Below are 102,466 nucleotides of genomic sequence, written 5' to 3' on the forward strand. Positions count from 1 at the left end.
ATTTTCCTGAGGGGATTGTGGACAGGCTAGGGGCACATATTTATGATAGAAAGCCTGAAAAGTGATTTTTGCATAATATGTCCCTTTATAAAGAAGCAGCAAACAAAGAGTACAATTAAAGTCCTGTGTTTTTTTAGCTTCACTGTTAACTTCATCTATGGCTTTCTGTTACCTCTGTGACCAAATGATAACTTTTTGCTTGTGCCACAGGATGAGACATAATGTAGAAACAGTGTTAAGATTTACAGCCATGAATTTGTGCATCGTGTTGTATTTTAAGTAAGTGCCAAGTAGACCTGGTTTATATCTGGAGTGGAATGGCTTTTCTGGGATGCAGATGAACCGGAGTGCGCGGTGTTAACCTGCACAGGGAGTGACATGTACTCTGCAGTGTGCTGTGATTGCAGATGGCTGTGGAGACGGAGTATGTGTGATTTAAGGATTAAGGGCAGAGCAGCACTGTGCATGATTGTGTTCTTGTCTGACCTCATGTGAATGTGGAGCTCCCACCGTGTGTTGGTGTGCCCTGCATTCTCATGCTTCTCCATGCCCATAATGTCTCTGTTGTGGAAATAATTAAAAATTACAAAGGCATCGTAATGGTGAAGCTTCCTCATGGGGCTCTTGCAGAACTGCTCACTATAAAAGTCTTGAAAAGAATGTCATCCATGGTTTTCTAAAAAAAATCATCTACAAAAATCAAGTCACTGAAACCTCTTTCCTGACTTCCATGGCTCTTTTTTCTCTCATATTTGTGTTTCAAAGATGCTGACACTCTTTGGCCTCTCTCTGAAGAGTGGAAGCAGACTAAAACACATTTCTGCAGACCGGCCTGTCTGAATGTTTATACAGAAATGTTTATCTTTGTTTCTTGAGGGAATAAAAGTCATTAGAGAGAGATTCTTAAGAATGCACAATCTAAATAAAACAAGGAAACATTTTTGACACATCAAAAAGTTTTACTTATATAATCTTCACAATGCAATGTTTGATTCTCAGAAGGTAGGAAAAGACTTTTACACCTGACCATAAGGACCTGAACTTTTCAACAGGCTGCTCTGTAAGACTTTGTTTTGAAAAATTAAAAAACGTGTTTTTGAGTGTTTATATTCTCACAGTAACAATTCTAACACACTAATATAACTAGGATATAGTGAGTACAGTACCACCATCTGAGTGTGCAGTGTAAGCATGCGCTATTTACACTTGAAACAAGCTTCCATAAAACTTCAATAAAAGCCCATCCCAAATAAAGCCAAATGATTGTGCTGTAACCTTTGACTAACCTATTTGTGGCACATTTAGACAAATAGGTGTAGGATTCAAAAGAGCCCCCTATGGATTTAGTGCTGAAGTAGTTTGCAGATAAAAAAAAAAAAAATAAGAGCATTAAGGCACATGTGTTTGCTGGCTTAGGAGACAAAAATGGACGGTGTTACAAAATCAGACATTTTTACAATCCTTACTAAAATTTAAACACTATAATGTATGCATTAAACAGCCAACGACACTCGTATGCCATTACATAGCTCCATACACACAAAATTATTGGTACCCTTATATACTTTTAAAGGCAAATATACGAAAAAAACAAAAAAACAAAATCCTGGGTTGTAAAGGTCAGAACACGAGTAAATATTTTAAATTGTGCGTCTAATAGGTCAAAATAATGTTTTTAAAAGGCAACTGTATGTAGCAGAAAGTCCAAATCATGTTTCAAATGAGAGAATATGTGATAAAATTAAAAACCATAAGTTTTAAAGGTGAAAATATGAGTTTAAATTTTTAATTGTGAGATTAGTAGTTCAAAATACTGGATTAAGAGTCAGAGTTAGGAGTTGAGAAAGTCAAAACATGAGATAAAATTTAAGATATTGAGTAAAAAAGGTCAAAAATATGTCTAAAATGTAAAACTGTGAACCTAAAAGGTCAAAGTATAAGATCAAAAGTTTAAATGCAGTTAATATATTAACTTAAGTTCGGGAGCAGGGCCACACCAAAACCACACCCTCAATCACCTGACTAGCCTACTTAAACGTAGTCAACCTACACCACGCTGCCTGTCTTAGAGTCTACAACCCACCCTCCCTCATTTCTCTAACTCAACAATCTCCTCCTTCATCCATTTGCTTCACCCAAGACTCATCTAATTCCAGTTACAGTCTGGGTTGAGATCAGCTCGGGCAGAACGACGCCTGAGACGGAACCCCCATCCTGAGTCTCCCTCTGCCGAGCCTCCATGCATCTCCCAGACTAGACTAAAACTACTTACCAACATCCCTCATCTTCATCTCAACAGACAACAGTCTCGCTGCACATTCTTATCAATCTCGATTAAACCTTTAAACGCATTCCGTTGTGGTGTGGTCCTTGCTAGTGAAGTCTTACTTGTGAGATGAAAAATTTTAAAATATGAAAACAAATAAATTTCTTTACCACATCCTGACTTTTAATCTAATTATTTTTAGTCTTTACCATTTCGTTTTAAATAATCAAGGTAAATGTTACATTTTCATACTGGAGGAAATCTGCAGACCTCATTCTGGTGGGCCAGTTATAATTAAAATATAATATGATCTTGCGGGCCAGATATAACTGTACCCCCAGGCCTTGTTTGACACACCTGTCTTACATCTTCTTCTATGCGTATTTAGCACAACTTTTCACTTTGAATAAGTCAAAATCATAATAAAAATGTTAAAATGCTAAAAGGGATCATGACCAGTTGGTCAAAAAATGACAAGCTGGGAGTGAGAAAGTGTTGTATCTCCAAAATTTAACCTGTTTGAGACTCTGGCCTAGTTGTGGCCTTGAACAGAGACTGTGGTCTCTGATTTCACAGAGCTTCACTGTTTTTGGAGTGCTTTGTAACTTACTTAATGGTGTAGTTTTAACAGTAAATGACTAAAAACAGGCAAACCGTAACAAGCTCATCAAAGTTTGCAGCTGTGTCCCATTAACCATGCCGGCTGGTTAAAGTTTGATGTTCTAACTCCTGATCTGGGTGTCTGGTAAGCTTCATGTTGAATTAATCAACTTAAGATTGTACCAGAATGAATCTAAGTTACGTATGGCACATGATGGCTCAGAGGTAGAGGAGTTTTAGTACTTCAGAGAGTGCCAATGTATCATTGGACAAGATACGTAAGCCCTTAGGACCTAACGTATGACGCTGTATTGATTAGATCATTGGACAGATAGACAATTTATCACTTTGCATTGCAGCTCTGCCATCAGTGTATGAAACTGTGTGTGAAAGTTGTAGTGACATGCTTGAGGATTAGAAAAGCATTACAAAAGGCTTAGTCCATCCATGTTGTCTTTTGGCATGGATATAGAATTTACCCGGGTCATAGACGTCCATCCATTGATCATGCATAGGCCTACTGCTGGTGTAACGTGGTATATGCAGGCATATGGAGTACACCCAATCATTTGTCAGCCTCCATGAGGTATATGTACTTCTGAATCTTCTCTGATTTATATCACCTGTGTGGTACAGTGCTTTTTTCCTTAGGAAAGTGTAGGCACAACTTGCCTTACTCTGCCTCTAAGGGTGCTTTTCCGCTATGCTCAACACTGCCCCCACAGTTAATGGTGGTATGACAACGATAGGTCTGTAGTCTTTACCTTCAAGAGAACATGCAAGAAATACAGATGAAGAGAATACATGGTTTGAGCAGAAAGTTCCATCCGTATGCCTATGCATTTAAACACAGAGCATGAATGTGCCTTAAGAAAACCAGGTAAGCTTTTTAGACACAGGGTAGAGCAGGTCATACTCCCTGGTTCCCTAGGATATCTCATGATGTGAACGGCGCTGGTGGTTCTACTTTTATCAGCTTGAAGTCAAGCAGCAGAAGCTGAGTATCAATGTGCAAACACAAAAGGCCTATTTTTAGATGTGCTCAGTATGCAAAAGCAGTCTATGATGCAAGTGACAAATCTAGTGCTAAAAAATGTGGGGCAAAAATATACTCTCTTTGCAGGAAAACACTATACCACAGCTTTATCGTTTGGGTTGCTGGAACAGATCTTAGCTGTCACTGGTAGACTCTGGATATGTCACCAGTGAATCACAGAGACATACAAGCAAACATTCCTGCTCTCACTCACCAACAGGCAATTTAGAGTCACTGATTAACCTAAGCAGCAGGTCTCTGATCTGTGGGAGGAGGCTGCAGTACCCAGAGAGAACCCAGCATGCAAAGGGAGAACATGCAAACTCCACAATAAAACTGTGCTCTCATTCTCCTGAAAACTTCTAGACCTAAGGGGATGATGTATGACATACAATAACAAAATTATTTGGTTAGCTAATGTTGGGGTTGTACTGTCTATGGTCAAGCAGTGGCCTAATAATCGTCACTGACCTCTACCATTCACTAGTGGTACATTTTTCTGAATTAAACATTGGAGTAAAAAGAAATGGCTCTTTGAATTCACACATGCAGCTGCAGCTAAACATTTTCAGATTTTGCTTGCTGTGATTTGAGAGCACTGACTCATATGCAGCCCTCATAGAAGTCATGCACTGCTCACATCAGACACATTTGGGAAAAAATAGTAGATTCTAATGTCAGATCTTGAACTTAGTGGCACCATAAAACACTCAAAATGTTGTCAAACTAACATAATGCCTTTTTAACTATTTTATGTGTAAAGCAGAGCTGACTTGCTGTTCAGTCTAAATGCGTTTATCCAGACTTTCCTAAGCTCTGTTTGGAAACAATTCACCACATTTATATCTAAAGCTAATCTCAGTGCTGCCAAATAAGAGGCCTTTGAATACATAAAACATGCTAACTGCTGACAGAAAACGTTATACTAAGTGGGGCATATTTTTGACCTATTTTGTTGGAACAGCAGCATAATGCCCACATGCTCACATATATACATATATACATTCATACTGTTGACACACAACAGAGCTTCCCACTCCCAGCCCCGTCTTTATGTAACTTCGTGATTGATTTTGTTTAAAAAAAATCTTTAGTTTAATTTTAAAATGTTGACAGTGGTGGTCTGTTCTGGGCTCTGTGGGCGGCTTGGTCCACATGTTAGCTCCTGTTATAGAAACCAATCTGGGTAAAGGAAGTGCTCCGGCACGACATTTTACAGTTCCCAGCAGCAGAATTCCTCACGGACGATCTCTCAGTTTCACTGAGCGCACAGAGAGCTGGAGGACCCTAATTGGGGAAACACTTGTGGGTTAGACTGTCATTGTGCAAATGAAATGTGGTTGTTTAAGCTCTGTATGATCAGGTTTACAGGATGTGGAAGTGGTCAGATCTGAATGTGGCCCAATGTCTTTATATACAATACTACATAACCCCTACATGAGTTAGTCACTGAATATTTGCAGTCATTGAGTTTAAATGTGTAAATGCTAAACAATATGAAACATGCATGAGTTGAGTTTGATTATTTTATAACATGTTTTTCAAATTAAAAGCGAGGATCCAACATTAGATCACCATATTGGACTATTATAAACTTGACCAACTGTCAATCCCAATGCCAACTTCTAAAGGTACAAAAAGATGCACTATGACACAATTCAATATGTTACAATTCGATTCTACACAACATCCGATATAATACAATACAACAAATTTGATACGATACAACACATGCAATATATGATAAATACAGTACAATATGACACATATTATAGAATTATTAGGATATGATACAAAACAATACAATACATGCAATATGATATGATATAATGTGATTCAATACAATGCACATAATAAAATCTGATACAGTGCAGTAAATACTGTATGACATAATTCAATGCATTAAAAATGTCCAATAAAAACTGCAGTCAAATATATGTTTTATGGATTTCTCCATGATATATATATATATATTTTTTAATTGCTTACATATTAAGCCTGATTTATGCTTCTTTGTCGCCGTCACCGTGAAGCCATTGGTGACCATTCAAAGTTCTGCGTCGAGGGAACTTGTCGCTCTGCAATTTACCGCCATGCTGCTAGGGGGGTGTGGCTGTGTGCGTGCGTGGCTTCATGGTGGTGTTGCAGGAAGATAGACCTAAAAAAGCAACTGCTGGAAATGACGTTTTGAGCGGACCAATCACTGCCTTTGTGGTCCACACATAGTTAGGATTTTTTGGAGATGCACATCAGGCTACGGCTGATTATTGGGGGATGGTGGACAGGCCAAGGGAACCTATTTTTTCTAGAAAAACCTTAAAAAGTGTGTTTTGCATACTATGTGACCTTTAATGTACTTGAGCCAATAATGAGTCATCAAAATATTGATTAAGATAACATGCTCCTCGAAAGGGTAAGTACAATTACTGAATTTAATCACAGCTCACATTTTTTTTCCAAAGATTTCTTTTTGACTTTTTATTGCTTTGTTATAGGGACAAGACAGTAGTTAGAGTTGAAAACAGAGCCTAAAGAGTGGGCAGTGATGGGCGGAAAAAGAGCCAGAGGTCAAACTTGAACCCTGGCTGCCAACATGGGACGTGACCTCACAGCTTAGCTGTTTGTACCCCACCATTTTAATCGCTCATTATACGTCAGATCTTAGCCTCTTTCACTGTCTGACATCTCACGGTCTTCTTTTTTGGACGTCACAACAACAAAAATGAATAGTTTAAATATTGTTTGACTTTTCTTCCACTCAAAAAGACTCCATCACCAGCTGTCTGCTTCTGTCAGATAAAAAGATGATAAATAGGTCTACACACAACACTCACGGAAAACTTCATTAGTTATACCTGTCCAACGGCACTGACGTAAAGATCTAATCAGCCAATCACATGGCATCTATCAATGCCTTTAATCACGTGGACAGTCAATCTGGCGTGGCAGGTTATTGTTTGCAATCGTCACTTTGCAATCATCACTGCAGACAGCAGGTGCATTGTCTCACTGGCTTGCTGAGGAGTCTAATGTATGCATTTCTTAGATTAAAGGATACAAAATAATTTGAAACTGTCCTCATATCTGTCATCTGTCACATTTTTAAAATAGATTTGTGAATACTGAGACCAGCATTTCTGGCAACGACATCCAGGACATGTTAAAAATCACTTAAATCCCCTTTTCTTCCCATCCTCAGTTTGAACTTCAGCAGATCGTCTTGGCCATGTCTAAATGCCTAAATAAATTGGTCGATGTCATGTGGAGTGTTATTCTAACTACACGGCCCCATTCAGCAACATTACAAATGTGAAGTTTCCAAAAACATATCAATTATCCTAAAGGTTTAAAATTCCTGTGAAGAACATTAACTCCTACTGATGGAAACCTCACTTTTCATTCAGTGATAACAAAAAATACAAAACTCTACAGCCAATTCAAATCTGTCTGTTCAAAGAGAGCCAGCTTTGTGACACTGAAACTCTAAAAAATACATTTCTGTCCTGAGATTTTTGACTTCAGTCCCAGGAGAAGGTAAATCTGACATCCTTCAAAGTGATCCAGATCCTCCCTGACTAATTAGTCCAGTTAAACTTGAGGTGAAGCTCATGGAGGAAATGGAGCGAGCAGAAAACAAAGCTCACTACTGTGTATTGTTGTCACTAACATGTTTTCCTCATGTTTGGGAGGAAATGAATTAATGCTCATGTTTTCACGCTGAAACCATCTGACCAGAGACAAACATGTTTGCATGTTTTTCACTCGTGTTCTCCGTTCACATGTATCCACAGGGAAATTACATACATATGTTTTCAGTCTTCCCACACTGTTGCTGATGAATGATGTACTTTAAATCTCACTATTCTGCACAGTTTGGTAGAAAAATACTGATGTATGTGTACCATGCTTCATGTACAGTAACATTATCTTATCTGAAAGTAATATGATGGCCTTGGATAGCTGTGAAAACTCATATTTATTGCATGTACCTGCCCTGTTCAGCTGAATGTACTGTATATAGTTTGCTATATATAACCTGAAGTAATGATAGAGGGACTATTCAGGGTATATGCGGGAATCTTGAAGTTAATTTTAATACCTTTTTAAGACTTTTTCAAGACCATCTCAATATATTTTAATACCTCACCACCACTTCAAACTGTAACCATTTACATCAGTGATATTTTTAACTTAACAGTTTTAGTTTGTGATAAAGACTATAGACCACTATGATACAACAAAATTCAAATAGGCTGGGATAGTAAGTCTTTGTGCTTCTGAATTTCCACCCGCCTGCCCACTCGCTCACTCTGGTGCTCTCAGAGACAATTTACAAACACACCCACAATAGCCTAGTTTTTATATGTACCTGTTCATCTTTGTTTTTTAATAAAAATGAATAAATTCACACACCTTTACGATGTTTTTGGGACTCAAACTCTTGGGCAGCTAATTCAGAAAAAATACTTTCAAAATTTAAGGCTTTATAAAGTTATAAAGCGTGTTAAGACTTTTTAGTACTTTTTAAGGGTCTTAATTTTCCCAAAATTATCACCTTTTAATACTTTTCAAGACCCCGTTGATACCCTGTTATTAGGGCCTTGATTGTTAAGTCACAGTTGTATGAATGTTATTTTATTTTTTGAGTTATGTTGTCTCAGCTAAAACTAAACTAAACTAAACACTCTCCTAAACCTTGTGGAAAGCCTTCCCATAAGAGTTGAAGCTGTTATAGCTGCAAAGGGTGGACCGACGTCATATTAAACCCTACGGATTAAGAATGGGGTCACCTAAGTTCATATGAGAGTCAAGGCAGCGAATACTTTTGGAAATATAGTGTATATAAGCTACATAGGTACCTTGTCTACTTTAGATTTAGCTGCACTGTCTAAATCTAATGTTGCTACAGCTTACTTAGCTATAGATAGTGTAACTATGTAGCAAATGTAACTAAAGAGAAGCTTACAAAGTGACTATGTAAGCTATGTAGGTACTTTATCTATGTAGCCACGTTAGCTATAGCTACATTTTCTTAAGATCATGTTGCTTAAGCTCACTTTGCTCAAGCTCCCTTTGCAATGTACCATATGTAGCTAATGCTTTCAGAGCTACATAGCTACGTAGCTAAAGCAAAGCTTAAAAAGCAGCTATGTAAACTTCTTGGGTAACTTATCTATGTAGCAACCTTAGCTTTAGCTACTTTAGCTGAAGCTCATGTGGCTGAAGCTCACATTGCTATGTAGCATACATAGCTAAAGCTAACTGGGGTATGGCACTATGTAGCTAATGTAGCTATAGCAGAGCTTATAAAGCAACTATGTACGCTACATAGGTTCCTTTATCTATGGTAGCTTTAGCTATGCTTGCTAAAGTGCATGTTCCTAAAGCAAATTGAGCTACACTGGCTTATGTAGTAACTTTAATTACATAGCTAGCATAGCTACGTCAAGTTTAGCTAAAGCTGACGAAGTTCTAGTGAGCCACTGCTCATGTAAAAAAAAATCAAATCAAAGTGTAAATACATTTTAAGATTATGTCTCTTCTTTTCTGAGACATTCGGTGTCTCAGATAAGCGTGAGAGTGATGTACAGTCTGCAGCCAGAACCCTCTCAGTCACTGGGTTTCATATTCATCCCTTACTTGTGGGCTGAAAATCTCAAGAATGCTTTAAATGTCTTTCTTCAAACTTTGCTCAAACGTTTGCTCCATAAACGCTCTTGGACATCTGTAATCCACAACCCACTACTGCACTTTCCCCAGCAGGCAACTGTATGACTCAAGGAAGCACACGACCCTGTGTTACTGCGACTTTAGCACAGAAGTATAAACAGGAAGATATATATATGTAAATGTAACAAAGCTAAAGCTCTTCTTCTGCAATGAAAAAAGATTTTTAAAAAAATCCCATTTAGTTTATTTGCATTTCACATTTCCGGCATTATTGATTATTTTACACTGCTATCATTTACTACAGTATCTGTTAACGTCTCATTTTTCTAATGTTGCTGCTCTCAGAGGTCTTTAGATAAATCTGAGGAGTCATGATATGATGAAAAAAGCAGAAGAAGAGAAAGAACAACTCTACTCCACAAATTTGTTTTCATTTCTTTGATATGTAATCCTTGTCCTGAAAGATATTGGATTATTTTACCTCTTTGGACCTCCAGCTGTCTTTAAAATGAAACCACATGAGGAGTTTAAAGGTCAAATGTGTCTGAGGTAAAAATTATGATAACTTTTCAAGCCAAGGTTTCAAACCACATATGTAATCAATAACTGTGAACTGTGTTCTGAGTACTTCTCCATGTTTTATACACATTCTCTATCTGAAAATAAAGACACCACACATATATTAGCAGTAGTCCAACTAGCAACTTCACTTCAAGGCATTGCAAAGCCTCATGCACCTTTTTCAGCTGGCTCCTGTTGAATTCTTAGTTTTAGTTTACACAAACAAACTCTGTCCACATCTGGAGAGTGAGCTCACTAAAGCTGATGTTAACGTTCCTGAATGTCACTGAGCACAGAAGAATCTTTATCTTTTGGTTATTTTGTACTTAACTTAGGATTCCACAGTGTATTTTCTCCTCTAAAGATCGTTTAAGTTCATTGTGTTGGTGTACAGGATTTACCCCAGATAAATATCCAGGAAAGACAATATATAATATGATACGAACATAAAACCGTACACACACATACAAAAAGATGACAAATAAGAAAACAACATCACATCGTGGCAATAAAACAAAAATTAAGAAGATTAATAGCAGATAAATCAAATTGAAAACAGAGGATATAAAGATGGTAATGGAAATTTTTTAAAAAATAGTTAAAAGAAGCATTACATAAAAGCAATCCTATCAAAGTGAGTTTTATGGAGTGATTTAAACGATGTTAATGAATCTGCAAGCCTTATCTCCTCTGGCAGGTCTTTCCAAAGTCGAGCGGCCCTGACAGCAAAAGATCTGTCTCCTTTAGATTGGAGTCTTGACTTTGGAACGACCAGGAACCCCTGGTCTGAGGATCTAAGGCTGCATGAAGGCTCATCAGGGGTCAGCATCTCAGAAATATAACCTTGGGTTAAACCCATAAGAGCATTAAAAATGATCAGTAAAATCTTAAAAGTCACATATTTTTCCGTTTAAGACAAATTCATATTGGTCTCAGAGGTCCCCAAAACATGCCTGTGAAATTTGTTGCTGAAAAAATATTTCAGTTTAGGATTGTTGTATGTCTAAAAAACCCTCTGCTCAGAACGAGCTGTTTTTGTGTCTGTGGCTTTATTTGTTGCTAACTGACTCCGCCCCTGACCACGCCCCTCTCAGGAAAATGGATGTGGCTCAATGGGTGTGGCTCTACTGATCTGAGGAAGATCAGAAGAGGAGAGCTGAACTCTCTTCCAAGTGGGGAGGGGCAACTGAACCTGGGGGCGGGGCTAACTCCCCATATGACATCATGAGGGGAAAATTTGAGAACTGCTTGTCTCAGCACACATTTTCTGAAAGGTGGAGAAAGAGAGGGGAGGAAGGAATGGATTTTTCTGTTTCTTAAGAAGATTGTGGAGAGGCCAGGGGCACATATTTTTGTTAGAAAAACCTGAAAAAGTGATTTTTGCATAATATATCCCCTTTTAAATAAATTCTAAAAGTGACAGGGAACCAGTGGAACCAAGCGAGGATAAGGCTGATGTGATGCTGTCTATTGAAACCAGTAAAAAGCCTGGCTGCTGTGTTCTGGACCAGTTGGAGGCAGGAGAGGGATTTTTTGGTGATGCCAGAGAGGAGGAAGATACAATAGAGAATATTAGGGCTGGTATGACTTTTTCCAGATCAGCAGGGGGCAGGATGGGTTTGATTTCAGAGATTGTTCTGATGTGAATGAAGCAGGACTGTACAACTGTTTTTATGTGTTTTTCAAAGATGAGGTTTGCATCAAAGATTATTTCAAAACTGCTACCTGTGGTTGAGATATTTGAGGATAGTGGACCAAGGGAATTTGGATCTGAGTGATTTGTGGGTTTGGGTAGTTGAATAGGATTACTTCTGATTTTGAATCATTTAATTGTTAAAAAAAAACAAACAAAAAAACCTTTTGGCTATCAAATATATCATATCTTTAAGATAGTTAAAAACAGCAGCTAGGCTAGTAAAATCACCAGATATCAGCAGGAGGTATGTCTTTGTGTCAGCTGCATAAAAATGGGAATACAGATTATGACGTTTAATGATAAAACTTAAAGGAAGCATGTAAATAAAAAATGAAAGAGGACCTGAAATAGAACCTTGTGGTGCACCTCAGGTAATAGCAGAGGTGGAAGGTGTGTGGTTAGAAACGGTGACCAAAAAGTTCTGCCTAATAAATGGGACAGAAATCAGAAAAGTGTACACTGAACCAGAAAGTCCTCCTCCATCATATTCCATTTACATTCATTGTGTATAGTGATTGGTCCTCGCAGGTGGGGCTTCTCCAACTGCATCAGCAACTTCACTCATGGTGCAAAAGTGTTAAATACCCAACGGCATTCTGGGAAAACTTTGCAGGTTACAGAATGACTGTCAAATAATTTGAGTACAATGACACAGTATGACTGAGTACTGTTAACTGTTAACTAAAAATGTGTTCAGTCAACTCAGATAAACAGAGCTGAAATAGCTATTTTGGATTTTTAAGTAAATGTGACACACATAAATGTGTGATCCCAATTTTTGTTCATTTATTTTGTTTATAATGAGTTGAATTTTATGCAAAAATCTTTGAATGGAAGCATTTTAACTGTAATTTTTCTACCTAGCCTGTTTTGGATGTAGTTCCAGATTGCGCCACTAGGGGGCTCAACCTTCCAAGGAGACGGCTTAGCATTGCTGGCTGTCGTACTCCTGGAATCTGTCTCCTTCAAGCAGTGTAGCACTGATTAGGTGTTTGGTGAAGGCAAACCTCTCCTTAGCATGGCCCAGGATTGTGTCACAAACCTATAAAAAAAGACAGATTATATCATACAGGACCTACATAAAAGTGTCTTGTCCAACTGTTCACATCACACCTTACTATGTTTAACACTGTATAATACCTATACTACACACTCAGGTCATGTCCATGACCATGACAATGTGTATTTGTAGTAGAATAGAAAAGAATATACTTTATTGTCCCCTTGGGGAAATTTGCTGTGGACCCAAAATGCTTATAGATCAAACTGTCCAAGATCATAAATAACAAGATATGACTGACACATTGCACATCAGTACATGACGTCCACTCCGGCATTTTAGGAGCCCTTAAATGGAGACTTCTATGAATGCTGCTGGTCCCATTTCAGTTTGAAAACAATGGTGTTGCATTTGAGAAGAACTGACCAACTTTTGGGATGCGGGATGTCACCTGCTGCATGATGATGTTGAGCTGATGAGCATAGCAGTGGACATAGTGTGCATTCACATACACATCGCTCACCTTCTTCTGGACACCACCTGGGGCTCCTCTCATGACGCTCGCACCATCATAGGCTTGGGAGATGAGCTTGCTCTTTTGGTCATCAGGGAGAATGAGGCTCAGCCTCTCCAAAACTGCTGTGGCAATGGAATCAGCTGTGGCAGATTGCAGAGGTATAAACTCAAAAAATCTCTCCTGCACTTCATTCACTCTGTCTATGTAGCGGACCACAAGAACAAGCTGACACTGAGTGGAGATGTCCATTGTTTCATCAGCCTGGATGGATATAAAGTCTGCACACTGAACTTCCTCAATAATAGACTCTCTCAAAACTGCCAGCATGCAGTCAAGGAGTTCATTCTGCACTGTTCTGGATGTCCCTTTAAACACAGTCGCAGTCTGAAGGTGCTCATGGACAGCTGCATCTAGTGATGCTACAAAATCCACCAGTCCTCTGAAAGCACCTGGATTTTCTGAGCTTTCACTCTCATCATGGCCTCTCAGGGCGAGCTCAAAGGCACCACAGAACTTTATGCAGTCTATTATTTTAGACAGGACATGCCTATTTTTGTCGACCTCCTCATTATGCTTAAGAAGTCCTATCCTGTAGCCTTCATCAAGCTGAGCTGCAATGTAAGCTCTCCCAAACATGCCCAGGCGCATAGCATTTTCCATATGGCTCCTAGCTTGCTCATGCCTTTTTACTTTCTCAGAAAAATGCTTTAAATCTGCCATACCTGTCTGAATCCACGCTTGATCAGTCCCTTTGGTTTGGAAAAGCAGACAAGGGAAGCAAAATAAAGCACCTGCCTCACTGCATCCAGTTAGCCAAGACATCCTCTCATACCAGCTCCGTGAAAAAGACCACGTATATCTCCGTCCTCTGTCGTTGGACTGCTGTGTTATTAATACGTCCGGCCGGTCAGGTCCTAGCTCCTTCACTATTTGACTCAACATTAGTGCTTAGGTGTACCCTAGTAGTGATATAGTAATTGCATATCACATGGTTGTAAACATAATGTACATTAATTCTTGTATTCCAGCATTGCTGACTCTGCTTTTTGGTTTGGTAAATTAAATGCGCCCCCCCAAGAGAAAAATTCACCAGCCGCCACTGGGGCATACTGTGTTTTTAATGATACCACAGCCACTGTCCCTTTTTTCTACAGGAGAGACAAACAAACGCACAAACAAATGTGTACACGTTGTTTTATGCTTTATAGAGGTCAGCAGTATGGTTCTGGAAGTAAAAAATGCCGTCAATTTTCTCCATAGTCAGTTAGATTGGTAGCCATATTACTGAAAGTAAACAAGTTAAACTTACTGGAAACTATCTGCAAGTGAAATGATGGCAAAATCTCCTTTAAAAGACAAAAGTTCTTAAGATATTAATCTGATTTAAGAAAAATATAGTTTATTTGCAATCCCAGCCGAAAAATACTACAATACCCACAATCCTTGAGTGTCACAGGGATGTCCCTAATTGGTTGGCATGAAAACGCCGCCAGCTGCAATATATATTGAAATGCAAAAGCATTTTGTGCATGTACAATATTTTGTAAAATTATTTAAAAAGAGAAACTAGTGACATTTCATGTAGCAAAAGGACAACAAAATAATGTTTCATGAAACATATTTCTGTTTTGTATTTTATTCTTCTTATTATTATTATTAAGTTTTTTTTTTTGTTTTTGTTTTTTTGCATTTAGTTATATGTTTTTGTAGTTGAACCTCACGGCCACCATAGTTCGTACAATAAGTCAATGTAACAAATTGCAGAACCGGAACTTTGCCCCCACAGTTGCAGCATAAGCACACAGTCCAGCATTACAATAGCATGATAACATTGTTGCTTCTTCTCCACAAAGGCTCAGTCGTGTCCTGGTGAGAATTTACGGGCACACAGTAGTTTCCTTCTTTCCGTGCAGCTTCGTGTTGACGCCCTCATTCATGACGTCCACTGCACATCTTTCATTGGTTACTTGTTTGCTGTTCAAGGTGAAGCCTGGTGGGAGGAGGGGGAGGAGGGAGGAGGATTTCAAGAGCGGAGAAATTCGGTCCGCTCAGTGCGCAAGAACGCACGGAGGAGAGCCAAACGACGCTACGGCGGAATATTATCACATTAAATTTCACTTTTACCCACTTTTATGTTTTGCAAAGTAGTTCTCTCCACTTAAATCGACTCTTGTGAAGGATATGATGGAGGAAATTTCAAAGAGCGCCTTCATCCTGCTTTGCTGCCTGTTGCTCCAACCTGTGAGTATTTTATAAACTCCTCTGACTTCTTCTTAATGGCTAAACTTTGCATTTATTGGCCACTTCCGCAAATTATTTAGCAAAATAAGTATAACCATGAATATATGTCATATTAAACGTTGCCTGTTATGACTTTAGAGCATGAGAGGATGCGTGACTCCCTGCTGGTTGCTGTGCGTAAAATTATGATGCAATTAGAAGCATTAGGAGAGTTTAACCATCAATACAGAAATATTTAGCTTTATTTTGGTATGGCTTTAACCATGATACATACCCACATTTTCAGAGAACACTTTTTTTGATCAAGAGTGAAATCTCCCTTGATGTCCTCACCAATCTCTCTTCACTGCGTTATGTGACAATTTCTCCATTTCCTCAGACCTTGAGGGCAAAACCCACAGCCTTTAAATTTAATTCTGCACCCAGAAGTTGATTTGTTTTCTGGGACATTCGTATGTCTTTATCCCCTACTTGACCTCCTTTTACAGCTGAGGTTAAGGTGAATTACCAGATGGAGACATGAGGTGCTTGTTTCTGCACACAGGACTCCATGGTGATGGCCTCTTTTTTTGCCTCACATGTCTTTATCCACCTCTGTCTCCAATAGAGAAGCATGTCAGTTATGATTCATGCAGGAATTCAGCTGGAGGTCGGAGCCTTTAGAGAAAGCATGCTGGCTTTTTTTTGTTTATCCATTTGTCCTCCTGCAGACTGTTTGATAGCCTCTGTGTGAGAATGAAGCAGAGGAGAAGATGGGAGGTGGTGTTTTTGCTGGCAGGGATGGTGAAAGTGATGATCAGCGTCATGATGATGGAGTGCAGGAAGTTTCTCTTGATAGTCCAACTTGTGCTGTGAAAGGCGGTGCTGATCCATCACTGACAACATCCTCTCCAAGCCTAGTTCAGAGAGAGTAACACCAGAGCCTGAGGAGGGGGTTTCTCATAACTTAAACCCAGGAATCACCTTACGTGGGGGCAGAAGCTGCAGTCATATGTGTTCATTTCTTGGCCAACAATAGCTGCATACTAGCCGTCAGATTAATGCCCACAGACAGGAGACTCATCCACCGAAGTAACAGCCATAAATCATCTGCCCCTGCTCAACGTCTGCCAGTAAACCCCTCCTGGATTCAGCAGCACTCGCCTGAAGATTCACTCCACATGTTTGAATCATGCAAATGTAGAATATGATGCCTGAGTCACAGTCTAAGATTGATTGTCTTTGTGTCAAGTAGAGAGATAAATGTCATCATCCTCCGAGGAAGACCCCAGTGGAGACAGTAGATGTGCGGATTGTATAGAAGGCACATATTTAACTCATGCATCATCCACGCTTCAGTAATAAACAAATCATCTGTGACCGTGGGGATGTAAAGAAAACATATGTAATCTGTTTTCCCTGCAGGTGCTCTCGGTGCAGAATCAGATGTGTGACATGGTGAAGGAGATCGCCAAGGAGAGGGACATGTGTCTGGCTCGGATTGAGAACAAAACCACAGGTGAGTGGTTCCATTTTTGTGTTTGATATGCCTTTATGTTCCTGTTTTAATTCCCTTTTGTATTCCATCATTTTTAAATTCCCCTGTAGGCTTTGTTTGAAGTGACGCCATGAGCTCTAAAGACAACAGAAGCTGCTCAAACCTGCCCTCAGGCTCTTTATTACACCTTGCATGGTTGAACACTGTTTTCACCCTGATGGCAGCTCCACTTTTGACAAGTGCAAAGGCTCAATATGAGAGAGGAAATCAAGATCATTGCCAAGTATGTTTACACATGCAAGGGATTTAACTTGGTGTTGTGCTTAAGAAAGAAGCAGCTGATAAAGGCAGAAAAAGAAGTAAAATGCTCTTACGCTGCAGCACTACATTTAAGGAACATAAGTAAAGTAATACAGAAAAACTTAAAAATGAAAAAAAAAGGTTTAACCCTTTATGCGGCAAGGGGCCATACATGATCACTTAAGTAGACTTCCTTTGTGGCAGCCCATCAACTCTCTGTAATACAGTGGAACCAATGACGTCACAATATCCAACCAATCAGCAGTTGCCCAGAGCATCTCAAACTTCCTGTTTCCTCCAGAACTCGCAAACTGCAGTTTGACATCTCTTTTGGTCCAAACAAATGACAATAAAATCAAAACTAACCATGACAAGATGATGAAAATCACACATTCTAAAGGTGAGTAGTAGTGCTAAATGTCATGATAAGTGTTGTTTGCATAGGATTTTCTAAAAGTTGCTGAAATTTTAGTGCGAAAAATGGAGGAACCATATTTAGACATATACCTGTTTAGAGATATAAATGATGTCTATATTAAGACGGATAGCCAGTTCCTATAGTTACCATACTAAGCATATATTCTTGACAAGTAACTCATTATAATGTAGAATGATAGTAGTCTAAAGAGTAGTTAGATGTTGCCACAGGTTTGTCAGTGATCCAATGATAAATTTGACTAATTCCTAGAAATTTTGAAGGTATGACTATTCAAATGGATGTGACTTTTGTTCATTTTGATAACTTTATAATAATTTTATTATACTTATGTAGTTAATATCATTTGTTATGTTTACATTGAGCGTTATTTCTGCTTAAATATTTGTATTTAAATAATATTTTTACTTTTTTAGTTTTTCAGAGGGAATTATAAAGAAAAGTAAGTGTATGAATATTGAATTACATATGATTTTAGTCAGTTTCACAACAGTATAACGGTTTTATTAAACTTAAATGACATCAATCAGTTTTTATTTTCATTTTGAGCCTCATCATCACTAAACTTCACCTAGCAATTCAATATATGTGATTGTTACAGGTCTCTTATTGGAATTAAAAGATAAAACTGCTGGTACCTTTATTACATATACAGGACTCTGATGCTAGTCCTGTGCTGGAAGTTTCTCTTGGGTCTAAAAGAGGTCAGGTCAGAGGTCATGCACTTTATGGAAACTTTTTTAGGCTCTTTTTTAATTTATTTTTTTTTTATTTATTTATTTTTTACCATAAACAGACAAGGAAACATCTATAGTCACTTTGTTGACCTTGATTTCCCTCATAATAATATGAAATATGTAGAAAAGTGATAAAAGTAATTAGGAGTGGGAATCACTAGTGGCCCCACGATGCAATATTATCACGATACTTGGGTCATGATTCCAATTTATTGTGATTTTAAACATTTTGCAATACGGTGAGTATTGCGATACCATATATTGCAATATATTGCGATTTTCAACTCTTTAGCTGATGAAGCATTAGTCTTGCGCTCACGTTTGTCAGATTGCTGCCGTATTTTATTTTAATGTAGCAATTATTGCAAACCTCATGGTTTATGTCCATCTCATTCGTGCCCTGCTTGCATCCCTAATGTCCTTCCCCTGGTGCTGCCATATTTGTACTAACTTCCTGCTGCTGTATGCTCACTGGACAAACAATGGATTATATTTTTCCATTATCATAGACTTCAGTTCATATTAGCAATTAATTTGAAAAAAAATCGATACTTGGTGAACCAGACGATACGATATATCACCAGACAAAATATTGCAATACTATGCTGTATTGATTTTTTCTCCTACCCCTAAAAGTAATACAGTTGTGGGATGTCCACAATAATATTCTAGGGCTTAAGTTTTGAATTTCAAAGAAGAGAATCAAAAACACAAAATGTTCAGTGTTCACTCAAAAAGACCAAACAAATAAAGGCATTGATTTAGAAGAGTTTATGCTACTGATGACAAGGAAATGCTGCTGTACACGAAACTCTGTGTGAGTTAGAATTGTGTCTGAATCCTGACTAAACCAAACATATGAGGTTTCCAAACTCAGAGAAAAAGGATCTCAACCCGACTTCCTTCACAATGTCTCAGGGTGAAGTTACTGTGTCTGTGGTGTCTTATAGATACCTTGGATTCTGCATCGATGATTCTTTGACTTTAAAGCTTCACGTTGAGCAACTTGTAAAGAAATTAAAGCGACGACTGGATTTTTAATTCAGAAATATGTTTTGTTTTTCTTTTGATGCAAAGAAAAGACTTGTTTCTGTGTCTTTTATGCCTCTGATTGATCGCAGTGATGTTCTGTACATGCATCTTCTCAGCGCCCTACATCTTTGGATACTATTTATATCAGGGCACAGGTTTTAACAAATCTTAAGACCTTAATTCATTGTTGTATGCTGTATGATCGAGTTAGTTGGCTTTCATTGACCACTTATAGGCTAAATAATCAGTATATCCTTATTTATAAGGCTATACCAAATCTGCTTCCATCATAGTTGTGTGATTTTGTTCATGTGGAAGCTACAATCTTCTTTTGTGAGTCAGTCACAAAATCTGCTTTTGCTTTCGGTTCCCAAAGTCCATCTTGAAATGAGTAAAAAAGCTCTTTTTCGGGTTTGCTGCTCCTGCAGCCTTGAATCTGCTACAGGAGCCTTTATGCGTCAGGTTGTAGATGTTTTGGCTGATGACTTTTGGCTCTGTAACTAAGGATTTGTTTTTTTTCTGTGATTTCATTTGCTCTGTTTTTTATGTCTGTGTCTTTGTTAACTGTGCTGTTGCCTAACTTGGCCAGGACACTCTTGTATATGAGTGTTTCGGCCACAGACGTACAGAATTCTAACAAAAGGAGGCAAAGTGGAGAGCTCAAACACCAAAGGAAACTACTTTCAAATGCTGGCAGTTCAGGCTTGTAAAAGGGTTGAGCTGATTGTTGCTGTCCACTGAATGGCTGATTGGGTGACTGCAGCTGTTCAGCAATTAGCTTCACCTTTCAGCAGCAGCACAGGTGTCAGGAATCAGCCTGGAGGAGGCAACACACACAAACACATGAAAAGACTCTCTACAGGAGAAAATAGTTCCACACTGGAAAGGAGATGCAGCTGTGGCCGTAACAATGAGATTGTTCAACTCAATGAGGTTTTCCTGGTTAAATACATTTAAATAAATAGATAAAAAGTTTAAAAGGAAGAGATAAAGGTAAGGGTTGTGGGATTTAGGGATGAAGGGTAGAGGGTCAGGGGTTGAAGGATGAAGTATTGTAGGGTTTATAGTGAGGATTCAGTAATGGAGGAAGGGACAAAAGGGGTAAAGGAGGAAGAAAGAGTCGAGTAGAGGGGTGAACGAGCAAAGGTCTGTGATAGTAAAACCTGTAGTGGGACTGGTGTGAGTTGGATTGGAGCAGGTTTAGGTTGAATGGATAAAGGAGAGAGATTATCAAGAGCCGGCTATGGTAAGAACCCAGAGGAGGTGAGGCTGTGGGAGGGAGCTGGCTGAGTCTGGATGGATGAGGGGGACTGATGATGTTGGTATGATGTAAAAAAGCTAGAGGGGCTGAGAGTCTGGGTGGGGGAGCTGCCTTTTTCATCTCTATCATTAACCCTGCATGGACTGTTACAGACTGTGAGAGTTAAGAAAAGTTTAGGTAACAGGTTTTCTTTTAACCATTTAACTTTAATGTGACCTTCTTATTAAGTTACTATCACTCTGTGTTTGAGAGAACAGAAGGATTTCTTCAGTTACATTATAAACATCAGTTAGGACCCAGTGTGATTATACATGTGGATAGGTCTTAAAATGTTGGAAATATCTGACTGTTACACTAGTTATGTTTATTTTATTTCAGGGTTATCCAAACAATGGCTCCTGGGCCAACTGTGGCCCTTTTTCAATAAATTTAAGGTTATTTCTATTTAATTAGTGAACATTTTATTCATTTACATAAGCAGGACACTCTATTTTTATGGTAAAATTAGTGGAAATGTTAAAAAATGGAATTCCAAAATTTTTAACAGAATCTGGCAAAAAATAAAACGGATTTCATAGGGCCCTAGTTGTATTTCTGTCTATGTCAGCCCTGCGATTTGCTGGCCACCAGACCAGGGTGTACCCCGCCTCTCGCTTAATGACTGCTGGGATAGGCTCCAGCCCCCCCACGACCCCGAATCGGATAAGTGGTATAGAAAATGGATGAATGGATGTCAAATAATTTGAGTGCAATGACAAAAAATATTCAGACTCTCCTCCCATAGCTTTGCTATGAGGAAGAGAGTGGCTCGTGTCGTTGCCCCGAGCCCCTAATAAATGCAGTACAAGAAGTAAATTGAATACACAGCTGTGGTTCAAACTCACCCTGATTTGTACTGTGATATAAGTTTTGATGAAGCTGGAGTTTTATTATGGTCAGTGTGTTGTGTTAGACCAGCAGCATTGTTATAATAAAGATCTACTGATGGATAATTGTAGTGTATTGGGTCTCTATCTCCTCTGTGTATAACTGACACTCCACTAAACACTGCTGCTGGTAACACGAGTTTGTTTACCTTCACAGGATAAAAAAAGTAATCATGACATTATCTTTTACATGTAGTCAACACTTTGCTGCCTTTAGGTGTGAATGGATTTAAATGGAGCCAAATCCTCAGGTGATGATGCAAATACAGGTGGTAAATAAATAATTCATCATGAACAGGTGTGAGGTTTAAAAGTGACCTGATTCCTGTTGCAGTGCTTTCTTGAATTAAAGAGCAGTTTGTAACAAGGGAAACTGTTGTATTAGTCAGATTGCCAGCGTGTTAACTCGGGTCATTCACTGTTTTTGCTCTAACGCCAGCTGACTCACGTTTCTGCTGCCATGGGAACTCCAGAGTTCGACCTTCTCCTGGAGGAGGTTTCTGTTTGTCACTGAAAGGAATCACCTCACACAGTTTCTGAAATAATACCAATTCAATGTTCTTCTCCTTTTATCTCTGTATGACTGATGCTTGTGTCTGATATATTTTGCCCCTCTCTGTGTCTGACAGGCTGCAGTGGCATGTGGGATAAAATCACCTGTTGGCCCAGTGCTGATGTTGGAGAGGTGGTGACCATTCCCTGCCCCAAGTATCTCTTCTACTTCTCCAGGGACGCAACGACACGTAAGAAACAGTTTTATTGTGTTTGAGAAAAGAAAAAGGTCAACAAGTCACCATATCAGTGCGATCTTCACATGAGTCAGCAATCACAGAAGCCTTGTGGGTTTACTGACGGAAGCATTTAGACAGATAAGTTGTGCATCAGTCTCTTGCTTTATTCTACAGCAGTGGTTCCCAGCTGGTGAGTCAAGACCTAAAAGTTGGTCGCCAGATTGTTTTCAGTGGGTCACAAATGTGAGACTTGAAAATAAATGGTAGCAAAAAGTCGACAAAGCATGAAAGCTCTCAATAGATATACATCTATTTGTTCTATTTCCTCTATGTCTCATATTTCAGTCAGTTTTTTTGTAAAAACAATCAAATTTATGTTATAACCAGAAGTAGAGTGAAATTGCATGTATGCCTACTGGTGACAACTGATTGTGCCATCCTTGGTTGCAACAACTGTCTGTAAGCATTTGCAAGAACTGGCAATGAGTCTTTCACATCACTGTGGAGGAATTTTGTCCCATCTTCTCTGCAGAATTGTTTTAACTCAGTCTCATTGGAGGGTTTTGAGCACGAATGGCCTGTTTAAGGGTTATGCTACAGCTTTTCTATCAGATTTAAGTCCAGACTTTGACTAAGCCATACCAAATTGCATTGTTTTTTGTTTTTTTTTTGGTTTTGTTTTGTTTTTTTGAGCCATTCAGAACTGGACTTGCTGGTGTGTTTCAGATCAATTATTCTGCTGCATAATCCGAGTGTGCTTGAGCTTGAGGTCACAAACTGTTAGCCAGACATTCTCCTTTAGGATTTTCTGGTAGAGGCAGAATTCGTGGATCCATCAATTACAGCAAGTCGCCCAGGTCCTAAAGCAGCAAAGCAGCCCCAGACCACCACACTGCCACCACCATGTTTGACTGTTGGTATGATGTTCTTTTTATGAAAGGCTGTTTTAGTTTTACTCCAGATGTAACGGGACAAAAACCATCTGCTTGTCAGTCCACAGTACATTTTCCCAAAATTCTTGGGGATCATCAAGATTCTTTTTTTGTCAAATATGAGACGAGGCTTTGTGCTCATTTTTGGTCAGCAATAGTTTTTACCATGGAACTCTCCCATTGATGCCATTTTTGCCCAGTCTTTTTCTTATTGTTGAATCATGAACTCTGACCTTAACTGAGTCAAGTGAGGCCTGCAGGTCTTGAGATGTTCTGGGTTCTTTCGTGACCTCCTGGATGAGTCACTGATGCTCTCTTTGAGTCATTTTGGTAGCTCCTCAGAAGGTTCACCACTGTTCCAAGTTTTCCCCGTTTGCGGATAATGACTCTCACCATGGTCCCAACTCTTAGAATTGGCTTTGTAACCCTTCCAAACTGATAAATCTCAGTGACTTAGATCTCAGCATGATGTGTTGGTTTTAGAGATCTTTTAGCCTACTTCACATTTGAGATGTAACGTAGATGGATCTGAAATATATTCCATGCAGTGGATACATGAAACAGTCCATCTGGCATCATGTTACACATTTGCATGAAAGAACTAGAAAATAGATAGAGTTACGAACTTTTAAAATATATCATTAATTTTTCCTCAATTTTAGCACAATTAGTCAAAAGCTGATGTATGCAATACCAATCAATTTATCAACCAACCAATCTTCGTCTGTAAAGGGCCAATTCATAACATAATTATCTCTTAACTAAATGAGCAGGTCTAGACCTACTCTTAGGCCACCTCCCATACTCCTTTTGAAAACTGTGTGAACGTTTTTCCAAGTTCAAAGTACACAGAAGTGGAGCAACAGACAGGGAGCTTGGTCCAGACCAGCATGGAAATTTTATAAGATGGTGAACATCCAATGAGGGATTTGTAGATTAAAGAGATGAAGACAACTTCATGAACATAAAAAAGATCGCCTGTAGTGTAGAGACAACAAAGATCACACAGATCTGATGTTCCTAGAGCTCTGTGTGAAATAATTTACACTTTTGTTTTGGGTTTATGCTCTAACTTCAGTGTTTTTGGTCCATCTCTTTCTTCTAATTGGGTCATCTAAAGCCACAGGCAGCTGTTTTTAGAGAAATGCTTTGAGTTTCCTGTTGCTCTGAAGAATTACACACTGACAAAGTTGGACATAAATACAGCTAATGAACACACTGGAGCATTAAGTCTTTAAGGAGTTGGATGTTTATGTTGAAGAAGACATAAATGATGATAAAATGAATACTGGGCCAAGGCTCGACAGACTGCAAGAAATATTTCTTAAAGAAATGATGTATACCTACTTGTAAACTTGCACTTGTCCTACATAAAATTTATTGTGTTTTATGTACTTTTTTCAGCTTGTTGACACACTTTTATTGACCTAGATTTAAACACTGCCACAGCCAGCCACAAAGCGCGGGGTTTAATGTGGAAGTCTTCAGGGGCCCAATCAGTGGATGCTGATGTTACAGAAAATACCAGTCCCAGTGATTAAAATCATGTACAAGTGCATCTCAAAAGATGTGAATGTCATGTAAAAGTTGATTTTTTTGTGATTTACTTCAGACAGTTATATTTCCATATATTCTTGATTCAAAGTGATTATGGCTAACAGCTCAAAAGTCCAATTTGCAATGGTTTCCTGAGGCTTCTCTCACCCACTCTGGTACAGTTCACACAACTACAGTTGTGGGGAAGACTGCTGACTTGACAAATGTCCAGAAGACAATCAATGACACCCATCACAAGGAGGGTAAGCCACAGACGGTCACTACTGAAAGGGCAGGCTGTTCTCAGGGGCTGTATCAAAGCATTTCCATGGAAAGTTGACTAGAAGGGAAAAATATGGTAAGAAAAGGTGCACAAGCAACAGGGATAAGCTCAGCCTTCAGAGGATTGTCAAACAAAGCAGATTCAACATCTCAAGGTTACAAGTGTATTCTTCCTCATGTCAAAGATGTCATCAGCGTCTCACCTAGGCAACAAGAAAAAGAATTGGTCTGATGCTCAGGCATCCAAAGTGCCATTTTCAGATTAAATCAAGGTCCCAGAGTCTTGAGGAAGATCAGAGAGGCACAAAATCCAGGGTGCTTGAAGTCCAGTGTTTTCAGTGTACACAGTCATTGAAGGTTTGAGGTGCCATGTCATCTTCTGCTGTTAGCCAGAACTACCAGACACTGGTTTGCTGACCATGGTGTTACTGTGTTTGATTGGCCAGTCAACTGGTCTAACATGAACCCCATAGAGCATCTTTGTGAAGAGGAAGATGAGCGACACCAGACTCAATGCAGACGATGAAGGCTGCTATCAGAGCAAACTGGGATTCATAACACCCCAGCAGTGCCACAGACTGATTGCCTCCATGCCATGTTACTTAGATGAAGTTACTTGTGTAAAATGAGCTCCAACAAAGTTTTAAGTGCATAAATTAGCATTATTTCCTGAAGGCCAGTATTTCTGTATTCCTTGTTTGGGCTGATGTTTTTATGATGTTCTAATATTGCGAGATAGTGGATTTTTTATTTTTGTGAGCTGTAAGCCATAATCTTCAACATTTAAACAAAAAAGTCTTGAAATGTTTCACTTTGTATGAGATGATTTAACTGCCTGAAGTAAATCATGGGAAAAAAGAACTTTTACATAATATTGTAATTTTTGAGATGCACCTGCACGTACTGAAGTACTCAATAAGAACAAATTATGGCAAGTCAAAGCATTAACACCACAGAGAAATCAACTACTTTGCCTCTGAAAATGGAAAATGAAGAAATACATTATAAAGTGTTTTTAAAAAATGGGGTTTTATTTCTGACAGTGGTGTGTCATTTGGGACATTAAAACAGCACAAACAATAAAAGACAAACACAAACAATAAAAGACATTTAAAAGGGAGCATATGGTGAAAAATGAGTTTATGATATGTTGTGTACTCTTAAGTGGTACAAACATAGTTCATTTATATTTAATGTGTCTGATCCGAAATCCTAAATCATAGTGTAAACTGATTATATGGTCTAAATCCCCCCAAAAACAAGAATTTACAGCACCGGAAATGAGGAATGTGAAACTGTGAATATCTCTCAGTAAATGTGATGGATTAATTTAACCAAGTAAATATTCAAAATAAAAACTCAACAGTTTAAGGATGAATATTCAATTTCTACATTGATTTCCAAGAATAAATCTCATTATGCAGATAATGCAGATTCTTAGTTTTCATCTTTTATCACCCTCAAATTGGTTCCTTTTGTGGGGGATGGAGTTGCATGTAAGATATTTAAAGATTATGGAGATTCTGCCTGCCTTGATATGTCCTGAACGCCCCTCTTATATCTGATTTATTCAACCTTCCTATATTTATAGAGGTGGTTTTAGTCATTTGGAAGCCCCAGACAAAAGCAATCATAGTAAGTGAACAAAATACTTTGAAGCATTTCTTTCAGTTAACAAAGCCAGGGAACTACAGGACTGAAGCAAATCTGAAATACACTGCCTGGCCAAAAAAAAAGTCACCACCTGGATTTAACAAAGCAAATAGGTACGAGCCTCCTATTGGATAATTACTGCATGGGCGATTTTCTTTCAGCTGGCAACAACTTATTTAACCCCAGCTGATGCAATGAGTAACTTCTCATTTCGTAAACAACCATGTTGAAAGACCCATCCTGTGGTCGTGGAAAAGATGTTAGTCTGTTTAAGAAGGGTCAAGTCATTGGCATGCAAAAAAGGCTTCAGTTTGCTAGGGAGCATAAAGATTGGACTCTGGAGGAATGGAAGAAGGTCGTGTGGTCTGATGAGTCCAGATTGACCCTGTTCCAGAGTGATGGGCGCATCAGGGTAAGAAGAGAGGCAGGTGAAGTGATGCACCCATCATGCCTAGTGCCTACTGTACAAGCCTGTGGGGGCAGTGCTATGATCTGGGGTTGCTGCAGTTGGTCAGGTCTAGGTTCAGCAACATTATGTGCCCAAAGAATGAGGTTAGCTGACTACCTGAATATACTGAATGACCAGGTTATTCCATCAATGGATTTTTTTTCCCCTAATGGCACAGGCATATTCCAAGATGACAATGCCAGGATTCATCAGGCCCAAATTGTGAAAGAGTGGTTCAGGGAGCATGAGACATCATTTTCACACATGGATTGGCCACCACAGAGTCCAGACCTTAACCTCATTGAGAATCTTAGGGATGTGCTGGAGAAGGCTTTGTGCAGTGATCATCAATGTAAGATCTAGGTGAAAAATTAATGCAACACTGGATGGAAATAAATCTTGTGACATTGCAGAAGCTTATTGAAACAATGTCACAGCGAATGCATGCTGTAATCAAAGCTAAAGGCGGTCCAACAAAATATTAGAGTGTGTGACCTTCTTTTGGTGGCGACTTTTTTTTTGGCCAGGCAGTGTATAATTAGCCACCTCCTCACAAAGCTGTCTATAAGGGGGAGAAGGGGAAAGCTTGCTCGGGCCCAGCCACATCAGGCAGACCATGAAGGTTGACCAAAAAATTGGTAATCATTTCTTATTAAAGGGGACTTTATGCAAAAATAACTTTTTCAGGTTTTTCTAACAAAAATATGTGCCCCTGGCTTGTCCACAACCCCCCCCCCCAGAATCAGAAAAATCCATTCCCTTTCTCTTTCTCCACCTTTCAGAAAATGTGTGCCGAAACAAGCTGTACTCAGATTTTCCCCTCATGATGTCATGTGGGGAGTTAGCCCCACATGTGTAGTACAACATGTTTGCAACGTCATTACAACAGGCCCACTGATTAATAATGCACCTCTGTGTAGTCTGTCATGTCTGTTGGTAACGTCATGGCACAAATTTATGGCTGTGTGATCGCCCACTCTGACATAGTGACCACAACAGACAAAAAAAAAAAACAAAAAAAAAACAAAAAACATGTAGTCTGACCTCAGCTTTAATAATTAAAAATGATCTGAAGCTACATGTGGTTTTCATATTTGATACACAGCTGTATTGATCGTACCTTTAGGCTCCTTGGTGGAGACCTCAGGTTATTTCCTACCTTGTTTAATGCTAAAACCATTGATGCTCCTTTATCAGTATGATGCTAAATATATTTAGTGACAAACTCATGATGTCATCCTGGCTGATTTCTCTCTTTCCTGGTACATCTCATATATCACAAACACTACAGTAAAACTGAAAACACATGGCACACCTGCGTCACACAGAGCTGAACAACTTCTCATCCTGCCACCATCAAAGACACTGTGTCTGTGTTTATTTGTCTTCTTTTTATCTATGAGAAGCCTCACAGGGAAGTAATGCTAATTATATTAAAGGGAAAGCACTCTCCTGAGAATTTATAGGCTTGATTGTGTTTGTAGTTCCTCTGATTATTCCCCTCTGAATTCCCCATGTATCTCCATTTGTCATTAATGGCCACAGGGAGAGAGTGGATAGAGTTTCTAGTGGTATTCAGCTCCAGTGAGGCCTCATTTTTAACTGAAGACCGTAAGATTCATTTGCATCTTTGACCTTAGGTAATTCAAAGTTAATTTGTTTTAGGGATAGAATTGAGTCGTATAAGCTGAACCTCTCTACAGAGGTACAAAAAGTGAATCGAGTAGTTAACGAGTAGCTTGTGGCATGAACCAGGAAGACAACTTTTAACTGCTTTTCTTCTTATTAAGAGAAATTCATCCATGGAACAAAAACAGTTCAATTAAAAAAAGATTAAGCAGCTCTGGAGCATGATTCTTTGTATTATTGTTTTACAATGTTACAGTGTCATATAGCAGACGCTTTTATCCAAAGCGACAAACATACAGGTAGATAGGCATTCCAAGAGTTAAGGACCTTGCCCAAGGGCCCAAACTGGATATTGAGTCTGTACTGACTGGGACTCAAAACCATCGATCCCCTTGACCAAAGTCAGTGCTGTAACACGCTGACCTATCCAGCCCCTGTCTCACAGAGACAGCCCAAGTAAATACAAAATGCAGTTTCTAAATGATGATTTTATTTATTAAAGGGAAAAACAATCAAAACCTATCTGGCCCTATGTGAAAAAGTAATTACTCCCCCTTGTTAAATCATGAGTTAACTGTGATTAACCACAGTTCTTGGAAAGCTGAGGTGAGTTTCACTCGCTTTCTCCACCTTTCAGAAAATTCGTGCTGAAACAAGCCTTTCTCAAATTTTCCCCTCATGATGTGATGTGGGGAGTTAGCTCCACCCCCAGGTTTGATTGGCCCTCCCCGCTTGGAAGAAAGTTCAACCCTCCTTTCCTGATCATCCTCCCAGCTGCCAGTTGCCAGCCATATCCATTTCCTGAGAGGCGAGTGGTCAGAGGCGGAGTCAAACAGCGCATTAACTACCATTTAAAGTGCTGGACACAGAAACAGCTCATTCTGAGCAGGGCTGAAACAGAAGAGTTTTTAGACATGCAAAAAATCCCATACTGGAGTCTTTTTCAGCAACAAACTTCACAGGCATGTTTTGGGGACCTCTGAGACCAATATAAACTTGTCTTTAAAGGGTAAAGTATGTGACCTTTAAAAACCAGGCCTGCCAATGTACGATAGCCTACAAACGTTACAAGTCAAGTGAGAGGAAACTGTGTTTCCCACAAATCCAAGAGCAAAGATTTCAAGAAGAAACCTCAGTGGTCTAGAGGCTTTATACTAATGATATCAACATACTGACCCACAGAAACATACGTTGAACATTTGACCTGCTGAAAAAACACTGCTGGGAATTTAAACCCGTTTAATGTCCTTCTTAATGCATCATAATCAGAGGATTTGGAGCAGGGGAACATGAAACCCTGAGAGCAGAGATATGCTCTTAGAAAATATTTGCCTGTTTGCTTGTGTGTTTGGTGTGCTAAAACTGTCAGATAGCAACATAAGCTAGAAGTATGGCATTCATTTCTTGTTACTAAAAGTCAAGCACAAAGTGTGTATGAAATTTACAGAGCTGTATCGCCTTGTTTCCGGTTACAGAAGCAAACCAACCAGAACATCATTGATTCCTGCAATAATCTCCATGATATCCATTGTGCCTGTGAAACCCCTTCCCTCGATAATATTTTTATCTGGAAAGTGTAAGGGGGGAAAAATGAACTTTGTGATGGATTTTAGAAAGAATGGAAGTGTGTCTACTAAGCAAACAAGCTGCTTACTAGCTAACAGACTATGATGAGTCTGATTGATCACTTTAATATGACATATAGCATGATTTATTTGGCAATACGAAGGACTTTCAGATCCTCTTGGCAGTTTGAAATATGTGTATATTTGAAAAGTCAGAAGGCATGATTAATTCAATCCTCTGAGTAGGGAAACTTAAATTTTATTGCAAACCCACACATACAAAAAAACTTTAATGTCAAAGTGAAAACAGATTTTTACAAAGTAATGTTGATTAAATAAAAATATGTAATGTGAAATAAGTGACTCCGTATATATTCACCCTTTCAAGTCAGAATTTAGTACTTACACCTTTGGCTGCAATCACAGCACTGAGTCTGTGGATAGGTCTCAATCAGGCTTGTGCATCTGGACACTGGAATTTTTTATTCGTTCTTCTTTGCAAAGCTCTGTCAGGTTGCACAGGGATCAGGCATGAACGCCCTTTTCAAGTTCAGCCACTAATTCTCCATTGGATTGAGGTCTGGGCTTTGACTTGGCCACTCCCTGTCTTCTCCCAAGCTGTTTTTTTCTGAGACTGATTAAGATTGTTGTCCTTTATTTTTCCATGTTCATTTTACCCTCTACCTTTACAAGCTTTCCAGGGCCGGCTGCTGAGAAGCATCCCCACAGCATGATGCTGTGATTGTGTGTATGTGGGGATGTGCAGTGTTTGGTGTCCTCCTAACATAGCGTCTTGTCTGATGGTCAGAAAACTCCATTTTTGTCTCATCAGAGTAAAGAACTTAATTTCGCTTGACCATGGAGTCTCCCACGTGCTTTTTGGTGAACTCTTGTAAAGATTTAAAGCGATTTTTCTTTAAAAGTGTCTTTCTCTTTGCCACTAGCCCATAAAGCTTTGACTGATGAAGAACCTGGGCAATAGTTGTTGAATACAGAGTCTCACCCATCTCAGCTGTAGAGAGTAGTCATAGGTGTCTTGGTGGCCTCCCTCACTTGTCTCCTTCTCAGTTTGTGAACTGATCTAGGCAGATTTACACATGTGCCATATTCCTTTCATTTCTTGATGATGGCTTTAACTGAACTCTAGGGGATGTTCAGTACCTTGGATTTTTTTTTTTATCCATCCCCTGACTTATACTTTTCAATAACCTTTTCTCTGAGTTGCTTTGAGTTTTCTTTTGTCTTCATGGTGTGATGGTAGCCAGGAATACTGATTACCAGTGGCTGGAGCTTCCGGGCACAGGTGTCTTTATACTACAATTCACTGCACCCAGGTGATCTGCATCTCACTAATTGTGAGACTACTAGCACCAATTGGCTGGACCTGTGTTGAATTAGATTTTTAAAGGGGTTGAATATTTATGCAATCATTTATTTTACCTTAAATATTTTTGTTTGATTGACAGGACTGTTGTAGAAATCTGTTTTCACTTTGATATTAAATAGTTGATTTTGGTATTTTTTGTCATAAAACCAAAAACTATATTAACCATGATTGATTTATAAAACTAACTAGAAAAGCTCTTAGAGAGCGCAGACCTCTGCCATTAGCCCTATCTCCCAATAGTAAAGAATCCTTTAAAAAATTCCTGGATCCGTCCCTGCATTGTGAGTATTCTCGCCACAATTTGCTGTCTTTTTCTCGCTGTTACGCTTCGACTTGTCTCCTCAACCGGGCGTGCATATTTCAAACTCTATAAACTCCAAAACTTTGAATGGAAACACAGCCAAAATGCTGCTGGGATTGAAGTTACTCATGTCTGCCATCTCCTGGTGTAAAGTGGTAACAGCACAGAGCTTCGCCATTAGTCCCATCTCCCAATAGTAAAGAATCCTTAAAAAAATTCCTGGATCCAGACGGTGATCCGGATCACTCCCAAAATCTAATCAGTTCTTCCTTATGCCATTTCTGACATTTCCTGAAAATTTAATCAAAATCCATCCTCAACTTTTTGAGTTATGATGCTAACTAACAAACTAACTAACTAACAAACTAACAAACAAACAGACAAACCCAGCTGATCACATAACCTCCTTGGCGGAGGTAATAAAAGGGTAAAATATCCACAGGGATGAATATTTTTATAGGCACTGTAGCTAGTAATTAACTCAAAGGGAGCATCTGCCATCTACAACAGCTGAGGGGGACATGTTCCCACCAATAAATGATTCACCTACAGTGCTGTGGGTGTACCACCACCCTCCAGTATTTTAAAACCTGAAAGTTGTCAGGTATGTGGATCGCTGTCTCTTTTTGCAGCCCTGCATGTAACCTGACATTTTGAGGACATTACTGCTGCACAGAAACTTCACAAAATCCTCCCAACCATTTCCCATCACCTTTGCAGGAATTTAACACCACAAATTCCAGCTGTGTATGATTGTAGTGTTTTTGTCACCAGAGAGCGTCTGCAGACATGATGAGGGGGTTCCTACCCCTGTAATCTAGACCACCTCCCCATCGTATTCAGGACATGAGAAGGACTCCAACCAGTGATTTATCATTGGTGTGTAGAGGTAGAGGAGAAAGGTTTCTGGGAAGCTGTGATGTGACCCAGATGGGAGATAGAGTGACCTGAGAGAGAAGAGCACTCCAGGGAGGAACAAGGGGGGCGGATGAAGAACCACAGGATTTGTGGGGTTAAAGAGAAATTAAGTTTCCTTGAAATGTCCGAGGTTTACTGGAGCAAACCAGACAGGGACAAAGATACGGTAAAAAGACTTTAAAACAAAGAGATGAGATTATAAGTGGCCTGTCCTACGCTGAAGAGCACGGTATCAATTATGCAGTAAATCAACAAATCAGTGCAGGTCTGTGCTGGTTAACCCTCTCTGCTCTCAGGTCATGTAAAGAAGACTTCATTAAGACATTATGAACAGCCTGGGATCCTCTGCATTGTAAATTACTTTTTCTGTCCAGTGAGGAACTTGTTGCCTCTTGGAAACCAAGAAAAACAGCCTTGTTTGTGTAGCTTGACCACTGCACATTTTTTAGAGTATTCATTTTATTTTGAAAGGTTTCAGAACCCCAAAAGGTCAGAGAAAAATGACACAAGCAGAAGCCATTTTTTAAAATGTGTCACAGTATTTTAAAAAGTCATTTTAGGCTTCTTTTCAGATGTGTTCACTTTCGATAGAATTGCATAAGGCTGAAATTATTGACACATCCAGAGCCATTCATTTTAAAAGCCTCTCACACACACACAAAAACAAGCATTACGAAACTCGGCGCCACAGAGATTGAAGGCCAAGTCATAAATTTAGTTGAGATAGTTTGCCATTCTCATGAACTCTTTACCTAGTAGGCCTAACACAAACACGGAGTCATTTATCTCTTTCAAAAACACTGAGACTCTGCAGGCTCAGAGTGGCACTGCCTGGCTGTCAGCGCTTCCACCTTGCATGCCTTTATAGTCAGTAGAGCTTAAACTAACAGGCACATGGATCTTCTTTCAAGATATAATTAGCCTCGATAAACCATTTGGCTATTTAACATTTCTAACAAAGTCAAGCCTTAAAAAATCCTGGAAATTAAAACAATGACAGGGTGATTAACTCATTTGAGCTCTCCTCGTTGTTGTGCATGTCACTGAAAATCCTTGCAGTCATGTTTTGGTGGATGATGAAAGCATTCTTCTGGCAATCCCTCAAACAAGCCAAATCCAGCGGTGGCATGGGCTGAAACAGCAGGGGCTTATCAGTGCCTTTGTGTCTTGTCATGTTGTTTGAGGAAGCTAAGCCTCCATCTTCTCTGCAGTACGCCGCTCAGGTATTTGTGAGGCGACCATATTTTAATGCCAAACACACTCTAAGACTCTGGATTGTTGGTCATTTCCCAACTCGGTCTTGATTTGATAGCGGCTGTGCAGCGATACGGTTGGGAAATGTGAAGAATGTCCTACATTTTGATTTCTACAGCTCTATTCAGGGAAAGGGATTAATTTAATGCCAACTCACGCAACTTCTTTTCTTTTCTGACCAGAAGGGAGGTGAGGAAATACTGCAAATAAATGTTACAAAACAAGAGACTGAGCAGAATCACAGAGATATCAGTGCATGCTTCTCTCTGATTACAGTGTTAGATATGCCTCATGATGTTGTAATATTGGTTGTCATGTGATTAATGACAAGTGTCTAATTTCCTGTCCCATCTAAAGAGGTCAAATATCTCAGCAAATGTGCACAAGTAGCATTTTTAAAGCAAGCATTGCATTTGTGGATGTGCTTTTGCATTAATGATAATTTTAAGATGCATTGTGAATCACCTCTTTGCTCCTAATCCTTTTAACAGTCCCCTTTAAAAGTATTGGGACAGTGAGGCCAATTCATTTATTTCTGCTGTAGACTGAAAACATTTAGGCTTGACATCAAAAGATAAATAGTTAGTTAGTGAAGTTTATTTTGAACATGTTAAAAGATAACCTTGCAAAGCAGATGGTTACACCCGTTTCCGTGTTTCTCACTGGCGAATCCATCTTGCAAAGCTCCCATCTGAACCGTTTGGGCCCAGTTAGAAAGTGACAGAACCAATCAACTACAAGGGGCAGTACTTTTAAATGCAGCAGAGTCGTGACGTAAACTAGCAGCAGCACGAGGCCGGTGCGGAAGAGCTTAGTGTGGATGCTGCTGAAGCGCCAGTTTTATCAGAACTTGTCAACATTTCTTCATTAAAAGAAGAACAAAGAACAGCAGTGAGTTTCTTTTCAAAAACGACAAAAGTCGAGTACTGACATGTCTATAGTCGCCATGTTTCGTGTTATTCCTCTGTAGCTGCGCATGCGCAGCTCGATAGCGGCTACGTGACGTGTTTTGTTGCTCTGATTGGCCCGTAGAGATGTGACAGACAGAACATTCATCCAATCACACTCCGAGTTTCTTTTTTTTCAAATCCTCTGCCTTTTCCCGAACATTTCCTATTGAAACTTTCCCAGATGCATGTGTGAAACACATCCATCTGGCATGTCAGTTAGTAAAAAGCATAACAATGAAAAATGGTTGTATACCTTCAGAAGACACACACAAATTTTGAAGAGAGAGATGAAACAACACAATTACAATTACAATTACATGATCAACATGTTCAAAAAGCACTGGGAAGAAGTGCAAACTTGTCACTGCTGCTGTTTTCCTTGGTCTTCCCATTTGACATCTGTTTCTTAGTACACCAGTGGTTTCTTCATGGATCGACTTCCAGACTTAAACCATATAGAGGCTGGAAAAGCATCACAAAAGAAAAATGCAGATATTTGGTGATGTCAGTGGGTCACAGACTTGAGCAGTTATTGCAAGCAAAGGATTTGCATCTCTATATCAAGTCTAATTCACGTCAGTCTATTTTAAGTCTATCTATTCAATACTTGTGCTCACCTAAAAATTTGGTGTTCCATTACAACAAATTATATCTTCTTCGTTGTGTATCAGATCCAGATGTTAATACCTGTAGATAAAAGCTGAAATGTTGATCTCATATGTCATATTCATCTTTTGATGTCAAACCCAAATGTTTTCAGTCTACAGCAGAAATAAAGGAATTGGCCTCACTGTTTTTGAGGGCAGTGCATATCCTACAGGCCTTCTTTCAAGCTCCACTGTTATCTAAAAATCTTGGCATCATTAATGCCGTTTAATGCTCTTTTCCTCATCAACAGGTGGTCTGATGAATTTGCTTTGATCCAAAAAAGGATTAAAAATGAAGCATAAACTGAAATGAGGTTTATATCTGTGAACAATATTTTTTGGGTAGCTTATATAACACTAAAACAATGGGTATAAAAGCTGCTTCTTACTCAGTAAGCCAATAAAATGATTATTCTTCTTGTGGGATGTTAAAAACATCTTTTTGTTTGATTCATCACCTTATTGATAATACAAATAAACAGCTGTCAGGATCTCCATGTTCATATGACAAACAAATGCACAGTAAGCTCCATTTTACCCGGCAGAAGAGCTCTATTTCTGTTTAAATTCCATTGTCCCATATTGCATTGTGCTCTAGTGAGCTCTATTTTAGTTGATTTAACAGAGCTCTTTTGGTACAATATTGTGATATACTGAAATGGATAGTGAGTCCTATCCTGCTTTGCTAAAGAGCACTTTTGTCAAGCCTACTGTCTTACACTGCATTGTACACACATGAGCTCAATTCTACTGGACTTTATAGTACAGACCTCTTTTGGTACAGAAGTGTGTTCCCTCTAAGGGGGGTTTACTGCGCAATTGTGCACTGCTTTCCACCTTTCTGAGCAGAAGAAAAAAAAAAGTTGCGCACTCAAATATCCCAGACGAGTTTTCACTGTTTTTTCAAATATGCACTGCGATCAAAGGCGAATTAATGCACAGGCTAGCTGGTACTGTAGCCTAGGGTTTCTATCTCCATGGGGGCCTGAGAGATGTAAAGTGTGGTTACCACATAATGTAACAGCCGACACACTGATGGCAGGGCTCGATATTGACAGCCACCGAATATGGGTGGATTTCAGCCACAGAGGGTTCCTCAGGGCCCCATTTTGGTGAGTTAATTTATCAGCGTGGTAAATGTGCAGGTGAAAACTTGTCCACAAGAGCGTTTTGGAGTTGTTGGATTGTGTACTTGATGAGTTTGATGAGGGAAAGCCGAAATACCATAAGACATCATAACGTTAGCTGAGCAACGCCGATCTAAAAATAGCTTGCACCGACAGCTAAAGGTAACAGACCTATTAGTAAGACTATAGGGATTATGGCTATGGGCAAATTTGCAAAAATGTTAAAGTATCCCTTTAAGTTCTTGTCTACTTTTCTGCACTTCTTGTCCATAACCACACCTATGCATGCTGTAATGTGAAAATTGTGGCTTATTATTTCATCCAAAGGGTATTTAATAATCCTCTGACCTATTCATAGTATTATTCTCACTGACCAGCAAGTCAAGGAGGCTCCTTCGCTAACTCAGGTGGTAGTGACAGTACAAGCTAGTAATGGCTCATCAGCACACAGCTGTTATAATGCAGTAAAAAAGATCAAGTTCCTGTTCCATGTTCAGCGGATACTGTCCACCTCCCATGCAACTTCTGGAAGCACTTGATATTTCATGTGTTTCTGCATTTTTCTTCATGAAAAACTGAACCAACAGGCTGCTAAGAAAAGTTTTTTCACATCATTTCTCGTCTTGCTGCATCCTTCGATAGCTCAGTTGGTAGAGCGGAGGACTGTAGGACATGTACCCGCAGGAAGTGGAGACGGAAGGAATCCTTAGGTCGCTGGTTCAAATCCGGCTCGAAGGAGGAGCTTTTAACTGTGGAATATTGTACAGTGCCAGCTTGAAATGGCTCATCAGCACACAGTTATGACAATGCCTATAAATGCAGTAAAAGAAATCAAGTTCCTGTTGCGCACTCAGACGTTATTGTCCACCTCGCATGCAACTTTTGGAAGCAGATGATGTTTCACTTGATTCTTCATTTTTCAGATCTACTTTTCTTTGTGACCAGTTGAACCAACAGGCTGCTCTTAAAAGTTTTTTCTACATCATTTTTGATGCTTTCTTGCATCCTTCGATAGCTCAGATGGTAGAGCGGAGGACTGTAGGACATGTTCCCACCAAAAGTGGAAATGTGAGAAATCCTTAGGTCGCTGGTTCAAATCCGGCTCGAAGGAGGAGCTTTTAACTGTGGAATATTGTACAGTGCCAGCTTGAATTGACTCATCAACACACAGTTGTGAAAGTGCAAGAAAAGTCCATCAAGTTCCTGTTGCATGTTCAGTGGATATTGTCCACCTCCCATGATACTTCTGGAAGCACTTAATATTTCACTTGTTTTCGCATAATTCTTCGTGAAAAATTGAATCAACAGACTGCTTATAAAAGTTTTTTCACATCGTTTCATTTTGTGCTGTCTCCTTCGATAGCTCAGTTGGTAGAGCGGAGGACTGTAGGACATGTACCCACAGGAAGTTGAAATGAGAGAAATCCTTAGGTCGCTGGTTCAAATCCGGCTCGAAGGAGGAGCTTTTAACTGTGGAATATTGTACAGTGCCACCTTGAAATGGCTCATCAGCACACAGTTGTGAAAATGCAAACAATTACAAGAAAAAAAGCATCAAGTTCCTGTTTCAAATTCAGTGCATATTGTCCACCTCCCATGCAACTTTTAGGAGCACTTAATATTTCACTTCATTCTGCATTTTTCAGATCTACTTCTCTTTCTGAAAAGATGATTCCACAGTCGCTGGCAATCATTTTTGTTCCACATCCCTTCAGAAGCTTCACTGCTTCCTCGGATAGCTCAGTTGGTAGAGCTGAGGATTGTAGGACATGTACCCACGGAAAGTGGAGGCGGAAGAAATCCTTAGGTCGCTGTTACAAATCCAGCTCGAAGGAGGAGCTTTTAACTGGGAAATATTGTACATTGCCAACTTGAAATGGCTCATCAGCACACAATTATGACAATGCCTATAAATGCAGTAAAAAAGATCAACTTCCTGTTGCACACTCAGACGTTATTGTCCACCTCCCGTGCAACTTTTGGAAGCAGATCATGTTTCACTTGAATCTTCATTTTTCAGATCTACTTTTCTTTGTGACCAATTGAACCAACAGGCTTCTCTTAAAAGTTTTTTCTACATCATTTTTGATGCTTTCTTGTGTCCTTCGATAGCTCAGTTGGTAGAGCGGAGGACTGTAGGACATGTTCCCACCAAAAGTGGAAATGTGAGAAATCCTTAGGTCGCTGGTTCAAATCCGGCTCGAAGGAGGAGCTTTTAACTGTGGAATATTGTACAGTGCCAGCTTGAATTGACTCATCAGCACACAGTTGTGAAAGTGCAAGAAAAGTCCATCAAGTTCCTGTTGCATGTTCAGTGGATATTGTCTGCCTCCCATGCTACTTCTGGAACCACTTTATATTTCACTTGTTTTCGCATTCTTCTTTGTGAAAAATTGAATCCACAGACTGCTTATAAAAGTTTTTTCACATTGTTTCAGTTTTTGATGCGTCCTTCGATAGCTCAGTTGGTAGAGCGGAGGACTGTAGGACATGTACCCACAGGAAGTGGAGACGGAAGGAATCCTTAGGTCGCTGGTTCAAATCCGGCTCGAAGGAGGAGCTTTTAACTGTGGAATATTGTACAGTGCCACCTTGAAATGGCTCATCAGCACGCAGTTGTGAAAATGCAAACAATTACAAGAAAAAAAACATCAAGTTCCTGTTTCAAATTCAGTGCATATTGTCCACCTCCCATGCAACTTTTAGGAGCACTTAATATTTCACTTCATTCTGCATTTTTCAGATCTACTTCTCTTTCTGAAAAGATGATTCCACAGTCGCTGGCAATCATTTTTGTTCCACATCCCTTCAGAAGCTTCGCTGCTTCCTTGGATAGCTCAGTTGGTAGAGCTGAGGATTGTAGGACATGTACCCACGGAAAGTGGAGACAGAAGAAATCCTTAGGTCGCTGTTACAAATCCAGCCCGAAGGAGGAGCTTTTAACTGGGAAATATTGTACATTGCCAACTTGAAATGGCTCATCAGCACACAATTATGACAATGCCTATAAATGCAGTAAAAGAGATCAACTTCCTGTTGCACACTCAGACATTATTGTCCACCTCCCGTGCTGCTTTTGAAAGCAGATCATGTTTCACTTGAATCTTCATTTTTCAGATCTACTTTTCTTTGTGACCAATTGAACCAACAGGCTTCTCTTAAAAGTTTTTTCTACATCATTTTTGATTTTTTTCTTGTGTCCTTCAATAGCTCAGTTGGTAGAGCGGAGGACTGTAGGACATGTTCCCACCAAAAGTGGAAATGTGAGAAATCCTTAGGTCGCTGGTTCAAATCTGGCTCGAAGGAGGAGCTTTTAACTGTGGAATATTGTACAGTGCCAGCTTGAATTGACTCATCAGCACACAGTTGTGAAAGTGCAAGAAAAGTCCATCAAGTTCCTGTTGCATGTTCAGTGGATATTGTCTGCCTCCCATGCTACTTCTGGAACCACTTTATATTTCACTTGTTTTCGCATTCTTCTTTGTGAAAAATTGAATCCACAGACTGCTTATAAAAGTTTTTTCACATTGTTTCAGTTTTTGATGCGTCCTTCGATAGCTCAGTTGGTAGAGCGGAGGACTGTAGGACATGTACCCACAGGAAGTGGAGACGGAAGGAATCCTTAGGTCGCTGGTTCAAATCCGGCTCGAAGGAGGAGCTTTTAACTGTGGAATATTATACAGTGCCACCTTGAAATGGCTCATCAGCACGCAGTTGTGAAAATGCAAACAATTACAAGAAAAAAAACATCAAGTTCCTGTTGCATATTCAGTGCACATGTCCAACTCCCATGCAACTTTTGGGAGCACTTAATATTTCACTTGATTCTGCATTTTTCAGATCTACTTCTCTTTCTGAAAAGATGATTCCACAGTCGCTGGCAATCATTTTTGTTCCACATCCCTTCAGAAGCTTCGCTGCTTCCTTGGATAGCTCAGTTGGTAGAGTGGAGGACTGTGGGACATGTACCCACGGAAAGTGGAGACGGAAGAAATCCTTAGGTCGCTGTTACAAATCCAGCTCGAAGGAGGAGCTTTTAACTGGGAAATATTGTACATTGCCAACTTGAAATGGCTCATCAGCACACAATTATGACAATGCCTATAAATGCAGTAAAAGAGATCAAGTTCCTGTTGCACACTCAGACATTATTGTCCACCTCCTGTGCTGCTTTTGAAAGCAGATCATGTTTCACTTGAATCTTCATTTTTCAGATCTACTTTTTTTTGTGACCAATTGAACCAACAGGCTTCTCTTAAAAGTTTTTTCTACATCATTTTTGATTTTTTTCTTGTGTCCTTCGATAGCTCAGTTGGTAGAGCGGAGGACTGTAGGACATGTTCCCACCAAAAGTGGAAATGTGAGAAATCCTTAGGTCGCTGGTTCAAATCCGGCTCGAAGGAGGAGCTTTTAACTGTGGAATATTGTACAGTGCCAGCTTGAAATGACTCATCAGCACACAGTTATGATAGTGCCTATAAATGCAGTATAAATACACTTCAGGCTCTTAATTGATCATCCCTTTTGAGTTGTGAATTTGTATACAAGCTCTTTTGGTGCAGCATCTATTCTGGTACACTGAATTCTACTGTGAGCTCTATTTCCGTGCTTAAGACATCTTTTTTTACAGTCTAAAGCCATATTTTGCACTGTACTCTTGTGGGCTCTCTTCTATTGTATTTCATTAAACAGAGCTTTTTTGTTATAAAATCGACAGTGGTATACTGAAACGCACGTTAGGCTCTACTTTGCTGGGCTGAAGATTTCTATTTTTTCATTCAATGTGTTTTGTCATTTTTTCTTTTGACACTAGTGATTTCTGTTGTACCCCCTCGTCAATGTTTACATTGGTAAAGTGTTTTAATATGTACTGTACATTAAGCTCAATACTGAAAGGTCTATACTGAAATGCAGACTTGGCTCTCTTCTACTGAGCTCTGTTTTTTCATTATATAATAAAGAGTTCTTTCCAATCCCAATACAGCTCCAGTAGATTGCTGTTCAACATGTGTTCGAGGTTCCTGCCCATGAAGGTGCTCCTCTTAAATGTCTGCAGTCCTTAAACACTTAATCACAGTGCCTTGAGGTTTGTCACTGGTGATGGCCGCCTCACACATCATTGTGACTTGTATGTCAAATCAGGCTTGCCCTCTTTAAGTGCACGCAGGTATATGCACTGGCTGACCCTGATTTATAAGGCTCTTCTTGGCTTAGCTCCAGCTTATATATGTACTTTTCTTCAGAGAACTAAAAGCCGTTATGCCTTACGGTCCTGTGACGTTCTCCATCTTTCTGTTCCTGGGGAAGAGAGTGTTCAGTTTTGCTGCCCCCTCAGTGTGGAACTCCTTACAGACTGAGCTGAAGCTCTCAGAGCTCATTTCACTTGGAGCCTTTCGGTCCATGCTGATGGATAAACAGCGTGAGACCACTGAACAGTGCTTGTGTTTCTGAATTATTTTTGTTAAAGATACTGCACTTTATCACGTAACACCTTGCTCTCACAAAAAATATGTGTATTCTAACTTATTGTATATTGCCACCATTCAATATGTTTTTTCATGACATGTGCTGCTGACCTCTTGGCCAGGTCACCCTTGTGAAAGAGATCTTGATCTCAATTGGTTTTTTTATCTGGTTAATTAAAGGTTAAAATAAAATAAAATAAAAAGGAGAAGGCTTTCCTCGCCATCCTAACAGTGCTGTTAGTGCTGAGCTCGTGGTGATTGTTGGTGGGTTTTAATAAAAAGTATAGCAAAAAATATGGTTCCTCCTTCTAAAGTGTCTTGAGATAACTTTGGTTAGGAACTGGTGCTGCAGAAGTAAAGATGGATTGATTGATTTCTGCTCTCTGGGGAAAGTCAACTAAAGTGCACCGTTCTGTATTGTAGCGACTTCTAGCGCACTGTTCTTCACTGTTCTTTAGAGAACTTGAGTGAACTTTGCTTGTATAAACTTTTTTCCTCTGTACTCTGCTGAGCTCTAGTGAGCGCTAGTCTGCAGAACTGTCATATACAGAGCTTGTCACTGTTTTAATAATCTCTGAGATGAAAGCAGCGCCTTGTCTTTATGTTCAGTTTAATGCTCTTTGACCTCTGACATCTGCCCCCATTGGTTACGATGGAGTAAAAATATCTCCGCTCCACTGTTGGCCTCCTATGTGGGTTTTTGTGTGTAGAGTGATTATGACACAGATGGAGGCAAATACACATGGGAACGGCCCCAGCGTCTCTGAGCTTGTGGGACGACTGAACCCCTTCAGTCACTCCTTTCATTTCCTTTGAGTTTCATGTATTCCAGTGAGACACACATCTCAGCGTGATATCATTAAATATGAGCAGAGAAGCTTTGCCTGAAGGCTCAATCCAGGCCCTCCTGGGACTCACAACAAACACATGGGCTATAAAACACTACCTTTAATTGACACGTTGAGCCCTCTGCAGCAGTCAGTTGTATTATTGTAATGTTGTTTAATCCCTCTTTCCCTCCACTCATTAGGTAACCTGTCAAAAACGTGCTCAGAGGATGGCTGGACTCCGGTCAGCTTTGACTCCTACATACTGGACTGTGGATACAATCCCAACAGCACCATGGATGAAAATACGGTTGGTCTAAACTCCTCCTGTCTTTGCTGCTACTTTAGTCGTGTTTTTATTTTATTCAGTGAGATTAACCTGACGTGTTTTTGCAGGGAGAGTTCTTCGATGCTATCAAAGTGGGATACACCATCGGTCACAGTGTGTCACTCGTTTCTCTGACGATCGCCATCGTCATACTCTGCCTCTTCCGGTAAGCAGATCCATCAACATGCTGCTTAATGTCCCTGAATAAAGACAATCAAACACCTTTTCTCCTCATTCAGAGCGATAAAGCATGTTGATTTCTCATTTCACACCATTTTCCTCCTTTTATAGATGCTTTATAGTGTTTTTCAGCCAGTAATGTGAACACCAGAGCATTTGAATGTCAGCAGCCATAAAGTCAAACCACTCAGCCTGCTGCTGGCCACAGCATGTTTCTGTTTTTGACCTTCAAAGCTGAAGGTGGAGAGAAAAATTGTTTTCCTGCATGCTGCATGGCATAGCACTGATCATAAGGATGACTCCTAAGAAAACAGCCCAGTCTGCTCAGTTGGAAGCCACTGCAGTTGGAGCATTTGTGTTTTACAGCTAAACAACAAGCTATGTGTTTACTCCTCATGCTTATAAAATGTTGTTGATTTGGACTCTGGAGCAGAGACACAGGATGTGAGGAGCGTCTGCTGTTTACGTTCGGCTGCAGACGCCTTGTTGAGGCGGCTGGTTAATACTGTGTCATTGCACCCATCATCATAGGTTTACACAATTCAACCCCCCAATGATAAGCTCACCGGGGAGGCGTTTGTCTGAGAACACCCAGAAGAGAGAATTTACATTAGGGGCCTTTTCTCTGAAAACCCCCTCTGATTTGTTCCTGTTTACCTCCATGCTGAACATTTGGTGGATACAATAAATGTTTAATTGGAAAATTCTCTGAAATATGAACCCTAAATTGGCTCTTTTCAATAATTGAATAGTTTATGTGTACTCATATTCTGATGTGGGTTTCTCAGCAGGACAATGTATTTTCTGGCATTTCTATAGCCTGGTTGAAATCCAGCGTAACTCTTTTGTTCATTCTGTTTTTTTGTTTTGTTTTGTTTTGTTTTGTTTTGTTTTGTTTTTTTTTTTGTCTGGAAAAAACAAGCATACTTTCTCATTTTTTCATTTTTGACCAAAAAAAAAAAAAAAAAAAAAAAAAAATGGAAAATTGAAAAGTTAAGTTTTTCAGGTTTTTATTTGTTCTGGTCACAAACAAAACTTTCACAGCTTTGAAATAGCCACATAGATTTGTACAAGACATTTTAAAAATGTCACTTGTAGATGTTTAATGTAGAAGTTGTTCAGATTTATGCAAAGACCTTTTTTGTGTTTGTGTGATTGTCAACTCACTCACCAATCTTGGATTAATCTTTGAAAAACGACTTTATTGATAATATACTATCATGGAAAGTAAGAGCAGAGGGGATTTCTAGCTTCTTTGGATGTTTGTGTGATGGAATTAGAGTGTGATTAATCTGCATACTTTTTTAACCCCTCTATGATTGATTAAACCAAGTAATCAAAAAAATTGATTGCACTAATAAAAAACTAAGATCTGGAAAAAAAATATTACAATCATAAAAATAGTAGACAAAGGCAACATAAATGTGAGATGAAACAATGGTAAAATCATAATTAAAACATTGCATAAGGCTGTATAGTTGTCCCAAGTTTAATAAGTAGCTGCATCTTTAGTTTTATTTTTTTCTTTTAGAGTTCACTGTTTTTATTTCCAGAGGCAGTGAGTTCTACTGTTAAGGTTCATTCAAACTAAATGGTCTCTGTGTTATTACAGTGTGCCTTTTTCAGGTGATCAAAATGCTAAAACACTTGGATTAATGCTTGAATTTCAATAGTTAATAGTGATTTATCACATTTTAAAACTCCATTTTAGCCCATTGTTTACAACAGAAACAGATTATTAAATCCATGTAGAGATGTGAAGTTTTTCTAACCCTTGTCTTGATTTGTGAACCAAATGAATGCAAAGTGTTTTATGATCCTGACTTCTGGATTTGTTTTTTTAAATGAGCACTGAAGTGCTCCACCTGTGTGGTCTGTTGGTGAAAGGATTACACTGTCACTCTTTAACAAATGAGCAGGAGTGTGTGGAAAGTGAATCATTAATGTCTAATTATCTGTGCTTAATTAGGGCAACGTGATCTTTTTTTAAATGAGCTAAATAAATAAAATAGATTCTACTAAATTGACCTTTTATTGAGCCCTGTTTTTTTTGGTTACTGTTACAAGGTTAGGCACTTTCTTGTTGCCTTCCGATTTAAAACTATTGAAAATTCCTCATAATTTGACTCACTGTTATTTATGTGTAATTGATTTGACTTTTTATAAACTCACCCTCAATAAAAGAATAAAGACAAACAACAACAATCACAACAACAATGATAATAATAATAATAATAATAATAATAATAATAATAATAATAACAGTAATAATAATAGTAATAATGATAATAATAATAATATAATAACAATGGTAATATAATACTACTAATAATATAATAAAAAATCACAATAACATCAATAATAGCACTACTTAAAATAGTAGTAGTAGTTATAATAATAATAATTATAATAATAATAATATAAGATACTGGACCATCCTTTACAAACGGGGAGATGAAAAGACGACCCACAATTCTTTGCGTCAACTTCATTTAAAGTGACGTACCTGTTGACTGCTCATCAAGTTAAACGATCCATTTGACTGTAACTTTACTACCTAGTACTAGTAACTTATAATTCATGTGATAAACGTAAGGAAACACGGATGAACAGAAGACTATTACAGACATGACAGCTATATCAGCCCATATATGAAAGCTATTTCATTTCAGTCTGTAAATCAGTCGTGCAGTCAGTATTTCAAACTGCATTCGTTTTGCTGTTTTAAAATTTAATAAAATGGTGAACATTTATAAATCCTAACCATTTCAAGTGATAAGTTGGCATGTTGCCATAAAGTGATTATTGTATTTCTCATCATAATGACAAAAGTAAGACGAGGAAATATCTGTAGCCAATGAAGGTTTTCTTTATTTGCTGTTTATAGAGCCTCTCACATGACAAGCTGAAAGACAGACAGAACCAGAGACTTACTATAATCAACAGAAATGAGAGTATTAAAGAAAGAATGTATAGGTAGGGAATAAATAAAATGATTTAATAAAAGGACTTGAATGTCATTCATCTTGCACTGACTATGAAGAGAGTTCAGATTAAGAGAAACGTTTCTGCTGTTAACAGTCACAGTTCCTCGTCCTGTAGAGATATTAGGATATATAAATCTTAATGAGCTCATATTTTTCACAGAGACTTTCACGTTTCATTCCCTGCACTAAACAACATGGAGAGCGCTGAGAGTGAGAGATGCAAATTTGTAGTCCATCAACTGTAAATTGTAGTTTTTACTCAAATAACACGTCATGTCCATAACATCTGCCTGGGAAAGTGCAGTCGGATTTCTTCATCACCACCTTTCCTTGACCTTATGAATACCTGAATATCCTGAAAACTGGAGAGGGTTTATAGCGGATAAATATAGGAACATTACTGTGTTTCTATTGCTCTGTAGTCTGCTTACCTATAAACAGATTTATTATACATTCATCAGCGTATTAAAAACATTTTAATGAACTCAAGCTTAAAATCCATGCGTACATACAGTCACAGGGTAGGTCAGTTTGTTCAGTTTGACTAATAGAGTCTGAACAGACTCATATACACCTAAAACTTTGTTCCTTTTATATTTAAGATGCTCGTTCTTACTTCAGATGTCATATTTTTTATTCATAACCTACTAGCTGTTTGATTTGGACTCGAAATAAACAGTTTTGGTATTTAAAGCTTTTAAATCCTGATTGCCCCAAACGTTCTCATTTAGCTTCATTCATTTTAGTGGAAAATTTTCCCCCCGAAAGGGGCAGGGCCAGCATGGGTTGAAGGGATGGGTGACACTATCAATTAGATCATGTGAATGTTTAATTTGAGCTCTAGGAATATGTGTTTTTGCTCTTTATTTTAAAACTGTTTTGCTTATTTCACAGGAAGTTGCACTGCACCAGAAACTACATCCACATGCACCTCTTCATGGCTTTTATTCTGAAGGCTGTGACTGTTTTCATCAAAGACGTCATCCTCTATGATGTCGGGGAGACAGAAAATTGCCAGCCAACTGTGAGTACGCTGAAGGCTCCCGTCTTATTCCCGACATGCCTGTTTTATCAGCAGAGCCGTGTGTTTCATTGATTTTCTCTGTATAATTAAAATTCCTGCCCAATAAATCATCTTAACCCGTCCGTGTGATGGACGAGCAGCAGCACACTGTCAGTTTCTGTCCTTAGCAGAGGCAAATTGCATTTACTGAATCACTCACTCAGACTTTACTGACGTTGACGCTTGCTTTTAGAGTTTACTTAACGTGCAAGCACTCAAGTGCTTCTGGGTGTAGCAGTGTTTGCAGAGTCCTTCCACTCCTGAGATGCCGTTTCCTCATTCAGCTGTCCAGCAGGATGTCGTGAGAGTTCCTGTTTGCTGAACATTAAGCCTGAACTGCAGAGAGCTTTGTCAATAAATCATACTCTAAACTTTAGTTTTTATGAATTTTATCTTGACAGCATAAGTGTAATATCAAACTGCTGTATCTGCTTATTTAGGAAGATAAATGAGGTAAGATATGGTCTGATGGTCAGCTTCTTTTGTTTTCATTTGATTGATCAAGTCACAGACGTCACTAGTGTTTTCTCAGATCTCTCTCCAGCTAAATCCACGGCTTTATTACCACAGAAGCTTGGACCAGGACACCATAAATCACCTGCTTTACTGTCTCTAAGTGCTGCTTGTTAATGGCTGAGTTTAGGGATGTCCACGCTACAAACACAGCTGCTCACGCTCTCATCTGCTCCCAAAAATCAAACAAAAAAAAACAGCTGGCAGAAAGCAACAGAGGAAAAGGGAACCAACTTTACACTTTAAGTTCAGTTTACTTGTTGTTACTGAGCCTGTGAAAATGCTGAAACTGGAACTGCCCTCCTTTAAAATAGTTTATCTTTGACGTAACACAAACACAAACAAATAGTCCACTCATAGATGGAACGCTCATGTTGTGAAATCACAAGGCCTTTAGTTGACCAAATAAAACTTGAGCGTCTAAAATTCCACCTGCGCTCCCTATGATTGGTCATTGGGGTAAAAAAAAAAAACAAAAAAAAAACACCCAGCCCTTTCCTAATATCGACCTATAGTCAGTGAGTTTCCTCATCATCCCCCTGGTGGTCTAAATAAACTGAAAAATAAACGTTACAAGCGTATGCAATACAAATAAACCCTTTCTATGAATACTGAAATAACAACTGACTCACAGAGGATCAGTGTGCTCCTACCTGTGTTCACATGATCACAATACAATCACCCTCTAGAATGATGAACCTCAGATGTTATTCATCAATGATAACTATTGTAGGATTAGCTTGTTCTAGTCTATGCTGTGTAATTTCTGAACACAAACACTGTCCCAACTAAAATCAAATAAACTGTGGGGAGTTATAAATAAGTCCGCAGGTCAGGATGGAAAGAAATACCAGCCCTAATTCCAACAAAAGTTGGGATTAAGTGAAAAATATAAAGTAAAACAGAGAACAGACACTTTAAAGCCTGATATAATAGCTGATTAACAAGTGGCATTTATTGAGTGATAGATCAACATTAGGTTTAGGGTTTACATTTTTTATTTATGTTGGCATTTTCCCATAAAACATAAACATAAAACAAACAAGCTTGTTTGGGAACAATCATCTAAGAAATAGGCTTCATTATCCATCTTATAAGATTATTTGGATTACATTAAATTACATCCAACAGCATTATTATTACAGCACTCTATGCTAGGATTCTTCATTCTTTATTTTTATTTTATCAATCATTCCTTTTTCTGAAACTTGTTTAGGGGTTTGATAACAAACAACTTTTATCTAATCACCTTCATTTTGACTCACCACACACACACACGCACACACCTGTCTGTGATGACAAAAAACAACACAAAGACAAAGAAAATAATGAAAAAATGTTGAAAAAAATGATGAAAACGACAACGGAAATGACAACAAACAAAGATGAAACCAAAATAAATAAATAAATAAAGGAAACAACTATGATAAGAACAACAAGGAAAATAAGGAAAAAAATTATGGAAAAAAAAGACAAAAAAAAGAAAAAAATGATGAAAACGGCACTGAAAATGATGAAAGAAATGTTGAGAAAAAATTCAGGATGCATAACGTGTGACACTATGCACAAGAAAGATTATGGATGAATTAATCAATCATGAAAGATGAGCTGACGTTGCCAACTACAGCCTACCTGGAAGGCCACGCAGTGGTGGGCTTGCAGCCTTGTTGTTGTGAATTCAGTATTAGGCCGTGATTTTTACTGTTCAAGCCATGAATTTCATTGTTCAGAGCACATAATACAAGAAGAAAACTCATCAGAGGTATTTGAAGAGTGAGAGTCTAAACACAGACCTCATTTAAAGACTAGTCAGAAGCAGAGGTAAGCTGTGCTGAGCAGCACATCTGCAATTATCTTTTGTTATTGTTTTGATTGAGAGACCCCTGGCAGCAGAATTTACTGTGTCTAAATTAATCAATTTTTACCTCTTGTATCGTGGTCTTTTTTTTTTTTCAGTTCTCAGATGCAGTCAGATTTGTGTGATTATTGCTTTATTGCTCCACTTTAAAGGCTTATTATGATGAAGCTACTAAGTAACTCTAATAGAGCAAATGTCACAGTGAGCCAGTGATTTTCATCTTGTGTTTAGAATATTAAACTTGCAAGCCACCAACAACAGCATCAGGTTATGTTTCTGTGATATATAAATAAACTTGAATCTCAATTACACTTTGATTACAGATTAAATTAGGGTAATTACTGCAGCAATAATGATTGATATAATCAGCCTCACTGTAAGATAACCCCTGTAGAGTTTCCTTTAATCATGAGATGATGCTCCTATTTATCGTTCCTCCCTCACTGCTGCTTCTGAAAGTTGTGCTTTGAAAGATTGATTTTTAAAAGCGAGACATCAATACTAATTTGGGTGTCATTTACTAAAAGCTTTCTCTGTCACCTCATCCTCCACCAACATAGTTTGTCTTCATCATTTCTGTGTAATGAAACTGCATTTATTAGTCATCTTTGTTCCCCTGCAGGTTGGCTGTAAGGCAGTGTTGGTCTTCTTCCATTACGGCATCATGGCGAGTTACTCCTGGCTGCTGGTGGAGGGTTTCTACCTTCACACGCTGTTGGCTGTTTCTTTCTTCTCTGAGAGGAAGTACTTCTGGTGGTACATCCTGATTGGTTGGGGTACGTGCCAGCATCTATAGCATATGTTGATGAATACAAACATGAGATCATCTATCCATTAACTGGTCACATAGAGCGACATTAAATCCTCAAATGCTCATCAAATCACAATCACCAGGCAACCTGAATGTCTGTTTAGTCTCTGCTCCAACAGCCACAACATACATGATCACATGTAAATAAATGTATGAATGAGGTTTATGCAATCACAGGAAAATACTGTGTTGTTTATCTGCATATGAAGGAGTCCTGCTGCCAGCGTTGGATAAGCAGCAGCTGGGACTCTGCTCAGAGTCCTACCATGCTTTTGATGGTTTTGAGAGCTCATTGAAAAGAACATGGATTGGTTTGAAGCTCAGTTTGGGTGATCTATAAATATTAAAATAATTCAACAGAGGTCCAGCCAGTTGATGCTAGTAGCCTCACAATTAGTGAAATGGGGATCACCTGAGTGCAGTGAATGCATCTCAAGTGACTGTAGACTAATGACACCTTTGTCTGGAAGGTCCTGTCACTTGTTAATCAGTACTTCTGGCTACCATTGCACCATAAAGACAAAAGAACACTCCAAGCAACTCAGAGAAAAGGTCATTGAAAAGTATAAGTGAGGGGATGGATACTGAAACATTTGGCCATGAGACACTTAACACTGCACATCACAAACACACCACCCCCACTGTGAAGCACAGTGGTGGCAGCATCATGTTGTGGGGATGCTTCTCAACAGCCAGCCCTGGTAGGCTTGTAAGGCAGAGAGTCAAACAAATGCGGCCAAATATAGGAAAATCCTGGAGGACATTCTTATTCAGTCTGCAAGAGAATAACAGCTTGGAAGGTTTTTTATTTTCCCGTAAGACAATGACCCGAAGCGTAGAGCAAAGGCTACATAAGTCCTTGTTGTTAAAGGCAACAAGGGGAATGTTCTCAAAGACCAGACTTCAACCCAATAAAGAATTTGTTGCTGAACTTAAAAGAAGCTGTTCACACCTGATTCTGGTGCAACCTGACAGAGCTTGAGCAGTTTTGCAGAGAAGAATGGAGTAAAATTTCAGTGTCCAGATGTGCAAGCCTGACTGAGACCTATCCACACTCAGACTCAGTGCTGTGATTGTAGCCAAGGGTGCATCTACTAAATACTGACTTTAAGGGGGTGTATGTTTATGTAGTCACTCATTTTACCTTGCATATGTTTCAATTGGAATTACTTTGTTGAAATCTGTTTTCACATTAACATTGAAGAGGTTTCTTTTGCAAAATCTTTTTCTCAAAAAGCCAAATCCTATTGACCATGATTGATTTATAAAATCAATAAAAGAGTAAAACATTCAAGGTGGTGAATACTTTTTATCGGCAGTGTAAATGTTTCAGATCATCAAACAAATCTTAATATTAGACAAAGATAACCTGTGTAATTCCAAAATGCAGTTTTTATTCTTTCTATTCTTTTCTATTCTTCTTTCTATTCTCTATTCTATTCTATTCTTATTGTTAAATCATTAACACTGACCTTAAATGAGTCCAGTGAGGCCTGCAGGTCTTTAGATGTTGATCTTGATTGTTTTATTTCCTCCTGGATGAGTCGTCAATGCGCTCTTGATGTCATTTTTGTAGGATGGTTACTCCTGAGAAGGTTCACTATTGTTCCCGGTCTTCTCCATGTGGCTCTCACCATGGTTCGCTGGAGTTCAAACACCTTAGAAATGGCTTTTTTACTCTTTCTAGATTGATAGATGTCAGTGACTTTCTTTCTCATCTTCTTGAATTTTTTTAATGGTTGCATGATGTGTTGCTTTTTGAGACATTTTAACCTGCTTCACTTTGTCAGGCAGCTTCTGTTTAGGTGATTTCTTGATTCAACAGGTTTTTCACTGAGGGCGAGCTAGGTTTGGATGGCTTTTTCCCCTTAATAAATGAAATCATCATAACCGAGTTATCTTTGTTTGATATTGAATTTAGTTTGATAATCTGAAACATTCAAGTGTGACAAATGCATGAAAAAAAAAATCATCACAGCATTGTATATTATATTTATGATGAACTTGTGCATCTGGAGGGACTTCTTACACATCTTAAAGGTACATAATGATCACTCCAAATTGATGAAATGTGCGGTCACAGAGAGAAAGCTGTAAGTGTCACAGGAGGTTCATCCATCTGTTGATGTAGTGAAACAGCCGGTGCACGTGCTCAATCAGCACTCCAGGATCCACACACAGGTTAGGGCGCTGTAACAAGGCTAGGAGACTTTCGGCATAGAACTGTAGGATCAAATCTTGGGGGGTCTGGGTTGTCAGCACAAGTGTGCTGGTTTTTGTTTGTAATACATTCACAGTGTGAGCTGCACTGACAAATAAATGTCATATCAGCAGGCTTTGGTGTTTGAAAGAGAAACAGTCCATGTGGTCGGCAAAAACAAGGCAGAAAGTTAACAGTGCTAATGGCACCAACTCTAAAGCATGCATGATTTTGGTCAAAATATTAATCATGACTATTTTGATCAATATTGAGGATTGGAATTTGGAATTTGGAATCATGATTCATTTTTCATGTAAAAGATTATTTTTTTGATTGCTTATTTTTAAATTTTTTTCTCATGTTTTGACCATTTTAGCTCCTTACTTTGACTTTTATCTCATAATTTGTCCTTTTAGATCCTCAATTTTAAATTTTAAGTAATATTTTAACCTTTAAAACTCAAAATTTAAATGTTTTTCTCACGCTTTGATGTTTTAAACCAATGATTTTTAATTTATCTCATACTTTGACTGTTAGGAATCATGATTTCAACATTCTATCTCATATATTTGCTTTTTAAAAACATTATTTTGACTTTAAATGCCATGTTTTAAACCTTTTGAGCTAATACGTTTGAATTTTTATCTCAGATTTTGAGCCTTTAAATTTATAATTTTGACCTTTTTTAATCTCAAATCAAATCAAATCAAATCAAACTTTATTTATATAGCACCCTTCATACATAAAAGAAATGCCACACAAAGTGCTTTACATTAAAAGACATACACCCCCAATCCCCCACCCCCTCACACGCACTCGCACACGAACACACACACAAATACAGCATACTACACACATGCATACCCCAGACATACACCCCACCACACCCCAGCCCACCCCAACCCAAAGATAAAATAAAATATGGCTGAGTACTGAGGGACCGAATGAGGAAACACCATTCATTCTTTGGGAGCAATCCACACCGGGAGACGTCCCAGCCCATGACTACAGAGGGCGCCACCACAAAGACCATCCTGACCCAGACAAACAGGAGCCCACACCATGGCCATAAGGCCCTGGAGCAGGGCCCCCAACCATCCAGGCCCGGACAACCCCCAGGAAGGCACCCCTGCAGGCAGGCCAGACACAGCTCCCGGTGTGGAGGGCCCCCACGAGGAAAACGCTGGAGCTAAAAACTAAAAGACAACAGAGTAAAATACGATCAATACTAAAAGGAATAAAAAAACGATACAACAACATAAATGAGTAGTAATAAATTAAAAAAAATAAAACAATACAAGCAACATAAATATGTATTAAAGAGTAAAAAGAAATTATTTAACAAGCAACTATTTCTAGCAAAATGTCTAGCTAAACTGAGATACAACTATCATAATTTCTGATAAATAAGTGTGTTTCTTAGCATGATTGCCCCTTTCAGCACTCTTTAAGATAAAAATAACTTCATTTACTCAGAGGAATGCATATCCTTAAGAGTATCTTGACATATTTGTCCGTTTCAAAACTTTATTCAGCAGCCATTCCCTGATTTTCTGATCTTCTTTTTTTCCATTACAGCAATAAAATGAGTCTATAAAAAGACCTGAACTGTTTTGTCTGCCAGAAGGAGAAATGAAACAAGCTTCCAACTCTCCTGCAGATGCCTGGGATAAACAAATATTGGCACAGAGCATACAGCAGAAACGATATGCATGCTAAAAAAGCAATATCACTTTAGCTTACACAAGCTCAAGAGTTGCTTTGATTCTCTGGTGTTGTTGAGTAAACAGGCCTGTTGGTTGAACTCATAGATCATTAATAAGAGTTTGTGTGACAAGGACATTTTTTTACTGTTATATTATTTACACAGAATCTGTTTATGTTCTTTATTTCAGGGGCTCCGACCATCTTTATCTCAGCGTGGGTGATCACAAAGGCTTATTTAAACGATCCTGGGTCAGTAAGTCTTGGTGATTTAAGTCAGTTATCTCCTTTAAAACTCATTTAGAAAGACAAAAAATAATATGAGGTAGGAGTGATGATTATTTTGTCTCTGTGGATGTCTGATAATCTAATAATCTGAAACCCACAAAGAATTTTAAGCATTTCTATCAGGCCTGCCCCTGCCTTTACACAAATGTAATGCGTAGGGCCTCATCACCACTTTGAATGTTTTTTTTTTCTCTCTCTCTCTGCACATCACTCTGGTTTTTGCATGATAAATATGATCCAGGTAAACTATAAACTACAAAGTTGGCCAAACATAAACTTTACCTGACGGTCACACATTAGTAAATTAACCCTAAATTACAGCAATTACAAGTCATGTCAATGTTCTACCCTTTATTATCTCTGCTTCCTCAGTCCTTGTCAGTGAAGTTCTGGTTTCCTCTGTCTTTTGTTCCCCACAGCACTGACTTTACACTGTTATATGTTTCTAACAAATGATTTCCTTGTCATTTATATGGAAATATAGATTCAGGCTTACAGCTCTGAATCCTTTATCATAAAAAAAGATTGTAGCACACTAAAAACTAGCAATTTCACATTGTCTGTTGTTTGCACACTGTCAAATGGCTGAAATCAGCGTGATTATCCTGTGATGCATGTCACGCTTTAAGTCATAGTGTAAATGTAAGATAACAGGCAGAAAACAGTCTAAACGGGGCAGAAATTGAGGCTGTTTGCAGGTAAAAAATGTCATTTGATTTAACATCCGTGTGCTGAGCAGGCCTGCCCACAGAGCCGTTGTGATTTATTGATGATATTGATGCGTTTGTGTTGGATCAGCAGAATTGTTTCTCATGTCCTGGCTAACAGATACTTCATGTTTGAGCTGAAAAGAGTGGCAAGCTACTATTGGGTTCAAATGTTAAAATTATTTAGTGTGTTATTAGTGTGGCCAGGTTAAGAAAGCCTTTTACAAAATTCAAAATTCTCTCTCAAGGAGGCATTGATTTAGAAACTGTGAAGTTAAAGGAACAAAAGACAGACCTTTACTTAGTGTGAAAGCTTTTAAATCTGCCATTAGTCTTCTTGTTATAATCCTAAACATACTGACAGTCTGTATAGAATAATTCATAACAACTCTTCGTCTTGGTTTTGCTTTTGTAAAACTTCATTGCCTCAGAATGTCTTATCTTTTTCACTCCTTGCTCACTGCTTTGTATAAAAGTTCAAGGTTTGTACTAGCCTTTAAAGCCTGAATATAATTTTGTTTGTATTCACACCTTTATCTCTTCTGGCAGCTGCTGGGATATCATTGATGACAAGCCATGGTGGATCATCAAAACCCCTATTCTAGTCACAATACTTGTGAGTCACTGCGCCTTTTCATGAGCAACATCTTGTAAACATCTCTGCATGATATAATCACATAAACAAGTCTTTTAATCTCCTCCTGGCACCCTGGCAGGTGAACTTTTTCCTCTTCATCTGTATAATCCGGATTTTGCGGCAGAAGATGAATTGCCCCGACATCGGAAGAAAGGAATCCAATCAGTACTCGTAGGTTATCAGAGCAGCATGTCATTGGGTTACAGAGCAGTGATTTAGCTGAAAGTGAATAAGATGTTCTGTTTATGAAGAAAAGAAAAGTGTTAACTCTTTCACAGGAGAAAATATGTATTTAAATCTATTTGTGAAGTCCTTTTGACCAACAATGGGCTCTATTTAATTGTGTTTCTCACATTTTTCTTATTTTTTAAGGAGACTGGCTAAATCTACACTCCTGTTGATACCTCTCTTTGGAATAAATTACATAATTTTTGCCTTCATCCCTGAACACATCCACCCGCAAGTGAGGATGGTGTTTGATCTTATTCTGGGGTCATTTCAGGTAACATCTTTCAGTGGCACACACACATAACAACGACCAAATGATGAAGTTATTTTGCCATCCTCTGTTGTAGCACCATAGCCTGTAAAACAGGGGTGTCCAAACTATGGCCCAGGGGCCGAATGCGAACATCTGGCAGCATCCATCCACTGTTGCTCCTCTCTGGGTTTTCTTTCTCTGATGCTGCTCTGTAGAAGTATAATCTGGGCTTGTCTTCTCATTGTGCAACCAGTAACAGCAACTGCAACCTGTACCACCAAATTCTCAATAGCATACAGCAGTAGGAAGTAGTTCTTTCCCACCAGTGGGTGGTTCTGTAAGTGTGTGAATTCATGTGTCATCTGCAGCTCCTTTCTACATATTTTGCCTCCAAATGACATCAACAGCAAAATATATCAGGGGGATTTTGGCTTCACTTTCGTACTAGAGGGAGATGGAGAGGCTTTGTCCATTTTTATACAGTCAGCAGATGGAAAGCATTTTTTTGATTCAGTGAAGTTAAAAGATAACAGCATGGCAAAATAAGAAATTCTCTTCAGATAAAACAAATTAATAGTTTGTTTAGCTTAAGCATTTTATTTTGCTTGCTAGAATAAGTCTGCTGATTTACTGATAGTGAAATTGAATATGAATGCTAAGAGCCAAGTGCAATGATTGAATCTTAAAGGGATGGAAAGTATTTTTAATTTACAACCATTTTAACTCAGACCAATATCTCCTGGGAAAATTTCCCAGAGATCTCCATGATGAACCTCCTGTCTGAGTCTCAAGTTGGTCGTAATCTCACTGTCATTATTCATACACAAGTATGCTGAGTGTTTCCCTGAGTGTGTACTTTCATATCACAATGGTATGTCTGTTCGTCAGCGGCCTGTATTAGGCTTATCTAAATTCCTCTCTCCTCTGCAGGGTTTTGTTGTTGCAGTCTTGTACTGCTTTCTTAACGGAGAGGTGAGTACATCTCTTTAACATGTTTACTCTCCTTTTATGTGACTAAATCTCATTTTCATTCCTCCTCCTGTGTGTCATCTCACCTCTTAACGCCCCATCTTAATCCTGTTTATCCACCTCCTCTTTCTCTCCTTCAGGTGCAGGCAGAGATAAAGCGTAAGTGGCGCAGATGGATGCTGCAGAGGTTCCTCGGAGCTGGCACAAAGTACCAGCAGCCCTCCATCGGCAGCAACGGCAACAACTTTAGCACCCAGATCACCATGTTGACCAAATGCAGCCCCGCTACGCGGCGGGTGTCTGAGTGTCCGGAGCATCTCTCTACCATCTGAAATCATGTGAAAAGTTTAGTTTCCTCATTTTTTTTACTGAAAGCATGGATCACATGTGCAGTTGCAGTACAGATAACTGGTTACTGATGTTCAGTGTGATATTTTTATCCTGGAGCAGAACAAGCTGGTCAGTGTTTTTGTAGCCTCTGGTGCACAGGCATCTGATTCACTTCTAAAACACAGAGCCTATTCAGTGAGTGGGTTAAATGTTTAACATCTGTGACTAGTGTCTTAAATACACAAAAGCAGAGCCATTTTAAATGGCTGTTCTCCTAGAATATTAAATATTCAGTGCTGATATACAGAAAGTTTGGACTACAATCAGTATGTTTACATGCACAGTAAAGTCAAGCTACGGTTACTGTCCCATGTACATGCAAATTGGGAGAATACTTTTATGGACAGGAGCATGTCTGCCTACTACACTAGATGTCGATATGTTCTCTATCACTTTATTTCTATGGAACTAAATTCCTGTTGCCCTTGCTAAAGTCTGAGGTATACCTGCTGTTCACCTCACATTCATGAATGTTTAAACCTGCAAGTTATTAGCAAGATTCTTTGTAATACACTTGCCTGTGTGCGGCATGTGTTACTGGACGATACCACTAGAGGGTGCAGAAGAGCTACTGCTGCGTCTGATGTGTAGGATGTAAACTACAAGCATGGTGACACTTAAGGAGATTACTATGATGTTAACACTGAAATTAGAACTCAAACAATGTTAACATCAATAATCAAAGGTTCCCAACTGAGTGAAACAACCCGGAAGTCATGGAATGGGCCATTCAGATTCTCCCACTGACAAGGAATCTCCTTTAGCATAGAATTTAGTCGACCATCCTTTACGAATGGAGAGAGGAAAAGACGACCCATAGGTCTTTAGGTCCCCTTCATTTAAAGTGACATACCTGTTGACCATTCATCAAAACAAGTCATCAGTAGCTGCATTTCCATTACTCTTAGAAATGCACAAAATCTAAATAGCGCAATAAAAAACTGGTAATGGAAACACCTGAATTTCAAAAATCTGTCAAATATCGCTAAAACACTCTCATGAGGAGGTTTTTCAGACGTCAATATAGAAATATATCACAAAAGGGCAATGGAAACAATTTTTTCCGCATTTATAAGTCACAAGATGTGATGTATGGTGTCACATGACCAGTTCACTCTGAGATAACGTGGCATACATGTGGACAGAAGAGGAGACGAGACTTTTCTTAACATCATACTTATACCTTTGTGCATGGCTTTTTCCATACATATGGACTTTGCCTCTGAACTATCATCCGTTGACTTCCTCCTTTGTTCAAATTTAAGGCAAATGTTGCAGGTGTAATCATGACCGTTCCAACACGCAACAGGTTTTGAGCATCTAGCTTTCATGCAGCAGAGTCTTGGGAGATGAGATTTTACGAGAATTGCGAGGCTCATGCCCAAAACTCCCTTCATTGGAAGCACATTCAAAGCGCAATTTTACTTAGTCGAAATTTAATTTAATGTAATGAAAACCCAGCTAATGTGACTGTAACGTTAACTTCGCTGAATTAAACAATACATTTTTTGTCAAACTTATGATGAATGTGATAAACTGGAGGGAATAAGGATGAGCAGTGTGGTGAAGGTTAATAAATCACTACCGTTTCAAAGCAGAATTTTTGATGTTCAGATGATGCTAAAATTGGCATATTGCCATATTATGATCTTTGTCTTTTTCATCATGAATAAAAAAAGTAAGACAAAGAAAATCTGTAACCACTGAAGGTTTCTTTTTGTGGTTTAAAGTGCTTCTCACATAGCAAGATGAAATAAAGACGGAACCAGAGTAGGCTTAAATAATTAACAGAATTAAAGATAGAATGGATAGATAGAGAATAAATAAAAACAATTAGATTAATACCGTTACAAAATATAAGGACCTATATCATTCATCTACTCATACTGACTGTGGAAATGTTATAAAAACCTTAATGAGCTCATAATTATACCCATGATTTTTACGTTTCTTTCACTGCAATAAAAGCAGAATGTACCGAGTGAGAGATGCACATTCTGTAGTCCATCAATATTAAACTGTAGTTTTTACAGTAAACCCACCTCACATCTGTAACAGCTGCTTATGGTAAGTGCAGTGGGATTCTCTTCATACCACAGTTCAGTTAAGGCCAGCTCAAACTACATGATGTTTTTTGGTTGTTCACAATAGCACTGTGTCAGACTATGCAACTAAAATCTTGTCCCATCTTGGCCAACAGACAGGCCACACCAAAAGAGTGATCCCAACCGCACATCGTATGCTGACATCGCCACTGTCTCTGTGGCTGAGAGTTCACAGGTTGTCAGGTGGGCGAGTCAAAGACGGTCAGTCACTCTACAACAGATCTCTTCTATGTAACTGAAGCGGTCTTTTGCTAGTAAAAGAAGTAAACAAGAAACAATTATGGAGGTATCAAGAGGATGGAACTTAAGGTATTCATGTTATAACATGAATAAAATAAAATGTATAGGAGGGAGGAAAAAGTAGGGACTCTTGTAAATAATGATGCAAAGATAAAGACCAAATGCTCCAGTCAGGAGTCACATCGTTGACGTTGGTTCAGGGTGTCAAACTAGACGACAGTATAAGAGAAATTCTGACACGCTAGTCTTGTTGAGTCGTGGTCACAGGGCAATGGGTGCATCGTTTATCATGTCACACTACAAGAGTGTCGTTCCTGACATGCATAATTGGGCCCGAGGTTTGACGATGAGCTGTGATGTTAAAGTCAGGCCAAGATCTGGCTGAATTCATGTAGTCTGAGTCGGACTTTACTCACACCTTTCCTTAATCCCTTTGATGTTTTCATTGGGGTTAAGGAAAAGTGGATAAAAAAGGACTTAGGGAGTAATTTTTTGGACTTTCTTTCTGTCACTGCTGTGATCACTCTCCTCCGCTCCACACTGCCTCTAACACACATGCATACTGCAGCTTATAACAGTGTAGTTTTTGAAGATATGCACAGCTGAAGCGTCAAACCAGATAAGAGGACATGTGGCAGCCATGATGCGTCCTCATATGCATAGTTAACAGCAAGTATATCCCCAGCCTAATAATTCAGCAACATAGCAAGCAGCAAACTACATAGCAAACAATAAAAACATGGACGCATTTTACAGCTTGGTACATTTTGTGCATATTTTTCATTGAACTTTGGCCACATATGCAATGCACACCATCCCTATTGCATAAAAAGATATCTAAAGCATACAACAACACTTCTGCTATGCTAAACATTTATGCTCATTGATTTCTGGAGAAAAGACAGTCTCAAACTGCATAAGCAGTACGCCTAGACCAGTTTGGTTCTGATACAGGTGTAAACATGCAAGAGTGGATCAGTTTCCAAATGCCAGCTTCATATGATTTAATACAAATTGAGTCAGACTAACATGTTTATATGTGTTTTAAACATCTATTTCAGTACGGCTAACACAATAGTTGACTTTATCTAGCTTCATGTAAGCATACTGAATGTAAAGCTGTTGTTCTGAGAGACCTGGGCTGGCTGCAGCCAAGTTGTGAAAACGAATATTCAGAATCAGATTTAAAAGATGCAGAAGAAAAACTGAGAGGAAGGCCTCATGATTCTGTGACTCGAAGGAGAAATGGAGCTCTAGTCTGTTTTTGATCTGATGTGGAGCAGTAGATGAATAGAGTGAGAGTTAAGCTGTGTCGTATACAAAGATGTTTATTAAAAGGGTGTGTTACACAAGAGAGCTCGGAGCACTTAACCTAATGGCCTGTGTTGCTTCAAGGCCAGTGGTTACAGCATTAATGACACTGTCATGTTTTCACTGAGGAGGGGTCTATAGTATAACCAACACAGTGAACCTTTCTCTCCCGTCTTTGACAGCTTTATACGGAGCAAACACTCCGCTGAATTACAGCTGTATCACATTCCAGAGGAGACAATAAAGCCTGCGCTTGTGAAATTGATCTCAGATTACTGAAGCTTTTAGTTTGGTCTGAGAGCACGGTGCTCCTGCAGATGTTCATCCTGACTGTGTCTGCAGCTAATGGAGCAAATGTTTTCTGTTATACGTCCACAATACACAAGGTTGTCAATTATCACGTCAGCAGAGATTGTCCTCAGTTAACTGGATTGCGTGCACCGTTTATTTCATGTTGATGTTTTTATGTATGGCATTGTGTACTGTTCTATATTTGCAGATGAGATTAATGTATTTTATGTGCCATGCTGCTTTTTGGCTGTCTTGGCAGCACTCTTGAAACCACTTTAGTTGAGACTGAAATATCTCAAAACTTTAAGATGGATTACCATTACTTTTTAGAGACATTCATGGTTCCCCAGAGGAAGAATCTTTGTGACCCTATGAGTTTTCCTCTGGCTCATACAGTAGGTCAAATTTTCCACTTAAACATTTTTCAAAGATGTTCATTATTCCCAGTAGATGAGTCCTCATGGCTCAGGTTGTCCCCTGACTTCTCTATTTCTGTCACATAGTTGACATTTGAGGTTTTAAGGGAAAAATCTCAATGACTACTTGATGGATTGTGTTGAAAATAAATTCAGTGACTTTTAATAATTACAGTTGTACTTTTAAGAGATAGTCTGAGTTTTGAATTGGGGTTGTCTGAGGTACTTCAGGAAAAACAGTGTTTCTGTACAAAAGTGTAACGATGTAGCACTGCAAACTGGGTCACAAGAAACCCAACGTATGTCTGTATGATGTTAGAAAAGTTTAAGTTAGGGCTGTCAAGATTAATTGCATTAATCGGGATTAACTACAATCTACAATTAGTGCACTAATTTTTTTAAATTCAGGACTAATCGCAGGCTTTTTTGTCCTTTTCAACAAACTTTGGTTAAGCCACTACAGCACCTCCCTGCAGCCACAGTTATATAAAATAAGTCCGACTACTCCTAAAAGGGACATATTGTGCAAAAATCACTTTTTCAGGCTTGTATAACAAAATTACGTGCCCCTAGCCTGTCCACAATCCCCTCAAGTATCAGAAAAATCCATTCCCTCCCCCCTCTCTTTCTCCAGCTTTCAGAAAATGTGTGCTGAAACGAGCTGTTCTCAGATTTTCCCCTCATGATGTCATGTGGGGAGTTAGCACCACCCCCAGGTTCTGTTGGCCCCCCCGCTTGGAAGTAAGTTCTGCCCTCTTCTCCTGATCCTCCTCTCAGCGGTCAGCTGAAAGGAGGATCAGGAGAGCCACATCCATACAGCCACATCTATTTCCTGAGAGGGGTGGAGTCAGACAGCTCAGCAACATTTAAAGCCACAGACTCAGAAACAGCTCGTTCTGAGCGGGGCTGAAACAGAGGGTTTTTTTAGACATACAAAAATCCAATCCTGGAGTGTATTTCCAGCAACAAACTTCACAGGCATGTTTTGGGGAACTCTGAGACCAATATAAACTTGTATAAAAGGGTGAAATATGTCCCCTTTAATGTCTCATTTACCCTTTTTAAAAGGATATATTTTTGGGCCGTTTATGCCTTTATTAATATTGGAGGACAGTGGATAGAATTGAAAACAGGGGCGAGAGAGTGGGAGAGAGACATACGGGAAATGGTGCCACAGGATGGACTCTAACCATGCATGGGACGCACCTTAAACCACTAGGCCACCTGCAACCCTTATTTAAATTTTAAAAAATCACAAAAAGCTCAGTAGACAAGCCAAGAGTTACCTGAATCTTGTGTTATCGACATTCATCTTTTTGCAAAAAGGGTGCGATTAATCATGATTAACTACAGATATCCTAAAATTAATTGCAATTGAAAATGTAAATCTTTTGACAGCCCTAGTTTAAATCTATTATGTAAAACTAAAAGTGCTTTACAATTCAATGTGATTAAGGAGGTCTGACTGATTTTTGCAAAGTCGTATTTCTTCAAGTTTGACAAAAGCAGCTTAAAAGGAACACTGCATGATCAGAGATATTTGTAGCTCTAGTATGCATATGGAACTAAAAAACTCAATAGATATCTTTTGAGTCATTTGAGTTTACAAACTCACCAGGAGGCCACCATGTTTTGGTCGGTAGTGTGACGTACCTTAGCTGCAACACTCCTCGCCGTTCCCATGCAGTAACCACACAGAGAATTTCACGATTTAAGGTCTCCCTCTCTTACCACGAGCGGTTATCGGTCAAACTTGACGGGAAAATGATAAATACAGAGCCATATTTACACAGTTGTAGTTAATTTGTACATCCACATCGGTGGATTATGTTTGAAATCTGTTTCTTGATGAACCAGGTGAAAGCCACGAGCTAAAATGTGTCTGTTTAATAAAGTTGTTCCCTGAACTTCTACTATATATGAAGCTTTAAAACCTAGGAGGAATGACAGAGCTATGACAGCAGGGAGAGCAGCATGGCGAGGAGCGCTACAGCTAAGTGACGTGACACTACCAAAACACAGCAGCCTCCTGGTGAGTTTATAAGCTTAAATTTACTTAAAATGCAGATATCTAGTGAGTTTTTAGTTCAATATAGAAATATTATGGGCAAAAGAACTCTGTGGTCTGATGACATCACACTACCCAGAATGCAGTGGGGACTAAAACATGGTGGCGCCCTTGTGAGTTAATTTAAATTGATTAAAACGTTCTCAATGCAGATATCTGGTGTGAAAATGCTGAACATATCAGAGGTTCAACTATCTATCCAGTATGGTGAGTTTCTCTGATCATGGTGAGCTCCTTTTAACAGAGACGCTCAGGAACCCTACGGATTAAAGAGATTACATCATGATAAACTTTACATCATGTAGCCACTGTTAGCATTTGAGCATGCAGGCATCAAACTCAAAGCTCTGCCTCACACAGACGTTAGCTTGACTGTGGATTTGAATATTGTTGGTTTTATTATCATGAAAAAAACATTTTTTTAACCTTTTCTTCTATATTATGTAAAATTTAAAGCACTTATTCAGCTTCTCCTGCTTAAAAAAGTAATTTTAAGACTTGAATGTGTCACGTGATGTTGTAGTATGTTTACTTTTGTTCCTGTCTTCCCTTCCCTGTGTTCGTAAACCTTAAACTCAATCTAAATAGAAGTACCTCAGACTGTCACATCCAGATGTTGTACATAATGTGTGACTGTAGATAGAGTACTTTTCTGATGTAGATTATGTTTTGTTGTCTTATTGTGCTCAGGTGTCAACTGGAAATCGATGTTTACATCTCACACTGTCTCATGCTGTGTGCATAATGTTAATGTGTCTTTGTTAATGTGTATATTTTCTGTAAATACAGAGTCTTGTTCACTGTGTGGAATCAGCTGTAAAGATTACATTGAACAAAATGTTAAATGAATATGAATAAAAGTCTTTGCACTGTGAACACTCCCTGTTTTAGATTTTTACATCCATGTCTTTATTTCTTCATTAAATAAAGCAAAGAAAGTTTCAGAAACAAGATAAGAAAAAAAAACTCATTTACAAATCAACATTTTATCTTTTTATAAAATACAATTGGAGTGAAATTTCTAACTCATTACATTCACCTCTACTGTCATATACTCAGTATGTATCTGTCTCCCCCTGCTGAGAAATAGAAGATACATCTCTCTCCCCTCCTCGGTCCAAATCTTCCTGCACTCAAAGCCAATTTTCACATCAGTGTCCATCAGAAGTTCTCTCATTTTCTCCCTGGCGTAGCTTTTTCCAGTTCACTTATAGCTTGCTGAGACGCAGAGTGTTGAGACGCACGGGCAGGATGGTGGCTCCCTCTGCGTAGCTGATCTCTCGCAAAATCCCGTTCCAGCACTTCTCTGATTCATCGTACCTGTGGGAGACATGCATGTGTAAGTATTATAGCACCATATGAGAGGAAACAGTTATCACAGGAAATGTCAGTGGCTTTGAAGACTGAGATTAACTGGGCAGAAATTAGTCTTTTAGGTTATTGTAAGGCTGGTAGTACTGATCGGCCCTCAAAACTAGATAAGCAGTGTAGATAATGGATGGATGTATAAATAATTTTTCAGTTCAGTTTTCACTAAATAACAGTCAAAACTTCACATAATAACTACACACTAATGTAAAATGAAACAGAGGGAAATTTTGGGGTGTCCATCTTTTTACAGCCATGTTGATCCCATTAAATCTCTATTTCAGAGATTTAACAAAAAGCAGCACAGCGCATGCTCTATCAGGGGCCCCTTCTTACTTCTCAAGTTGGAAAAGGGGTTCCGACTGTGTATGTGGTTAAAGGTCACATATTATGCAAAACACACTTTTTCTGGCTTTTGTTGCAAAAATATGTGCCCCTGGCCTGTCCACAACCGCCTCAAGAATCAGTACAATACCCACCCACCCCCACCCGCGTCTCCAGCTTTCAGAAAATGTGTGCTAAAACAAGTCGTGCTGAGATTTTCCCCTCATGATGTCATGTGGGGAGGTAGCCCTCCCCCAGGTTTGGTTGGCCCTCCCCGCTTGGAAGAAAGTTCCGCCCTCCTCTCCTGAACCTGTCCTGATCCTCAGGATCAGGAGAGCAACATCCATTAAGCCACACCCATTTCCTGAGAAGGGCGGAGTCAGGGGTGGAGTCAGACTGCTCAGTAACATTTAAAGACACAGACACAGAAACAGCTTATCCTGAGCAGGGCTAAACCCAGGGGTTTTTAGGCATACAAAAATCCAGTACTGGAGTGTTATTTCAGCAACAAACCTCCCAGCCATGTTTTGGAGACCTCTGAGACCAATATTAACTTAAAAAAAAATAAAATAGGTGACCTTTAAAATAGGCACTTTTTTATGTTTTCTGAGCAATATCTACCAGGGAAAACAGATGAAAAGGAAAAACAGGATGAAAAGTAATTCATTATTTTCTGGACACCTGTCTTCCCCATAATTGTGTAGCCAGCTAATCCAGACTAAGAGACAATTCAAAGGCTCAGGAAACCTTTGAAGGTGTTTGGAGCTAACTAGCTGATTAGAGTGACACTTTTAATTTACAATACTGAGCTTTTTCGTAATATTCAAATTTTCTTAGATACTGAATTTTGGGTTTAATTGCTGTAAGCCATAATCAGAATTTAAAGAAATAAATACTTTCAAGAGTTCACTCTGTTTGAAGTGAATCTATATGATAGACGAGTTTCACTTTTTAAATTGATTTAATGAAATAAATCAACTTTTCTATGATATTCTAATTTATTGAGATGCAAACGTAAAGGGAGAGTCTGTGCTTTTGTTCACATATATTCATTTAATTCTCATCAATACACAACTGAAGCTGCCAGCTGTAGTGTTTTGGTGTTTTTCTGCATAATGACCAGAGTTGGGGGTTACCCATTACAAAGTAATCTGCTAGAGAACTCTTAAATTTTTTTTGTTTGTTTGTTTGTTTTGGTTTTTTTTTTTGTTTGTTTGTTTGTTTTTTGTTTTTTTGTAAAATAATCCATTATGAGTCACCTTTTTCCTTAAAGTTATCTGTTATTGAAAAAACCTCCTCCATTACCTTAAAAAAGAAAGAGAAGCTTCACAAAGCATCTGCACTGTTTCTGTTTCTCTCCTTCCTGTTGGCACACAGCTGCATGCCAGTGGAAGGAACACATAGTTAAAGGGTTTACATTTTGCTAAAGCAAAAGCACTCTAACAAGTTCCTTTCTCAGTAGGTAACACAGTAATCTATCAAGTTAGATTTAAAATTAATGCTACCCTCCACTGATGGGGACATTATGGAATAGTCTAGAATGGTCCGTGTGTCTGTTTGGGCCAAGGGGAAGGGTCTATAAAATATATCTGAACCACAGTCCTGCACAAACTTGTGCCACTGCTCTAATTATTCATATAAAGTGGATGCAGATGTTTGTACCTCCAGATGTCGGTCATCTCTGTGGGGATGGGCTCCTCACTGGTCTCACTGGGCATCATGGCGAAGCCTCCCAGAGCATACAGGAAACCTCCCATGGAGATCAGACTGAGAGAGCTACGCTCCTGAGGGAACTCTGTGAACTCTGACCACCTGAACAACAGGAGAGTAACACAAACACAGGGAGGTGATGATGGTGTTAAATCTGCCTCTGGTACACTGACTAAGAACTGTTTTATCTCCTGATGATCTGTTATCACTCTCACTGAGTCATTAGACTTCTGTGGACAGATGCTTCACCACATAACACGGACATAAAGTGGCTCCTATAAAAAATGGTGACTCACTCATTGGTGGCGATGTCGTAGACCTCCACAGAGCTGGTGAGGCCGGAATCTGTGACCCCCGTCACCACAAAGATCTGGTCTTCGTGGACTGTGATACCAAACAGAGAGCGGGCCGTCTTCAGAGGAGCCAGGTCCTTCCACTCAAACTTTGTTGGGTTGTAAACACAAACTCTCCTCATGCATTTCCTGCAAAACAAGAGTGAAATTATCAGAAGAGAAGAAGTACTAGGACTTCAAATCCATTTAGGACTAATTATTCACACAGATTTGGTCTTTTAAAGCTCCTGAGAGAAACTTTCTGTTGGTATCATTTTGGTGCCAGCTGTGGACAAAGCTGTAATAGTTATGTCTGCTGAATTTGTCAGTAAAAGAAGTGCATCATTATTTTATTTTATTTTATTTTTTTTTACAAAACATCTTAGCTAATTGTCTTGTCAGACAGTCAGATCCTGAAGTTATGGAGCATTTTTACCATTTAAAATATAAAAATATATTTTCAAAGGTTCTTTAAAAAAACATGCTGTGAAAAATCACTTCTTAAAACACATTTAATCATCCAACCTTGACTCTACTTTGATTTTTCATTTGAATTTCATTTGAACTGCTGTGGCCCTGTCTGCTCTGACAGTTTATAAAAATTAGATTTTTAATCATTATTAGAGACATTATGTAAAATTGTGTATTGAAACCTCAAAGGTGGGCAAATAAAGAGAGTCTATTATTATTTGGTCAAATATGTTTAGTAAAAATCTACATTTTTGAGATTCTTATGTTAACAAGAAAACAAACTCAGTTTGTTAAACTAAAGTTGCAGTAGTTTCACTCCTGCATTGACTTTATTTTTCAACACTAGAGGTTACTGATTAATAATTTTATTGGCAACAGAGAAAAAAGACATGATACACATAAGTCACATACAGTACATAAAAAAGGAAAACCGTTATCCCTCCCTCCAAACCGTCCCAGATGTAGACCCCTTTCATCCTCCCAAATATTCTTCTCAAACAATATCAGCCACACAGCATATTACTTATATATCAGATTTTTTCTGTAAGTACAATCCATACAGGACAAAGACCAACAAAGAGATAATACGTACTGCTTGACCAACAAGAGACACCAAGATTGGCACAGATAAAGTTTGTCACAGGAGATTTCAATCAAATGTAAAGGCAACTTGCCATTAATAATATTGACATTTCTTTTTATTTAATATATCTATACTTAAAAACTGAAGTTGTGATTTTTAAAGAAGTGATAATTTAAGAGAAACAATAGTCCTTGAAACTGATGAAACGTCAGGATATCTTACTTTTATCTTTTAACTCTTTTTTTCCAGTCTGTCTCTTACTTGACTCACATTTTTACAAAGTGTAGTATACCGCAACACTCATCCATCCATCTTCTATACCGCCTATCCCGTTTGGGTCACGGGGGGGCCGCTGCCCATCCCAGTCGTCAGGCGAGAGGCGGGGCACATCCAAGACTGGTCGCCAGCCAATCGCAGGGCCGACATACAGAGACAAACAACCAGGCACGCTTACATTCACACCCACGGCAATGTAGATTCACCAATTAACCTAATGAGCATGCTTTTAGTGGGAGGAAGCCAGAATACCCAGAGAAAACCCACATGTGCACGGGGAGAACATGCAAACTCCACACAGAATGGCCCTGACCAGGAAGTGAACCAGGATACTTCTTGCTGTGAGGCAACAGCGCTAACCAACACCTAAGAATTTTTAAATTATTACTCTATAAGCTCTATAACCTCAAACTTTTTAAAATCATCATTAATATTTTCAAACTAAGTTATGAAGCAAAAACAGACATGAATTTTAAATTAATGTGGGAGACTTCATTCACTGTTAAACCAAACAAGTTGAAACCACTCAAAATTTTTGTTGAAATCAATTACAATTCAATTCAAAGTTTTTAAAGAGTTAGTGAACACTACCATTTTTTCAGCTTTACACTGAAGTATCTAACTAAACTATGATTAAATACATCAGTGCTGGTGTTATTTCCGACATTCACAAAACTGTTAAAAATCTGCATTCTATGGCTTTTAATTAGTTCAAACGGACATCTGCTTTGAAAAATATTTTCTGGCTTATACGACAGAAAACTTTATATAAAAAGTAGATCGTTACCTCTTCTAACCACCTTCACCATTAAGAGACCACTCCCATCCTCTACCGCACCTGCACTGCCTCGACTCCGAGAGCTCCGGCTTAGTAACGCCGGTGTTGGAGCCAACGGCACAAACAGGTAGTGCTCAAGACCACCACGGTCCACCACCACGGTCCACCACCACACTGCAGCCTGCTTCAGGGGACCCAGGAGGAGAAAAATCCTCCACCTCTAAAGAGGCAGCAGTGCTGCGGGACTCTGTGTCACTCTCTGGCAAGGGAATGTCACTGTCACTCTCACTTCATCTGGAAAACCCTGTCCTATTCCCCGCCCTCCTCTCAGTACCAAACTGCCCCCTTTCTGTGCATTTTTCTAATTCCTGAAGTGGACAGAGTTAGCTTTGAGCCAGGGATTTACTTTCACTATTAGTTGTGGAAAGAGATTTTTTTGAGTTATCATTACTCGTACATTTTTGTTGGGTTATCTTGACTTTTATAAGTCAAACTCCACTTATTTCTTTCACACATTTTAATTTTGTACATTAATGCCACCTAAGGTGGTCCTCAGGAAGTCCTCATTCATCATGTTCAGTTTACCATCCAGTGTATATTATAGTTGCTTCCTACAGGCAGGGGTTCTCTAACTGAGTCAGAAACTTCACTCATGGTGCAAAAGTGTCTAATGCCTAAAGGCATTCTGGGAACAATGGCAAATAAAACACTTACAATGACTGAGTACTGTTATCTTAAAACTAAATGTGTTCAATCAGCTCAGAAAAAACAGCTGATAAAGCTATTTTTGAATTTCTCATTGAACACAACTTTTAACCCCCTTCAACTGTTTGGTCTTACAGTAAACAATCTAACAGGAGCCACACTGTAGAAAAGCTTCCTGAAGTCAAATAATAATTAAAGGCTGATGAGTGTGTTTCTTACTTGCTGTCAGACTTCCCTCCAATGACATAGACCAGACCGTTGTGTGATACAGTCCCATGTCCGTACACTTTGTAAGGCAGAGGGTCCGACTCTCCCCATTTGAATGATCTGTGGACAGAAGACAGTTGACCAAATTCTGATTGGTTTGAATCCACTCAGTCATGCAGCGTTAAAACAAATAGATTTGAGTAACTATCAAACTTGCTACAATGATTCTTAAAACCATGGGTATAAAATGTCTAAGGTCAGAATTAAAGCAAGGATGGCAAATATAACTTTGAATGTGTTGCTTACTGTCTGTCATAGATCATAACTGAGTCCAGGGCGTGCTCTCCTTCCTTCAGCTCCTTTCCTCCCACAACAAAAATGGAGTTTTCAGCTTCAGTCAGCCCAAACAGACATCGAGGGCTCGGCTGTGATGGCATCCCTAACCACTCTGAACTCACTGGGTCAAACTGTGGAGGCACAAGAAGCAGCTTTTAAGCATTTTAACACATTTTGAGGGAGCTTCCAAACATAACAGCAACAAATGGTGACACGGAAAAACAGAGAAGCAACTCCACCCTCTACCCCCAATGAATAAAACTTCTAAAAAGTTTCTATCTGTTCCTACAGACTTGTTTGAGATCAAACTTTTGCGTGATCAATCTTTGAATCTACTAAATCCAACATTTGTTCAATGGGATTAAAATCTGGACTTCTCAAGAAAACAAATCAAGTGCCCCTTTTAATGCGCACTCACGCAACACATTTAGGTGACTGGCACATAAGCCTGAGCCACTGGAGGAGGAAAAGGGAAACAGCAAAGTGGTTTAAATAAAGACATCTTTACATAAGTGGAGATCTGAACATTAGTTTGAATAAGTTGCATATACAGGACAAGAATGTGATGGTGAAGTTTAAACAGCAACCAGGCCAGAAACAACTTTCTGCCACTGTGAACTCTGCACTAATACCATCCACACACCTGCAAAGGTAGCCAGCTAACACAAAGCTAGTAAAGACCCCTGGAGCCTCAGCGATGCTCGAGGTGACTGCAGGATTCTAACACCTACCAGGCAACCAGAACTTTTAACTGTGCTGTCCCTAATGTCTGTGGGTTGAGAATAAAGGATCCTAAAGTTTAAAACTTAAAGCCCTGCAGGAAACAGCAAACCTGACACGCCAGACCAACTCTTATCCATTGCAGGAATACATCTGACATTCATTTGGGAAAGCTCCCGTAGAAAATGTTTGGGAAGGGCAGGACTTTTCAGAAAATCACCAGGAGGTGATTGGAGAAACATTCTGTCTGTCACATTGACTGGCCAATCAGAGCAGAGCTCAGAGACTGAGCACTAAGCAACATCAACCCCCCTCCCATCATCTCTGCAAAGACAAACTTTCAGTGTGTCTCTCTGCTCTTGTTTATAAAGAAATGTGGTCCAGTTCCAAGTGAACTGCCACGTTTGTTAGAGGGACATCCAAGCTAACAGCTACTGCAGCAGCAGGCTCTGAATATACCGGACAAGCCTATGGCAATGATCGCAAACCCATGCCAAAACAGACTGGCAGTAGAGCAAAAGCATCTTTTCTGTCATGATAAGCTTTCAGTGTTGCTCTCTGCCCTTGTTTTGATAAAGAAATGTAGTCCAGTTCCAACAAAACCGCCTCTGTGGCTAAGTCCCAGCTAATCATTCCACTAACAGCCATTGTGTACAAGCATTCACACAACAAACAACCCTTTCCCTCTATCAAAGACTCATACCAAAGCAGGTCGGCAGGAGAGGGAAATCATCTCTCCCAACCTGAGAAGCTTTTAGGGTTGTTTTTACTCTTTATTTCAAACAGAAACTGTCCAGTTCCAGTAAAACGGACGCAATGCTACAACTATATCTGATGCAGCCCTACCGAGGGCTTTCAGTACAACTAAACCCAACTCTGTATCATATGACTCTGAAAGTAGTGTCACTCAGTCAGTCAGGCACATACATACTGACCCGTCCTAGGGCTGAACTCAGCAGTCAGCAAAAAACAAAGGCAGCTTTTTGGAGGGAAAAACCAAAAATTATTTGGGATTATAAATTTGTAAATACACAAGAAAACAAACTGAGTTTCAGAGTTTAAAAAGTCTTCAACTTTGACATTAGAAACCCATAAATTTCAGGTTTTTAAAATCATGACTTTAAAACTGTGTAATGTCAAAAATTTACAAGAAACCAAACTGAGAAAAGTGGTTTCACTTTCAGCGTTTCAGTTTCATCATCTCAAAAAATAAGTTTCATGTGCATTTATGACATTTGTAGTTAAAAAAATGTTTTTGTCTTGTAATTAATGACTCTAAACTTGATGAATTTTTAGGTTGTTTTCTTGAAAATCACTAGATCCTCTTTATTTATTTATTTTCTTAATAGCCCCTATACAGTGTTGTAATAATGAGTTTACACAGATCTGTCAAGAACAAGTCTATATAGGGGTATTATGTTGGATATTCCCAATGAAAGCAATTAAAATTGATGTTTGATTTTTCCAAGTGGGTCCTGGGGGAGCTTACCTTTTCTAAGATAGCAGAAGGGGGGCTAAGGGAATAAGTTTGTGAACCACTGCTCCAAATTGTATAAATGCAGAGACAAAGGAGAAATAAAGGAAGCACACCTCTTTGGATTTGTCTAAGAAATATTCAGAAGTTTCTAGGACTTGTTTCACACATGAGCTCTGGAAAGTTTCTAGAAAATTCAGGACAGGCCACACCTCTCAACAGGAGACTATCAGTCAGACTGGAGGAGGGGGGTCTCACAAGGAAAGATAAATACGTATTATTTAATAAGACTCTGTAAAGATGGCAGACTTTTGGCACTGTGGTGGCAGCTTTTGCCTTATTTCAGTGTGCGTAGATATATTAACAGTATAGATGAATAAGTGGTAGAAGATACAGGTGAGTTTAGGAAACAATGTCGTTGGTTTTCTCAACATCCTCATGAAGTACATGTCCTTGTCCCTGGTCTTGTTGGCCAATTTCCCTGAATATTTCCTGCTGTATTCACACACTGGCTCACCCTGAGTTCATGTGGGCAGCAGAAAAATCAAGGAAAAGTTGTACATGTGTGAAAACAGCCTAAGACTTAACAGCTCATACTCTACCTGTAGGAAATAGGAGCTGAAAGGATCATCTTTGTCCTCCTCGTTGTAGAGAAGTCCTCCAACAACAAACACCTGGTTCTCCTCGGTCACCAGGCTGCAGTGATTCTTGGGGATTTCTGTCGACTCTGACACCACAAAACATTCGTTCCCTATCGGCTCGTAGGCCACAGTCCCCGTGTCACTGATCATCAGTATCAGTTCCAACTCAAACATCCCAAAGCGAGGGTTGTTGTTGAGTATCCCCGGCAAGTATCCTTCCTCTTCCTCATCTTCCTCATCATTTCCTTCTCCTCCTGTCGCCCCATCACTGCTGGGCTTCCTGGGCTTTGGGAGGCGGCCTTTGTGGGCATCCTTGACGAGATCCAGCTCTTTCTTGAGCTCCTGGCTGAAGCGTATGTACTGATGGTGCTCTATTTTCTCTTTAAAGTAATCTAGCGGTATGAGTCTGAAGCGGATGCAGTGCAGCAGCTCGGGCAGGTCCTTCAATCGGTTTGTCTCGTCATGTTTGACCCACTCCATCAGGGACTCAAACACTACCTCCTCTCGCTCCACATTAAGGGCATCTGAGGTGATGATGATGGCCAGCTCGCTCGGGCCCAGCTGTAGGAAGTCCTGATCCCTGACTACAACCTGGTAGCGTTCACAGATGAAATCCCTAGCAGCCAGAGCAAGCCGGGGACAATCAAGAAGGAGCCCCAGCCTGTAGATCGCCAAGCAGTTCCCCAGAACGAGCTTCTCCTGGAGGTAGGACACACAAACGGAGAAGATAGACGGGATCTGGTACATGTTAGCCACCATGAAGATATCCTGTACATTCTGCTCTGTTAGATTAATGTCAGAGGTGTATAAGTAGCGCAGGATCATCCCCATCACTCCTGGTTCTACATCTTTGAGGACGATCTCCCTCTTCTTGCTCTCCTCCAGCTCAGACAGGAACATGGCCTTGAAGAAGGGGCTGCTGGCTGCCAGAACCAGCCGATGGCAGGGAAACTCCCTGTCCTGGATTTTAAGGACACAGTCCACAAACTTATCATTCTCCAAGAGGTCACACAGTCCGTCCTGAAGCAGAGTCTGTTGATACATCCGAGGCTGCTCCATGGGGTCTATAGTCATGGCAGCCATCTTGTCAGAGTCTCTGGGTTGCGTGGACTCCCTTCTTACTACAGCGCAGGACTGTCAGAGCTCTGGAGCGGCTCAGATGGCCGGGGATGGTCTTCTCCGGTTGGCTGGCTGGTGACTGCAGCTGTCTCAGGCTGTCTGTCACAGTGTAAGTCAGAGGTATTTATAGACAGGACCCTCACAAAGAGGAGGAATCCATTTTGGTGGCTCCTGACTGCAGCACACACACCCCCACAAACAGCTGAGGGACTAAAGACGGGGCTGACAGCATGGTCAGTCCAACAGGACGACTCACAGGAAGCCTGACTGATTACTTTGATATTTTCACACAATGCAACTGAGCTGTTTTTGTCTCTCTTATCTAGTACTGGCTTTGATAATGTCAGTGAATCCTGGGTTGTATGACCTAGCAGTAAAGCATTGTGTTTGCAGGCAGTGAAGGATGCTGCTCACTGTTTATAGGTAGCTGCAGTTCCTGGAAGATTAACATGTTGCATAATTAATCTCTCCTGACACCAGAAATAGGCACAAACTCATGGTTCAGTTCAACACATCACTCCAGTGATTATTCTCCTTTGTCAGGCTGTAAACACAGTAAGTGACACACCTAAGTAAATGTACGCATCACTTTAAAAAGACATGTACAGTTGACTTTATTATTTTCTCATTTTAATCAACACAGACTACCTCACATCTATATTTAAATAGGTGGTATCAGCTAAAACCTCCTATCTCTAAAATCACCACTTTTTAGGGAAATAAAAAAACACTTCCGTTATTTAGATAATTTAATACTGATGAGTCACTTTTTATTGCTTTATAAATTGTTTGAAACCACTGACAGACGTAAAGGTGGCCAACAGGTTGTTTGCAATCATGCAATAGCCGTTAGGAATGAATGGGAACAGAGGAAAGTTCGTTCTTTACAACTCTACATGGATTTCTCCACTGCAATCATCATCAGACAAGGTCTACATACATTGTGTACGGTCCCTGCACTTCAAAAAAAATTTTTTTTTTTCTCACAGTTTAATTGATTTACCTGGCTTGGTGGCAATCAATATCACAAATCACTCAGACGTCCTAGTCCAGCGTCATCTGGCCAGAAGAACGAAGACAAGAGTCTTGAAGAGTCTGGACTGAGCTAAGAGGCTAGCTGAGCCCCTTTTACATATAAATATATCTCATTTTGTCACAACCATGCTTTAATTGAAATAGAGATATTATCAAGCAAATAAACCCTGGAAAGGGGGTCTGGCTGCAGACCTTACATCTCTGATGATGACTGTCACGGACAGTTCATCAAAGACACTGTATATCTCAGAAGAAAAGTGCTATGATTTGCCATAACAACACCCAGGATTAAATTATGTAAAGACCTGTTTTAGAAATAGTTAAACAAATGGTAGCTTGCTTTAGCTTTATTAACTTTCATCAAAGCTAGCATAGCGACACTAGCTACTTAATTAACATCACTAGATAAGCCAATGTAACTAAGTTAGCTTTAGCAAATGCACTTAAAGCTAACATTGCTAAACATATAAAGTATCTGGGTGGCTTACACAGTTGCTTTGTGAGCTTAGCTTAGACTGCATTGGCTATGTAGCTATGTTAGCTCTGTTATCTATGTAGCTCTGTTATCATCAGCTATTCTAGCTTTAGCAATGTGAGCTTTGGCAAACTTAGCTACATAGATAATGTAGACACCTAGCTGCTTTGTGAGCTTAGCTTTAGCTGCATTAGCTATGTAGCTCTGTTATCTTTAGCTTAGCTAGCTTTAGCAATGTTAGTTCTGGCAGACTTAGCTCAAGCTCACTTAGCTACATAGATAATGTAGATACCTACATAGCTGCTTTGTGAGCTATGCTATATTGACTATGTAGCTCCACTATCTACTTAGCTCACAAAGCTAAAGGAGATATTTGAGCTATGCTGGCTGAGTTAGAATGTTTTTATGGAGCACAAGCTTTTTCCTGGGAGCAGACTCGCCTTAATTAAATGTTTTGTAATCTGGTTTTACAGGTCAGATTTTTGACTTGTAACTGTGTGTATCCTACCCTTACCCTGACCCTAAATAGAATGCTAATTATTTTTGCTAGATAAGCCAAAGTAGTTATGTTGGCTTTAGCAAACGCAGCTAAAGCTAGTGTTCCTACACATAAAGTATCTGGGTGGTTTACATAGATGCTGTGTGAGCTTAGCTTAAACTGCACTGGCTATGTAGCTATGTTGGTTCTGTTATCTGTGTATCTCTGTTATCTTTAGCTAAGCTAGCTTTAGCAATGTGAGCTCTGGCAAACTTAGCTCAAGCTCATTTAGCTACATAAATAATGTAGATACCTACATAGCTGCTTTGTGAGCTTAGCTTTAGCTAAGTATGCTATATTAACTATGTAGCTCCATTATCTAATGGACCTGTGTAAACTACGCTGGCTGTGTTAGAATGTTTTCATGGAGCACTAGTTTTTTCCTGTGAGCAGACTCGCCTTTATTAAATGTTTTGTAATCTGGTTTTACAGGTCAGATTTTTTTTACTTGTAACTTTGTGTATCCTAACCTTGGCCCTAACCCTGAACGGAAGTTTACTCTGATTATATTTCTAAAGTTCTGTTCTGAGATACACGGCATCTCAGATGAACTGTCTGTGAGAGTGTCTGTCAGAGATGTATGGTCTGCAGTCAGACTGTCTTGAAGCATTGTGGGATGAGTGACGGATGTGACCTTTAAAAAGAGGTAATAAACACTGAGCTGAGCCAAATGGTCATGACCCAGTATGAGAATCCATCTATCCAACCTGGCTGTCATTGCACAAGAGGCACCCCCTGAACTGGTCACCAGTCAATCGCAGACGGACAACCAGGCACGCTCATATTCACACCTACAGCCAAGAGCGATCAATCAACTAGCATGTCTTTGGTGGTGGGACGTAGCCAGAGAACCCATGCAGGAGAACATGCAAACTCCATGCAGAAAGGCCCTGACTGAGAAGCGAATCAGCAACCCTTCTTGCTGGGAGTCAACATTACTAACCCTTGCGCCACCATGTAGCACCAGTATAAGAGTGATAGCAGAAATGGTCTCCATTGATAAAGAAACAGTTCTGCAAATTTTGCATGAACATTTCAACATGCCAAAAAGTGTGTGGAAAAGTCGTCCCAAAACTTCTGACTCCTGACCAAAAGGAAAAATGCATGGACATTTGTGGAGACATTTTAGGACAAACAGAAGGAAACCCTGATTTTTTTATAAGGAGTGATTACATGTGATGAAATTGGATCTTCCAATATGATCCTGAGACAAAATGGCAGTCAATGCATTGGAAAACACCGTCATCACCAAGTGAGCACAATAAAGCACGTCCAAATTCAAGGCCATGTTGGTTGTTTTCTTTGACATTAAGAGTATCATTTTGGAGGAGTGGGTTCCAGGAGGGTCCAGGGCAGAGGTGTCAAGTTACGAAGTACAAATACTTCATTACCTTACTTAAATAGAAATTTTGGGTATCTATACTTTACTGGAGTAATCATTTTTCAGCTTACTTTTTACTTCTGCTCCTTACATTTTCACACAATTATCAGTACTTTCTACTCCTTACATTTTAGAAATAGCCTTGTTACTCCTTTTCATTTCAGCTTGTTTTCATTCAAAAAAAAAAAAACACAAAAAAACCAAAAACCTTTCCAGATAAATCGCGCCATCCGGATAGAGTGAATTTTATTGTGGTTGGATGAGAAGTATAAACATAATACCATTCCGACACCCTATTGGTTTGTACACAATCCATCGCACCTGCGCACGACAAATCATGTCACACTCCAGCAAGAAAATAGCAGACGTATGTAGCCTAGTACAAAGATGTCCGTGGCAGAGACTCAAGAGAAACTCGAGTGAAATGTCCATAGAAAATGTCCCAACTAAGCACCAACGAGAAGGTTGGTGGCCAGGAACACCAATACCTATAGGCAACTAGTCATCTTATTTCTGCTCCATGAAACACATGTTAGTGCTCAGTAGTACACATATATGGTTCTTGAATGTATTTGCATTGTACTAAAATGTATTCATTTTCAATGGGCATAAATGCGGCTGAAACAGGTGCACCCCAAATTTTTCAACATTAACATTTTAATATAGCATTATTGTCATTATGGCCTTTAGAAAAATGTTTTTTTTTGGGGAGGTGGGGTAGTGCACTATAGGCCCCTGTGGCACGGCCTAAGGTTTTGTCCTTACTGGCATTTTTCCCCCCTTACATTACTTTTACTTTTATACTTTAAGTAGATTTGAAACCAATACTTTTACACTTTTACTTGAGTAAAAAGCTTGAGTTGATTCTTCAACTTCTACAGAAGTCTTTTTAAATCCTAGTATCTATACTTCTACCTGAGTAATGAATGTGAATACATTGGACACCACTGGTCAAGGGTGAATCGACACCATTACAAACAGGTTTTAGTAAAACTGGGTCAGAAGAAAGAGACCACACTTGTGGAAACATGGTTTCATTCTTCATCTAGTTCAAACACAATGGTGGTGATAATCATCATTAAACAAGCTTTGGAGCAGTGTCTTGAATTTTCTGTTTTGCTTGTTCATTCTTCATGTAGACAAACGCTCCAGCTCAAACTGAGCTCTCTGTGAAGCAGTTTCTGTCCCAAAAACAAATCACAGTACGTGATCACCCTTTCTATTCACCTGATCTAGCACTGTATGACCTTTCCCTTCTTCCTTAGATCAAATCTGTTCAAAGGAACACGTTTAGAGCCCGTGTCAGAGGTTAAGAGAATAACCACAGAGGTTCTGAGACAGAAGAAGACCTGCTGCACTGCTTTACAGACCTGGATGCAGTCCTGGTTTGCAGGCAGACATGCTGACTGAAACTTTGGTCAGATGCTGCCATCTAGTGGTGAAAGAAGACAGTTTCTCAGTTTGGTAAAAATGAAATCAAATAGTGTTTATTAACTTACTGAGGCGCTTTCTACCATTTAAACAGAATTAAATCTTTCAAATGTTTTATTTCGGACAAGCTTTTACATGAATATATCCATTTGAATATCTTCATCATAAAGTCAGTGAACAAATTTAGAGCTTAACTTGTACAATAAATGATGAAAAAACTTGATGTCAAGTGAAATGATTAATTAACCCTCCTGTGACAAAATACATGACTCTCTCTATTCACTTCCTCTCTGCCTTCTGCTTTGAGGATAAACAGCAGGTTTTAGTGACAGGCTGGAGGAGACTGACCTGGTTCATTCCCTGCTGGGCCGATTGCTTTTCACGACCACTGAGGGCCTGGATCCAGCTATAAAGAGTGGAGGATAATATGTCAAAATGCCACAATCACAGTAAATCTTTCATACTGTAAAGCTGTCTGGTTGGTTGAACTACATTCAGTCTTTTACAATCATTAGAAATCCAGTACATTCTTATCATCTTGAAAATAGATTCCTCTGGATTTGACTCATATTTGCTGAGTGACAGAAGAGAAAATATACAGTAACAGCACCAAACTTTAATATTCTTCATAGCACTCATGTGTTCAAGTTTTAAACCCTCCAGAATTGTTAAACATGTTAACTGTAATGTAATATGTATGCAAAATTAAGACATCTGACGGAGGAAATATCATGTCAACCAGACTATGATTTAAAAAATAAAAGAAGATGATCTCAGGAAACAACCATCAGCAAAGCAGCTGTTCCTTAAACATTACTGCATAACTTGACTTCTCTTTTAGCCTCATAAATATTTGGTAGGCCTCTCTTTGTCAAACAATCTTTAGTTCAATACAAAATGCACAGTTGGTGGGTTTGTGCCAAAGGACATGGCGATTATCTACAGCAAGTGCACTTGAGGATTATTTTCACAGTTCAAAACATCGCCTTGCTTCTGACAAACAAAAGCAAAAACAGGCTTGTGAACAGTGTACATGATGGCTGGATGTTTCAGTCCGATTTAACAGTGCGGTTCGCAAGGCCGAGGACGGAGCAGTGTGAGGGGTGAAGTCTGTGAATGTCAGCTTTTTCTCTCTCTGTTTACTCGGCTTTCTCTTTGACTCCTTCTTCTGGCTTCCCCGGCTCGGGCTCCTCCAGCAGGGCTTGTTGTCTCTCCCTCTCCTTCACCAGCTGCACGCCACAGTAGGTCACAAACAACACGGAGAGGGTGGACAGAGGGAAACCTGGGAGGAAGACAGAAGAAAAGAAATAGGAAGTGACAGGAACAAAAAGAAGAAAAAACAAGAAAACTACCAAGCCTAATGTCTGACAGAACAAGTTTAAGGCTCATTTATGCTTCAGCACGTACGAAAATAGATCTGTGAATTTAGAACTTTACAACCATCATTGCCCTCATATTAACGTGTCTATTATGCTGGAGTAGATATTAAAAAAAAAACAAATCAGCTAGAGGTCCCACCTTTCACAGAGCTTCTTATGTTGTCTGTCTTTGTGCCCAGGTGAGCTAACATCATTGATATGTTTGTACTTACAAATAACTCACTCATTATTTATTGCCATTTCCTCAGAAAACTCTTTTATGTACCACCTTTTTTTCCCCAAATGCTTCTTCTTCATTGTGTTTGCTACTCTGGGTTAAACTGTTGACTGCATTGCTCAATACTGCCCCACAGTTGGCAGCGGTATTGCTATGTTTGTCCCTAAAAGCCTATCCCCAGGGAAGTTAAGAGCTACTGAAAAGTATGCAGGGATCAAACAGGATGGAAGGATTTTGAATTAGTCATCATTGAAACAAAGGGAACTGCAGATAGCTGAGAACATGAACACCGATACAGCAGCCAGGAGCAGGACGGGCCTGGACAGAGCAGAAAGGAATGTATCCTCAGGGCCGGCAGCGAGAGAACCATCTCACTCCCCCTGTAGCTGGTTGTTCATGCTCAGGATGTCCGGGTTTAATAGCAGCAGCAGTGATGGGAGAGCTATTGATAAGAGGACTGTGCTGAACTATCCAATGTGGACTCTTTTGTCTTTGGGACTACTTTAAGTAAACCAATGTTTGGATTTCACTGTTTTAATGGTGGTTACAGTTGAGATCATCAGTTCACGAGGACTAATATGAGACAAGTTATGGCAAGACTAAATTTTCATTACCTGTTGGGGGGATATGTTGGTGTTTTGGTGGTGGATGGTTTTTGGCTGATGTAAACTGCTAATTTATGGTAGCAGCTAATGTGTTCTAGGGCTAACTTAGAGCTAATGGTGCTAATGTAAAGCTAAGTGCTGCTGTTTATTCGTTAACTGTAGGCATATATGGTGCAACTGACTGCATGTGTGTAAGGCTCTGTCCACATGGAGACAAATTCAGGAGTATTCATAAAAGTTTTTTGTCGTATCGGCGTTTCATCCACGTGGAAACGGCGTTTTGGGGGACTGTAAACAATACTTTTTGAAAACGGGTCACAGCGTGAAAAAAATCCGTAAACGACTACCGTTTCGTCTCCATATCTTTCTTAAAACAAATATGTCAAACAGAGCGTAGCTCTCTTTAGACACCTGCGCGGGTCCGGCCAAAACAACAATGGCGGACAGGGTTGTGTTCGTGCTGCAGAAGCCACCGAGCTTGTTATGGCTTTTACAGCAAAATCTGATGCTCCTTTACCACCGCCGCAAAATCCATACACCATATGCTCTTAAATCCAACACAGAGAACAACCAGAAGGGCAACTAGAAGAAAGTTTGAGTCCGTTTTCTGTGATCTTCTTCTCTCTTTTGGTGCATTTCCGTGGCAGCGTTACAACGCTACTTACAGGCTTGGCACATATACTACAGCATTTTCAGTCATTTTCAGGGGTTCTGTGCTTACGTGGATATTTCCTGAAACGATCCTGTCTTTGTGGAAAACTTTTTCAAACTGAAATGGCAAAATATTGTTTTTGTCTCTGTATATGGGGCCTAAGGTTTGTTTGTTGTTTGTTTAAATAACTTACAAACAGAAAAATAAAATAATGTCTTTCTGCAGCCATTTCCTGGTCCAACCATGTGTAATATGTTTTATTTATTTATTTATTTACTTAACCTTTGTTTTACCAGATAAAGACCCACTGAGATCAAGATCTCTGCAATAACAGGGTGGCAATTACTCTGCTTTACAGACAGCTCAGTCTTTGGTCAGGTTCAGAGAGGAAAATGTGCTCCCAGTCCCGCTTTAGTGCAAACTTGAAGCTGTATCGCTTAGTTTCTGTTTCCCTATGCTTTTCTCGCTGTTAAATGCAGACTATTAGTCACATATGGCTATATAAAGTAAATGGTAATTGTTCTAATTGGCTGGAAATCTTAAGAACTGTCAGCCATTTTGGCCAGGGACAAAAAAGTTTAGTGGAAACTCTGGAATTAGAGCAAAAGCCAAAGGAGTCTTCCAACTATGGGCCATTTCGGTCCACTCAGAATACCTCATTATTCAACAGTAGAAAAAAAAACCAAAATAATAACTGTCTAATTAGGTTATTGATTAAGCAAAAAAAAAGTTCAGCTGTGTTGTACATTCAGTGCTATCAGTGCTAACGTGCTAACAAACTTTAATTATTATATACCTTCCTGAAAAAAAGGTTATTAATGGGGTAAAAAATTTACACTCAAACCCCTGTGTATATGCTGAACATTTCCATTCAGTGGAGTTTATCATGTTGTAGCTCCTTGTGCTCAAATTCCCTCTGATTGTGTTGATATTGTTAGCTTATGTACATCAGGGACTGTAGTGAGTATATCTCCTTTGTGTGTGTTGTGTTTCACATTTCTCCTCTTTAGTCAGGTTGTAAGGTTTTTGCTCAGGCTTTTTATGTTAACAGTTGGGCTGGTGTTTTGAAAAACAGGACCAGTCTGTTGCTGAAGCCTGCCAGAGCCTTTTTTTTTTATCCCAGTCCATTACTGCAGAAGCTGATACAGCAATGAAGGCATAGTGTGCTTACTCATAGTCTCTTTTTTTAGCTGAGATAGAGGAAGGATCCAAACCCTGTTCTTAGACAGATCACTGAGACCTGAGCAGGTTCATACCACTGTCTGTGCTTCAGGGACTCAGCCAGCATGTCCTTGTGGGCCCCACATTGGTCATATGTGGGCTACAGTATGTGAATCAGCCTATATGATCAAAAATAGATCCTACCTGTAGAAATCATGGGCATTTGCAAAGATCTCTAGATGGGGTCTGTATTGGTCTCACATGGGTTGATCCACACTTGCAGTTCACATGGGCAATCACAGGAGGGGCCACCATGGAACCCATGGACAAACCCGCATGGGACCCATATTGTAGCTCACATGTAACCCATGTGGGGCCCACATGGACATGCTGGCAGGGGAGCTTTGTGGATAACTAAAATACCAAAATACCCATCTCTGCCTTGGGTGTTTTTGTTGTGGATTGCTGCTTGGCCTACATGAAGTTACGTATGAATGTTACTTTGGTGAGAAGTATTATATATATGTATATATATATATATATATATATATATATAAAAACTCTCTATCATATGTACACTATATTTCCAAAAGTATTCGCTCACCTGCCAGTGGTGTAAAGCACGCCGCCACTGGACTCAAGAGAAGTGGAGACATGTTCTCTGGAGTGACGAATCACGCTTCTCCATCTGGCAATCTGATGGACGAGTCGGGTTTGGCGGTTGCCAGGAGAATGGTACTTGTCTGACTGCATTGTGCCAAGTGTAAAGTTTGGTGGAGGGGGGATTATGGTGTGGGGTTGTTTTTCAGGAGCTGGGCTTGGTCCCTTAGTTCCAGTGAAAGGAACTCTGAATGCTTCAGCATACCAAGCGATTTTGGACAATTCCATGCTCCCAACTTTGTGGGAACAGTTTGGGGATGACCCCTTCCTGTTCCAACATGACTGTGCACCAGTGCACAAAGGAAGGTCCATAAAGACATGGATGAGAGAGTTTGGTGTGGATGAACTTGACTGGCCTACAGAGAATCCTGACCTCAACCCGACTGAACACCTTTGGGATGAATTAGAGCGGAGACTGAGAGCCAGGCCTTCTCATCCAACATCAGTGTGTGACCTCACAAATGCACTTCTGGATGAATGTTCAAAAATACCCATAAACACACTCCTAAACCTTGTGGAAAGCCTTCCCAGAAGAGTTGAAGCAGTGGACCGACGTCATATTAAACCCTATGGATTAAGAATGGGATGTCACTTAAGTTCATATGTGAGTCAAGGCAGGTGAGCAAATACTTTTGGCAATATAGTATATTTTTGAACATGGAAAAAAAATCTGAGGATCCCAAGTATTAGGTCAGTTTCGTTGTTGTGTATCTCATTCACGTCTATTTGTTTTTTCCACTGTTTGATGTAAGATCAGAAAAGTAGGACTTTAAAGGAACATCATGTTCATTCGCCCTGGTTATTGAGATTCTTTTATTCAATGTGAAAGAAAGTAACAAAGAGGATTTTGTGTTGTGTGATATCTGGAGGACGGCACCTTCTGAGATTCTTTTTCTTTTGATGTTGTCTTCCTTGTTCTTCACTTTCACTGAAAGTGACAGAAGCGCTTTAGAAACGGCCTTGTTGTTTCCCTACCTTTGAAAATCAGTCGTCTTCCCACCAGTTTGGCGAACTCCAAGCTGTTCAGAGAGAGGACGTTGTAGAGGACGATGGCCCAGAAATTGGCGGCGTTGAACACTCCTCTGATCCTGCGTGACATGGCTTCACCCATAACACCCTGGATACAAGAGACGTGCATGTATTAAAGAATATGCTACAAAACAACAGTGTGTTTAAAGAGATGAGAGACGGAGATATTCAGCCCAATGTTTCTCACCTCTATGGTGGAAAATGGAGGGAGGGAGAAGAACTTGGCGACCCACAGCTCAAAGTTGAGGCCGAAGCAGTTAAAGAAGGACCAGATATAAACGATCTCACAGGGGCCCAGCCACAGGGTGGTGACGGTGAAGGTGCAGATTGTTGCCAAGAGCTCCTTGAAGATTCTATCGTGATCCCCACCAATGTAGTCATAAACATACCTGCAACATAATGCAACATAGCTTTAACTTGCCTCTGTATTTAGTATAAGACATAAACACTTTATTTTAAAATTAGAGTATGACTTTTCAACACTCAGAGCAGATTAACAGACCAAAACAAAAGCTCTCTGAGGACACACTTCCTTCATCCCCCAGTTCCCCCCTCCCCTCCTGCTTTCAAACTCCCCCCATCACTCCCTTCCTGATTTATCAGTGAGTGCCTGTGAGGCAGAGCAACAGAGGAATGCATATTTACATCTGTTAGATGTGCAATAAAGCGCAGCCATACAACCAAAACATGTCAGAAATCCACAGGGCCGGTCTGGAGCAGCTGATCAGACCGGGGCTGGCTGTTGTACTCACCTGTACATTGCATGATGGCGTGCAATACGGCTTTCTAGACTTCAAAACCGGTCATGTAACTCAAAAACTGTGATTGAATCAGCTCAAAATTACATAGAGTTTATTCTACCTCAGAAAGGGTCTCAGGTTTATAATAATAATAATAATAATATGATAAAAAATACAAGATATGCTTAATATGTGAGTCTCTGATTGAAACAAATAACATGAGAAAGCACATCCCCCTCAGTGTGAACTCAGAGCTGACAACAACAAACCTGGAAGGAGTCTCACTCTACTCCACAATATAAACACTGGGCAGATATGGGCAAAATCCATAGTGTACATATTGTTTTCTAACAATAAATTCAGGTGTTTCAATCAGAACTGTTGCCACAGGTGTATAAAATCAACCATCTAGCCATGCAGTCTCCATTTTCAAACATTTGTGATACTAAATGGATCCTTCGTAAGAGCTCAGTGACTTAATGTGAGGTGTTGTGATGGATGCCACCTTTGCAATAACACATTTGGTGAAATTTCCTCTCCTGGATATCCCAGTCAAGTTTAAGTGATATTATTAGAAAGTGGAAGCACTTAGGAACAACAGTCATGAAGCTGAAGACCGCCTAATATCAAAAATCAGGATCAACAACTGCCAGGTGTATGGCGCATACTATCAAAGTCACCTATACTCGACTGTTTCTATAGCTAAAGAGTTCTGAACTTCCACTGGCATTGATGTGAGCACAAAAACTGAGGTGGGAGCCACATTGAATGGGTTTCCATGGCCAAGCAGCTGCATGCAAGCCTCACATCACCAAGTCTGGTGTCTGTGTTTAAAGCACACAGACGCTGGACTGTGGAGCAGTGGAAACTTGTTCTATGAAATGACAAATCACACTTCTCTGTTTGGCAGTCATGGGCATGTCTGGGTTTGCAAGATGCCTGGAGGGCGTTATCTGCCTGACTGCGTTGTGCCAACTGTGAAGTTTGGTGGAGGAGAGATAATGGAATGGGGCTGTTTTTTCAGGGTTTGGACTAAGCCCCTTACCTCTAGTAAAGGACAATCTTTATGCTTCAGTATACCAAGACATTTTGGACAATGCTATGCTTCCAACTTTGTGGTAACAGTTTGAGGAAAGCCCTTTTCTATTCCAACATGACTGAGCCCCAGTGCACAAAACAAGGACTATAAAGACACGGTTTGATGAGTTAGGTTTGGAAGAAGTTGACTGGTCCGCACAGGTGTATTGGAACAGAGACTGTGAGCCAGGCCTTCTCATCCAATGTAAGTCATAAATGCTCTACAGAATGACAACACTCTAAAACCTAATGGAAAGCCTTCCTAGAAGAATGAAGGCTGTTATAGCTGCAGAAAGGGGGCCCACTCCATATTAAAGTACATGTATGTGAATACAGGGATTTTTGCCATAATGATATTCAGAATGTATACATTTTAGGCTTGCATATATTTAGATCAAACCCTTAAACACTCACTTGCACAGCCAGTCATTGATGCCTCTGTCAAAGTGCCTGTAAAGACAGACATTTCTCACATTAACATCTCACAGTTTTAATATTTAGTAAGGCAGGAAAAAAGAAACTTCTGAGTTGTTTTAAAGACGTACGTTTCAGCGAAGACATAGAGCATGGTGATACACTTGGGGGGCTGAGGAGGGTCCAGGTGGTCCAGAGTTGACACGGTGTTGATGACACCGAACATCATGGCTGCTTTCACCCAGTCATACACCAGGTTAGAGTAAGCCAGACCAGCTGTGAAGGTGATCATGGAACAAAAGCAGGTTTATGGATGGTTTACCAAGTTCGTATTGAATGATCACAGCTACATGATAACAGTTGGAAGTTTGATTACATATAATATGTTTAATGTAGATAGCTGTACTTTTTTACTGTTTTCACCCAAGGGCAGCGATCATCAACTGGAGGCCTGGGGGCCACATCAGGCCCTCTACAGCTTCCCATCCAGCCCCCAGAGAGTTATTAAATTTATAAAATTTGAGAATGAACAGTGTGTGTCTTTGGCCAATCGTAACACAACATATTAGCATCAAACTTAGGGATTTATATCTTCACCCTACCTTAGGGTACTTAGCCCAAACGATGCCAGTCCCGCCCCTTCTGGGTGAAAATGCTCTATCAAAATGAATTAAGATAAACTGGAAAGTTTGGGGCATTTGTGATTTAAAAGCATAAAATATTAAATTATTACTGTTATTCATAGTCCTAATCCATAATTTAGTGAGCATCAAAAAAAAGGACATTTTAAAGTAAGGATTGGCATCTAAAACTTATAAAAGCAACAACAATTTAGGTGTATATGATTCTGTTCAGACTCTAGCAGTCAAACTGGACAAACTTTCCCATCCTGTGACCTTACAATATGTATGAATGTATTTAAAATTTGGGTTGATTCTCTATTTACAAAATGTCGCTGATATGCTGGTAAATGTGTGAAAAATCTGTTTATAGACAAGCAGACTACAGCTCCTGTTGTTACAGAGTGATAGCTTCCTTAAAGTCATTAGAAACACAGTAATGGTCCCACATTTGACCACTATAATTCTCTCTAGTTTTGGCCAGAAGATGCAGAGCTTGTCTTTCTATCCTTTGTCAATTAAGGATAAAAACCACGTTCATCATGGCTTTTTTGTTATTTAATGCTCAAAATGCAGCGCAATAGCGTTTAATCGCTTTGCTACCAGTGTTTCCTAATCTACTGCCACTCAAACACGGAGCTTGCTTTCACCTAAACGGGGGCATGGTCACTCTGGAGAGTGACGTGGCACTGGTTCTATCAACGCACATCACAAGGACTCCAGAAATATGTGGCTAAAATATCTCAATCGCCCCCTTGTGGCTGGCTGCAGCGTAGGTGATAGGAACTGATCTCACTGTTAAGGGCTCAACGTTCATTTAGTTTTGGAAGGAAAAGAAAAAATATTTTTATAAGAATACGTTAATTAGACCAAAATATTAATTCTATTTTGGTTTATTTCAATGTCCCACCCCCACAGCATCTGTCAAGAAAAAGCTGGCCCTTGTACGAGTGTTGATGGCCCCTGCCCAAGGGTGTAGCTGTACCCAGCTTAGATCTCCAGAGATTTGGTAAACAAATGCAACTTAAAATGTGTTTTCATGATTTCATCACGTTTGTCTGGAATGCTAACAGTTTGTGGAAAAAATAAGTATTTATAACGATAGCAGGGGTTGTTCACAACACCGATCATCAGCCAATAAAGACAGGCAGGATTTTTTGTTGATGTTGCTTACAACATCGTATAATGGTCACTCTAAAAATGGTAAATCAGGGCATGCCGGTAGTTGAGTGGTTAAGGCGCGCACCATGTACGCAAGCAGCTCAGGTTCGAGTCTGGCCTGAGGCCCTTTGCTGCACGTCTCTCCCCCACTCTCGTCCCTGTTTCTGAGTCTATCCACAGTCCTCCTCTATCCAATAAAGGCACGAAAAGGCCCAAAAACAAATCTTAAAAAGAAATAGTAAATCAATAAAGAGGATCTATTTATATTAAAGAAAAAAGTCACATTCTCTTGGAAAAAAAAAATATTATAAATGTGTAAATGATAAGAAACCAAACTCAGAATTTTTGACTTTAAAAAGTTTTAAATGTATGACAGAAAACGTGACATTTTTGAGTTTGAAAAGTCATAAATTTAGACTTCATAAACTCATAAATTTCAAGTTTTTAAAGTTATATACTTACAACTTTATGAAGTTGTAAATTTATGAGAAACCAAACAGAGAAAACAGTGGTTTGATAGCACCAGTTTACAGTCCAAATGATAATGATAATGATAATGTCATGATTCTTGGCTAGAATCTTCCTTAGTAAAAAAGTTTAAGTTGATTATTAAGCTCTCATCAGGCCATGTGCAAGGAAAACAGTTTCATCTGGTAAGACTTTTTTCCATGCAGTGGGTGATTCTCAACTTTATAAACTCCCAAAAGTTTTGAGTCTTTTAAATTTACAACTTTTTAAACTGAATTTATTTTGTCTCATAAATGTATGACTTTTACGTCTTTTGATCCTCAGGAATTTTATGTTCAATTTATGTTTCTGTGTTGCCTTCTCATATTTCCAGAACTTTTGTAATGTATAGTTTATTCATGGTGTGTTTTGGTTTGTCTGTATGAGTTCTTTTGCTTAAAATGATGTTTTTTGTTTTCATTTTTGTGTCTGGGTATTTATACTTTGCTCTTATCAAACCCCAGTTTTTAAAAAATGCTTCACAAAAACATATATATTATTATTTGATACACCAGACTTGTATTATCATTATATACAGTAGGCCTATGTTACACTCACCCAGACACCAGTCAGACAGCTTGGTGACCAGTTTCATGTCAGTGGGGATTGTCAGGATGTAGAGGTAGTGGAAGAAGACGTCCACCGCCAGAATCACTCCCAGATGCAGCAGAGCCTTTGTGGTGATGTTCCACATCTCTCTCTCCTTACGGGTCAGCTGGGTGTTATTCGCCTGTGAAATTTTAAGTTCTCAGTTTTATGAAAAACAACATCCCAGCAAAATATTTATGTTTCTCAGAGAGACATCGATTACTGCAGTTATTCCTTAAAATAGAGTCAAACTCAATGTAGCTGCTACTACCTCACTCTCACTTTGGCTCTTCCCTCAGTCAGACACCAGCTTTAGATCAATCTTAATCCCTCACCTGGACATGATACCTGTCAAAGGTCATGACGGGTCCAAAGAAGAAGAAGGGGAGGTAGAAGTTGTATTTCAGCAGGTCACAGAAAGTGTAGTTTCCATCCTTCTTCTCACAGTTCTCTAAAGCAAAGCTCATACAACGCATGATGCTGAAGCCGCAGCCTCCATAGAACAGGATGTCTTGCAGGTCAAAGGAGCCAGTCACCAAGGCTTCCTGTAAAGTTGTTATGAACATCGTCATTATGAACTTTGCATTAGTCTCCCTTACAGATGATGCATCTGAGGTCTTTAGGCACATAATGGACTTACATTATTGACATTGTGAGTATGATCATTTTAAAAACTATTGTTTTCCTGACCAATCTGAAGTAAAATGGACAATGACTTCTTCTATGCTTTTTCAGCCATTGAATGCAATTTTCAGCTACTTTTAGGCTATTTTCAGCTGTTTTCATGCTTTTTAAAGCTATTTCTATGCTTTTTTCAGCCATTGAATTCTATTTTCAGCTACTTTTAGGCTATTTTCAGCTATTTTTATGCTATTTTCAGCTATTCTTAAGCAACTTTTAGCTATTTTTAGGCTACTTTCAGCTATTTTTAGGCTATTTTCAGCTTTTTTAGGCTACTTTCAGCTATTTTCTATCCTTTTTTAGCTATTGAATGCCATTTTCAACTACTTTTATGCCATTTTATGCTATTTTATGCTTATTTTATGCTATTTTCAGCTATTTTGGGGCTTTTGGCTATTTTCAGCAGTCCTTCCACGACTCATCTCTCAGCATCCCCACGCAATTTCAGCTGAAATTGCAATTTTGATCTAGTTTTAAGAGTTATATTTCTTTTATTATACAATTTCAAGCATGTCTTACAAATTCATGTAAAATGGGAATTTCTCCTGATGGTCATGTTGTCTTATGTCAGCTTGTTTTGGGTCATTTAACTGTCCTGCATCACTTAAAAAAGTGCGACACCCATGTCCCTTAGGATAAATACCCTCCAATAACGACAGCCATTGAAAATATGTGTATTAATGTATCATTCCAATTTTTATGTAACTTCAGTCCTCACCATATATAATGAATATTCATTCTGTTTCAAAATTTTAACCCCTTAAATGCCAATTTTGTGATTAGTATTTGATTATTTTTCAACCCCACTGTATCCCCAAGGTGTATATCCACCATTGAGAGGACATGTCAGCATTTTTACATTATCGTATTATATCAAGCACTGCAGGCCACTTCAATAAATACTTATTTGGGTGTGTTCTAGGGATGTCAGTGTGGTGTGAAAGTGGTTAAAGCAAAAGTGAAAAATGATGTATAATCTGGTATATTTTGTATGTTTGACAGTCACTGTCACATGACCAAAGCCACTTAACAACAGCTCATAACCTGAAGGTATTTTATGGTGTAGGGTTATGCTTCCTTTTAAAGCCTTAGAGAGATAAATCAATGAGAGTCAGAAGTTATTTCTAACATTTCCAAGCTGATAGGTGCAGAATAAACTTCATGACATGCCATCCGTTAAGCTGATGAGACCAAAAAACAGGGAACCCTACACATTCCGACAGAGCATTCGGTGTTTCTGCATTGAACGATCGATCAACACTCTCACCTGCCAGGCATTATAAGGCTCCAGCTTGATGGAGGCCAGTGTGGCCAGGCCAGCAGCAATGCTCAACCACTTGCTCTTGACCATGGCGACACTGTAGATGATGATGCAGTGAGACAGAACCAGAGCCATGAAGGTCCAGCCCATCGTCACCAGCACTGCCAAACCACCGTACAAGCCAAAGATCAAGGATCTGTGCTGTGGGGAAAGAGGAGCCAACATCAGTGTGAACTCATGACAAGATTCTACTGTTACTATTCAGTGTAACACACACGAGGAGTAGTGTTAGTACGAGAACACCGTTATATCTACTTTAGTGGAAAAACACCAGGATGGAAAGATTAAGAATGTGTTGGTAAAAGATAACAACATTAATGTAGGTGTGTGTGATGTTTTCAATGAGACACATGACAAATTATGTGAAATTCACAAGTTTATTAATGTTACCTTACATCCATCTATACCAATCTTCATTGTACGCATGAAACAAGACAGAAAACATGTTTAAAACATATTAAACTGTTTTAAATATGTCAAATATTCACATGGAAGACTGATCAGTACACTTAACAAACAGCATCACAAAACTAAAGCCATGCTCATGCATCAAAGCCAGTATGATAGACCTAGACCAGTGGTGTCAAGCTCAATCACAGCAGGGGCTGGAGTCTGAATTAATGTCTGACCAGAGGGCCTAACAGGGTCCACATTTAACTGTCAACCTCGTTTTTCACTAGTGATAAATGATGGTGACAAAAATTAGCAATGATGATGATGAATAAGTCAAACTTGTTTGTTCAAAAGGTCAGAACACAAAATTAAATGTTAAAATAGGCAAATATATAAAAAAGAAAGTCACAATCATGTTTTTAAGGCATAAATATGGCTTAGAATTGAAAATGGTGTACCTAAAAGGTCAAAATATGATATCAAGGTCGAAATAATAAATTGAAAAGGTCAAAATATTAGATAAAAAGTCAAAACAATGATTTGAAAAGTTAAAACTTTTAGATAAGAATTTAAAATGATCAATTGAAAAGGTCAAATTTTGAGAAAAAAAAGCGAAAATAATAAACTGACAGTTTAAAATAGGAGATAAAAAGACAAAATCATAAATTGAAAAAGGTCAAAATATAAGATAAAGTCAAAATTCTAAGTTGAAAAGGTCAAAATATGAGACAAAAAGGCAAAATAATAGATTGAAAATCATCAAAATATGAAATGAAAGCCCAAATAATAGATTGAAGCCATAATTACGCAATGCAAAATTTAAAATATGAAATGAAAACACAAATTAATTTTTTTCCCCACATTTCTTTGATCAAATTATTTTAACTCTTTTATTTTTTCACATTTTTACGACTTAAGGACATTTCATATCATCAAGGTTAAGTTTACATTTTTTTTTTTACTGTAGCAAATCAGCAGACCTCAAATTTGAGGGCCAGTTATAATAACTGTATAATATGACCTTGCAGACTGGGTGAAACTGTACCACGGGCTGGATTTGGCCCCCAGGCCTTGAGTTTGACACCCCTGAGGTAAACAGAATAAGGATTTGGTCAGTAGAAATGAACAGAATTACACTGACTAGAAAGAAAACTCCAGGGCGTTCAGATCACAGCAGCTTTGCATTTAAAGTGTTTATGAAATAAAATCCCATGCATGTCAGTATCGTCTGCAAAGCCTGTGTTCACTCCCAAACACAAAACACTTAAACATAATACAGACATTAAATGTTTGAACATAGATACGTATAAACAATATAACAGACATGCAGTATTACCTGTTCATCAGATTACAGTGCTAGCTCACGGTCATGCACACACATGCACGCACCTTTGGAGCTATCACGGTGAATATCTTGGCAAAGATAACATGACCGGTGAGAGCAAAAAGGATGTGATTGCGGAATGTAGTGAACCACATCGCCCACTCGAAGTCCGAGACATCCTGTGGGGGGAAAATGATGCATTAATAACAGGATTGTGTCATTGTGGAGTAATGGAAATGATTTTGTGAGAGTCAGGCACTTGCATCACATGGTTGAGACATCGAAACTTGAGGACCCATTAAGGCCATGAACTAAGACTAATGAAAAGGTTTTTGATAACTTTTCAGCCATTCTAATTAATGCACAACAAGGAGTTCCTTCAAATATGACCCCTGAAGTTCACTGTATTTTACCAAAAAATGTTCAATTCAATTTACAATATGGGCAATTTTTATATGTCCCGAGATAATGCACATTCCCACAAATGTTGAAATTCTGATGTTAAACTGGTTGTAGGGATTAAATATTTGAAATATAAACAGACATGCTGACCGTCAATAATCATATCAATGATGCCAGTTTTCCACGAGATATTTTTGTACCAATTTTCATTGCACTAAAGTGATTTCAGCCACAGAAAATTTTACTTCCTGTTTCATGGCAAATGAAAGATTGTCATGGCCAAACCTTTGACGATGACCTTTGACCTTTAATGATGAGTCAGCCCTGCCCAGATCGAGTTTATTCTGTGTCTGTGGTTTTAAACATAGACATAATAAACGTAGACGCCGCATTGGCCAGTGGGCTGTACATCAACACCGCCGCCATTTTGCCAGAGGTGTCTACATTTACTATGTCTATGGTTTTAAATGTCACTGAGCTGTCTGACTCTGCCCCCCTCTGGAAATGGGTGTGGCTTAATGGATGTAAGCTGGAAGCTGAGAGGGAATCAGGAGAGGAGGGCAGAACTTTCCTCCAAGCAAAAGGCTCACCAAACCCGGGGGAGGGGCTAACTCCCCACATGACATCATGAGGGGAAAATCTGAGAACAGCTTGTTTTTAGGCAGGCCAAGGGCCCATATTTTTGTCAGAAAAGCCTGAAAAAGTGATTTTTGCGTAATATGTCTCCTTTAAAGGTGCCACACTGACCGGCTGACTGAGAATGTGCACTCACTATTGACAAGTACTGTAATGTCATACAACCTCACTTAAAAAACACCAGCCTACCTCTTTATGGAATTATTTGAGTAACTTACCATTTTCCTGCCAAAATAATGCCATCCTGGTTTTACACTTTCTTTGAAGGACTTTCTGTTTATATTTTCTGTTGAGAAGAAAACAAAAGATGCTCATTAAAAACATTAAACTACATTAAAATGTTAAATCAATTAGGTATAAAATGTTCATTTGAGGCCATCTAGGCTTCTCAGTTGAGTTTTGCCAATCCAAGATATAAGGCAGCTTCATGCTGAAGGATTTTTCAAATAATCATTTTAAGCAAGAATTACAAAGGTGTCAGAGCTCATTCAATCCATTTAATAACAACAAATATTACATAACGTACTCACTGGGAAGTGTTTCTATTTTGGATGCTGACACAACTACACACATACTTTCCTAACCTGGTTTCAGAAGATTAGTTCACTCTAACTTGAGTGAAACGCTCAAACAGAAACAGTTTAAAAATGATAATAATGACAGTTATCTGGCTGGTGTGAAAGCGTTTAGTACACAACAGCAAACAGGATTGCCTCATGCCCTTACAGTACATCATGCCTGATCACACTAATGGCCATGAAAAAGGATATGAAAATGTGAGGGTCAGGGAAAGCCTCTTAGTTCTGGGAACAGGGCCAGGCTTCTATTACAGAGCTACTGTAGCGTGCAGACCTGAGCGGCAGTAATGCCTGCAGACTGAGCAGCCAAAAATGGACATTTTAAGACACAGAGAGTAACTCTTGAAGAAAGACAATCAGGACTGACAACATGAGTCGAGTCTCGCCAATCTCACAGCTCAGACAGTGACAGACTGTGCCATTCACTGGATTACACTCAGACCATTCAGGACGTTGTGTTAGGAGGACAGTTTTTATTGTAAGAAAACATGCAAACAATCAGCTGTTTTAGGATCTAAGGCCTGGACTTTGCATCAGAATTGTAGCCTGAAATATCTCTATCATAAAAATGATTAAAAAACTAATTAGAGCATCTTTAAATTGTCCTCATATTAATGGGCACATGCAGGAATTCATTAGGGGTTTGGTGTCTCTTTTAATCTGCTAAATGTGCCCCGTTACACAGTCTTAGGTTAAACAGAGCACTGTTTCATGGCTCCAACATAATAAATTTGCATCTTAATGTTAAGTGAATATTCAGTACGATTAGTAATGTTTCCTTCTTCACAAAAATATTGATGGTTCTGGAGCAGCTGCTCAAAAAGCCTCATTCACTCTGCCTTGAGTGGATTACACTCAGGCATTTTGTTATTGATTTGGAACTGAGTTACAGCCTCAGTGTGGCATGTGCTCTGGACATCTCTTGACATGTTGTGCACTCACCACTTGAAGCTTCGAATATCCAACTGCCTGCCCATATCAAGGCCCCGACGAGGACGGCTCTGTAGAGATACAGCTCATATCTGGGGAGGGCAGCCTTGATCCCCATGGTGAATTTGCACGCTGGAAGCCTAAACAGGGTAAAACATAATCACTTGCACGTTATCAGACAAAAAGCATGGGTATGCAGAAAAACAGACAATTACGAGAGATCCAAAACATGTGCATGGGTGTTTGCACAAATTTAGCAACCTTGTGTTCTATAGTTTTCATGTGTGACTGACCTTTATATGACAAATGTTCTTAAGTCAAATATGCACACAAGTTAGACCATTACATTTGTCTAATTTCTGCTTAAAACTACCTGATTGCCCTTGATAGAAGCCACATTCATCCTACCAGTGTTAATTTTGTCAACTAAAATTATGACTAAAACTACTCGTCAACAGCCTTTTTTCCATGACAAAAACTAGAGTAAAACAAAAACTCTAGAGGACTTAAAAAACATGAGTTGCATGCAGCTCTGTTTCATACTGTATATTAAAGACCCTGTAAAGTGACATCCAAAATTTTTGTCTTAGCACACTGGATATATTGGAATATGGTTGCTGTAAATATGTGAAAACACTGAGATCTGCATGTGCCTGAATTTTGGATTTAGTCCATCAGAAAGTTTTCACCTCTTTCCTGGCTGGGTTTAATGTGGGCAGGGCCAATATGTGGGATGGTGATGTCACCAGCCCTCATAAGGGAATAACCCCGCCCCTTCTAACACTACAATATAAAACCACAGGGCAGATCATCCCAGTACAGTCTGTTGTTAGCTGATGTCACTGCCTTTATTGAAAGTTGACAGTTTGCAGTTTTTTTGTTAATTGTGAGCTTAATTTTCCAAATCTATCAGCCACAGTGGTCTATGGATCATTTAAAGCATCATAACAGAGATTTGAGCCAGAAAACGGACTCTGTCTCTTCTCCGGCCAGTGTTAACCCCTTAAAGCCTGTTGTATCATATCTGATCCATACTTTAATGGTACCTCTATCTAATCAATATGCTCATAAATAACAAAAAAAAACTTCTGAATACAGTCTGATAAATGATAAAAATGCCCTCAAGTGGATTATCAGTGAACAAAAACTCCTAACATATCAAATGAGATACAATAAATATATATGTTAAATTTTATGGACATTTGGATTTTTTTGGATTTCAGCAGAAAGTGAAATAAACATTTCAATTCCAAAAAATTAGAGTCTTATTGCTATAATTTGTGTTTTCAGGCTTTAAGGGGTTATTTCATCAACTAAAACTATGACTAAGAATGTTTGTCGACAGTCTTTTTTTTCATGACAAAAACTAGACTACAACTAACAAAAATAGATCTGTGATGACTAAAACTGACAAAACCTAAGTTTAGTTTTCATCAAAATGACTAAAACTGGACTAAAATGTTCTGTCAGACATTCAAAATCTGTGATATTTCTCCACTGTGGGTGGATCTGTCAAAATGCATCTGTATCTATTCTGCCTCTCAGCTGTAGAAAGCAGGGACTCCAGGTTTGGCAGAGTGCAGAGAACACACTACTATGATTTGGTACCAGATTTAGGCAAGAAAATAAATGCTTGGACTAAAAGTAAAGACTAAAATGTGAGGACTTTTATGGACTAAAACTAGACAAAAATGTTTCGAGTTTTTGTCGACTAAAACTATAAAGGATACAAATGACTAAAGTGCATTTCATTTAAAGACTAAAACTAAAATTAAAAACAGCTGCCAAAATTAACACTACATCCTACAGACCCAAATTAACATCTTATTTAGAGATATTACAAGCAAAAAGTAAGGCCTTAATTGACTGTATAAAGTTGAATTATAAATGTTTACTTTAAGAGTCTTCAAATGAGAAAGTCAAGATGCTTATTTGAAGATATTTTACAATAACAACAACTCCAGGCCTTCTTTTTGCTTTTAATATCCTAAATTAAGGTTTCTACCCAGCTATGTAGTAGGGTATCTTGAGTAGAAATCAGACTAATACATTTGCCAGGATAAGATACTTATGCAGTGTGAGACATAATAGCTTTTCGTACCAGACTGTGTGGGCTACTGTACACAGGTATGACTCATATATCAGACCTTAAATCGGCACAACAACACATAAAGGTTGCTTGCATCACTGTAGGGAATCACTGCAATATTTTCAGCACAAAGAAACAACAGTTTGATAAAATGTGTATCATAAACACACAACAGTAAAGATGATGTACACTATTTAGCACAGGCTCCTTGTGCCAAACAGACAGAGGTGTTTTAAAGAGGTGGCATTTCACTAATAAGCCTTTAGGATCCACAGGGCAGAGACTTAAATAGGACTGCAGAGGAATCAGCACCGTCAGCTGCGCAACCCTACCTCTCCTTCCTATTATAGCTCTTGCAGTTGGTCTGCTGTACAGCAGGGCAGCTGCAGTGCTATGTGATCTGAGAGGCGCTGGGGACTCACTTCACAGAATATTTAGCTCTGACAGGAATGACCAAGAATGGTGCATCAGAGCAACAATACAGGCAGACAGCTACTTCACACTGACAACAAAAGGCTACACTCATATCTGAGTGAGTGTGTGTGGCTATCAGGCTCATAAAGTTAGAGTTAAAGGAGTTGGACTAACAACTTGTCCATGCCAAGATGTAACCATGGCTAAGCAGGACCCCAGCAAAGCCTCCTGCATACAAATAGAGGATTACTGTTCCACTGCTCATGCATTCAGAGCTGGTCAGACACACGCTTTTTCCTTCTGGTTTCTCTTATTTTCAAACCTGTAAAATAATCAAATTCACTTGTTTTTACTAACCTTGTATTCGCTTCACACTTTCAAGATGAGCAGCAGTGTTTACAGCCCGACTCTCCTCTGTAGAAAGGAAAGAAAAGAAAAGAGGGGTGGCTGGCGGTGGGTTTCTAATTCATCCGTCTTGTGGGGGCTTTTTGCCGCTGCCGCTCCCTGCGATCACCAGCCTCAGCCAGTCGGGATGTTGCGGACTCAACGAAAGGAGGAGGAGGTGGTGGTGGTGGGAGAGGAGGAGGAGGGGGATATATTTATCCTTCACTATACTGCACCGCAGTGAGGGGTGGTCCACAGCGAGCCCATTAAACCTTACTGGAGAGCAGAAAAGACGCTGGGACAAGAGAGCATCTCTACATCAGCCTTTATTATCAAAGTGAAGCACTGGAAGGCTGACAGCAGAGAGAAGGGTGCAGGAGAGAAAAACATGCAGAAATGTGTGGGAAGATTTTCACTTTGGGTTTCATTGATTTATAAAAAGTGACGTTACTGACTGATATTCACCAATAAGCAGCGACCAAGACACACTTTGATGATTTTAAAGTGTTTTTTTTTTCAAAGCCAGATGTGTCTTTGTCATTCTTTATGGTCACAAACACCTTTTTCATACATCATTTTTTTAAAAAGCCTGATGAATATAGAAATGTAATAAACTACATGCACTCTAGATTTACTCTGCATTTAACCCACGTCAACTATGATATAATATAAAATTATATAATATAATATAATATAATATAATATAATATAATATAATATAATATAATATAGTATAATATAATATAATACAATACAATATAATTTTATGTAATAAAATATAATACAATACAATAAAATATGATATAATATAAAAAATATAGTACAATATACTATAATATACTGTACAATAATATAATATAATATAATATAATATAATATAATATAATATTATATAATATTATATAATATAATACAATATAATATAATATAATATAATACAATACAATTCAATTTTATGTAATAAAATATAATACAATACAATAAAATATGATATAATATAAAAAATATAGTACAATATACTATACTATAATATAATATAATATAATATAATATAATATAATATAATATAAAACATGGGCTGCCAGCATAAATGTACTTATCCAATTAAGGTCCATAATTAAATTGATTTTTTTGGACTGAATACTTTATTTTACTTTTCAGCACACTTTGGTTAAGCCACTGCCAAAGAAGTACACTACTGTAACTTAATGTCTTATTTCAATTATCTAAGAAAACAACAACAACATGAAAAAGAAAAAAAACTCACAGATAGCTCATTGGACAAATCAAAAGTTTCATGGTTAAGTTTATTTTATGAATTTTGATCAGCCTGAAGTTCTTCTTTTCCTTCAAAATAATAGTTGTTCTGTGTCCAAACAGGAAGTCAAATACCTGAAGTTTACAGAACCCAAAATAAAACAGAAAACTGTTTAAATGTAAAACAGGAGAATTCAAAATGGGAGATCAATCAAGATTAACTGCCAAAATTCTGAGATTAATTGCAATTAATTAATTAATTACAAACGAAATCCCAAAATATGATATAATAAAATATAATACAAAATAGTATAAAAAAACATAACATACAGAAAATAGTATAAGATAATTTAATATATAAAATAGAATAGGATGGAATAAAATATTA

At 39.0% G+C, this 102,466-nt stretch overlaps 3 protein-coding genes and 8 non-coding genes across 13 annotated transcripts; 9 read left to right on the forward strand and 2 right to left on the reverse strand.

Annotated features, from left to right (window-relative positions):
• The first annotated feature begins 15,415 nt into the window (after positions 1 to 15,415).
• On the forward strand, positions 15,416 to 63,714 carry LOC121520158 (vasoactive intestinal polypeptide receptor-like). 2 transcript variants are annotated; one of them, XM_041803497.1, is made up of 14 exons: positions 15,416 to 15,587; positions 16,992 to 17,085; positions 22,386 to 22,499; positions 43,612 to 43,718; positions 43,805 to 43,902; positions 47,798 to 47,927; positions 50,960 to 51,113; positions 55,244 to 55,304; positions 56,597 to 56,663; positions 56,764 to 56,855; positions 57,057 to 57,186; positions 58,096 to 58,137; positions 58,275 to 58,479; positions 60,725 to 63,714. In XM_041803497.1, the coding sequence occupies exons 1-13, from the start codon at positions 15,528 to 15,530 to the stop codon at positions 58,464 to 58,466; spliced, it is 1,341 nt and encodes a 446-aa protein (XP_041659431.1). In that variant the 5' UTR covers positions 15,416 to 15,527; the 3' UTR covers positions 58,467 to 58,479; positions 60,725 to 63,714. The 2 variants fall into 2 exon arrangements, with proteins under 2 accessions (XP_041659431.1, XP_041659429.1); XM_041803495.1 differs by having other exon boundaries at positions 58,275 to 63,714.
• Positions 37,749 to 37,854, forward strand: trnay-gua. The gene is made up of 2 exons: positions 37,749 to 37,785; positions 37,819 to 37,854. It is a non-coding gene; the product is annotated as a tRNA-Tyr (tRNA).
• trnay-gua lies at positions 38,122 to 38,227 on the forward strand. Its single transcript has 2 exons — positions 38,122 to 38,158; positions 38,192 to 38,227. It is a non-coding gene; the product is annotated as a tRNA-Tyr (tRNA).
• Positions 38,470 to 38,575, forward strand: trnay-gua. Its single transcript has 2 exons — positions 38,470 to 38,506; positions 38,540 to 38,575. It is a non-coding gene; the product is annotated as a tRNA-Tyr (tRNA).
• trnay-gua lies at positions 39,219 to 39,324 on the forward strand. The gene is made up of 2 exons: positions 39,219 to 39,255; positions 39,289 to 39,324. It is a non-coding gene; the product is annotated as a tRNA-Tyr (tRNA).
• Positions 39,567 to 39,672, forward strand: trnay-gua. The gene is made up of 2 exons: positions 39,567 to 39,603; positions 39,637 to 39,672. It is a non-coding gene; the product is annotated as a tRNA-Tyr (tRNA).
• On the forward strand, positions 40,317 to 40,422 carry trnay-gua. The gene is made up of 2 exons: positions 40,317 to 40,353; positions 40,387 to 40,422. It is a non-coding gene; the product is annotated as a tRNA-Tyr (tRNA).
• Positions 40,665 to 40,770, forward strand: trnay-gua. Its single transcript has 2 exons — positions 40,665 to 40,701; positions 40,735 to 40,770. It is a non-coding gene; the product is annotated as a tRNA-Tyr (tRNA).
• On the forward strand, positions 41,414 to 41,519 carry trnay-gua. The gene is made up of 2 exons: positions 41,414 to 41,450; positions 41,484 to 41,519. It is a non-coding gene; the product is annotated as a tRNA-Tyr (tRNA).
• Positions 63,715 to 63,868: 154 nt separating the features above from the next.
• On the reverse strand, positions 63,869 to 76,054 carry LOC121519736 (kelch-like protein 40a). The gene is made up of 6 exons (XM_041802587.1): positions 74,842 to 76,054; positions 72,016 to 72,176; positions 71,722 to 71,829; positions 68,654 to 68,839; positions 68,310 to 68,459; positions 63,869 to 66,275 (listed from the first exon to the last, which is right to left on the reverse strand). Exons 1-6 carry the CDS (start codon positions 75,961 to 75,963, stop codon positions 66,164 to 66,166), a joined length of 1,839 nt encoding a protein of 612 aa, XP_041658521.1. The 5' UTR covers positions 75,964 to 76,054; the 3' UTR covers positions 63,869 to 66,163.
• A 4,890-nt stretch (positions 76,055 to 80,944) lies between these two features.
• Positions 80,945 to 100,969, reverse strand: hhatla (hedgehog acyltransferase like, a). 2 transcript variants are annotated; one of them, XM_041803899.1, is made up of 13 exons: positions 100,795 to 100,969; positions 97,947 to 98,074; positions 96,645 to 96,712; positions 95,454 to 95,567; positions 94,062 to 94,082; positions 93,618 to 93,812; positions 92,005 to 92,214; positions 91,640 to 91,811; positions 88,925 to 89,069; positions 88,794 to 88,829; positions 86,750 to 86,951; positions 86,509 to 86,650; positions 80,945 to 82,141 (listed from the first exon to the last, which is right to left on the reverse strand). In XM_041803899.1, the coding sequence occupies exons 2-13, from the start codon at positions 98,050 to 98,052 to the stop codon at positions 81,999 to 82,001; spliced, it is 1,554 nt and encodes a 517-aa protein (XP_041659833.1). In that variant the 5' UTR covers positions 98,053 to 98,074; positions 100,795 to 100,969; the 3' UTR covers positions 80,945 to 81,998. The 2 variants fall into 2 exon arrangements, with proteins under 2 accessions (XP_041659833.1, XP_041659834.1); XM_041803900.1 differs by lacking the exon at positions 94,062 to 94,082.
• Positions 100,970 to 102,466: the final 1,497 nt, after the last annotated feature.

This window comes from Cheilinus undulatus, linkage group 13 (genome assembly GCF_018320785.1).
Source record: "Cheilinus undulatus linkage group 13, ASM1832078v1, whole genome shotgun sequence".
NCBI classification, from domain to species: Eukaryota; Metazoa; Chordata; class Actinopteri; order Labriformes; family Labridae; genus Cheilinus; species Cheilinus undulatus.

Bases quoted from the DNA above. Each gene is read 5' to 3' on its own strand.
- LOC121520158 (XM_041803495.1), top strand. From the start codon at position 15,528: ATGATGGAGGAAATTTCAAAGAGCGCCTTCATCCTGCTTTGCTGCCTG. The intron at 15,588-16,991 runs GTGAGTATTTTA...TTTTCCCTGCAG, and splicing joins GCTGCCTGTTGCTCCAACCT to GTGCTCTCGGTGCAGAATCA. The intron at 56,856-57,056 runs GTAGGTTATCAG...TTATTTTTTAAG, and splicing joins AAGGAATCCAATCAGTACTC to GAGACTGGCTAAATCTACAC.
- LOC121519736 (XM_041802587.1), bottom strand. From the start codon at position 75,963: ATGGCTGCCATGACTATAGACCCCATGGAGCAGCCTCGGATGTATCAA. The intron at 71,830-72,015 runs GTAAGCAACACA...TTCTGTCCACAG, and splicing joins GTTATGATCTATGACAGACA to ATCATTCAAATGGGGAGAGT. The intron at 68,840-71,721 runs GTAAGAAACACA...CTTGTTTTGCAG, and splicing joins GGAGGGAAGTCTGACAGCAA to GAAATGCATGAGGAGAGTTT.
- hhatla (XM_041803899.1), bottom strand. From the start codon at position 98,052: ATGGGGATCAAGGCTGCCCTCCCCAGATATGAGCTGTATCTCTACAGA. The intron at 89,070-91,639 runs GTGAGTGTAACA...TCACCTTCACAG, and splicing joins GCTGTCTGACTGGTGTCTGG to CTGGTCTGGCTTACTCTAAC. The intron at 88,830-88,924 runs GTACGTCTTTAA...CTGTCTTTACAG, and splicing joins CTCTATGTCTTCGCTGAAAC to GCACTTTGACAGAGGCATCA.